This window comes from Meles meles, chromosome 5 (assembly GCF_922984935.1).
Source record: "Meles meles chromosome 5, mMelMel3.1 paternal haplotype, whole genome shotgun sequence".
NCBI lineage: Eukaryota > Metazoa > Chordata > Mammalia > Carnivora > Mustelidae > Meles > Meles meles.
In genome coordinates, this window is record NC_060070.1 from 64,315,666 (window position 1) to 64,443,476 (window position 127,811).

A 127,811-nucleotide genomic window follows, 5' to 3' on the forward strand; every position below is an offset into this window, starting at 1 on the left:
CAGGTTCCATTTAAGTATATACATAATACATGCATACATATGGATGTGTTTGAATGTATATACATATATGTGTATGTGTCTGAATATATACATTTGTGTGTGAATATATACATATATGAGTTTATGCACCTATATATACATGTGTATATTTTATATTATATGTACACATATATTTATATATATATACATATATATACATACAAATATATACACATAGATACACATACACACATACACATATATTACACATACATTTCATCCCTTTTTGGAGTTCTGTCAGGTAAAATATTTGGATGGTAATCAAAAAAATCATCTCCTATTTGCTTGGGGTGAGAGTAGACTAATGCTCTGTGAATCGGAAGTAGGTTCAGAAGGCAAGTATTTAGGCCACGTAATGTTGGGCAAAAACAAGTAACCGAATGGCAGATCAATAAATCCAACCAATTGACCAATTGACCAAATGTCCGAACAGCACTCTGCACACGTTGCGAGTGTGGAGAACACATAGACACAAAGTTGTCACAAGAGGTTATAAGCTGAAAAGGGAAATAGTCACAGCTATAGACCATTCACCTCTTCCAGATGCCTCTCAGACATAACTCAGCATATTGCCTAGCTACCCCGTGTAGTGAGGCAGGCACTCATGGCTACCTGCATGAAAAGGACTGGAAGTGGGTTGTGAGCCAGGGCATGGAGGGATTGAGGGTCGTCAGACTGACAGAAGGCTATGCTCTTACTCCTGCCTCCTGTGCTATAGGAGTTTTGAGAAAGAATGTTCACCTGCCCCTACCAGGTCCCTAGCTCCCTCCCTGTCATCTATCTCTCTTTCCAGAGGGTTTCCCACCACTTCTTGCCGTCATGGCTTTAATGTATATTCTCAAAGCACCTGCACATTTTTTCCAACTTCTTCCCACCCCAGACTTTGCAGGAAATTTTACCCAGCCTTCATCTCAATTATTGCTAACTAAAAGCTATGATTTTTCCAAAACAGAAGTCCACACAGGATCTCAATATGAGTGATGAAGCATACAAACCAACACGTTATCTGCTTTTTGGAATTCCCTACAAAGAACAAATGAGTCCCTACTCAAAATGGTTTGACAAATAGGTAAGGACTCAGAAGAAGGCAAAAGCTAGAGACACCCGGGGTTGTCTACATGAGTATTACATTATCCTTGCTGGACAAGAACCTCTAATACCACTGATGGCGTAAGTTACTCAACCTAGGGTAGAGGGAGACTGGAACAATGAAACAGGAAGCAAGGGAGAACAGGAGGGCAAAGAAGAGAAGAAGGGGGAGAGGAGGGAGAAAATGAAAAAAAATGTCTAACCCAGCCCTACCTTAAAAGTTGAATTCAAATAGAAAAATGGATGAAGGCAAGATTCTCTACTATTCCTCCGGAAAACCATTCTTCAGTGTCGCAGGGGGCTTTCTGCCAGGGGACACAAAGTGCTTGTAGGCAGCAACCATATGCTCCAAGAATTGTAAACTGCACATAATTTATTTGAAGTAGACAGTGAGGGTAAGAACAAAATGCTAATCATGAAAAAAAAAGAGCATATCACTGTTTGAGAAACCACATATTTTTATTTATTTTTTTCCATAGATTTTTAAAGGCTTGAAATATAACTACAGATGATCCAGCCAAATTCAACATTACTGGAAATCTTAGAGATTTAAACATTCATTTCATTCACAACCAAATACTCACCATAACAATCCAGGAGGGTCTCCTTTCCTACTATTTACAGAAGCTAAACTTCCAAGAACGGAGTAAGATTAGATAATCATAGTAAGGTCTCAGTCTGAATGCTTTGCACAAGAAACAGGAGGAGAGGAGCCAAAATCCAGTAAATCAAATATTCTAATACCCAAAGTTCTTTTTTTTTTCATCCAAAAATCTTTCACAGCAACACATTACTTACTACTGTGTATATCTTGGGTTGAGTTTCAATGCAATACCTTGCCTAAAGTTTGCAAAGCTTAATATAGGCTCTGGAAGGATTATTTTAATATTCAAAGACTGTTTTATTATAGTCTTTTGTATTAAAATTCAGCCTTACGAATTATAACAATAACTCATAAGATTTGAAAGAATAAGGAACTTCTATTCTTTATCAAGTTCATGTAACTACTTCTAGAGATGCCAAGTCTACTTTCCAGAAACACCAGTATTGTTTGTGTTTTCTAAATTTAAAAAATGTAATTTATGTATCTATTAAAGTTACTTCTCTTCCCAAATGCCTACTTTTGTTACTTCCATGGGTCAATAATACCTAAGAAAGAGTCTGGCTTTATTTTGTTGGTGGTGACATTTTTGGTCTCTGAGTAGAACATACATTTAATGAACACTTTGATCATCTTTTTGGAGTGTGTGTATCTGTGTGTGTGTGTGTGCACACGTGCACGCGCAGTGAGAGAAAGAGAAGGAGGGAAAGAAGAGAGAGAGAGAACATGACTGCCCAGAACTAATGAGAAAGCAAAATCCCAACTTCTCTGCCTGGCCCTCAGCTGCCGGCAGTGATCACGTGGCCCGTGTTCCTCTTCAGTGGCCGTCTCCAGTGAGACTGTTTCCAGGGGTTTCCCTGCCATGTGAGCTCTCAGAAACACTCTGAGGAGTAAGGGAGCAGGTATGTGAGCTCATTTTACCTCTACCTGGTATTTTTTTTTAAAGATTTTATTTATCTATTATTTGAGAGAGAGAGAGCATGAGAAGAGAGAGAGAGGTCTGCGGGAGAAGACTCCCTGTCAAGCAGGGAGCCCAATGTGAGACTCGATCCCGGGACTCCAAGATCATGACCCGAGCCGAAGGCAGCAGCTTAACCAACTGAGCCACACAGGCACCCTCTACCCAGTCTTTCTTACTGCTCCAGGAGTTTCACTAGTAAGACCCAAGAGGCCTGACTTTTGCTTATTCTCTCTTCCCAGTCTGTACTGCTCCAGGAGGGGTTTCTTGAACAAAACATTTCCTAGTATGCTCGGAGAAGAGAAATGTTTAGCTAAAATGGAAAAAAAAAAAAAAAAAAAAAGATTAAAGCTCCTTCTTGCCTTGGATAGATACACATTTTTAAAATGTGTATCTATCTAGATGTATCTAGAGTTATTTTTAAAATAGCTCTTTCATTCTCTCTCTCCTTTTTTTGAGATAATGAAGTATTATGTATTTGCTCTAAAACAGAAGCTGCTTTTCAATAAGACTAAGATATCATTAGGGGAGAAGTTATTTCAGGTAAACGTACTCAGCTCCTTCTCCTCTAATCGCAGTTTTATCCAGCAATTTGGAAAAATAAAAGTAATTTAAAATATAAAGAATTAGGGTGCCTGACTGGCTAAGTCAGAAGAGCATGAGACTCATGACCTCAGGATCGTGAGTTCAAGCCCCACCTTGCCTGTAGAGCTGTAATATGTAAAGAATTCCCTAAAAGAAGATAGGAAATAAAAATGATGACTCTGGTCTCTAAAATTTGTTGCCTTCATAAACTGGCAAGTAAGATTTAGACTAGGCAAGTAGGGTATACAGGGAAAATTTTCACAAGGTTTAAACTGTTTACATTTCTGTACTTCACAACCTAAAAGTTAAAGTTATCATTAGATCACCCACAAGGGCATTCCATTTGAATAGAAGCATTCATAAATGATGTTACTAAAGATTTTTCTCAGTCCTGTGAAGCTGTATCTTCCATACTTGAAGTGAAGTCTCCTTGGTAGTTGCCCAAGAGAAGTTCTACAAATACCAGTTGCTACTGTATGTGTGTGAATGTTCCCACAAACACACACGCGGGTGCACATGCACACATGAACACATGGGTACCAAATTTGTCCTAGATTTGATGCTGTTCCTGTGGGTGAGTTTATACCTGTTTTTTCAAAGGATATTACTATTCCTTTCCTGACAAGGACAAACTATGAGAAGAAATCATTTCCTGTATAGATAAGGATATTTGATAGAAACACTTAATTAGTAAAATAAACCCACAAGTTCATTGATTCATGGCACAAAATTATCCACAGAAGCTGATTCACTCTGCCAGGAGATAAGAAACGAGATCAATGTTTTACAAAGTGATATATCCTAACGTTCAATTACCTCATGTCATAATTAAAACCTACCGAGGTATAAAACTCCTTATTTCAGGGCTGACAGTCAGTATGACATTTTATGTCAAATAACACAAAACCATCACAAAAGCCAAGTAAGAAGACATTAGGGTAAGAGAGGGAAAGAAGAGAAAAAAAGAGACTTCCAATCTGAGAGCTCATACAAAAATGAAAAATAAAAAGGATAAAACTTTAAAAGCAATAAAAGGAAGAGACGCACGGGTGGATGGGCTCTTTTGTGAAAGCAAGACCCCCCAGGGAGCAAGAGCCACGCCGGCATTAACACAGCTTCCTCCCAGGGGATTCTTACAGACATGTTTCGCAGTGTGGTTGCTTTAGTGTTTTTCTTCTTGTTTGCCTTTCTTCTAAAATAATAAATGCATTCTTTTCTGTAAAAAAATAATAATAATAATAAAATTACATCATGGGATGTGTAGAAAACAGAGAAAAGAGACAATTACCCCTAAATCCATCACCCTAACTTAAGCAGGGTGAGCATTCTCTCTATCATCATGTATTTTATATCCTCTCTCTTTTTTATTTAACATGATTTAGTTTGTCTTTGGGGCAGGGGACAGTAGTTCAATTGAGAGTAACAGCTATTAACGGCTGCCAGATTTGAGTGTTTACACCATGTACTCAACTCTTATACACTTTACCGTATAAACATGGAAGTATATTATGTTGTTTATAGAATAAACAAGACTATGCAAATACAAATACACAGCATTCTCAAACGTTGTTTGGAAAAGTCGTGCTATGCCTTGCACTTGGATGTTCCACCACGTGTATACACGTTTCCAAGTAAATCTGGACACAGCTAGAGTAAACTTGACACAGCTAAAAAAAGAAAGAAAGAACCAACTCTATAGAGACATACAAATGCCGTAACCGAGAAAATAAGAGAAAGGGTCAAACTCAGGTTTATGAAGTGACAAGAAGCATATATCACCACAAATCATAGCCTTGGCTAAATAAAGGTCAATGCTCTAAAATAAGTTCTAAAATAATAAATAAAATAAGTTTGACATTAACAAGACAGTTAGTGCTTTTGTTGCTCTAATGAAATGATGGTCATCAGCATTAGCTATAGCATATCCATAAAATAGAGCCAGGCTAAAAACCGATGTGAACTTGAGGTTGATCTGACATCTACCAGGCAGATGCAAACAGCCATGGAGTAATCAGAGAACCCATATACTAAGAAGACTTGAAAATCAGCATTCAAATTTATAGGAATAGCACAACAAGGATGCCTTTCATCGCACCCAAAGTCATGAGGCTAAACATAAGTCGGATGTGATATCATAGGCCAGATTTATTAGAAGATAGCCAAGCTCTGCCCAACCCAGTATAATCCTTCACAGACTATTTTAATGCTTAGTGTAAAGGAATTCATGTTCAATCACTTGCTTTCTTAACATCCTTATCAAGGAGTTAAGTCTAAGCTCAAGTCTAAGCAAGGTGGAAAGTGTGGGATAACACAAGTCCAGGAATCAGGCCATAGAGTCCCTAGATGACTGGGTGACTTTGGAAAAATAACAACATCTCTGGGCTTCAGTTCATTCGCCTTAGACTGGATGATGCCTGAGGGTTTTGGCATCTCTGATTAAGTCCTCAAGAGACTTAAGAACTTCTGTAGGGCTTTCCACAGCCCAGGGAGAGCTGTATTCTAAGAGATCTGCACATCACCTTGGGCACTTCTATTAGAAGTCAGGCAAAGGGGAAAAGACAAGATATTACCCAAATAAAAGAAACGCTTTTAATTTTAAAAATTAGAAGCAGTATTAAGGAAGAAATCACAAATTCTTGGAGTTCTTCAACAAATCCTGAAGACCGTCTATGTATAAGGGTCTATACCCGTATAACTTGAATCTATTGGCTCAGGACCAGAAGGCCTGGTTGAGCCTGAGGATTCCTGGGCACTCGGTACCAAGGGAAGGGGCTGAGAGAAATGTTGAGAGGCCCCATGCCCCCCTAAACGTTCTGCAATTGAAAAGCAGGACGGTGACTTCCAGCGGCATTTTTACCACAAATGGTACCCAGACCTGGAAGAGTTATGTTCCTGGTCAAGAAGGACGGTTTTATGGAAGGTGTGTATGGTTATTTGTGTGAATGTATATGAGTGCATACTTGTATGTGAGGGCACGTATGAGCCAATGTGTGTAATATGTGCCAGTATATGTGTATAGTTTTGTGTGTGTGCCATGTGCACGTAGTTCTATGTGAAGGTTCACAAGTACCTGTGACAGTAATTACCCATAAAAAAACTGACATGAGCCAATGTAAGTGCGTGTTGTTGTGTGCGAGTTTATGATGTGTGCATGAGAAGACTGGGAACCGGAATCTCAATGCCACAGATGTAATTTGAGGCGTGTGGCTAGCTTGGTTTTCACAGGATCGTGGCTTGTTGCAGATATTTGTTCACATGACTAGACACTCTTGTTTACAATGGCATAGGGCTTGTTCTTCTTTGGCTGACAGTCTGCCTTCTAAGCAAACAGGCAGGTGAGTGAAGCTGCAGGTGTGGGGGACAGGTGCTCTTGAAATAACTGCACACACTACCAGCCCTGGGTGATAGCTCCCATCGGTGTACAAATCTAAGCCTCAGGCAAGGCTACGGGTATGTCTGGAGAAATTCTCATAGACCAGCCACAGCTTGAACAGGGAACACAGGAGGCAGTAGCAAACATAGATCTATATGGCAGACATATGTAATATATATATATATATATATATGTGTGTGTGTATATATATATATATGTATATATGTATATATGTCTTTACTAAACTATCAGCCAGCTGAAACTGAGCCACTGACTATTACGACTGTTTCTCTGAATTAAAAACCAAAGAGAAAGTGTCCGATCCATTTATGTTTTAATCGCAAATGGAGGTAGCAAACCAGACTTGATTGCAGATGCTACCAGCCAATCAGTCAGTCATGACCATGACTCATCCTTTGTGCAGAGAGATTTTTTGCTATGATACAATTCACCTCCCAAAATATCTAGTATTGACTAGTGGTGTTGTCGTAGCTGGACCATCTGGCTTCTCCCTTGCCTGTTATTAGAAAACTGATCCAGAAATCCTCCAAATCAGTCTGGGAGAAATTTAAAGCAATACCCAAAGGAACAAGAGTGAAAGCTTTTTTATAACAAATTAATTGCTTGCCATACAAGTTAACTGATGATCTTCAAGAGTCAAAGGAAACAAAACATCTAAACATAAACAAAATTTGAGACAAGAACAGAATGGGGAAAAATAGTCATAACAAATAGAACAAAGCATTAATATTCAGGATACAAATAGAAATCACAGAAAGCAATATGAAAAGACAAAACAACCCGGAAGGAGGTGGGAGAGGCCGAGGGAGCAGCCTGCCAGGCTGCAGGTGATGGGAGACCTGGGTAATGTCTATGGAGAATGCAAAAACAGTAATGAAACCAACCACTAGTCAGTCTGCTTTTTCCCACCACCATGCACAGCAATACTGAATAACACCAGTGGAAAGTTGTCCTCACTTCCAGGGACGATCACTCCCACTATGTAGCCCACATTTGCATACCATTGGCATGAAATATGATGGGTAGTTCATAGAAGAAGAAATGTAAATGACTAAAATACAAGAGGTCAGTAAGAGAATGGAGATATTCTATCACTTTTGCCCATTAGACTGACAAAAATGTAAATATTCATAATATTCTATTTTAGCAAGGATGAGAGCAAATGGATACACTTATAAACTGTTGGTACAGGGGCGCCTGGTTGGCTCACTCAGTTAAGCATTGACTTTGGCTCATGTCATGACCCAGGGTCCTGGGACTGAGCCCCAAGTTGGGCTCCCCTCTCAGTGGGGAATCTCTTTCTCCCTCCCCCATCTCCCTGCTCATGCTCTCTCTCTCTACCTCTCAAATATAAATAAATAATTTTAAAAGAATTGTTGGTACAATATTGGGCCATCTTTTTCTTGTCCATTTGTAGGAGTTCTTTGGAAGGGCAATTTGGCAGCTTGTACTCCGTTTTTCTAATGTGCGAAAACAAACATTATTTGACAAAGAACACACATATGGCTCTTGCCTACCTGCATCTTTTCCCTGGAGGAAGCACTTTTCCCAGATACATAGAATCTGGATGGGGCCATCAATCGCAGAGTCCTAGTCCTCCAGGCCAGGTTGGGCCTCAGGGCTAGGCCTAGAGCTGGAGAGCACTTGCTGCAGGATTTGGTTCAGCCAGTGGTAGCTCCAGGATTTCCACAGAGGAGCTTCTGGAACAATAAGCAATCTGTTCGAAAGAGGGGCCCGAGGTTATTTGACTTTTGAAGCTGAAGTGTCTGCATGGCAGCCACACTGTTTTGGCTCATATGTTATCTCGGGGTTTGTGGGCACAGAAACCCCACCAACCCAACGTGCCTAAATTCACCACGGAGGGTCCAGTCCAATTGAACGGTTGGTTCTTTCTGCTGCCCACAAGGAGATGGCCTGGGGGGCAGGATAAAGTCCAGGGGGAATGAGTGGAGTTGAAAAATGAGGAGAAACAGAAACCTGGTAACCCTATTTGGGCCCAGGATCCAGTGGTCTTTTCAGATCAAATAGTTTCCCTTTTTGTGAAGAGGATGTGAGTCAGGTTGCTGTCATTCACAATCAAAGAGCTTTGAGTCACAAAGACGAGAAGTTCAAATAGGTGAAGTGTGGCACACCAAGAAAAGAGCTTAAAATTGTAATAACTGAATGTATATCAAAATGTTTTAAAAATCTCATTTCTCATTTTAATTTTTCAGCTTCTCTTTAGAAGCCTCTTATCACAAAAATGATGAACTAGTACAACATAAATTTTTCCATGTAACCCACCACCCAGGTCAAGAAATAGAACACCACCCATCATTTTAGAAGTTCCCCCTTCCCTTCTCGATCACTACCCCTCACCCTGTTCTCCAGAGGAAACCACTGCCCTGATGAGTAACGACATGGATTTGTTTCTGCCTCTGTGTGTGTGTGTGCGTGTGTGTGTGTGTTGTTTTGACTTGTTTTTTACTTTGTTAATGTATTATTTTGTGTCTGCCTCATTTTTTGCTGAACTGTGTCCATGTGTCCAAGCGTTGTTATGCTTGTAGGAGTAGTTCATTCATTTCCCTTGTCCTATAGTAATCAATTGTAGGACTCTACCACAATTTATCTATCCATTCTAATGTTGACTGACATTCACATTGTTTCCAATGATTGGCTACTACAAATAATATTGCTGTGTGATTTCCTAGGTGCATACTTCCAGAAATTGTGAGGCTAATACCAAACAGTTTTCCAAAGAGATTGTACCAATTTTTTCAACAACCAGGGCATCAGAGTTCCAGTTGCTCCTTGTCCTCCTCCTGGGATCATCAGCCATTTTAACCTTAGCTAGTTGGGTGGATGCAGTATCTCACTGTAGCTTTAATTTGCCTCTCCTGGATAACTAATAAGGTTGAACCATCTTTTCTTACAGTCATTGGCCTAGTGGGGAGATCATCTTTTGTGAAAAGCACATTTGTGTTTTCCCCCCACTTTTTTTCATATTAAGTCATCTGGGTTTTTTTCTTGTTCATTCATAGAGTTCTTTGTACTTCTAGAAAGACTTTACTAATTAATATAATAATAAATTCTTCTACTCTGTGGCTCTGTGGCTTTCTCATAATGATACATTTTGATAAGCAGAATTTGTCAATTTAATGATGTCTAATTTATCAATCTTTACCTTTTTGACAAATACATGTGTTTGCTGTTTAAGAAATCTTTGTCAACCTCATGTTATCTTCTAGAAGCTCTATTCTTTTACCTTTTACATTTAGATCCACAACCTACCCAAAATGAATTTTTGAAGAGAAAGTGATGTAGAGACTCAGATTAATTTTTTCTGCATGAATACTCCATTCATCAAGCATCACTTATTTAAGCAAAACATTTTCCTCCACTGCATTTTTAATGATCTTAGTTGTAAACTGAACATCCATTTGTGGGTAGGTCTTTTTCTAGACTTCCCATTCTGTTCCACTGATTTATTTCTCCTTGCATCAATACATTGTTGTAATGTCTGTAGCTCTTTTTAAATTTAAGTTCAGTTGATTAACATATAGTGTATTATTAGTTTCAGAGGTAAGTACTGTAACTTTACAATAAGTCTTTATAGGCAATAATCCAGGTCTTCTACTTTGTTGTTCTTCAAGATAGTGTTGGCTATTCTTAAATTTTATTTCCATGTGTAATTAAGAACCAGTTTATCAGTCTACAAACATACACACACACACATGCTGTGATTTTCATGAGGATTGGATTTAATTGATAAATCCATTTGGGAAGAATTGATATTTTTACGATTTTGAGTTTTCCAATCCATTAACATAATAAAGATCTCCACTTATTTACATCTCTTTGATTATTTTTCAGTAATATTTTATCATTTTCTGGTGTGTTTGCTCATTTTTCATTAAATTTAATTTGGTGTTTTGTGATGACATTTAAAATACATTTATTTAAAGTGTTGCATTAACTTTGGAATAAACTCAATGTGGTCATGAAGTAATATCCTTTTCACATTATTAATTTGGTTTGCTTATATTTTGTTTAGGATTTTTGCATCTATGTTCATGAAAGAGATTAATTTTAATTAATCTTAATTCTCTTATAATGTCCTTGTCATTATGAGTTGGGAAGTTTTCTTACTTTCCTCTTCTTTGGGAGACTGAATATGGTAAATGTTCTTCCCTTAAACATTTAAAAGAATTCTTTGGTTAAGCTATCTGGGATTTAAGTTAGAGATTTAATTTTTTTTCATAGATTTGCCCATTTTTAAAAATCAGTTATTGGAGGCTGTATTTTTCAAGATATTAAATGCATCTAAATTTTCAATTTTATTAGCACAAATTGTTCATGACATCTTTTTAAATTTTTTAAAAATTCTTCAGTATCTATAGTATTTGTTACTCCTGATAATGGGAATTTATGCCTTCTCTCTGTGTCTTTTATTAGTCTTACCCAAGTGTTCTTAATTATAGCATAGTGTTCACAAAACCAACTATTGGCTTTTGGTTTTATCTATTTTATTTTCTCTGTTGTACATTTTGTTTTCTGTTTCATTAATTTGTGTCAATTTCTAGATGTTTAATTGGCTGTTCTTTCTCTAACCCCTTGAGATAGATATTTAGATCACCAATTTTCTTCCTTTCCTCTTTTCTAATATACGTATTTAAAACTACCTACAAATGGCTTTTCCCTGCATCCCACAAGTTTTGATCTATTTTATTTGTTACCATTCAACATATTTTCTAATGTTATTTTTTCTCTGACATATTTTTTTTTAAGATTTTATTTATTTACTTGAGAGAAAGAGAATGAGAGGGAAGAAGGTCAGAGGGAGAAGCAGACTCCCTGTGGAGCTGGGAGCCCAATGAGGGACTTGAGCCCAGGACTCCTGGATCATGACCTGAGCCAAAGGCAGTCGCTTAACCAGCTGAGCCACCCAGGTACCCACTTTCTGACATATGTTTAAAGGTATATTGATTCCTTTCTAAACAGAAAATTTTCTATTTATCTTTACTTTTGAATTAGCAGCTTAATTCTGCGATGATCATAATCCATATTCTATGTGATTTATTTGAAATTTGTTGGAACTTTATAGCCCAATATATGGTCAATTTTGGCAAGGGTTGTATGTGCAGTTGTTGAGGGCAATGTTCTATCTAGACCAAATAGGTCAGTTTTATAGGTCATGTTCAAATCTTCATCCTGTTTGATTGATTAACTTATTGATTTTTAGGTCACTAGTTCTAATTGTTACTGAGAGAAGTGTGTTAAAATATCCTACTATAATTGCATGTTATTTTTTAAGTTTTTATTTAATATAACTATGTATTTTTATATTTCTCCAGTTTGTTCTTCAAGTATTGCCTTCTATTTTACTAGGTGTATGATTATGATATCTTTACATTGGAATGACTATTTCCTTATTATGAAATTTGTTTTTATCTTTAAAATGTTTGCGACTTTAAAGTCTACTTTGTCTGATATATAAGTAACTGAGCTTTCACTTGGTTAATATATACATGCTATATCTTTTTCCATCCTTTTATTTTCAACTTTCCTGAAATCTTATAATTTGCACCATGCACATGTATACAACACTGATTTGAGTTTTGTTTTGGTTTGGTTTTCAGCTTATTTATGGTAATTTGTCCATTCTGACAATTTGTCTTTTAAAGAGAAATTTTTACACCTTTGCATATAATGTTATAACTGTTATATATAAATTTAAACTCACTGTCTTGCTATTTGTTTTAAATTTATTCCGTCTGCTTTGTGTTTCTCCCCCCCTCCACTTTCTTTTCATATCTTCTTTTGGACTATGAGTGTTTATTATTTTTATTACCCCACTTCCCCCCTTGATTAACTGTTTTAATTATACAATCTTTCATTATGCTTTTAGTGGTTACCATGGAGAGTTCAATATTTACCTTTAACTTAGTCAAGTCTAATGAGTAGCATTACATTCACCATTTCCTGCCCAAAGCAAAACTTTAGTACATTTAACTCCATCCAGTCCCTTTCTATGTCCTCTGATTGACCTTCCAGTTTATGATCTCTCTTTTCAACTATATCTAAGCCATGTTAAGCTACTCTATTGAGTTCTTAATTATAGATATAAGATATGAATGTTCAAATTCAGATATTCCATTTTATTTGTTATAGTTTCCTGTGCAGTTCTCTATCTCATCATTTAAGTTCTTGAACACACTAATCATAATTATTTTAATGTCCTTGCCTGATCATTGCAATATCTGGATCACTTCAGGGCTTCCTCCCCTTGGTTTTCAATAATTTTGCCTCGATTTATACTGAATGATTTCTGTTTGGATACAGGACATTTTCTATTAAAAATTTTTTGAAAACTAAAGTTCTGGATAGGGTCATCTTCCTGAAGGGAGCTTATTTTTGCTTCTAAGAGGCAGTTACGGTCGAGCAGATTACCTCATCCAACCATAAATTGAAGTGATTTGAAGTTGGACTTCTGCCTTTTTAAAGAGTCATCTGTTTCTTATGGCTCATGGTATAGTCATTTAAGGGTCCCAACCAAAAGCCTGGAGTGTTTGCCAGGACCCTAAATCATTGGCTCACGCTAAATTCTAATTTTTGTTTCTGATACTTCATAAAACTGCAGGAAGCTTTACTTAGCTTCTCAGCCTCTCAGCCTCAGTTTGGATATTTGCAAGTGCCTGAGGGGAAAACAAGTCTCATCATCATTTCATTTCTCTGGGAGTTTTGTTCGGCGGTTATTGTAGTTCTTCTTCTTGTTGTTTTCCTTTTCTTGAGGACATGTCCCCTCAAAATTTTGCTCCCTGGGTAGTTTTCCAATGCCTTCAAACAGATGTTGTATTATTTCTCCAGTGTTTCTAGTTGTTCTTGGAGGGAAGTTCACCCTGCAACAAGTGATTCCACCTTTACCAGAAATAAAATCCCACCCAGTCTTATGAGCAACAACTTTATTTTCTTGAGATTCTGGAGAGTCATCGTATTTCCTGTGAGCTCTAAAATTAAATGATTTCCAATGCCTTTTCTCCTTCGAGTTTCTGTTTCTTGTAAGCAGCAACCATGAGGGATCTATATTGTTTTAGCTAATATTTTGGCCTTTATTATTATATAATAAAAATATTAAATATCAACCATGGTTTGAAGTGAGAAAAATAAGTTGTAGTCCATGTGCCAAAGAGTTGGAGGCCACAGCTGATCCAGCAGAAAGTGTGCCTTAAGAAACTAAAGATACCCCTCCCCCCCACCATTGGTGGTAGCAGTGTATGTGCTAGGCAATTGTCAGATAATCCCAACTTGTGCATCCATCCTCTGAGAAGTTGTTTTGTATCCACTTAAATTTTCAAGTGATTCAGCTAGTGCCTTTCTCTTACAGTGGGTAAGGATTTGCTAATGTGAAAGATGCTCCTCCCATAAACTAAGAGACTAGCACAACCAAACACTAATGACTCGTGGGTTCCCATCACTTTGTATAAGAATTTAACAGGTTTGAATTAGAATGAAGGGGGTGGGGAGCACATTGTTGGTAGTCTTAGTCCATTCAGGCTGCTATAAAAATTGTCATAGACTGAGTGGCTTGTAAACAACAGAAATTTATTTCTCATATTCTGGAGGCCGGGAAGTCTACCATCAAGGTGCTGACGGATTGTGTCTGGTGAGAGCCTGCTTCCTGGTGCATAGGTGGCCATCTTCTCTCTGTGTCTTCATGTGGCAGAAGGGGCAAGAAAGCTCTCCTGAGCGCCTTTTATAAGAGCAAGAATTTACATTCATGAGGGCTCCACCCCATGACCTAATCACCTCCCAAAGGCCCCACCTTCTAATGCCAGCTCACTGAAGGTTAGACTCTCACACATGAATTTTCGGGGAACACAGTCCATAACTTGGTTGAAACTCAGCTGTCAGAAAACGGAGGTTAATTATGGTGGCAATATTTTCTACCCCCAAGTAGAAGCACTGTCTGACAAGGGGCCAATACTCTTCTCTACCAGCAATAAGACAGAATGTTAGAAATCAAGACTGACTGGGAAAAGCCAACACAAAGGGATGAAAAGTACAATTCTGTCAGTGGTTCAAGATATTCTTGATTTTCACTAACTGGGTTCCAAGATGAGGCTTTAGAGAGTTGGCCATTTTGATGAGATTTTCCAGAGCCGTGGGGGGAGGGAAGGGCCTGGGAATGGGGGGGAAGGGCCGCGGGGGGTGGGGGGGGGGGCTCGGCGGCTGGGGTTGCCCTCAGCTTCCAAGCCGCTCCCTGACCCAACTATCTGCCGGGAAGCAGATAACTGAATCCTCATCCGCTTATGTTAGCCAGCGGCTTTGCTCCTGGTCTCCGGTCTCCCAGTCAGCTTCTAGAGGCCTTTACTCTGAAACTGCCTGGGAGCGGGGACAGAGGGCAGCAGCTGCCCCCGCACTGATAATGGGCTCGAACCGCTGCCTGCCCACCAGAGCTGCTTTGAGTTGACGATTTGCACTCCCGCCTGCGCAAATCCGCAGCCTCCTCGCCCGCCAGCTTCGGCACAGAGAGGACGGGAGCGCCACCTACTGGAGCACTGGGGGTGTAGCCAGCCACGCGGCCAACCCAGGCCTGTTTGTCACCCAGCAACCGCGCTGAAAACCACCTTTGTACAGCGATTAAGTAGGCCTCGTCTTCTGCCAACTTCAGTGACTGCTGACCACAGTTAGGCTGAAAAAGTCTCAAGGAAGTTTATTCTGCTCTGAACAAACGAAACCAAACTGCAGTTGGGATCCAGGCTGCATTCCACTTAAGTGAGAAGTGGGCGAGCCAGCAAATGCAGAGTTTAACACAGAACAGTCATTAGGTCCTTAACCTGGTACTGGACCCCCATGAGGCACCAGGACAGAAGGATGAATGGCCTCCCCTCGACAAACAATGGAGGGATGAGGAACCTATGTCTGAATTCCACGACTGACAGCACACCCTCAAAAAACCCAGCCAGGACTGATTCCACAGGGTCTCTCAAAGTATGGAATTTGGGGGATCTGAATTTTCGGTTTTTCCCTGAGTTCTAGGGACACTGTCACAAAGCTTAGAGGAAGAAGTCATGATGACTTCTTTATTATTGGGCTTTTTGAGTCACCAATTAACACATGATATATTTGGAATTTTGTTCTCAAAATAGCTGCTTTGCGGATGCCATAAGCATCCTCTGGGTCTGTTCTCATAAAATCTTGCCATGACAACTCTCAGAGGCTAAATCCTTGCCCTGGATTCACAAACTCTTCTCCATGTGTTAATAGCACATTTCTGACCGATCAAATACATTTGTCAATATTTTTAACGCCTAATGACATCAGAAAAATCTTACTTGAAATACATGCGTACATATTTACGTAAGTTAGTAAGTAAACACCCTAGTAAGTCCAGAACCCAATCTGGTGACTTGTTCACACATGCACAGCTGGGCAGCCAAACTGAACACCCGAGGGGGCCCTCCCCCGCTGAGAAACTCTGGGATTAATAAAATAAAATAATCATAGATGCCAATATGGGCAGGAACCTCAAAACGTCGATTCAATCTCTCACCTCACTCCGAGCTCCAGGGCCCTCTAGACTCCCTGCCAAAAGGTCATCAACACTTTAAAACACTTTAGTGATGGGAACTTCCTCCAAAGCAGCTCGCTTGTTGTTTAGATGATTCTTCCTTATATCAGCCAGAATACGATGTAATAACAGCCTACATTTGTTAGACACTATTTTGTATGTATAATAGCTTATTCTCCTCAATCACGCTGCTAAGGAAGATACGGATATTACCCTGCTCTGCACATGAGGAACCGAGGCTTAGGGAGGTTCAGAGGCTGCCCAGGGTCATCCAACAAGCAGGAGATGACTCAAGATTTGAACACAGGTGGTCTGACTCCAGAAGCTCTCTGAATTATGGGTTCTGCATAGTGTAATGATTCCCACCTCCTCTAACTTCTGCTCATGGTCCTCGGTCTACCCCCTCAGGCTACAAGAGCCTCTAATTTCTCTTCCGCGGGATGGCTTTGGTGCTTAGCCCAGAGGAGGTGCTGGCTCTTCTCCCAGCTAATCAGCCAGGCCTTTCAACACATCTCACGCAACATGGTTCTTATCCCTCTCCTTCCCCAGGCTCTTTATTTTGACATGCCCCATTTGGTCTATGCCCCTCTGAATGTGTTCCCCAGATCCTACCATAACCATATCCTTGATGTGGTTTGACCAGTGCCATGTTGAAAGCATGAGCACAGCCAGCATTCTAGACCAGCGCCGTCCAACACAACTCTCTGTGATGACAGAAATGCTGTATAGTTGCCCTGTCCTACTCAGGAGCCACTAGCCACTCTTGGCTGTTTAGTGTTTGGAATGCTGTTACTAAAACTGAGGAACTAAATTTTTATTTTATTTCATTTAACTAATATTATTTTTTAGTGGGTACATAGTAGAGAATGTAGTTTGAGATTCTGTATTTCTAAATCACATCCTGACCCCATGCTAACCTGAATGTTCTCAATAAATATGCCATCCCTGGGGCACCCGGGTGACTCAGTCAGTTAAGCGTTGGACTCTTGGTTTTGACTCAGGTCAGGATCACAGGATTGTGGGATCAAGCCCAGCGTCAGGCTCCATCTCAGCATGGAGGCTGTTTAAGATTCTCTCCCTACCCCCTATGCTCTCTCTCTTTCTCTCACTCTGTCTCTCAAGTAAATACGTTTTTGTTTTGTTGTTTTTTTTTTTTTAAAGGGGACATGCTATCCCCATCCTATCTCAGTTGGCTTTTGGGACCTCCAAGCATATTTTATATTTATCTTTGACAGATGTCACTTCATGACATCTGTCATGACATTCCAGTTTTTAAAATCATCCCCAATCTGATTTTGTCATTCAGAGTATTTAGCGTCTCTGCTGCTTCATGTCGCCTGCAAGTTGGCTAAACATACGGACTACACCTTTACAAAGCACAGCTAATGACGTGTGAGTAACAAATGTAGCTAACATTTACTGAGGGCTTTCTCAGTGCCAAGAGCTGCGCTGTGCCCTCCAGCAGGCTATCTACAGATCCTCATCCATACCCAGGAATGACTTGATCCACCACCCACACTCACCTGACTAGACGGCCTTCGGTAACAAGGAAACACATTCATATACGTGGGCATGCACGCACACACACACACAGAACAACACTAGAAAACCTCTTCCACAGAGATGTCAGTTATGAATCTACATGCTGCACACTGTCACTCAACCACAATTGTCCTTGCTTCCAACACTATGTTTTTATCACATTCACAAGAATTCCATGAGAGTTCTTGTCAAATCTCTTGTTGAAGCACGTATTCACAATATTGGCAAATGCTGCCCCGAACTACCTAACAACCTATTAAGAAATATGAGATCAATCTACCCTATTTTTTTTTCTTGAACTCATCCTGACTCTGGGAACTATCTAATGGTCGTTCCTCACTTAGTGATTCACTCAGTCAAGGACACATTCCCCTGTCCATCAAGAATAATTCAAAAACTGAGACACTAATGAAAATTTTGTTTCAGCAAACTGTGTAGCTTGTCAAACAACAGTAAAGATGCATTTAAAGTTTAGAGAAAAGAACAGTTTGGATTGAAAAGTAAGACTTCAAGGAGAACATTTTTTTCTTAAGATTTATTCATTTTTTTGAGGTGGGGGAGAGGGAGAAAGAGAATCCTCAAGCAGACCCCCCCACTGAGCACAGAACCTGACGTGGGGCTCAAACCCAGGATCTTGAGATCAGACCTGAGCCAAAACCAAGAGTAGGACACTCAACTGACTAAGACACTCAGGCACCCCCAACGAAAACATTTTTTAAATGATCACATGTCTAATAGGACATTAAGTGAGATTGTTTTTTAAGATTTTTATTTATTTATTTATTTGACAGAGATCACAAGTAGGCAGAGAGGCAGGCAGAGAGAGGGGAAGGGAAGCAGGCTCCCTGCTGAGCAGAGAGCCCGATGTGGGGTTCAATCCCAAGATCCCAGGATCATGACCTGAGCTGAAGGCAGAAGCTTTAACCCACAGAGCCACCCAGGTGCCCCAAGATTTTTTTTTTTTTTGCCTGTTGCCCCAATTTCAACTAAAACCCCAAGATGGAGTACAAATGATAAAGCATCCCCCAGTCTTGAATCTGGACCATCTTTGCAGAACTTTCTTAAGAGGTGGCCTCAAACCCCCATAATCGGTCAAGAATCTACAGTCCTTACATGAGAAAATTAGAATGATAAGGAAAGGACATTGGTGGGTGAGGACATCTTGGCAGAGTTATCAGACTGCTCTGCCATCTCTTTCTCCTCTCTCCCACAGATGGTAGTAGAAGACGCTAGAGGTGGGTAGAGAATGTCTGTGAGGCCTCCAAAGAGGTAAAAAGAAAATCAGGAGAGTGTGTTGCCCTGCAAACCAAGGGAAGGACCTGTTTCTGGGAGAAAGGGAGTACGGCAGCTACTGAGTGGCACTGAGAGGTTAGGCTAAGGAGCAAAGGCATGACTTGTATTTAACAACAATGGGACACTGGCTTCCTAGATCAGAGCAATTTCCTCCAAGCAGTAAGAGTGGAAGTTAGATCCTAGTAAGTCAAGTGCTAACGACAGAACATCCAGACAATTCTTTGAATTAGGCTGTGAAAGGGGAGAGAGAGAAAGACTGGTCAGTGAAGGTAAATGTAAATTCCAGGGAAGAATGTTTAAGATTTTCAATGATGAGTATAAAGTCTTCCAGAGAAATCAACCTGCAATCTCACATGTGTTCCAGGAGATCCCATCCTGTGGTGTAAGGAAGAGGATGAGCCTTGAAGAGAGCTCTGTGTATACACACCTAAATGGGTTTGTTTGTTTTTTTTTAAGATTTTGTTTATGTATTTGACAGAGAGAGAGAAAGTGAGCATGAATGGATGAACAGGAGGGCGGGGGCAGAGGGAGAGGAAGAAGAAGGCCCACCCCCACTGAGCAGGAAGCCCAATGAAGAAGTCCATCTCAGGACCTTGGGATCATAGCCTGAGCTGAAAGCAGCCGCTTAACTGACTGAGCCACCCAGGTGCCCCACCTGAATGATTTAATAATCTTTAAAAGAAAGATCAAAGTTCATTTAAGTCCTGTTGCATTAATGAAAATAAAAATAAAAGAGTAGAGGAACCAGAGGATCATTCAAAGTTTGAAATTCCTGAAATGTCCGATTTATGCAACCGTGGAAGACTTTATCAAGGTTTCTGAGAAGCTGGGGATAGTATCAGCTAAACCAGAGGCACAATTTTTACCTGTGAAACAGCCCCAGGTGAGCCCAATAAGATAAAATGTGCAACCGCATACACGTGGATATGATCGTTGCCAACTAGGTTATTCATAAAGTCAGTATCAGGTTTCTAAACTGACCTGTGTAACTAGATAGGACCGAGAAACTTTCAGATGGAAATCTTCTATACTGTCATTTCAATCCAAAGAAAACGACGAAATTAAAAATACATATCACTGGGGGGCACTCTGTCTGTGATAGTGCGTCTCTTGATCTCGGGGTTGTGAGTTCAAGCCCCACGTTGGATGTAGAGATGACTTAAAAATAAAACAGAAAAAAAAAATAAAGGAATACATATGACTATTGGGAGAGGAAGCAGTGTGTTATGGTGTGGTTCCTGTGGAATGTGAGGGGCCAGAGCACACATGAAAGGTTAATTCTCGGTAAGTAGGAAGCATTTGATTTTCTCTGGTGCTTTAATATCTGAGGCTGGTCTCAGGCCCCTCTCCAGGCTGGTTGTCCAGTGTTTATCCCAATACGTTTCAGTCAGCCAATTTGAGAAGGGGGTCATGCTTTCCGGTTTCAAGTCCTTCTTTCCCAGGGCCAAACAAATAAATCAACCAAACCTTGAGGAGTCAACCGACAGGGAGATGTGGAAGAATCAGGCTGCAGAAACTCTGAGGCAGAGGAAGAAAACAGGGAACAGATACTAACATTAGAAAGGAAGATAGCCAACCATTTAAAGATAAGAAAGAAGGCATAAAGTTACAGATGCTGTGAAGTTTGGGAACTTGGAGGCAAGAAGTTGAAGGATTTTTCATTTGTTACCTTGAATTTCAATGTGAAGTCAAAGGCAAGGTTGTCCCCTGTGAACAGGGAGCAGGAGTGCTGATGGGTGGTGGTTAAAGAGAATAAAGAGATTTTTTTTTTTTTAAATAAAACTTGCCATGAAGTACATGGCAGGGAGACTAATGAAAAGAGAACAAAATGGTAGAGACTTTGAGACCTGGACAGAGACCAGGAAGGTGAAGTGTCCCCAAATGCGTGGGTTTGGGGGCCTCTCCAGCAGCTTCCCAGGCTGTGTGAGGCCCCGAGGAGGTGCTCCAGGATACAAATGCCAGCCAGGATACAAGGAGTAAGCGTGATAATGTTAGCAAGACAGGAAGTAAAGCACTGGGCCATGAGGTCCAGGCTGGACTGGAGGACCTGTCACTCAGGAAATCCTTGTTAACAGAGAAAGAAGAAAACTGGAAACCCAATAGTTATCCTTCCTCCCACCAAACATAATAATCACCACACCCTACTGACTTTATGTTGCAAATACCCCTCTCCACTCTCTCCACTTCTAGGATCTCACCATGGGGTCACCAGTATCCCAGCATTTCCCACATCTACCATTACTCACAGCAATGAGAAATCTTTTCTTAAACACCTAAACGTGCCTTCTCAACTCACTATCTTCCAGGAAGAGACCAAAATGACCAATTCAAAGGGGAAGAGCAGAGGCCCCACTGATTGCTCTCTGGCCCTTTTAGAAAACATGAAGTTGTTCCTTTGGCCACATACATGTGAATCTACAAGAAAGGGGATATGGTGGACATCAAGGGAATGGGTACTGTTCAAAAGGCAACGCCCCACAGCTGTTAGCACAGCAAAACAAAAGTCTACAGTGTTACCCAGCATGCTGTTGGCATTGTTGTAAACAGCAAGTTAAGGGTAAAACTCTGGCCAAGAGAATTAATGTGCGTGGTGAGCACACAGAGCCCTCTAAGAGCCAAGGTAGCTTCGAGACATGTATGATGAGAAATGATCAGAAAAAGAAAGAAGCCAAAAGGAAAGCTACTCGGGTTCATTGGCAGCACCAGCCTACTCCACCCAGAGAACCACACTTTACGAGAACCAATAGAAAGGAACCCATTCGCTATAAATTCAGGGCATAACGCATGTTCAAAACAAAACAAACAAAACTCTGAACTGTTAAAACAAAAACAGAAACAAAATCCTTCACTTACCTTGCTTTTTCCTGCTCAAGAGTCCCTTCATGGTGTGTGAGAAGGATCCTAGCTGAAGATCAAGGTACTTCAGCCACACAGTGGACGAGATGGTTTTCTATTTCTCCTATATACCCTCTCATCTGACATGGCCTGTAAGGGTCTACTTAGCCAGAGCGAGCCATTTTGTTGTTTATTCAGTAAACTTAGATTGACCCTGCCCCTACCCAGAGAAACTTACTTGCAAAGCCCAGATACAAGGGCAGGTCAGGCCAGGTGGAGACATCCAATCAGTGGAGCACTGCATACTATCTCCCTAGCTACCAGGGAGAGTGGGTCCCCCCTTTTGAGTGCCAATTCTGACCAAGGTGATAGGCTAGGGTAAATTGTAATCTCATTGGCCACCTGTGTGTGTAGGCAGGCTCAACCACATGGCTTTTGCTGTATAAAACCTAGTCTGTGAGGCGGGGAAGGGTCACCTCTTTGTAAGAGACGGCCCTGACCAGTCAGTTTGATTCTCAATGCTTGGCGCAAAATAAAACTTTGCTTGACCTTCGCTTTGTATCGGTCTTGTTTCTTTGATTATGGACCCAACAGGCCCAGTTAGTAAATGTCCCTCTCAGAGGGGTTGCCCAGATCATAGACGAGATGGGATTGAACATTCAAGGATGTTATCAGCAGAAATGCCTGTGAGAGAAAATTAGGGAGACAGAGGAGGCTGTGGGAGCTGGGGACCAGAATGCAGTCAGACGCCCAGGGAAGGAAAGAGGAGAGCCAGGTGGGGGGAGCACCTGGCCTTGCATGCAGTCTCAGGAAGGTAGGGCAGGCTGCAGGGGAGTCTGGGAGTTGAAAATGGCCTTTCACGCACCTTGAGTCTCCCAGGAAAGGCCTCCCCTTGATCACTGCACTGTGCTCAGCCACTGGCTGGGAGCCACCATTGTGAGCATGGCTCAGAGCCAACACGGTAAGGAATCTCAACTCATGGCAGCTGGACCCTTGGTTTCTCTCCCGGTCACTGGAGGTCTGCGAAGCACATTCTTAGGAACCACCTTGAGCTAGTCTCAAATCCTTAATAAAGTGTCACAGGTGTTATAATTCTGACCTTCACCCAGAACACCATCCTTATCCAACATTGCTCCAACTATATCAGACTTCTCTCAAGTCCAGAACATACCATGCTACTCTTTATCAAGCCTTTGTATGTTCTGCATCTGTTACAGAGAAAGCTCATCCTGATCCCACCCCGACCTTGGCTTAGCTATCTTCCTTACTCAACCTTTACTCTTGTCTTCCCTTAAACCTCATCTCCTCAACTCCCCTGCCCAATCCCTCAGACTGGATTACGTGCCCTGTGGCATGCTCCCGTGACGGTCAGTTCTCCTTCATAGACTAGGTCAGATAAGTAAGCATCTGTCTAGCGTTTGGCTTTGTGGCCAGTTGAAGTAGCTGCATGACAGATGGAGCCATCTGTCCCATTCGCCACTGGACCTCCAGGCCCAACACATGGCCAATGCTCAAGAGAAGCAACAAACCATCTTAACTGCTTGCCCAGTAAAAGGAGATCAAGTAGAAGGTGGCTGCCCGCAAGACATCGGGGCAATCACAGTCCTAGAGTGCCAGCTAAGGTTGAGGTTTAGGAGAAAAATATAATGAGTGACCTAAAGCAGGAGGATTAGAATAGAAAGTTAAGTAAAATGGTATATTTTGTAAAGAAAAGTTAAGGCAAAGATTAGACTAACAATGTGATCATTTTTGCAGAATTGAGTGTGAATCTAGGCTATAACAATAGATATTTATCAAACAACATGGCACCTGAAGGCTCAATCAGTCAGAATTAAATTCAGCTGTGGATAGCAGGAGGCATGAAACATGAAGCTCTACACATCAGGGATCCTAGCATAAAACAGATGGCACATTCAAAGGGGTTTAACCAGAACAAAATTTAAGGAAGACACCATTACAGAGGTGTGGCTGGATTAAGGAAATCAATAAGGAGTGGGTGAGTGGGTGGGGAAGCTCTGTGGGGTTAGCAAGAGCAGGAGGCCATTGCCACCTCTAGACCAAAGGGATGATGGAGGAATGGTGTTACTGGAGCCCATCAAAGCTGGAGCCAGAGAAAGGGGGCTACTGGGCAGGACCTTGGGCCACAGAGGAACAGAGCCTCCACTAGAACAGAAACAATGTAAGCAGGGTGGGAACAGAAAAAAGTCATCATTCTCTTTTCCCCATTGATCTGCCAAGGGCCTCAGTGGGCCAAATCCAACTAGAAGTCAAAGGGCAAGGGAGCTTCCTAGAGTACAGATCAAGAAAGACAGAGTGGAGAATGGATGTGGGGGAGAGGGCTGCAAAAGGAAAATAACCAGCACAGCAGCTTATTAATCTCACATTATAGCAGTCCCTGATGTAAGTGCCCCAGGACTCAGATGCCAGCCCCATGGTCTTCAGGCACCCAAGCTCCTTCTAACTTTCTGATTCATTGTCTTTAATAGTTCGCTTCCTTCCTTACATTCACATCATGGTAAAGATGGTTTCTGCTGCTTCTGATAAACATTCTTATTCCAGGAAGGAAGAAGGAAAAAGGGAAAAGGCCCAAAGGGACCTTCCAGTTGAGCAGGGCCTCCCTGAAGGAGTTCGCTAGTAGCCAACCCGAGACTTCCACAGATGGCTCATTCGCTACCCACAGATGCAAGAGAGCCTGAAAAAAAGGTATCCAGTACTCTGGCTCCCTCAAGAAAATCATGGGCTTTTAGTAAAGAAAGGGTAGGGTGAATATTAAGTAGGCCCTTCTTGGAACAATGATTGAAGAAACATTGCCAGAGATGGACTTACTGAGAGACAGTATGAATTTCCGGAAGAAAAACTTTTTTGCCTCATGTAACAACTTTACCACCTCATATCTATTTAGGTTTCCACAGTTTCCTGTGATTCATAATCTTCCTAAACCACAGAAACCATTTGCTTTACATCTTCTTACTGACATAATTCTCAAGGAATATTTGTCAGTTAGTGATGGCTGATTTCCTTAGTTGATTGTAATGAATCATACTTCTAGCTGATGAAAATGAAAACTCTTCATTCATTCTCTCAATAGACATCTATAGTCTGCTTACTATGTGCCAGGTACCGTTCCAGATGCTGACATACAGCAGTGAACAAAAGAAAAAAAAAAATCTGTCTTCATGGAACTTACATGTTAGTGGGGAAAACAGACATTCAGTATGATACATAAATGCATGTTAGTTAGTTCTAAGTGCCTTGAAGGAAAATAAAGCTGGAAAGGGAAAAGGAATGTTGGATAGGAGTTGCAATTTTCTGCAATCAGAAAAGACCTGAGAAGACAACATAGGAGTACAACCCTATGAGAGGGCATGATTTGCAAGTAAGTGAAAGGAGAGTAGCTCAGGCAGAGAATAGCAACAGGTAGAAGTAGTTCCTGGGGTGCCTAGGTGGCTCAGTCAGTGAAGCTTCTGCCTTCAGGTTGAGGCTGTGATCACACAGTCCTGGGATCAAGTCCCGCATCGGGCTCCCCGCTCAGTGTGGAGTCTGCTTCTCCCTCTCCCTCTGCCCCTCCTTCCTGCTGTTCTCTCCCCACCCCCAACAATCCCCACTCTCAAATAAATAATTAAATCTTTAAAAAAGAAGAAGAAGCTCCGTGAGGAGGTGAGGGGGTATGGTGGCTAAGGTAGTAGCTCCCCCAAAGATATCCAAGTCCTAATCCCCAGAACCTGTGATAATGTTATAGGGCAAAGTTGCTAATTAGCTGACTTTAAAATAGGGAGAGTGTTCTGGATTCTTGGTTGAGCTTAGTGTACTCACAAAGGTCCTTAAAGTAGAAGGGGGGGGTATAAAATTATATCAGAGGGATACAATGTGAGGAAGACTCAGCACACCATTGCTGACTTTGAAAATGGAGGAAGAGGGCCACAAACTGAGGAAAATAGACAGCCTCCAGAAGCTGGAAGGTCAAGGAAACAGAGTCTCTTCCAGAACCCCCAGAAAAGGATGCAGCCCAGCCAGCACCTTGAGTTTAGCTCAACAAGACCTGTGTCAGACTTCAGACCTACAGAATTCTAAGATACTAAATTTGTGTTGTTTAAAGCCACTGTTTATAGTGATGTGTTATAGCAGAGAAAACTAATATACATGGAAACACATCAGTATGTTAGAGGAATAGCAAGGAGACATCACTGAAACAGAGTGGATAAGGGAAGGAGTGGAAAACTTTGCATTTAGAGAAATAATTGGGAGCCAGATCATGTCATTTCTCATTGGCCATTTTAAGGATGTTGACTTTTACTCTGAGGACCAGAAAGGAAACATTACACAGTTTCCAGCAGAGCTGTTATGTTGAAAATACACTGAGAAGGCAGGGTAGGCACAGTAAGATGGGCTAGAAAGCTATCCCAGTAAGCTGAGCAAGACAACTGTGAGGAAGGACTTGTACCACATGGTAGCACTGGGCTGTGTGAAGTGATTGGATTCTAGTCATATTTTGATGGCTGAGTTGACAAGATTTTCAAAAACACTGAATATAGAATATGGGGGGGAGAAAAAAGAGTCTGGCATGATTCCAAGCATTCTGGTCTAAGCAACTGGAGTTGCCAGTAATTGAAATGGGCAGGAATGCAAGAAGGGAATGTTGTGGAGGGAAGATCAGGAACTCTGTATTGGACATGTTTTTTTTTCTTTTCTTGTTTTTTTATTTAAAGATTTTATTTATTTACTTGACAGACAGAGATCACAAGTAGGCAGAAAGGCAGGCAGAGAGAGAGGGAGAAGCAGGCTCCCTGCTGAGCAGAGAGCCCAATGTGGGGATCGATCCCAGGACCCTGGGATCATGACCCGAGCCGAAGGCAGAGGCTTTAACCCACTGAGCCACCCAGGCACCTCTGTATTGGACATGTTAAACTTAAAATGTATAATACACGTTCTGCTGGGTTATGTTATTGTTCAAAATAATTCACTTCTTCTCCAGTTGGTAGAGTATAATTCCTTGTCACACTGACTTTGGTCTAGAATATGAGTAGATGTGATATACACCATATTCAGAGGCATCAAAAATTTCCACCTGCTTTTTTGTTCCCGTTCTGCTATGAGACTAGTTCAGACCAGATAGAGGTGATACCTTCAGCTGAGAATGAGAAGACAAGGAGTGACGAGCCATCTATGGAACAAAGAAAATCCGAACCCAACCCATAGCATGGAGCTGAGATGCAGCTGAACTGCGAATCCATGAACAAGAAATAAATGTTTGTAAGTATAAGCCACTGAAATTTGGGGGTTATGCTCTTTTAAACTAATGCAGTCTAGAGTTTAGGGGGAAAGTCTTAGCTAATATATCTATAAAGCCATGAGACAGGCAATGAGCATAGATGGAACAAAGAAGCCTGCACACTGAGGCACTGGTTGTTAAGAGATTGGGGAGACACAGAAGAACCCACTAAGGAGGGATTGAGAAGAAGCTAGCCAGTAAGGTAGGAGGAAAAACTAAAATGGACACTAATGCAGTGTCCTGGAAGAGGGAGTGATCACTATATTAAATGCTATTCACAATTTAGGTATGATGAGAACTGAGAGATGACCACTGGTTTTAACAGATGGAAGTCAATGTGAACTTCTCAATAGTTGTAATGGAAGGATCAAATGGAAACATCACTCCTTGTGATCATATTCACTTATTCAATACTATTTCTTGAGCATCTACTACGTGGTAAGCACTGTTCTAGATATCTGGTATATACCAGGGAAACAGACACTCGTCCTCCTCGCCATTTCTCCCTCCTTTAAAAAAAAAAAAAAAACCCGGGCCCTCAAAAGGCTTAGATTTTAGTGGAGAGAGACACATTAAAAAACAAGCATAGTAAATGAGTCAGAAGGCTATAAATGCTATTAAAAAGTAGTTCAGGAAGGGCGCCTGGGTGGCTCAGTGGGTTAAAGCCTCTGCCTTCAGCTAAGGTCATGATCTCAGGGTCCTGGGATCGAGCCCTGCACCAGGCTCTCTGCCCAGCGCCTGCTTCCCTTCCTCTCTCTCTGCCTGCCTCTCTACCTACTTGTGATCTCTGTCTGTCAAACACATAAATAAATAAAATCTTTAAAAAAAAAAAAAAAGGTAGTTCAGGAAAAGGGAAACCAAGAACACCTGAGGAGTTGCAATTTAAATAAAGTGGTCAGGGTAGGCTTCATAAATAAGGGGACACTTGATTTATGGCTTTTAAGAGCTGATTCTCTAATCCAAGACTTTCTCCAGGATTTTCCTTCCCTCGATGCTGTTTACAGCCCTCAGCTGGCATTAAGTAATCAAGTGAATCTACAACACCTGTGACTCTAAAGGCTATCGGAAATGTTAATTAGTTGAATAAATAAACCAAGAGTAAAAACCAAGATGGTCTCCATTTACTTTGCCCTTACCCCCTTAGAATAATCTAATTAGTATCGTGATCTATCAGAAACACAAAAGAAAAATTATTTCCTATTAAGTGTGTTAAAAGTTTCACAAAGCATTACCAAGCCAAAAAAAATCCATCAGTATTAGATTATTTAAAACTAAATTAAGTATATGTTTAGTGGCTCATAGAAGAAACTAAACTGAGCAGGAATGTTAAGAATGCCAGCTTCAGAAGTTACCTGACACCTGAAATTAACCTGGGTGTTTCCCAAGAGGCAGACAAGGGCCAAATAAGGCCTTTTCTTCTCCTTCTCAGTGACATGGTTCTGGGACTGCTCACTTCAGGCTGTTAACATCTAATGAACCATACTTACCCGAACCATACTTAGCCTCCCTGAGCTCTGGATACACCTCCCTCCTAGGATAACCAAAAATGAATAAGTAACAAAATCCTTTCACACATTGTTTCCAGTTTTAATTCATTTATTGAAATATATGATAGATTGATGGGCCCATCACCAGGCACCCATTCACTAAGTGGAGAAGAAAGAGCTTTGGTGAAAAAGTCTTGTCCAGCACAATCTGATAGAACTTTCTCCAGTGATGAAAATGTTTTATAATGGGTGCTGTCCAGGATGGTGGCTACTAGCCACATGTGGCTATTGAGAACGTGATATATGGCTAGTGCAACTTAGGAAGTGAACTTTTTTTTTTTTTTTAAGAATTTATTGATTTGACAGAGAGTGAGAAAAGGAGAGAGACCACAAGCAGGGGGAGTAGCAGAGGGAGAGGAGGAAGCAGGCTCCCTGCTCAGCAGGGAACCCGATACGGGACTCAATTCCAGGACCCTGAGATCATGACCTGAGCCCAAGGCAGAGGCTTAACCCACTGAGACACCCAGATGACCCAGGAAGTGAACTTTTAACTTAAAATTTTGTTAATTTAATTTGAATGACCACACGTAGCTAGTGGCTACTGTATTGAGTGGCCCAGTTCAAGAGTCCTTGATTCGAAACAATCCTTGTGCTGTTTCCCTCTCTTTCCAGAAAGGACTTTTAAGGTACCTTCTATTTCCGACATTCCTAATTTTTTTAATCTTAACTACCTAAATAATCTTAAACATGATCACTTTTATCCTAAAGGTGTAAAAGATGAAGTGATTTTTACCAGTGGCCCAGAACACAGGTCAGTCCTTATGATCCAGATATTTTCTTTACTTTTAATATTTTGATATTTGATTTTCCAAAAGGAATCCCCAAAGGAGCAGACATCAAAAATGCAAAACACGTATAATGAAGAGTATACTAGGTGAAAAGAAAAAAATTGTCTGAATTCCCCCACAGCAGCTCATTTATGCCTCTGACATGGAGAATTTCCAGTATGTTCACTTAACATGTAACAGATAGCTAATGGGTAAGGCCCTGTACTAGACACTATGCATACACAATGTTGAAAACATAGTCCCTGCCCTTAAGGAGAGCATAATCAATGACATCTACATGGAGTGCCATTACATAGCTTCCAAAGCACAATAGCCTAGCAAGTTCTCTGTGCCCCACATCTGAGCAACTTTATGCCAACAAATCATCTTTGCTAAATGCTAACATTGCAATCAGTCAGAGCTCTGTTTCCACCTGGCTCTGCCCTCCCAACCACACATCTGCACCTCCCCACCATACCCCACCACTGGCTGCAAAGACAGTATTGCCTTTGAAGAGTTGAAATCTTTCTTGACCCATGTTAGAAATGTGACCTGGAAGCACATATATTCAAAAATGAGCACATCTCCACAAGCCAAGAACTCCATTTACTTCAAGACCTTTCTGGTTTCCTTTCTTTGGGGTGTAATAATAGATACTGAAATCTTCAGAGTCATATTTAGCATCTTGTTAACTGAAATTATGTGTAAACCAAGAAAACTAAAATTGCCTAAGTACTTGCTCCAACCTCAAAATAGAGGCCATTCTAATAACAAAAACTTCAACTTGACCATTTTAAACATTATTCTTCTTAGATAAAATAGTCTCTTTTGAATTTTAAAACTTAGCAATTTTGAATACGCTTTCTCATGTAGTTTAATTTGCTAGAGATATTTTCTAAAATTTTCAGTAATGCAAATCTAAATATGCACATCAACTTTACAAAAAATCATAAAGCTTTTAGCAATAGAAACAGAATTTGCCTATCACTGCTTCTGCAATGTTTTCCCCCAAAACTATAATAAAACATTAGTGCTTCTTACCCTAGGCATCATATAAATGCTTAATGTTAAAAAAAAAAAACCCAATTCTAAAAGAATAAGAACAACAGCCCAGATCCTACCTACAGGACACGAGATTAAAGGCATCTGGAAAATGACTGAGATTCCAATACAATTATTTAAAAAACTCTTGTTTCTCTGCACACAACATGCCACATATGCACTAATAAACCTGACAAAAATGTAAATGACAGATATGCCAGGAATGAAATTTCTTTCAGACTTCTTTCAGTCTAATAAAAATCTTCTTAACCTAAAAATGCAAACCTTTTAAGTCAAATGCTTTGTTAGAATTTCAATTAGTTCTTTTAAAAAGGATCTACATTTAAACTTTCATTTTAGTGTTAGGGTAGATCACCAATGAACACAGTAATTCTCAGCAAGAACTATTTTAGGTGTACATAACCTCAAGGAGCTTGTCACCTCTCATGGAATGATGACACTTCAAAAGTAGAATTCAGTAAGTTTTTAAAAGATTTTCACCGCTATTGAAGAAGATCAGTCTTCTGAACAAATAGTCTTAATTTTTTTTACCAAAAAGTATGTGCACATAGTATGTGTTCAATAAACAGTATATCTCAATACAAGCTGAACTGGCTAGAATTTAGCATGTCAAGGTTGACATGTGAAAGACTAATTCTAGTGACACAGTCACAGCTATTTAACACCCAGGATCAAAGGCATCCAGGATAAATGCTTCTCTCTTTTTTTTTTTTTTTTTTAAGATTTCATTTATTTATTCATGACAGACAGAGAAAGGGAGGCAGAGGGAGAAGCAGGCTCCCCGCTGAGCAGGGAGCCCAAGGTGGGACTCAATCCCAGGACCTCGGGCTCATGACCCGAGCCAAAGGCAGACATAGCTATCCAAGCCACCCAGGTGCCCAATGGTACTCTTTTTAAAGTAGAATTGGGGTGCCTGGGTGGCTCAGTAGGTTAAGCATCCGACTCTTGATTTCAGCGTGGGTCATGATCTCAGGATCATGAGATCGAGCCCCCCATTGAGCTCTGCATGCTCAGTGTGGAATCTGCTTATCCCTCTCCTTCTGCTCTTCCTCCCTCCTCCCAGCCCCACTCATACTCTTGCTTGCATGCTCTCTCTCAAATAAAAATACTTAAAGTAGAATTAAATGGAATATCACTGACTTGCTCCTTTTAATAACATCTCATGTCTATGTCTCACTGAAGAGCTTATAAATTCATTTACCCTATTAATTCATTAAATCTCACTCTAAGAATATTAGATAGTTGGTCTTTGTATTTTCATGCTATAACAGAAAGCAGGATCCAAAAGATGGAGTGGTTTGCCTGAGTGTGCGAGGCACAGTTCAAACCCAGGCCTCCTGCCTCTCAGACCGGCATCAGTGCGGGCAGACACCGGCCCTGCTCTACGGAGCGAACTCAGATGCCTGTCAGGGGTTAATGACCCTGCAGCATTTCAGCAGGTGCATCTTGCAACCTAGATCCCCCACGCGGGTTGGGACCAGTCGAAGCAAACTCTCGACACTGAAGGCGCTATCCTGATGAGCACAAAATGACCATGATCTGTTCTACCGCATTCCAAGCAAGGCTGATCACTTGCAAGTGGCATTCACGGCACTAAGTCAGGAGTGTGGATGCCATCCTTCGTGGGCACACTTCAAAGGAAGAAGCAATCGCTGTAACAAAACCTATGGCCAGTTGTTCCTTTTCACCAGCCAGGGGGAGAAATGAATTATTTTCCAGCCGAGGAAGACGTAGGTTTTGGAAGCGTAAGTCTCAGTGAACCTAAACCCAAGTGGGGAAAACCAAACACAACTTTCACAAAATTTCTAATCCACCTCCATAAATCAGATTTCCTCTGTTTATTCATCCCACAACCTTCTCAGCTGCCTTCTTACCTTGCTGCCTTGCTTCACACACTCACTGATTTTAAAATGTTCACAGCTATTGAAAATGACCAGCCTTCTGAACCCTCTCAGAAGCTATTTTAGGGGTCTGATAAGGTCTGCAATTCCTCCACCTGATCAGAGAGCTTGCTCCCTAGGTTTCTAGGAGCCCTTTAGGGAGAAGCCCCCAGGGAGCCTCCTTAGGATTACCCACTTTTGGTGACATACAAGGCCTGCAGTCCTGTATGCTGATGTATTGAACCATTTTCCTCACCTGTAAAATACACAGCGTGAGCCAATCTCAGAGGTCTTTCCCATCCTACCATTGTAAGAATACTTACAATGAAATAACGCACGTGACCATAAGAAGGAACGTTGTCAGCACTTACAACATGCCAGGGACTGCAGAGAGCCCATTATTTACACTGCTTCACATAACCCTTCATAACACCCCTGGCCCCAGGTGGGGACTCTTCATCATTACAGACGAGGAAAGGAAGCACTGAGAGCTTGAGCGGTAGATTTCCTTCTCAACAGACGTTTGCTTAGCCAATCCAACAAATGCACGGACTCTAGCTCATGTCATAAAGCTGCACCGTGATGAATGCCTGTGACTCCTGGCTTCCCTGCACACAGTTCCCACGCACCCCTACCCCGCGCCCTGGACAGTTGTGTGCTAACCAAAACTTAGCCCATGTTTATTCCCAAACTTGTTTGTGCCCGTTCTATTTGTCCCTGCAATAATGTAATTTAACAAAAATAGTACATGCATCAATCACATAATTATAAAAAGAAAATACCATTTCGATAACTCAGTAGGATGTTTGGAAATAAGGCAATTCTCTCTCTCTCTCTCTCTCTCTCTCTCACACACACACACACACACACAGTTGAATTAAATGTTGGAATAAAACAGTAAAAGAATATGGGACAGAAATCCCAAAAGGGCAAAGGGTTACCGTGTGTCTTGAAGTTCTTGTTCCATTTTATTTATTTATTTATTTATTTTAAAAATTTTATCTATTTATTTGACAGAGAGACACAGTGAGAGAAGGACACAAGCAGCATGAGTGGGAGAGGGAGAAGCAGGCTCCCCGCCAAGCAGGGAGCCAGATGCCCCATTCCCATGCTGGATCCCAGGACCCTGGGATCATGACCTGAGCTGAAGGCAGAGGCTTAAGCTTAACCTGTTGAGCCACTCAGGCACCCCTCTTGTTCCATTTTAAAGAAAACCCCGGGAAGTATTCTTAGAGAATGCATCACAAAAGATTTTGCAGCAAAGGCAGCATGGTGCCATAATTGCAGGAATCACATTAAAACAAACAGAATCTATCATGAATGTGTACTCGTTATTTTAATTTAGATAAAATGTTATGGCCTAGGTCATCCCTTGGGGAGGATATTTCTTCTGCTTTATGAAGGTATAATTAACATACAATAACTCACACATTTAAGATATATGGTAAGTTTCGAAGGATGTATACACCTGTGAAATCGTCATCACAATCAAGGTGATGTACACATCAATTGCCCAAAGTTTCCTCCCACCCCTTTGTCATCATTTTCTCTCTCCCCTTCCCATTTATACCCCACAGCCCAGCCCCAGGCAACTACTGAGAGCACACTATAGATTTGCTTGCATTTTCTCGAGTTTTATATAAATGGAATCATAAGGTATGTATTCTTTTCCTCTGGTTTCTTCCACTGCAGCATGATTACTTTGAGACTGACCCACGTTGTTGCATGTTATCCATACTTTGCTCCTTTTTATGGCTGAGTGATGCTCTCCTGTATACATATCCCGCATTCTGTTCGTCCATTCTCCAGCCGATGGACATTTGGTTTGTTTCTGTTCTGTGGCTGTGACAAATAAAGCTGCTATAAACATTGGTGAACGAATCTGTGTGTGGACATGCTTTCATTTCTCTTGGGTAAATACAGAGTGGAACGGCTGGGACATAGCACAGGCAGGCTTAGCTTTTTAGGAAACTGCCAGACTGTTTGCCATCGGCAGTGAATGAGAGTTCGCTTCAGGACCTGGCAACTTTGCCAACAATTTGTGTTTGTATTCCCTCTATAATCAGAGTCCTTCCAATGGGTATGTAGTGGTGTTTCGTTGTGGTTTTTTTTTTTTTTTTTAAGATTTTATTTATTTATTTGACAGAGAGAGAGATCACAAGTAGGCAGAGAGGCAGGCAGAGAGAGAGGAGGAAGCAGGCTCCCTGCAGGGCAGAGAGCCCGATGCTGGGCTCGATCCCAGGACCCTGAGATCATGACCTGAGCCAAAGGCAGCGGCTTAATCCACTGAGCCACCCAGGTGCCCCTCGTTGTGGTTTTAATTGGAATGCCCCTAATGACTATTATGTTGAATGTTCTATCATGTATTCATTTATCACTTTTTTTTTTGGCAAAGTGCCAGTTCCAATATTTTGCCTTTTAAAATTGTGTCTTTTTGTTGTTGTTTTTACATTTGGGGAATTCTTCATAGATTCTGGATAACAAGTTCTTTTCTTCCAGTCTATAGTTCATCTCCATTCTCTTAATATCTTTGAGAAGTTCTTAATTTTAATAAAATCCAACTCATCCATCTTCAGATTTTACATTGTTTTTGGTGGGAGATTTTCTTTCTCATCGTAACTGTATTCTTTAATCCCCATCACCCATTCCACTTACCCCCCCCCCACTGCCTCTCTGAACCATCAGTTTGTTCTCTACAGTTAAAAGTCTGTTTCTTGATCTCTTTTTTTCTTCATTTTGCTCGTTTGGTTTTTCTTAAATTCCACATATGAGTGATCAGTTTGCCATTCTCTGACTTATTTCACTTAGCCTTCATTATACTCTTGGCTTTATCCATGTTGTTGCCAATGGCAAGATTTCATTCTGCTTTTATGGCTGAGTAATGTTAGTGTGTGTGTGCACACGCGTGTGTACACATATCTTCTTTATCTATTTATCTATCAGTGGACACTTGGGCTTCTTCTGAAGTCTGGCTATTATAAATAATGCTGCAGTAGACATAGGGGTGCATGTATCCCTTTGAATTAGTTTTTGGATTTTGGGGGGTAAATACCCAGTAGTACAATTACTGGTTCATAGGGTAGTCCTACTTTTAATTTTTTGAGGAACCTTCATACTGTCTTCCACAGTGGCTGCACTTGTTTGTGTTTCTCCTTTTTTCTCTACATCCTTGCAGGCACTTTTTTTTCTCCTGTTGTTGATTTTAACCATTTTGACAGGTATGAAGTGATAATTCATTGTAGTTTCCATTCTCATTTCCCTGATAATGAGTGATGCTGAGCATTTTTGTGTGTGCTGGCCAGCTCTAAGTCTCTTTTGGAGAAATGTCTGTTCATGTCTTCTGCCCATTTTTTTTTTAATATTTTATTTATTTGACAGAGAGAAATCACAACTAGGCAGAGAGGCAGGCAGAGAGAGAGGAGGAAGCAGGCTCCCTGCGGAGTAGAGAGCCCGATGTGGGGCTTGATCCCAGGACCCTGGGATCATGACCTGAGCCGAAGGCAGAGGCTTTAACCCACTGAGCCACCCAGGCACCCCTTCTGCCCATTTTTTATTTTTTTTTTAAAGATTTTATTTATTTATTTGACAGAGAGAGATCACAAGTAGGCAGAGAGAGTGAGAGGGAAGCAGGCTCCCTGCTGAGCAGAGAGCCCGATGTGGGACTCGATCCCAGGACCCCGAGATCACGACCCGAGCCGAAGGCAGCGGCCTTAAACCACTGAGCCACCCAGGCGCCCCTAGTATCCCAAACATTTAAAGAACTGATACTACTCAACACCCAAAGACCGAATAATCCATTTTTTAATTGGATTATTCGGTCTTTGGGTGTTGAGTAGTATCAGTTCTTTAAATGTTTGGGATACTAGGGACACCTGGGTGGCTCAGTTGGTTAAGCCGCTGCCTTCGGCTCAGGTCATGATTCCAGGGTCTTGGAATCGAGTTCCACATCGGGCTCCTTGCTCAGCAGGGAGCCTGCTTCTCTGGCTGCCTCTGCCTGCCTCTCTGCCTGCTTGTGTGTACTCTCTCTCTCTCTCTGGCAAATAAATAAAATATTTAAAATAAATGTTTTAGATACTAATCCTTTATCAGATATGTCATTTGTGAATATGTTCCCCCATTCAGTGGGTTGCCTTTTAGTCTTATTCTTTCCTTTGCTGTGCAGAAACTTTTTATAGATTTTACACTTAGATCTATTACCCACTTTGAATTTTTTTTTAATATGGTGTGAGTATAAACCCAGGTTTAGTTTTGGGTTTTTTTTCATATGGATATCAAATTATTCCAGCACTGCCATTTCTTCGCTGAATTCTCTTTACACCTTTGTCAAAAAACAATTGGCCGCATATGTAAATATAGGTCTACTTGATTCCTCTAGTGATCAACTAACTTGTCTGTATCAATGGCAATTGTAGGAATCTATATTTTTAACTAACTTTTTAAATTTATTGACCAAGTCACATCTGGGTTTATCAGGAGGCTTTTACCATTATTCCAGTGGTTAAGAACCTTGATACAATAGGATAGTCAGGAGAAAGGGCAAGGCAGGAAAGAGATGGGCAGGTATGAAAAAATAAGGCAAAAGTATCACAATAGGTAAAAGGAAAAGGATTATAAAAAGTAGACACTTCTAAAAAATGGCATTTTCCCAACTCTGCCTCCACCAAAGACCACCCTCACCTAACTTCACCCTATCCTATTCTGAAAGGTTATGTCTATAAAATGAACAGCATTTATTGGGTAATAATTCATTTGTATTCTCATATATTATTCATCAGAGACTTATGCTACCGCCAGCATTTGATGAGATAACCAAGGTTGCTGTAACTCCTGCCAAAAATAAATTGACCTTTTAGGTATCCTGTGCAGTCTCATTACATCCCCGTTAAGCTTTTTGAAATATTCACAATAGCCCTCAGGACTGCCATTTTTCTCCCTGCCCAAACCAGTCTCTTTTTAGAGCTATGGGGATCTGGAGCCCCAGACAAACTCTAGCCTAGGGGCTTCACCTTAGCTTTACTTTTTCATCAACCACATGCTATGTCAACAGAGCTTCAGAAAAATATGTGATCTCTTAACATGATGAAAACAAGTATAAGGCACTGATTGCCAACTCATGCTTTTGCAATAATTTGGAGTATCGCTACATATTAGCTCAAGAGATAGCCCCTAGACCATAAAAAATCTTCAGTCGCTATAAACAGACACTTCACCAATGAAGACATACAAATGGCTGTCAGACACATGAAAAAATGCTCATCATCACTAGCCATCAGGGAGATTCAAATTAAAACCACATTGAGATACCACCTGACACCAGTTAGAATGGCCAAAATTAGCAAGACAAGAAACAACGTGTTTTGGAGAGGATGTGGAGAAAGGGGAACCCTCTTACACTGTTGGTGGGAATGCAAGTTGGTGCAGCCACTTTGGAGAACAGTGTGGAGATTCCTCAAGAAATTTAAAATAGAGCTTCCCTATGTCCTTGCAATTGCACTACTGGGTATTTACTCCAAAGATACAGATGTAGTGAAAAGAAGAGCCATCTGTACCCCAATGTTTATAGCAGCAATGGCCATGGTCGCCAAACTGTGGAAAGAACCAAGATGCCCTTCAACGGACGAATGGATAAGGAAGATGTGGTCCATATACACGATGGAGTATTATGCCTCCATCAGAAAGGATGAATACCCAACTTTTGTAGCAACATGGACGGGACTGGAAGAGATTATGCTGAGTGAAATAAGTCAAGCAGAGAGAGTCAAGGATCATATGGTTTTGCTTATTTGTGGAGCATAACAAATAACATGGAGGACATGGAGAGATGGAGAGGAGAAGGGAGTTGAGGGAAATTGGAAGGGGAGATGAACCATGAGAGGCTATGGACTCTGAAAAACAACCTGAGGGTTTTGAAGGGGCAAGGGTTGGGAGGTTGGGGAACCAGGCAGTGGGTAATAGGGAGGGCACGTATTGCATGGAGCACTGGGTGTGGTGCAAAAACAATGAATACTCTTACGCTGAAAAGAAATTTAAAAGAAAAATCTTAAGTGGCTAAAAGAAACATGTAACAAGCATTTTTCCCCCCTAAGGCTGTGTGGAATACAAATAAACAGTGCTCAAGGTTAGCAGCTCAAAAAAGCCTCAGAGGGGCACCTTCGTGGCTCAGTGGGTTAAGCATCTGCCTCTGGCTTGGATCATGATCTCAGGGTCCTGAATTCAAGACCCACATCAGGCTCCCTGCTCAGCTTCTCCCTCTCCCTCTGCCTGCTGCTCCCCCCTGCTTGTGCTCTATTTCTGTCAAATAAATAAAGCCTTAAAAAAAAAAAAAAAAGTCTGAGATACCAGAGCTTCAGACAAAATAGTGAGAAAACAAAAATGAAACACACCAAGAGAAACTGTTTGAAAAGTTAGTCAAAAAGGAAAACCCTGCCCAAATTGCAAAGACCAATGCTATCAAATCTGATAGCTGGACATGTTAGAATCAAACAACTCAAAGTCAGATCCCAAAGTGAATAAAATGGTGAATTCTTAGTGCAGACTGTTAAAATGTCACCTCAAGTCTCAAACAATGCTCAAATAAAGGGGAACACATGTCAAGAAATTAATGCACAAAAAGTGAGGCAGAAGACACAATTACTGATTTTGAATATTATTTTTCCCTTTAATAAAAGTGTTCCTCGGGGCGCCTGGGTGGCTCAGTTGGTTAAGCTGCTGCCTTCGGCTCAGGTCATGATTCCAGGATCCTGGGATCGAGTCCCACATCGGGCTCCCTGCTCAGCAGTGGGCCTGCTTCTCTCTCTCCCTCTGTCTGCTGCTCTACTTACTTGTGCTATTTCTCTGTCAAATAAATAAATAAATAAAATCTTTTTTAAAAAGTGTTCCTCTTTGTTTTCTTCTAAAAAGAAGGGATGCTTTCAAAAGTACGTGTCACCCTTATACAACGGCTCAGGGAAAATGCTCAGAATTACTGCCATTTTAGCACCTGTGTGGCTAAAACGAGGCCTATATCTTTTACATCTACTGTCTTGTGAAAATAAATCCAAAGTTATCTCTCACCTCTAAGCAAAGTACCCATCCATTGATATTATTTAGAGGGCTAGGAGAAGAAACCCAGACTTAATATTCTTAGCCATTAACTATGTGAATTATTATATAGATTTAAATTCTCTAAGCCTCCATTTCTCTCTAAAATAGTAGTGATGCAATTTAACAAACATATACTATTGTGAATACAACTGAAAACATAACCCTTGTGCTAGATTCTGGCATCTCTAAATTCTAGACTTTTATGGCTATGGGTTTTTACTCTTATGTTTATGAGACATGTAACTAGATAGCTCTAAACTTGATTTTAAGATATGATCTAAATTTTTGAAGATCTAAATTTTTGTATATCAGAACTACTTGGCATAGTAACCCTCACCAGAAAATGATGAAAGGATGTAATGGCAGCGGATTCCATTGGCTGAACACCAACAAATGTAAACAGTGTCGTCCTACTGAACTCCATCGAACAAAGTACTTTCTTAATTTTTATTTTGCCACCCCTGAGGCATAGCAATACTAGATGAAGCTTGTATGAAGTCGTTACCACAGTGCTAAAGGCTGCCATTACAGGAAAAAATATTCCTTGAAAAAAATTATTTAAAATAGTAACTATCCTCAAAGGTATTTCATATTCATTAAATAAGGTTTATCCCAACTATGGCCAGCTAACAAAACATGTAAAGAACACAAACTCAAGGCAAGCTTTTTTTCCTCCCAAAATTTACCTCTTCACTCAAGAAAACAGCCTGCATAATTAGGAATCTAATTGCTGCTAAATTTAAGTGAAAACAATATAAGCCGGATTTAAGGAAGTGGAAACCACTACAAACAAACAAGATTCTTCTCCCATTAAACTTAATTCCTATCAATCACTGCTTAACTTCGTTTCCTCTTTCTGTTCTGCCACAGTAAGAACTGTATTTTTCTTACAACTGCAAAGAAGTTCTGTTGAGTAAATTACACTAGCAGAAACCATAAGATCCCGAGTCCTTATGGCTTCAAATAAAATAAAATTTATGCCTGAGATGTCTGTAGTAAGTGGGAAGACAAGCCTTTGAATCCACTGGCAGACTGGAGACACATCCCTCACCCATATTTCCACCTCTTCTCCTGTGTTCCAGTGTTTTTGTGGATTTCAATCCACTAGCTGAGAATGACAGTGGAAATGAAAGGGACAATGAGATTTAAAAGCTAAAACATACCTGACCACAGTGCATAAAGTCACAAGAGGTTTAATCACAACTCAGTTTTCATTTTCTTAAAACGAAGCAGCACGTGATCAAGTCTTCTCGTTATAAAAATTGTTACAGGCACGGGAACCCAAGAAAAATCTGTAGACTAGGACTGTTTACCCATTCAATAGAACTCCCTATAACCAGAACAATTAAGTTTGGACCATCTACATGGAAGTAACTCTGTTCTATAGAAGGCTTATTTTATTGCAAAGGTAGGCTGCATGTGACCCGCCACCATCGAACAGCATGAAGAGGCTGCGGTTCTCATGACCAGCAGCAGTGACCAAGAAAGGACTTTGCTCAAACCCCAGAAACGCTTCCCCACTATCTATTCTGATCAAATAGGTCCAAGCTCCAAAACCCTGAAGCCCAGACAAAAAAAAATAAAGTGACACACCGAAGAGAGAGTACAATGTTAGCTTCTGAGATTTTATTATTTTTAATACATACATTTCACAAACAGAAACCTTCAAACACCACACACAATTCCATAACCAAATGTTTCAGTTTTATCCACATTCTTTAACTATTTACACTGTCTTCCCTCAACAAAAGTGCAATCCAAGACATCTTGACAAGAAATCTTTAGGACAAGAATATATTTTTGAGCTGGTTTTAACGATGCCCATCCTTATGTTTTCTTTCAATTACCTGGAGTAATGATGAAGTCAAAGGACACAGAGATGAGCTGGGTTAGGCGGCATCCTATTAAAGGAACCAAAACACTGAACAGGAGCGCTTTCTCCTCAAGTCCTCCCAAACAACCAACTGAAACTGCTCAAGAGCTGCAACCAGGAGACCAAAGAGGAGAAGCCACGTGGAGGTCCTGACCCAGGCGCAGGAGAACCAACTGTACGTGAAGCATTGGTCTTATGGGACAAAACACAAAATTTCAGCAAATTAGTCTTCATGGTCTACTATGTTATGCATCCACCTGTTAGTTTTAGTATTTAAATACCTAATAATATTCCTTCCTGATGAGTTAATTTCCCCCCAAAAGCAATGAAAATACTTTTTACTCTGAAAATAAACTTCTTCTGCAAAACCTGGAAATTAAAGACCGGGGAGAGCGCTGGCTTGGTTTGAATGGAATAATTCATCCCACCACCCAATTTCATGGCCAATGTCTTTTAATCAAGCAGTTGATATAAACTCGGTATTGTCACTTGCTTCATGTGCAACCAGAAGAGAATGGAGAACTGAGTCAGCCTAAAGAGAAACGATAAAGCCATCAGAAATGGTTTCTCACTGAACTGAAGCAGGTAAAATTTTATTTGTTCCAGGTACAGAACTCTTAAAAAAATAAATGATTTTTAAAAAGTTAGAACAGGTAAAAAAAATCACTTTGAAATTATTAATCACTTATGAGTGGTTCCTTTTATTGAACACTGTCTATCAGAAAAACAGAAAAATGGGTCTCTTGGGTAACTAACATCCTTTAATATCCAAACCACAACAAAATAGTCATCTTTTTTGACATACTCCAATTTCCACCGATGTATTCAGAGCAAAGTACTTTGAGAAAATCTGGTGAAAATACTAAGGAGAGCAGATTTCCAAAATAAGATTTATTCTCCACACTGTTGCATACTCATTGTATTTCATTCTCAAATAAGCCAGATTTTCTACTTTAGAAGATAATGTGATGCCTTAAAGGCAAACAATATTCTCCTACAGGGAGAATCATCCTATAGGGATAATACTTATCCCTCTCCTTTTTCAGAACTGCAGCATCCACAGAATCCTAACTTTGTGGTCCAAATAAAGGCCAAAAGCAAATTTTATCCAATTATAGGGAAAACTCCTCCTACTTATTTTTCGGAGAGTATAAACCAATAGAAGAAGAAAATACTGAATGCATCAGACACCACACTCACAGCAGTTTTAGACTAAGGGGCTTGTGAACATGATTTACACATAAACTTTAAGATCCAGAATAATAATAAGCAGGTTTCTCTATAAAACTTTAGGTGCATTAAAAAACAGCATTACAAATATTTTATTATCCATTTGAAATTCAGAACTGAAACTCAAACATTACCTCAAGACACGAGAAACCCAAGAATTTTTATACTTGGGTACATGAGAGAATCAGTGGGGCACCAGTTAACTCACAAATACAGCTCTATGTATTAAGGACACCTCTGCAAGGGCTCTGTCCTATAGGCCTTTTTCAGGCCAATATTGATTTGCTGCTTCGTAGAGGCACTGAGCATTTCCCCCCACTGTGAAATATTTTTCAGACCATCAAACACCAAATGAGAGGCAGTAAACCGAATTACAATCATCCAAACTGAAAGATAAGAATATTAGCTGATATATTGGTTCTTCAATGCTCTGTTGTTTCAAAAAAAAACATCAAATATTTCATACAGTAGAACTGAAACTTGCTTGCAGTAATACCTAAAAACTTCTCAAAGGAAAACAGCTGTTCTTCTGAGAAAAAAAAAATGGTATAAACCACATGACTAATACAAACTGTTCACATCACCCCAAATTTGGCTACCCATAAAACAGATGTATTTTCAGCTTTTTATTAGCATATATGCATACAATACTTGAAATTACCAAATCCATTTTTGAGAAATCATATTCCAATTCCAATTCTATGATGGTATAGGGTATCAGTCTATTTAAATCATCAAGCTCTAATTACAAAAGGCTGTATTTTTGGAAAGCCCAATGCTCTGACTAATCAAGTTATACAAATTATCATCTTGTTTCACTAGTGGTGAAGTATCATGGAGAGCTTCAGAATGATCTATTTTCAAAATACTGTTATATATTATAATCCGTGGTTTTGAGAAATGAAAACACACTTTAAAAAGAAATATTAAAATCATTATTCCTTTCCTCATATCCTCACAAAGCAATTTTTTCCTTTCCTTCTTGGGGTCAAAACTATGATTCAGGAAGCTCAGCATTAAATGGGTAAAATGGGGCCATAACAATTTTGTGGAAGAAAAAGCATAGTGATGATGGTTCTGAATTTCACCAGTTAGGGTCTATGGCTGTGAGATTTACCTGTGAGAAGAATCTGACATCAAATGGCACTTGGCCAGTGCAACCTACATAAATCAGTACCACCCAAATCATGTCATTCATGGGTTCTCCTTAAGAGCTCATCTGACCAACCTCAAAGACACAATTCCAAAGACAGGGTTCTGCCTGATCTTGCCCCCTTGAGTCCATGTGCATCACTTCCAAATTCATTTGGTATGTTCTCTCTGTTACAAGTCAGTTTACCTAAAAACATTTGCAACACCACTAGTTTTCCTATGTCTTATAATTTGGATATAATTTTCAGTGAGAAAACTGCCTGCCTAATCACAGAGGTGATAGAAACACCACTCGGGTCTGCTTTCCAATTATCTGCAGGTCAGTGTGCCTGCACAACACTGAACCAAAACAGACTAGTACACTCCCAGCGCTTCAGGCACAGACTTACAGTCACTGTCCCATGTTCTTCCCAAGGCCCAGAGCAGATCTAAAAGTGGGTGTTTAGACAGTTAACATTTTAATAAGAGTTTCTTTCCAACTCCCACCAAGCTTTTAGTTGATAATCCCATAATCCCTTTAACTAAATCCACCCTATCCTCCCCACCACCTTAAAAGCTGTCAGAGAGACTCTTAGTGATAGTGAACCTCTACCCCAGACTCACGGGATTATCCATTTGGGCTCCGGTCAGGACCACAGACTAACACTCAGGAGTCAAGAGAGGGCAAGGGGCCAACCCCATTTTAGTGGCACACATATACAAAGGAACTCTCCTTTAAATTAGAAAAGAAAGTCATGTCACAGAATGTTTCCCTATAAAAGATATGTAATAAAGAAATAAAGTCAATAAAATAGCTATTCCTAAAGCAAAGCTTTCATCAATAAGCTTCGAGAACTTTGAAGGAGGAAAATGGCTTCACGAAATGGTAGTCCAGGTTCCCACAGTGCGGACACTGCTGGACGTTGCTGTACTCGGAGAAGTACTGCATCCCGATCCGCACGTCGATCACGGGCTTCCCGCAGTGCTTACAGTTCAGGCGGGCCTGTGGGGAAACACAGACGAGTCAACCACCGCGCGCCCTTCCCTCCCCCTCGCCATGCTGTCACCGTCACCCACGCCAAAACGCAACACCATGAGGTCTGAGGAACTGCTCCGGAGTTCAGCTGGGCTGAACTCTTGCTAGCAAACGCACGGGAGGCAGAGCAGAAGATACACATTCACACATTCATAATCCTTCTGACAGACTGACTCCTCATTTCTCTCTGATCTGCGGTACCCTGAGCACTTTGACCTACTGGTAGGAGGAAAATTCCCAACCCGGAGGGCCTGAACTGCTCCACCGAGGCTCCCCTAATAACAGGACACCCCTCCCCCTGGACTATAAGAAGAGGCTGAAGCTGACTCCCCTCATTCAAGACCTCATGAAACTTCAAGGACTGGGATGAGTTTATTTTAAAAATTCATACATATTTTCGCATTCTGCTCCTTACTACACTTGTTTCCTTTGATGTAAAAATAAATTTTCCCAAAAATACTCCAGCAAAATTAACAATCCAGGAAGAAGTGCTCTGTGGATCCTGAGGCTTTGGGAAACCACCGCAGGTAAGAAAATTCTTTGTGCCCCGGTGTCTAACAGCACAAGACTAGAATCTTTTAGCACAAGGTCCAGGAACTTAAAGGAATAACCAGAAACGATAGATACAACAGTCTCTCAATTTAGATTCATTCCAAAAATGTAATAAAAAGTATAATCTCATTTTGTCCTCAATACACTCATAGGAGGTACGTGGTGGTCTGTGAATTTAGATGAAGACACAGGCACAGACTGATAGCAACATGCCCAAGGCCTCATAGTTAGGAAGCAGAAAGGCTGAGGACTGGACCAAAGAAGCTTATTCCAGAGCCCACTTTCTTAGTTATGATACGGACGACCTTTCTGTGGCTAAGACAAATTCCCTTTTAGCTGACTAATCGCTCTGAACAACAAAAGTGAAATTCTGGGCAAACTTCTCTCTTTAATCATTCTCTTTAATCTGTTATTCCTTTCAAATAATTAACCATTAAGCTTCTTTTTGGCTCAAAGTCTTAGTAGAAGACCTTCCTGGATTCCTTAAAGGCGTCTAACATTTACACCTTCCCAGTGAATACACAGTTGCCCTTGAACAACATGGGCTGAACTGCACAGGTCCACTTATGAGCAGCTTTTTAAAAATAAATACAGTACAGGACTATAAATGTATTTTTTTCCTTTTTATTTTCTTTATAAAGTTTCCTTTGCTTTATTATAAGAATACAGTATAAAATACTTATACAAAATACATGTCAATCAACCATTCATGTTATCAGTAAGGCTTCTGGTTAACAGTAGGCTGTTCGTATTTAAGTGTTTGGGGAGTTAAAAGTTACAGGTGGATTTTTGACCACACAGGGGATCAGTACCCCTACCCACCATGTTGTTCAAGAGTGAACTGTAGTTAACTGACATTTTTTTTAAAAAAGCCAAAAAGTAATCAAACATTGTTTTCCACTTTTAGTTCAAGGCCAGAAAATAAAGGTCTGGGCTCACACTGTTTTAAGGAAGAAATACATAGTAAATACCAACAGGCTGGCTATGGCAGGATGCCATTCTGCTCTCCTCCCTAAAGATAAGGAAATAATCCCACTGCCTCTCAGTGGTATAGCAGAAAGAGGAGCAGACAGGGAGTTAGAGGTTTTAGCATGGCTGTGCCACATTTGTAAAGACCCCCACTGCGTGTGGAAAACAAGGAGGCTAACCTAGCTCTCCCACGTCCTTTCTAGCACCAATGAATGGCCCCAAACTCTTTTCCTTCCTTACTTCTTTAAAAGAGAACCCTCTCTTGTGTGTGTCAACGAGAGGAGCCACTTCCTTCTGCTTCTCTCATCCAAGAGCTGGCGCTGTAGCACAGTTGAGTGTTACAAAATGCTACAGGGCCCAGCTAACAAGACTAAAAAGATCTCATTTCCAAGGCTAATGGAATTTTAAAATGGAAACGTGATCAATATATGAGAATAGCATACGAGAAGTCAGCCCTATCAGGAATCAAATGACAGGCGATGGATAGCCATTTAGGTCTCTCCTGACCGTAGCTCTCTTTTGAGAACACTAGAATAGACAAAGTATGGCTGAAACACCCGCTCAGCCAACCTCTTCCTTCAACCTGCACAGCTTATCACAGTATATTCTTTTTTTTTAAATCACACCATAGTGCGAAAGATACAAGGCTATGTAGTAACTAATGAAGTGCTTAATAGTTATTTGTATTAGAAGCCGGGCTTGGAGACTAAAGAGCAAAGTAAAATTCTCTCCTACCCAAGAACATGAAGGAATTCTAAAACAAGGCTCTCTTTTCCTCCAAGCACTTGGAAATGAACCAAGATACTTCCAAGGATTTTGTTTTGCCTCCTGTGTTTCCATGAACTTATTTAACGCCGTTTTCCCGGACTACTACCTCCCTTTCCTCTGGTGACAGCTAAACTTTGGAAAATGCTTCCTTTCAGCAATGTTTAAAGGATTACAAACATTTCACGATAGCCTCCAACACAGTAGAGGAAGGCAGTTCCTGTGTAACTGTGCTACGCCACAGAAAGGAAGCAAAAAGAAAATGCTGTCCACCAAAGAAAGTAAAAGTTTCTTCTTCCTTTTAAATGACTTCTTCTTGGGGCATCTGGGTGGCTCACTGGGTTAAAGCCTCTGCCTTCGGCTCAGGTCATGATCCCAGGATCCTGGGATCCAGCTCAGCACTGGGCTCCCTGCTGAGCAGGGAGCCTGCTTCCCTTCCTCTCTCTCTGCCTGCCTCTCTGCCTACTTGTGATCTCTGTCAAATAAATAAAATCGTAATAAATAAATAAATAAATGACTTTTTCTTATTAGAACCTAAGTATATGTTAGTCACACAGAACAAGAAAATACAAGCGACAGGAACCACTTAGCATCCCAGCATGTGGACACACCTCGGGCTTATAGGTTAGCAGATCTCTTTCTGTAGTCACATTTTACAAATAGAAGCATACTGTTATACCATTTTATAAACTACCTTTTTTACTTAATACCCTAAAAATATTCCCATTAATTATGTATTATTCTACAATACCCCCCTATTCTACAATACCCGCCCCCCAACGGCTGCAGAATGCCCCAGCAATAGCTTCGTCACACCGTGGTAAATTAGCCATCATTCCTGGACTCGGGGATGGGGCGGTAGAGCCACTCGCTATCTTCCTCGCCCTCTCCTGAACGAACAATGGTGCAGCTCTATCTCCTCTGCATTCGCAGGGGACAGAAGCCGGAGTTCATGCGCAGCTCGCTCTGGAGGGTCAATACCAACCTGACAGCACGGAGAGGCAGCCAGGATGTCGTAGGTGTACATGGTGCCCAGCTGGTGCCAGCTGCCGTCCCACCGCGACTTACACTTGATGCAGATGATCTTGTGAACTCCTTCCAGGCAGTCCACGCACACCGCGTACAGGTGCATGAGCCTCCCTGTTCACAGAAGACACAGTGCTGAGAATGGCCACATCGGGGCTAAAACACTGGCTGATCTATCAATTATAAGCAAACATGTTACCATTCAGATAAAATAAGTAGCAAAATAGGTCATATTCAGCCTATATCCCCAAGCTGCCCTTTTGGAATAATGATGAAGTACTACTGTCAATGGGACACATACTTCAAAGTTGTATCTCTATTAAAAAGTGCTTCAATTCACTTTTCTAAAAAGTACTGCCAGGTTTACAATACGGACATCCAAATTCAAGTGACCAAGCCACAAATCCTACAAACCAACCAGTGGTCATGCAGGACTCTCAGCTCAGAAGCCTGTGTGTGGCACAGAGCCTGAACCAACAACGCCAGTCTGCAGCCACGGGCTTTAATCCACTGACAAGTCCCACCGTAGGAAAGTCAACAGTCTGTCTTGGTACTGGTGGCCCAGAATTATCCCATAGCCACAATTACTGTGTTAACTATCCCTGTCTCCAAAACTGCTAAGCCTCATCCCATTTCATTTAGGAATCAGGATCATATCTAACTTGTAAGTGGTTATTTAAATGGAATACAATGTCTTATTATCTACTGGGCTTTGAAGAGACACAACCCCATTTCTCCAACATTTGTTAACACAAATGCTTGCAAAGGAAAAGAGGTCACCCTTGTTTGCATGGAAAGATTTAGGCTTCAAGTCATTAGGAAAGATTGGGCATGTCCAGGATCCACCTAGACGGTGTACAATAGCAACACTGCTGCTCTCTACATAGGCATCAGGGAGCGCCACAGTGCTGAACACTACACTCAGAACACATACTCCTTCAGAATGCGCTGCTCCTTACCAGGAGCCAAACCATGGCTCTTCACCTTTCAATGGTTAGGACCAACCTGCTCCTTACCCTCTGGAAAGAGGTAAGTAGTAATAACAAGTTAACTTTCCATTCCATTTGCTTACAAGGCTCTCTCTTCCTCCTCAACAGTGGGAACCATATTCTCTCTCTCTCTCTCTCTCTCTTTCACACACACACACACACACACACACACACACACACACACACACTCTTATTTCTCAGGTCTATCTAATCTTCACTTTTCTCCAATCATTCTCTGAAAGGTACCCTTCACACGTGGTCCTGGGCTCTGTCGTACACTCTTCCTTTTCTTTCTCTTCTCTCCCTATTCAAGAGTTGCTCCAATATTAAGATCTGAACCATCCCTGTTATAAAATAAGCTCCCCAGTTTTCATGCCAGATGCTTAAATAGACATCCTCACCCAAAGTCCCAACACCCCTTCAAGCCCAATACATACCAATGCCTTCATCTTCCTTCCCCTAAGACAGGTCTCCTTCCCAATGTTCTCCAATCCCGTCCATGACAGCATCCTTTATCTGCTCTAGAGCCAAACTGAGCCAACTTAGGATGCAACTTCATCCTCTACAGGCAAGCTATCCCCAAAGCCACCATTTTTTCTTTAAAACAACCTCTTGAGGATATTCCTACCTTTCAGTTCCCACTGTCAGCACCCAGCAATCTCTCATCTCCTGCCATCTAGGTAGGAGATTTAAGTTCCACCTCTCTGGAGACAGGTTCCCCCCATCCTTTCAAACAACTCCCCTGCCCTCAAGTGATCATCTGCTCTAAAGAAAAAAATAGACTCTTCAGTTCTTAAAGAACATGACAAAGCCCTTACTGTGGCTTGAAAGGACACCCACAATCTGTTCTCCCTATCTACCCTACTCATTTTCCACTGGAGAACCTCCACTCACCAATCTCTTCTCCCCAGTTCTGTTTCAACTTTTTTTTTTTTTTTAAACCACCATTCCCTAGCTCAGATTGCCTCTGTCCTATCAACAAAGGCCTTACACGGCCAGACCCTCTTGTTATCAAAATCCCATCCACCTTCTGCTATCTGCCTTCGCATTGCCTCCTTTAACTACCCAGGCCAAAGTGGCCCCTTCCTCACTGGAAATTACAGGATGCTTAAAGTACATCATATCCAGGTGTTACTCATTCCATAGATGGTGGTAAAGTTAGGCCTGGTGAAGGTAGTTCCATTTTTGTAAGAGCATCTTACATCCTCAGATTATAAACTGATGGAAGGCAAGGATTGATAGAACCCAGCCCAGGCATGGAATACCTGATGTAAGTGAAAAGAATCCGTCATCACAGATAGAATAAGAACAACCGTCCTCTCGTTTATGCTGAACCCCTGTACTCTCCTTTCATCTTCACAGAGAATATTTCCAATCTTAAAGTGAAAGTAGTTTCCACCTACTTCCCTTGAAAATTAACCCCAACCAGTCTAAAGAACAAGAAACAAAACACAAGCTCCATCTTCTGGGCAACTGTGAGATACCTGCAAACCTGAACCAAAACAGGAGGTCACAAAATCAGATGAAGAAAATTTAAATGACTTAGCTCTGAAATTGGACACAAGCAGTGGAATGAGGCACCAAAAGGGAAACAGTGGAGTAGACAAGTAACCAAACATTCTATGCAACTTCTTCCATCAAGAAGTAGTCTATTTAATAATCATCTCCTAAATCTGGGCTAGCCTTACAACTTATTTTGAAAACCACAATGTGATGGAAGTGATGATACTCGGTTCTAAGCTTATGCCTCTTGAAAGAGCAGGCCCCACCTTCTCACCCCCTGAATGCAGGAAAAAGCCCAGTCTAGCCCACTGGAAGATAAAAGACCACACCAAACCAGGATGAGCCATTCCTTCCAGGGGAAGGCCCCTGCCAGGCCAGCCAGTCGGCCAACTGTCAGACACGTGTCAGAGGTCATCTGAACCAACCAACCCACAGAACTATGAGAAATCATAAATCATCCCCGGTTTCAAACACTAAGTTCAGGATCAGTTTGATTTTAACAAAGGCTAAAGGGCTAAAAGGTTAGGTGAAATTTTAGAAAAGGAATGAGACCACTCCCCTCAACCTCACTTCTTCTTTCCTGTTGAGGAAACAGTTAAAACAGGAACCTGCATCCATGAAACAAGAAGAAGATGCTATTAAAAAGTGCTCTTGGAAATTATAATTTATATATTTATAGAACAGAAAATCTTGAATTCAGTAAAAATCCTAGGATATAAAGCCAAAGAAATCTTCCAAAAGGCAGGATAAAGAGAAAGATAAGCAATAGGATTAAACTTAAGAGGTCCAATATCTGACTAACAGTTCCACAGTTGTATTTCAAAATGAAAGAAGAAATGATCAGAGAAAGAAATCAGAAGAAAATCTCCCCAAACTGAAGACCATGAGTTTACACAGCCAAAATCCAAGAAAGCACACTGCACAATGAATGGGGGTGGAGAGGAAGACCCATGTCATGGTGAAATTTCAGAACACTACGGATAAAGAGAAAATCTTAAAACCTCAGGGGATCGGAGGAGAGAGCAAAGGGACAGCAGTAAAATTCTGACTTCTCAACACTGATACTGGAAGACCAGATCTAGTGAAGAAACAAATGCCTTCAAAATTCTAAGGGGAAAATATCTGTAACTTAGAAGACTCTACCCAACCAAATAGCAATCAAGTGTGAAGACAGAATCAAGACATTATCAGACTTTCAAACTCTGAAAATACCTATTCCCATGCTTCCTTTCTCAGAAACCTCCTGGGAATGTTTCTTAACAAACTGAGGAAATAAACCAAGGAAAAAGAAAACATGATATCTAGGAAACAGAAGATAAAGAACAGAAAAGTAGTAAAGAATTCCTAGAAAGGCAGGCATGCAGCATAGCAGCTGAGTACAGTCGGACAGACAGGAGCAGGAAGATGAAAGGATCCATGAAGGGAATTTAATTTCTACAAAAAGAAGTTCATTAAATGGAGGACAGGTATGTGCTAATGATTTGAAAGTTTTGTGGAAGCTGCTGGAGAGTGAGAACAACCAGCCAATGTTTCCAGAAAGACTAAGCAAATGAAATTGTGAAACAATTATTAACTGTAATAACAAAGACATCCTAGAATATACTATATGATAGGAAATACACCTACACTTCGTGCTCAACACTAGATATTTACATAATCAAAGCAGTAAAAACATTAAGGATTTCACCAGGAATTGTGATACATTATCCTGAGAGAAATGGGAAGATTTAAGAAAGCACAGTCATCCACCTTAAGTCAATAGACAGTATCTAAAACTGGATATGAAGACGGCAGTTTTAAAATTACAATGGTGGGATGCCTGGGTGGTTCAATCAGTTAAGCATCTGCCTTCTGCTCAGGTCATGATCTCTGGGTCCTGGGATCAAGTCCCACAGCCGGCTCCTTACTCAGCAGGGAGTCGGCTTCTCCCTCTCTCTCTCCCTCTGTCTGCAGCTCCCCCTGCTTGTTCGTTCTCTCCCTCTCTGACAAATAAACTCCTTAAAATAAAAATAAAAACCCAAGAATCAGTCATAATTGAAAAATGCTATCTCTGAGAACTGAAACAACAGAGGGTGTGGGACAAAGACAGGCAGGGATATACCGTTTCTACCATGGGGTTTTTTTTTAGCACACTTTTGAAGTTATAAACATGTTACACTTCATGTATCTCGGTTTATATAAACTCAGTAATTTCACACAAATTGAGCAATCCCATTGTTCAAGTCTGGCTGAAATATCCCTGCGCCCTTGAATGCCAGAAGGGTGATGCCTCAGCTTCCAATAATCTTCCACTTTCCTTTTGCTGTTATCAAGAAAGCCTGATTTTCCATAAACTTCAAGATTAATTCAGCTCATCTAAAAAACACACTGGCCCTCCCTGACCCCCTTCCATTACTCCCTTATGTTTACACAGACCAAAGAGAATCCACAGCGTGCTGGGCATTAACACAGCTTTCAAAGGCAACTGTTTTACACCAAGTGACATAGTTATGCAATTCCTATGCAACGCCCTCCCAATAAAGGAAAACTGTACACGAGGAATCCTCGCTTCAAATGACAGCAGAACAAAAACATAAGATGGTCCACTAGGACAACTGTATTTGGTACAGTGACATCAAGAGTAAAGAAAAAAAGCCCAACACCCCCTCCACCACCTCAAGGGGCAAAGCCGAGACACCCCAACAGTGCCGGGCACCCAAGTAGAACAAGAGGCACCCGCCGTTACACTGAAGCCAGAAGAGAGCAAGCCCATCCTGCTTCTCGGCTTTTAACAAACGGAAAGCAGGCAAGGTGGATGAACGCCTGTACCTTGAAGATGACAGGGGACGTCATACTCGATCTCATCGTGTCTCGACGGGCTTAAGAACAGAGTTCCGTCCACCAAAGGGAACTGTTCGAACACCGGGAGTGCCCGGTGGCACAGAGCGCAGTTTACAACATTCCTGTGGCTGGCACTGAGGGCTGCAAGGATGAACTTCCGCAGATCCTCGCCCTGGCCCATCTGGGCATCGTCTTCCATCCGCACGTGGAAAGTGTTCAACTTATGCCTGGGGATGTGCGTGAGCAGCTCGGACAGGTCCAGGCGCCGCAGGAACTGCACGGGCGCATCAAAGTGGCCCCCCCGGTGCACTGATAACCCAGCTGGACTGTAGTCAAAGTGGGTGTTTCGGAACACATGGCCCCCAGCCATGGCCTTTTTGTGAGGCTCCAGATGGATGGCATTCTTTAGGAATTCCCCGAGGTATCTCGAGGAGCGGGGGCCGCTGAAGTGGGCAGGGGAGAGGATGGAGTAGCCGGTGGGCGGGGACTGGCCCGGGGAGGCGCAGGGGGAGCGCGCCCCATAGGCCGCCCCAACTGCCTTCTCCTGGGAGTTCTGCCGGTCCATGGAGTGCCGCCGGGGGAGGTCATGGCTCAGGCCTTTCTGGGGCTTGTTGGGCGGCCGGCACTTTTTGGCCTCCTCCCCCGCTTCGCCAGGGGACCTCCCTGTGTTCTTCTCTGACCCAGATTTCTTCTTTTTCTCATCCTGCATCCGCTTCACCTGATACCAGTCCGTGTCCTTTTTTAAGTGGCCCTGCCCACAGCGGCAGGAGCAGAAGCGGAAGGCCAGGTCGTAGCCCTTCTTTGTCCACATGTTCTGGCGGCACTGCTTCTCGTTCCAGCTGCGCGCGCGGCCGATGCAGTTAAACTGGACCAGGATGCTGCTCTCCCACTCATAGAAACACTGCAGGTGCATCCAGCTGCTGTAGGGGCAATGCTCGTTGTTGCACACCACCTTCTGGTAGTCGTCCTTGTCCAGGTCCACGGGCCGCCCGAAGCTGCAGATCAGGGGTGTGGCACACGGGGCTTCTGGGGAGAAACACGGAGAGAGAGAGGTTTAGCACGCGGGAGCTGGGATTCCAGCGGGAACCACGCGGGAGAGCAAAGCTACCATCCCCACAAGCCCATTCGTGCCAACAGTACAATTTTAAGGTGTCACGATTTCCACCGCTGGAGTAACATCAGACAGGATTAAAAAACACTGACTACTTTCTTCGAGTATTATGTTGTACCAGGGGAATTTATTTTCAGATATTTGTTATCTGCTGAAAAACACACCAGTAAGCTTCAAAAAGTCCAAATCCTTCATAGCACAATTAGCTGCATGTCAGTACTTCCAACATTGTAGTGTAGTATGAGGTTTTCCTAAGATGTGGGTGTAATGATAGGCAGTTCCAACGTTCTTAGAAAGGAATCACTCCAGTGAACTAGAAAATATGATGAAGCCACTTAACCTACCAGCTCCAAAAGGACCCTGAAAGTCCTTTATCACAAGTGTTAGGTTATACTGAATACCACAGAAAAATTAGAAAACAGAATCCCTCATCCCCAATTCCCTTCTAGAATGGTCTGATACCTAATGGCAGGAATATTTGATCAACCTAATTGCTGGTCTACACAGAACTGCACTGCCAGGACATGAAGGAAAAAACCAGAATTCTCTTAGAGCTGTCAGGACAGAAACTAGGAACACCAAGATATTTCTACCCTATTTAACCATATGCCCCACAGGCCATCTAAAAGGCCAGTTTCCAGAGCACCTGGGTGGCTCAGTGGACTGGGCCTCTGCCTTTGGCTCTGGTCAAGATCCCAGGGTCCTGGGATCGAGGCCCACATCAGGCTCTCTGCTCAGCAGTGCGCCTGTTTCCCCTCCCCTCCCCCGGTCCCGCCTGCCTCTCTGCCTACTTGTGATCTCTCTCTGTGGAATAAATAAAATCTTTTTTAAAATAAATAAATGGCCAGTTTCCCCAAAAGGAGGGAAAACTTGGTGACGCAAAGTAGAACCCATCTCTTAAGAAGTAAATAGGATTTATGGAGATTCCAGTGGATTCCAGTTACTCCAACACCCATAACATTTTCAAAAGGTCTTTCTGGAGAGCAGTATACTCCTAGTTGGGAACCAAAGGGCTTGGTCTAGAAGGTTGCACATGCCAAGCTCACCTCAGACTTTATCTGTTGTAGCAGAGAACCCTCAGAGTTCTGTTCTGGAAAGCTCCCCCTGGTGGCAGTGTGGGACATGAGGCTGCAGAGTTGAGGGGGCAGAGGGGCAGTAATCCAGGTTAGACATGCATGCGTGCCTGAGCAACAGCAGCAGCAGAGTAAAATGGCGCTCACTGTTGGAAGGGAGCAAACGCTGACGGACGGCAAACATGGGAGAGGCAGGTTTGGACAAATGGACAAAGACAACTTTGGGCTGGCCTTATTTTAGACCTGCTGAATTGAAAATACCTGTGTACCAATGAGGTGGAGAAAGACACGACTAGAGTCTAAAGACCTGGAGCCTGCAAACATATGGGTAGCCACACAGCCAGAGATGGAAGTTAAATCCCTGGACTGAGGAGCTCACCCAAGAGGCATATGAGGAGAGGAAAAGAATCCTGAGAAGCAACATAAAAAGGCTGAAGAAGAGTCCTCTACAGAAGACAGTAAGGAATGAACTGAGGATTCACTGTAAGACAAGCCAGGAGAGAATTCTACCAAGGCAGTTGGAAAGTTTTAAGAACAGAGGTCTGACTCAGAACAACTGTGACACCCAAAATTGTCTCTACACATTGCCGGCTATCCAAGGGCTATCCAAGGGAGAAGAGACGGAGCAAAACTGCCCCTGGTCGGAAGCTACTGGGCAAAGCAAAGATGGAAAAGTCCTCATCAGTCAGCCAGTCAGTGACTCCTTAGTAGCAACAGTTCCAGTGGGATGACACAGGATAGATCAGAGGTAATGGTGAAGACTGGATGATGAGGTAAAGAAGTAGAAGCAGTTCAGATGATCTTCTAGAACACTCTTCCCAGAAACAAGGAAGGGAAGGAAAAACAATGGGAAGAGGCCAGCAAGGGCTGAGACCTACATGTTCACCTACTCAGGGAATGAATGCCAAAAATCCAGGCCAGTCTGAAGAGCAGAAGTCAAGAAGCTCTGCAACTCCAGGACTCAAAGACCTTCACAACTTCCCCACTGGCCACTGCATTACAAATACAACGCTGCACCAGCACAGGGACCCATAAAGCCTAGAACAATGGGACATTACAATCATCCCCTTCAGTGTGAGACCCCAGGGCATCAATCGCAAGGCCCTAACCAACTGGTCTGCCTCAGCTCCTTCAATCACTGTGGCTCCCCCATCTACTGCCTGGGAGTCCATAGCCCTTAATCTTCATTGGTCCAAATCCCACTCGCCTCGAGCAGCGACTCACAGCATGGACTCTCAGCCAGACTGCCTGAGCTAGAATCCCAGCAGTACCACTGTTGAGCTGTGGATCCTTAGACAAGTTCCTTCTTTTTCATCTTAATTTCCTGTACAGAATGCAGACAACAACTGAATGTACTTTATATGGTTGTTATAAGGAGAAATTCTACACAGGTGGCACCCAGAGCAGGGCCTGGCACCTGGTAAACCTTCACCCCTTCCTCCATCCTTCGAGACCCACCTCTACACACTGATTTCACCAGAACCACCCCTTCTCCAGGGCGGTCTGGCCTGAACCTTATTTGAGTCCCCACTGTGATCCCACCAGGTTGAGGACTCCAAAGAGGACACCTCTTACTCATCTTTGTGTTCCTGGCATCACCGGGCCTAGGCCTGACACACATGCCAGGCCAAATAAAGTCACCTTAAAACAGGCACACAAAACCCAATGTGACCAGCAGAGCAGAAGGGAGAAAGCAAGAAAGACCTACATGTCTAGAAAGACTTTCTAGACAGAAAGACCTACATGTACTTAAGCACAACACTTAGAAGAATGGTCTGTAAACTGAGTAAATTAACTGCAGTCACCTGGGCTGTGACCTTTAGTGTCCTTTAAAATGTTAATAAGTCAATTAAACAAAGTTCAGTTGCTTTTACCTTCAATCCTTCAGAGAAACAGCCTTAGAGGGAACGTCTCTGAAATGTGAGGACAGCGGCCAAAGCGCTCTCTAACTCAGGCCTCCTGAAATCAAACTGAAGGATGGCCCAACTCTACCTCTGCATTTACAACACCCAAAATGTAAAATTTTAAATGCTGAGGTTGGCTTGATAATTCCTTTTAAAGTATTTTCGCATTAAAAAAGATAGATTAAGAGAAGGAAAGTCCTATTTCTATCTTCCTCAAAAAGCTGCAAATGTATCATTTAAACAATATTGAGCACTCCATACATCCTAGGTCTTTCGAGCTGGAAGAATCCACAAATGGTGCTAAGAGCTCCCACAGAAATCTCGGAGGGAATCACAGAGGAGGCAGTGCGGCTCCACATCCCTATCTCTCTAACACTGCCCATCCTCACCACAGCCGTCCTCACCTGCCTTCCGCCCTCCAGGGCCCGGCAGTGAAATGCTCCCACGCCAACCTGCCAGCCTGCTTGTTTACATCTCGGCCACTCTGATGCGGTCTTTGTGGCTAGGCCTCAAAAACAAAGACAAGGGCTTGGGACCAAATACGATGTGCAACAGACACCTCACCCTGTTGCACACCTCCAGCTCGAGGGCGAGGCTCCAAGGAACAGGGTGAGTAACAGGGGGGCCCTGGGTAGTGCACCGGCTTCTGACTGGCTTTTACAGCTCACGCAGCCTCCTGATGAGGCCTCGGCCTAGCCTCCACACTTGAAGGCTTAGTTCAAACTTGCTCTCACTCTCCCACTGTCCACACTGGAAAGGCAGCTGGGAAGAGTGTGAGCAGGGTCTGGGTGACCAGTTGTTTGACCTGAAGCAGTTTCCTACTTCCTCATCTGTAAAGTGAGGACAAAAATGCTTGCCTTCTTTCACTGCAAATAAACGTGGAAGCACTCTGTGAGGTTCCCTGACAGGTCTCCCGCGCCACCCACCTCTCCTCTAACTGGATCCTAGATGCTCTATGACTAAAAGCAAACTGCTGCAAGAGACCTCCTACATTTTCTATCTAATGTTTGGACCCACAAAAGGGGTTCAGAAAGTAATGAATGAGGCCACGCCTCTTTTTCAATTTCCTACATCTTACAGTTAACTAAAACATACAGGAAAAGATTTGAGAATTCTAAGAAAGAGCATGAGCGCCCTTCAGATCGTAACTATAACAAGTGAGTAGTCTTTTTTTTTTTTTTTTAAGATTTTACTTATTTTTTTGAGAGAGAGAGAGACAGGGCACAAGCAGCGGGGAGGAGGCAAAGGGAGAGGGAGAAGCAAACAGCCCTGAGCAGGGAGCACAACAACAGGCTCGATCCCAGGACCCTGCGATCATGACCTGAGCTGAAGGGAGATGCTTAACTGACCGAGCCACCCAGGCTACCCCACAAATGAGTGGTCTTATAGAAATGCATTTGATTGCTTCCTGAACGTGGTCTCGACATTTATAAAATTCCTAGCTCTTAAGAATTACAGTCCCATAAAGGTAAAGGTCTAAATAGAATATAGACTAATCTGATACAACAAAACCATTCGTAAGAGAGGGGGAAAAGGGAACGGCACAGTCAGTGAGGGCCTGTGTCATGTACACCCCTTAGGTGTACTTAGGACACCCATCAAAGCTGTGACAGCCTGACGAACAAGCAATACGAGAAGATGCTCCTTTGTGCAGTCAGCACTGCGTGCACGAAAGTGTATAAACTGTGCAGTGTGTCTTTACAGCTCCATCATCAGGTATTCAGGACCCAGCTTCTACCTCTCCCTGTCCAAGCGAAAACAATTAGGGATTACCTCATTCCGGACAGAAGTCTCTCACAGTTTCAAGTCTGGACAAGAAGATAGCTAGGCTGACAACACTTGGGCAAGGTCTGTCACTCTTCCCAGTCTTCTCATCCCGTATCCTGCCTCCCACACCTATTAAAAGGGAAGGATCTGAGAGCAGTCATTTACATGGCCGCCCAACAAACCCAAACCCTTTGACACACCCATTCACACTAACAGAAGGCCCAAACACCAGACAGACATGGCCACTGTCAGATTTTTAACTGCAAAATTAAATGTTTTCACTCCTCTTAAAATAGTTGAAAGCATCACAAGCAGGTGGGGAGTTCAGCAGGGTTGGGGGGGGTGGTCTGAAGCAAGGCTTCCTAGGTGAAATCCAAGGTGGGCACTTGGTCACATTCAGCCTCATCCCCCGGTTTTCAGAGCAAATTCTCCTCAGGGTATGAAGTTTCTGCCTAGAGGATCCTCAACTCCAGCTTCCTGAAAGGCCACCAAGATTGGTCAATGAGGACAGAGACTCTGGAGCGAACCAGCCTAGCTTTGACTCTCAGCTCTGCAACTTAGCAGTTTTAGGATCTCTGGCAAGTCACTTGACTTCCCTGTGCTTGTCTTCTTAACGTGTAGAATGGCAGAAATAACAGTACCTATCTCAAAGGGCTGCCATGCGGATTAAAGGGGTTATTAAAGCAGTTCGCACAGAGCCTGGCACAGAACAGCCACCATTTAAACATAAGCAATTGTTATGAAAAGCCCTATCACTTTATATTACTTGATGTAAAAACCAAAGAACTTTAAAATCATTTAGTGCAAACCTACAAGCAAGAAGTGACCATCCACCTTTCCCCATACATAAATAAGTTCCAGAAATGCACTTCTTCCCCACAACAGAGCAGGGCGGCATGCAAAAAAAAATCACTAAGTATTTACTGACAAGTTTTAAAGAAATAGATGCAAAATTTTCTTCTTAGAAGCCCTTAAATATGTTCTACTGCACATCAAACGAGTAAGTACCTTGCTATTTTTTCAACCTAAGCAATCTTTTCCAAGCCTGGGTAACAGGGTTTCATAAAGCATGACTGCGTTTGATTCATAGGATATATCCCTGAAGAACTCACATAATTCAGAGCTGATTATCCCACAGTCTGGAGGAAGGGTGTGGGGAATGCATTCTCAGAACACATAAATCTACAGTCATTGTGTTATAGTTTTCTTTACTGTTGCTTTTTAATATCAGCATTATCTCTAGCATTTCTCAGCTGCAGCACATAAATTGATAGCATGGCATATCATACTGTATTTCTGTTCAAAAGTTACTGATTTGCAAGATTTCTTCAGCACCAGTACTAGTACACCTGGATATTTTGCAAGATAAAAACTTAAATACCTAATTTTAAAATAATAATGCAAATGTCACCAAAATCCTTAAAGAAGTTCTATAAGCAACAAAGAGTTCAAATAATATTGCCAAGGGTTAGTAGGTATTTCTCTTTACAAGAAAATGTGAAGCCAGTGGGTATCAAAGCATTTTTTATTATTATTTTTTTTTGTTTGTTTATTTACAGTATAACAGTGTTCATTGTTTTGGCATCACACCCAGTGCTCCATGCAGTACGTGCCCTCCCTATTACCCATCACCTGGTTCCTCAACCTCCCACCCCCCCCACCCCCGCCCCCGCCACCCCTTCATAACCCTCTGGTTGTTTTTCAGAGTCCATAGTCTCTCATGGTTCATCTCCCCTTCCAGTTTCCCTCAACTCCCTCTCCTCTCCATCTCCCCATGTCCTCCATGTTATTTGTTATGCTCCACAAATAAGTGAGACCATATGATAATTGACTCTCTCTGCTTGACTTATTTCACTCAGCATAATTTCTTCCAGTCCCGTCCATGTTGCTACAAAAGTTGGGTATTCATCCTTTCTGATGGAGGCATAATACTCCATTGTGTATATGGACCACATCTTCCTTATCCATTCATCCGTTGAAGGGCATCTTGGTTCTTTCCACAGTTTGGTGACCGTAGCCATTGCTGCAATAAACATTGGGGTACAAATGGCCCTTCTTTTCACTACATCTGTATCTTTGGGGTAAATACCCAGCAGTGCAATTGCAGGGTCATAGGGAAGCTCTATTTTTAATTTCTTCAGGAATCTCCACACTGTTCTCCAAAGTGGCTGCACTAACTTGCATTCCCACCAACAGTGTAAGAGGGTTTCCCTTTCTCCACATTCTCTCCAACACACGTTGTTTCCTGTCTTGCTAATTTTGGCCATTCTAACTGGTGTTAGGTGGTATCTCAATGTGGTTTTAATTTGAATCTCCCTGATGGCTAGTGATGATGAGCATTTTTTCATGTGTCTGATAGCCATTTGTATGTCTTCGTTGGAGAAGTGTCTGTTCATATCTTCTGCCCATTTTTTGATATGATTATCTGTTTTGTGTGTGTTGAGTTTGAGAAGTTCTTTATAGATCCTGGATATCAACCTTTTGTCTGTACTGTCATTTGCAAATATCTTCTCCCATTCCGTGGGTTGCCTCTTTGTTTTGTTGACTGTTTCCTTTGCTGTGCAGAAGCTTTTGACCTTGATGAAGTCCCAAAAGTTCATTTTTGCTTTTGTTTCCTTGGCCTTTGGAGACATATCTTGAAAGAAGTTGCTGTGGCTGATATCGAAGAGGTTACTGCCTATGTTCTCCTCTAGGATTCTGATAGATTCCTGTCTCATGTTGAGGTCTTTTATCCATTTCGAGTTTATCTTTGTGTACGGTGTAAGAGAATGGTCGAGTTTCATTCTTCTACATATCGCTGTCCAGTTTTCCCAGCACCATTTATTGAAGAGACTGTCTTTTTTCCATTGAATATTTTTTCCTGTTTTGTCGAAGATTATTTGACCATAGAGTTGAGGGTCCATATCTGGGCTCTCCACTCTGTTCCACTGGTCTATGTGTCTGTTTTTATGCCAGTACCACGCTGTCTTGGTGATCACAGCTTTGTAGTAAAGCTTGAAATCGGGTAACGTGATGCCACCAGTTTTGTTTTTGTTTTTCAACATTTCCTTAGCAATTCGGGGTCTCTTCTGATTCCATACAAATTTTAGGATTATTTGCTCCAGCTCTTTGAAAAATATCGGTGGAATTTTTATCGGAATGGCATTAAAAGTATAGATTGCTCTAGGCAGTATAGACATTTTAACAATGTTTATTCTTCCAATCCAAGAGCATGGAACAGTCTTCCATCTTTTTGTGTCTTCTTCAATTTCTTTCATGAGTGTTCTGTAGTTCCTCGAGTACAGGTCCTTTACTTCTTTGGTTAGGTTTATGCCCAGGTATCTTATGGTTCTTGGTGGTATAGTAAATGGAATTGATTCTCTAATTTCCCTTTCTGTATTTTCATTGTTAGTGTATAAGAAAGCCACTGATTTCTGTACATTGACTTTGTATCCTGCCACGTTACTGAATTGCTGTATGAGTTCTAGTAGTTTGGGGGTGGAGTCTTTGGGGTTTTCCATATAAAGAATCATGTCATCTGCGAAGAGAGAGAGTTTGACTTCTTCCTTGCCAATTTGGATACCTTTTATTTCTCTTTGTTGTCTGATTGCCGTTGCTAGAACTTCTAATACTATGTTGAACAAGAGTGGTGAGAGTGGGCATCCTTGTCGTGTTCCTGATCTCAACGGGAAGGCTGCAAGCTTTTTCCCATTGAGGATGATATTTGCTGTGGGTCTTTCATAGATAGATTTTATGAAGTTCAGGAATGTTCCCTCTATCCCTATACTTTGAAGCATTTTCATCAGGAACGGATGCTGGATTTTGTCAAATGCTTTTTCTGCATCAATTGAGAGGACCATGTGGTTCTTCTCTCTTCTCTTATTGATGTGTTCTATCACACTGATTGATTTGCAAATGTTGAACCAACCTTGCAACCCAGGGATGAATCCCACCTGGTCATGGTGGATAATCTTTTTAATGTGCTGCTGGATCCTGTTTGCTAGGATCTTGTTGAGAATCTTTGCATCCATATTCATCAGTGATATTGGTCTGAAATTCTCCTTTTTGGTAGGGTCTTTGCCTGGTTTGGGGATCAGGGTAATGCTGGCTTCATAAAAAGAGTCTGGAAGTTTTCCTTCTGCTTCAATTTTTTGGAACAGCTTCAGGAGAATTGGGGTTATTTCTTCTTTGAAAGTTTGGTAGAATTCCCCAGGGAATCCGTCAGGTCCTGGGCTCTTGTTTTTTGGGAGGTTTTTGATCACTGCTTCAATCTCATTACTAAATATCGGTCTATTCAGGTTGTCAATTTCTTCCTGGTTCAATTTTGGGAGTTTGTAGCTTTCCAGGAATGCATCCATTTCATCTAGGTTGCTTAGCTTATTGGCATATAACTGTTGGTAACAATTTCTGATGATTGTTTCTATTTCCTTGGTGTTAGTTGTGATCTCTCCCTTTTCCTTCATAATTTTATTAATTTGGGCTTTCTCTCTTTTCTTTTGGATTAGTGTGGCCAATGGTTTATCGATCTTATTGATTCTTTCAAAAAACCAGCTTCTAGTTTCATTGATACGTTCTACTGTATCTCTCGTTTCTACCTCATTGATCTCTGCTCTAATCTTGATTATTTCCCTTCTTGCATGTGGAGTTGGTTTGATTTGTTGTTGATTCTCCAGTTCTTTAAGGTGTAGAGACAGCTGGTGTATTCTGGATTTTTCAATGTTTTTGAGGGAGGCTTGGATGGCTATGTATTTCCCCCTTAGAACCGCCTTTGCTCTATCCCATAGGTTTTGGACTGAGGTGTCTTCATTCTCATTGGTTTCCATGAATTGTTTAAGTTCATCTTTGATCTCCTGGTTGACCCAAGCATTCTTAAGCAAGGTGGTCTTTAGCTTCCTGGTGTTTGAGTTCCTTCTGAACTTTTCCTTGTGATTGAGCTCCAGTTTCAAAGCATTGTGATCGGAGAATATGCAGGGAATGATGTCAGTCTTTTGGTATCGGTTGAGTCCTGCTTTGTGACCCAGTATGTGGTCTATTCTGGAGAAGGTTCCATGTGCACTTGAGAAGAATGAGTATTCTGTTGTTTTAGGGTGGAATGTTCTGTATATGTCAATGAGGTCCATCTGGTCCAATGTTTCATTCAATGCTCTTATTTCTTTATTAATTTTCTGCTTCGATGATCTGTCTATTTCTGAGAGAGGCGTATTAAGATCTCCTACTATTATTATATTCATATCAATATGACTCTTTATCTTGATTAATAGTTTTCTTATGTAATTGGGTGCTCCCATATTGGGGGCATAGATATTCACAATTGTTAGATCGTCTTGGTGGATAGTCCCTTTAAGAATTATGTAGTGTCCTTCTGTATCTCTGACTACAGTCTTTAGTTTAAAATCTAATTTATCTGATATGAGAATCACTACCCCGGCCTTCGTTTGAGGCCCATTGGCATGAAAGATGCTTCTCCATCCCTTCACTTTCAGTCTGGGTGTATCCTTAGGTTCAAAATGGGTCTCTTGTAGACAACATATGGATGGGTCCCGTCGTTTTATCCAATCTGCAACCCTGTGTCGTTTTATGGGCGCATTTAGGCCATTCACATTGAGAGTGATTATTGAGAGATAGGTTTTTATTGACATCGTGTTGCCTTTGAAGTCTTTCTGTCTATAGATTGTTTCTATATTTCTGTTCAATGATATTCTTAGGATTTTTTTCTCTTTTATAGGACCCCCCTTAATATTTCCTGCAGTGTCGGCTTGGTGGTTGCATAGTCTTTTAAGCCTTGCCGGTCTTGGAAACTCTTTATCTCTCCATCCATTTTAAATGTCAGTCTTGCTGGATAGAGTATTCTTGGTTGCATGTTCTTCTCATTTAGTACTCTGAATATATTTTGCCAGCCCTTCCTGGCTTTCCAGGTCTCTGTGGAAAGGTCTGACGTTATTCTAATGGGCTTTCCTCTGTATGTAAGAAGCTTCTTTGTCCTAGCTGCTTTTAAGAGGGTCTCTCTTGAAACATAATTCCCCATTCTAACTATAAGGTGCCATGAGGACTTTCGAGAATCTAAAATCTTGGGAGGAAATCTTTCTGCCTCTAGTACATGAACGTTGTTTCCATTCGTGAGATTGGGAAAAGTTTCATAGACAACTTCTTCCACTATATCTTCTAGACTTCTTTTTCTTCCCCTTCAGGGATTCCAATAATTCTGACGTTGGAACGTTTCATGGCATCGTTTATTTCCCTGATTCTGTTTTCGTGGCTTCTGAGCTGTTTGTTCCAGGCTTCCTCCTGATCCTTTCTCTCTATCTGTTTGTCCTCCAGATCACTAATTCTATCTTCTGTCTCAGTTACCCTAGCTTTTAGAGAATTTAGATTGGATTGGAACTCATTGAGAGCATTTTGAACATCATCACTGGTGGCTTTCAGTTCTGCCCTAATCAATTCTGTTTGGTCATCCATGGCTTTCTCCAACCTAGCTATTGCCTGGATAATTGTTAGTCTGAATTCCTTTTCTGACATATTGTCTATGTCGATAGCCATTAGCTCTGTTGCAGAAGGCCCATCCTCTGTATTTTTCTTCTGTTGGGTATTCCTCCTCCTAGTCATTTTGGTAAGAGATGACTAAACAGATGCAGCTGGACTTATCGATTGTGGTGCAGTCAATGTGCACCCTGGAACGCGTCTGTGCAATCAGGATTCCCCACCCAAATGAGAGAAAAAAGAAAAGAAAAAGAAATAGAGAAGAAGAAAGAAAAAAAGGGGGAAAGAAAAAAGGGAAAAAAAGAGAGAGAGAGATAGGAAAAAAAGGGAAGATAAAAGAGAAGGCTCAGCCCAAATGGGCCACAAGGTAAGATTTGTGGAGTACACAAACAAAAACAGACAGACAAAAAGAGTGATAAAAGTATATGACAAGAGAAAAAAATATGTATATATAAGCAAAAAAAAGGGAAGAACCTCATCAGAAAGAACCCCAAGTATAAGATTTATATATTATCAGGACAAACACAAATTCACAGAAACACTGACAGAAGGAAAAATTGGGAGAGTGGTTATAGATTCTCAGTGTGGGTGAGGAAGGTTATTTTGATTCTTCCTGAAGGTATCTTGATATTTTTGTTAAGGGACTCAACTTTCCTAAGTTACAGGGGGATTAGAAACTGGTTTGCCTATAGGGGTAGCATTGATTGGGGAAAGGGGATTACCTTGAAGTTTAACTCTATATGTATAGTAGAAAATAAAAATTAAAAAAGAATAAACTAGACTAAGTTAAAATTAAAAAATAATTAAAAAAATAGAAAAACAAAAGAAAAACATGGGTGTATGTATCAAAAAGTTCAGGTTAGAAGGTTATTAAAGAATTTGATGTACTGGACATCTCAGTGTGATGGTAAATAGGTTAAAAAATTATCTGTATGTATATAAAAAAAAAAGAACCAGAATACTGGTAAAGAGTTAAAAATAAAAGTTGTATTTATGAAGTAGTGGTGGTTGTTCCCTTGTAGTCTTTTTTTTTTTTTTTTTTTTCTTCCTTCCTGGTTGGTTTTCTGGGGGAGGGGCCTGCCACGTGGGTTTTCAGACAATGATGTTCCCTGAGTTAGGTCCTCCCGCTCCCCTCAAGGGGGTGAGTCAAAGCATTTTTACAATCCAGTTGACCTGCTAGCTTTGAAATTATGACATAGCTCGATGCACAATTTGGGGGAATGTATCCACTGAAATTCTGCACAGCCTGTGAAGTTTTTATTAATAGTATTTGTGTCATTACTTGAAATTTGCGTAATTTAATTTGCATATAATGGGATCACACTGTATTAGGAAATAAATTAGCAGGCTGCCTTTTCTTTTGCTTGGAGATTTTTTTGATCCTGAGGGTGCTGGATCACAAAGAACCACACAGCACCCTAGCATTACATGTATTGCCTGCACTGACCCTGAAGAACAGGTAGGTTCCAGAGCTCTCAGAACCAAATCACAGTATCATAAACTGGGACACAACTCCAGATTAAGTATGTGTGCATTCGCATGAGTCTACGTGTATTTGTATGTAACTGCAGAGAAACTACCCAATTGTTAAACTATCCCATTTCTTTTAGTATTGAGGTGTAACTGACATGCAATGTTTTTACTAGTTTCAAGTGCACAACGTAGTGATTCAACAATTCTATACATTAGTTGGTGCTCACCAGGTAAGTGCAGTCACCATCTGTCACCATACAAAGTTACCACAGCATTACAGACTATGCTGTACTTTTCATCTCCATGACCTATTTTAGAACTGGAAGTTTGTACTTCTCAATGCCCTTTACCTATTATGCCATCCCTTCACCCACGTCCCGTATCTAACCAGTCTGTTCTCCGTATTTCAGAGTCCGTTTGTTTATTCATTTTTTAGATTCCACATATAACTGAAATCAAATGCTATTTGTCTTTCTCTGACTTATGTCACTTAGCATAATACACTATAGGTCCATCCATGTTGCTGCAGATTGGAAGATCTCACCTTTTTTTAGGACTAATATTCCATTGTATACATTAGCCACATCTTCTTTATCCATTCCTCTATGAATAGACACTGGGCTGCTTCCATATCTTGGCTATTGTAGATAATGCTTCAATAAACATAGGGGTGCATATATCTTTTTGAACTGGTATTTTTGTTTTCTTTAGGTAAATAACCAATAGAGGAATTAATAGATCATATGGTCATTCTCTTTTTAATTTTTTGAGGGACCTCCATACTGTTTTGTACAGTGGCTGTATCAATTTACATTCCACCTTTTCCCTACAGTTGTCGTTCCTTATCTTTCTGACTCCAGCCATTCTAACAGGTGTGCAGTGATACTCTCATTGTGGTTTTGGTTTGCATTTCTCTGATGATTAGTGATGTTGAACATCTTTTCATGAGTCTGTTGGCCACCTGTATGTCTTCTTCGAAAAATGTCCATTCAGGTCCTCTGTGCATTTTTTCATTAGACTGTTTGGTTTTTTGGTGCTGAGTTGTGTAAGTTCTTTATATATATATTGGAATATCAACACTTTATCAGCTATATCATCTGCAAATATCTTCTCCCATTGAGACGATTGCCTTTTTCAACAGTCCCATTTTTAAAGACTCCAGAAAAGACCTCATGTCATTCCGATTTTAAAGAACTTAGAACTTGATTATCTTTGTCAATGTCCTATCCTACGCCAACATAAGTGTTCAAAAGGTGGCCATAACCAAAACTCTTACATTTTTTTTTTATATGTGATACCCATTTCCCATCTAAGTTCTAGCACAGCATTTCCAAAATGATGGCCCACCTCTTCTCTCTTGGTGGACCCAAAAGGGTACCTGGAGACCAAAGAGTAGCATCGGCCTTCTCCCCTTACCTCTAGATTCTAATGTGGTTCAAAGCAGGCCACCCCATAAGTGCCACTTTGGCATGCAAATTATTTTGAGCTTAAGATAACCAAGGCACAACAGACTTAAGAAGAGCTTTTTACCTCCCCCCCTTAACTATCTTAAAAAAAAAAAATTAGAACAGAGTCTGTACCAGGAGGAGAGCTATTACCAAAGATAACTTTTTTCTTTTTTTACATAAGAAAGACCTCTCTGCAGGGTAAACATTCATTTACCAAATATTTGCTCTTCTCATCTTCTTAAATTGTTTTCCTCCCCTCTGAAGTCCCAGACTCCTACACCTACCTCTCTTTTTAACTTGGGGTGACATATAAACTTCGACTGCCTTACTGCAAGAGAGCCTCTCCCGTTTTTGTGGGGCTCCCCAACATATGTAATTAAACTTGTTTTTCTCCTGTTAATCTGTCTTATGTCAAATTAGTTATTAGGCCAGCCAAAGAAACTGGAAAGGAAGAAGGGAAAAGTTTTCCTCCCCTATAATTTCCAGTGGCCTCAGCTGAAAAGACAATGGCTTTACCTCCTCCCTGGTCTGTCCAATAGGTAAAAACATATGGCTGCATGATCAACTGGAAACACAGGTCATCTACAGACTAGGCACCTGTCAGAGAATACAACCCATAACTCACTGCTGTTCGGTATTTTCCAAAAGCTCAACTGAGAGAAACAGTTTTTAAGAAGGATTTCATAGGTGATGTCCACACACTCTAGATCAGAGTTCCCGTGGGGCATTTTGGCCTGTGGTATGACTTTTTAAACCCACACAGGGCTTTCTATAAGGAGATAAACCCAAATGCCTGTTAAGTGCATCTCGTCCTCTCCAGGTCATCCAGGCCTCCACTCCAGCCCCATTCACACTGATTCACTCTAGGACTCTGGAGGTGTCTACATATGTGACTCCTATGCTAGAGAAAAGCTATCCCTCAGCTAAGCTAGGTGTCACAGAGTTGGTTACCTAGATGACATTATTTCATTCTCTGGACAGACTGCTTTTAATGACACAAGCAAGCCTAATAAATGTATTTTATTTATAAAAGGATGCTGTCGTGGACATTGCTTAGTATTATTTGACGATGCCTCATAAACAGCTAAGTGAATGTTTTTGTTTTTTAACCTGATGGACACTATGAAGTACAGCACTGCTTCTGTTTGCTTCTTCCCTCTGTGTGTTGGAAATATGAAAGTCCTATTTGTGACCTACCTCTTGCAATGATATCTATTATTTTCCTAATAATATTGCTCCTAGTATGAATATTCTCATTTATGATCTATCTCATAGTATTACATGTATTTTCGAAAAACACTGTATTTTACAGTGAAGGAGAGTAAAAATGATGAAGAAAAAACCCATTCACCATCTCTCTCCTAACTTTCCAATCAGTTTTGCCTAGTAGATATTAAAATCTGTACTTGATGGGTGCCAAGGCACTCCCGCCTCTCCTCACTTTTCAAAGGCAACCAGAGAAGGATGTGAAGGGAGAGGGAAGGCCAGATGACCCAGGGGTCCCACAAACACAGCACCTTTCAGGAGGGCCACCCTCTCTCCTATGCCCCGGGCTCTACTCCTCAGAGAGGCACCTTGTGGACAAGCCAAGTGCTCTCCATCTTTGAAGTACTCACCTCATCCAATGTTCACCCCTCCTCTCCTTCCCCTTGGCTCAGCTCCCTCACCCTCAGACTTTCCTATTCAAACCCAGGTCTCCACGTATTTTTCTCTCACCTGGTTTCTCTGTCAGCATTCTTCTCTCACACATAGCCTGGACTGCTCCTTTCACTCTACTCTGACAGCCAACCCAGCCCTCGGTCCACCTGGTCCATGCCCATGCCTCTCCCCCTACCTGCTCCCAGCCTCACTGGTGAAATAGTGTAATGGGCTCAGGTTGCTCCCAACTCTACCCAGCCTTGTCTTCTATCAAAGGTCCTCTCCTGGCTCTAACCCACAACGGCCAGACTTCTCAGGGTGCTATCATCCTCATGTGGGACCAATCTTGTCTCCACTTAGCTCTTCTCAAAGCCATTACCTTCATGTCCTCTGCACCTATTCTCCTCCCTCACCTATCAAACCTGGGAATTCATGTCCTAAAATATGAAAAGGAGAGTCTCATATTTACCTCAGAGACTAGATCTATGAGGAAAGGCAGACAAAGCGCAATGAATTGAGAAATGACACGTAAGAAGTGGCCACATAATCTGAACCTACACCTGGATTACATCACCAATGACAATGATAGGAGTCCAACAAATTCCATTATCTAAGGTTGACTACTTAAGAATTGTCAATGTACAGTGTGAAGATTCCTCAAGAAATTAAAAATAGAGCTTCCCTATGACCCTGCAATTGCACTAGTGGGTATTTACCCCAAAGATACAGATGTAGTGAAAAGAAGGGCCATCTGTACCCCAATGTTTATAGCAGCAATGGCCACGGTCGCCAAACTGTGGAAAGAACCAAGATGCCCTTCAACAGACAAATGGATAAGGAAGATGTGGTCCATATACACGATGGAATATTATGCCTCCATCAGAAAGGATGAATACCCCCAACTTTTGTATCAACATGGATGGGACTGGAAGAGATTATGCTGAATGAAATAAGTCAAGCAGAGAGAGTCAAGTATCATATGGTTTCACTTATATGTGGAGCATAACAAAGAACATGGAGGACATGGGGAGATGGAGAGGAGAAGGGAGTTGAGGGAAATTGGAAGGGGAGATGAACCATGAGAGACTATGGACTCTGAAAAACAACCTGAGGGTTTTGAAGGGGCGGGGGTGTGGGAGGTTGGGGGAACCAGGTGGTGGGTAATAGGGAGGGCACGTATTGCATGGAGCACTGGGTGTGGTGCAAAAACAATGAATACTGTTACGCTGAAAAGAAATTTTTAAAAAGTGAAAAAAGAAAATAAAGAAAGGGGATCCTCAATTCCTTATCTAAAACAGGTGGATCCAGTTTTCAAAATTCAAAATTTTTCAGATTTAAGAGAGATAACATGTGTATAGAAAATATATTAGGGGCGCCTGGGTGGCTCAGTGGGTTAAGCCTCTGCCTTCAGCTCAGGTCATGATCTCAGGGTCCTGGGATCGAGCCCCGCATCGGGCTCTCTGCTCGGCGGGGAGCCTGCTTCCTCCTCTCTCTCTGCTTGCCTCTCTGACTACTTGTGATCTCTCTCTCTCTCTGTCAAATAAATAAATAAAATATTAAAAAAAAAAAAAGAAAATATATTACATAACACTGTAGTGGGTTACACAGCAGACCTGTAATCATAATCAAACATTAGTTCTGCATCGAAATGTATGAATATTCATACTAAGTGGGAAATAAAAACTATAAATAGCCATGTAACATGTGAGCTCAGTTCAGGTTTGCCACTAAATGAATTCAGATCAGGTTAGGTCTTGCCAGGAATGAGTTACAAAACAAAGCAAAACACTAACCTTTAGCTTTTAGAACTTTTCAAAAACTTTCTGAGGTTTGCAGTTTCAAAAGATTTCTGAGTTATGTAGTTAGCATCACCCTAAAGGTATGTCTGGATATCAAATGGAACTTAGGCCTATCTTAATATGTTTCAGTTATATTTACCAAACTGCAAATTGTTCATGTAGAACATGCCTTACCTTTTGTTTTTTCATCACAAATGTTTTTTTTTTTTTTCTTATACAATTTCGAGGTAGAAGAAGTCCTTCAAATACGGGAAAGGGAAGGTAGGTGGCAATTGCAAAAATAGCTGGCAATTGGAAAACTAAATTTCCATTTACGAGGAAACCACGTTGCTTTTAAATATCAAAACAGCGTATTTTTTGTTACATGTATATATATAACCTGAAATTGAAGCACTTTGGTGGGGGGGGGAATGTGTCTAAAGAATTATACACTGCATTAAAATTTCAAGTGGGAAAAAAAAAAAGAATTGTCAATGTAGGGCATGCCTGGATGGCTCAGTCAGCTGAGCGTCGCACTCTTGATTTCAGCTCAGGCTGCGGTCTTCGGGTGGTGGGATTGAGGCTGCACCCTCAATGGGGAATCTGCTTCTTTCCTTCTCCCTCTCCCCACCCTCCCCCCACACTCGCTCTCTCTATATGTAAAATAAACAAGGAAAGAAATGTCAATGTAATATTAGGGAAAGTAACGGATTATTGAAGCTATCTAGTCTTCATCAGGGCCATTAGCAATTATAATGGCAACTTGCTTTAATAAGAAAAAATTATATTCATTGGTAAACTAATCACAGGTACATGTACTCATATATAAGAACTAAAAATTTATAACAGATGTCCGCTGAAATATGGCACACACACTCACATATGTGCATGAGTTTATCTATGAAGAACTATAGATACAACTTTCTCTTTGTAAGTTTATACACATTTACATGTGTCCATGTGCATACGTCTATCTACATGCTATTTCCACAGTGAAAAACAAACCAAAAAAGCCTCTGCATTTTACTTTCACTTGCTCTAGTGCAGAAAACCCAAAATGGCTCTTTCATAGGAAAACTGCTTATGTTCTCATACATTTAAGACAGAAAACTGTGAAACAAAAACTAGAAAGACAAGAACCTTCAACCTATTATAAACCCAAACTAGTTCTTGAAAGGGAAAGATGGGGGTGCCTGGGTGGCTCAGTGGTTTAAGCCGCTGCCTTTGGCTCAGGTCATGATCTCAGGGTCCTGGGATCGAGTCCCACATCGGGCTCTCTGCTCAGCAGGGAGCCTGCTTCCCTCTCACTCTCTCTGCCTGCCTCTTTTTAAAAAAAAAAAAAAAAAGAAAGGGAAAGATGGTTTTGCTAACCAGGTTCCTTAACAATTAAGTTTTAACTTCCTAATCCACTGTGAACCCCAGTCATTTTTGGCCTTGTTCACAACTGCCAGTAAACAACTGTTTACTTTACGGGTTCTCTTTCAGGTGTCACTCTTCGAAGGTTGGCCAGCTCAGCATTAGCCTCTGCAGCACCTGTCATCACCAATCAGAATTCTGACCACATTCTCAAAGACCCTCATCAGCCCCTGCCTCCCTGGCTGGCATCAATGCCATGTCGGTGCACATCTTCTCCCGTCAGGGACACAGGAGTCTGAAGCGTGCCAGTCTAGCAGGTTTACTTCATCTTTTTTTCAGATGCTGGAGTAAAAGAGAATGATGAAAAATACACACAAATGAGTATTTGGAAATGGGAAATATTGATAACACTCTGTGCACAGATGTGATGACATCAGTATTTCTAGTTTCCTTCTTCCTGCTCCTGGAATGAACCAGGGAACATCAATACAGTAAATAACAACCCTGAATATCTTCAACATCACAACTGATCATGAAAGTAGTAAAAGTCTGTCATCTGAAAATATTATGGATTTGAAGCCAGATTTTTTAAATCAGCATGTGCTGATAGTCTTAATTCACTAGATCTGACACACCGAAATCCTCTGAATCTTTAAATAAAGACGTCAAATACAATACAATGTGAGTACTCAACTGTAGGTCACTAGCGATCTGGATGTCAGCAAAAAAAAAAAAAAAAAAAAAAAGTATAATAGTTTTATTCCTAAAATGCTTTAAAAACTCAAACTATAAATTTCACATAGGAGACATCTCAAAATGATCTGGTTTCTGAATAAGTCAAGTTTTCTTCGCAGGTTTACTGTACGTCATTGCCTAAAGAAAGAGCCTTCAAATTTTCCAGGATACTAAATCAACAGACATTTGGGCAAATGTATGGTGTCATTTAACAAGGACTCTGTTCTGGGGGTTGTGATCAAAATACCAGGGTTTGTCCTATAAACATAACAGAAGAAAATAACTAGCAGCTTTCAAAATCACCTAAGTATGACTACCCCGCTAATCACTGCACATCAATTCAAATAATGTTTCTGAACACCTGTTATGTGGCCAGTGCAGAGTTTAGCACAGGAGATGCCAAGTGGTGAACAAGATCATAAGCCATACTTCACTATTTCTTTGAGTATTTTACTTTTGTTGAAAACTGAACACTTTAAAAAATATAAGGTGGAAACGCTGAAAACCAGATTCCCTCTCCTCACAGGATATGCTGTTATTACTATCGCTGTTTGTTTGTTTAGTGATTTTCTTGGACTAATTCTGTGAAGTCTATATTTTTTTTTGGTCATGTGCAGCCACTGAAGTCTCTGCTCAGTTAGTTTAGTGGTAACTGAGGTAATAATTGAGTCTCCCATCCTTCACCAAGGGGCTGTGTGTGTGCTGGGACATGCCTTAAATGCTTCAACAGTTCACAACCATCTCAGCCATTACTTGCTGCTAGTACAGAGCCTCCAGGCCAGAGGTGAAAACTGAAGCCCGCTTCCAGTATTTCCTGGGCCTGTGTGCACCCCTGCCCATGGGCACAGTCTTCTAGAGCACTGGAATATATGAATATATCAGCGCTTCTCGTGATCCCCCTATGGACAACTCATTCCCAAGATTTTCTTTTTAAGGTTTTCGGCCAACCTGTTGTTTGCCCTAACTGATATCACTGACACAGGCAGTTGTGATGTTAAACAGTTGCTGCTGATTGTTTTCAATAGATACCCTAAGAACGGGACTTTACCACTGGGCAATCTTTGAGCCAGGTCAAATAAAGACAAGCCCTATAAATGAGCCTTTACTGGGGAGCTTCCAGACAAGTAAATAGTGACAACTGTCTGGAGCTCGGGCTTTTGGGGAAGTTCCAAACCTGTTCTTACCCCTCCAATGACTACTAGACTGCTTGTTTAAAGCTACCACAGAGCCAGGGAGAGGGAGTGGGAATAGAGCAAGTTAAAACAAAGCACAAAATGTACTGTTCTTACTCTGATTCAGTCCTTTTCCTTGAGTATACACTCCAAGGATTACTGCAAGCCTATAGTTAACATCCAGAGTTCTGAAAAAGTTGGGTTTAATCATTTTTGCCTTTGTTCTCATTGCTTTTATGGAGAAGCAGATTTCTCGAGGTCCTTACCCTAAGATTACATAAGTGTTTCTTTTTTTTTTTTTAAGATTTTATTTATTTATTTGACAGACAAAGATCACAAGTAGGCAGAGAGGCGGGGGGGGGGGGGAGCAGGCTCCCCGCCGAGCAGAGAGCCCGATGCAGGGCTCGATCCCAGGACCCTAGGATCATGACCTGAGCTGAAGGCAGAGGTTCAACCCACTGAGCCACCCAGGCACCCCACATAAGTGCTTCTTAATATAAACTTAAGTTTATATACATACTTTGTTATAGAAAAATACAACAGAATAATCAATAAAAGATAATACTTGGTCTTAGAATCAAAGTCCGGGTAAGAATTGAACAGAAATCAAGAAAAGTTGTAAAATTTCTGACTACTGTTTTTTAATAGCTGGTAAATGGTTACAAGTTACTATGATACTGGAATTATCTTTAAATACATTTAAATGATGTTTACAATATATTTGGAAATGGTATCCTCTGCATTTATTCAAACCTTTAAAAAACTGGGTGTAATGACATTAAATGTGCAAGAGGAACTGTGTTTTCAAATTGTTTTAGGGGGTCACACAAGCAAAAATGTCTGACTACCACTCTGAAAAACACACTAGGATTACATCATACACACATTCAAGCAACTCAGAAACTCCCAGACTGAAACCCCAACTCCTCTGAGTGTGGTCAAGGAGTTCCATGATTAGGCCCTAGTCTGGCCTTCCCATCTGATCACCCAAGAGGCCCAAAAGCGAAGACTCTGCTTCAGCCATGGTCTCTCACTGTGGCTGCAGCACAGAAAGCAAATTAGAGGGGAATGAGTGGACACAGACTTCAAAAAGCTAACTACAGCTCCCACTGCCCCACGCCACACCTCAAATTCACTACGTGTTTGCTTATTATCATTTCTTGATTTAACTAAGTATTTTTTAAGTGAAAACTAAAAAGTTTTCTTTCTTAAGTATTTTGAGACCCTTTTCTCTACTACATAAAAAAAGACACTAAGTCTTACATATAAAGGGAAGTTAATACAAAAATATTTTGTCAACTTGTTTTAATTAGTATAGGAGCTACAAATAAGCTCACTTAAGCACATCTGTCTTAACCTCCAATTTAGTTTATCCTTCCTTATGTTATTTTAGTAGCTGAGACTGCTCCAAAGTGGGTAGCAAATTGAGTACACGCGGTTACATTCAATTAAACATGTTTTTATGCTTTGACTAGGGTTTAAACACATGTTTTTACTCAGACAATCCATTCTACACAAATAAACATGGAAGTTTTACATTAAAAAAAAAAGAGCTCTTCAACCCAACAACTTGGGTTTTTTTAACATTCTCTCAATACATTGTTTATTCTCTTAGACCTACTCTTTCCTTACTTTCAATTAAACCCACAGCCTACCTCCTCAAGCTCACACTAAATTGAAAGCTACAGGCTTCTACTGTACCTATTTTTTTATTTATATTCTGGCTTTCACATTCTGTTATTGGTAAAAAATGTGTATTGATAATGACTATAAAACAGAAAATTCATTTTTCCTTTTCTAACAGGGGCCATGTCAAGATCCCAAAGGACAGAGAACTAAATATGCCTGGTTTAGGCTATCAGAATAAAGATAATGGTTCCATCATTTTCCAGAATCCTTCTTAAAAATACCCAAGTTTCACAGAATAGAAATAAGGCAATCTCTTCATCCATATTCTATAAATATTTCCTGAGCCTACACGGGATCCTTTAATGATCTGCCCAGGGTCATCCAGCTAGTACGTGGCCTTCCCTCTTCCACTCTTACCCATACTGCACACAGATCAATAAAGTACAAAAACCGACCTTATAAGATGAGGCAGTGACCAATAAGCTTTGTGTAACCAGATCATAAGTAGTACCATAATTTGGAACAGTGTCTTATTCAAAATTATAGCACTACTTACTGTGATCTGATGACCCAAAAACTTATTCAAAATGTTCAATACTCTATCAACACTCAGACTTACCATAAAACTAGGTATAAGGAAATCCAAATTAAAGAAGCAAGTGCTTAAACCCAGTTACGATATAAAGATTTCCTGACCCCATCTTTGCACTCCTTAAAAACAAAGGTAGAGAGGGCTGCCAGGGTGGCTCGGTTGAGCATCTGACTCTTGATTTCAGCTCAGGTCACAATCTCAGGGTCCTGGGATCAAGCCTTAGGTCAGGCTCTGTGCTTGGCAAGGAGTCTACTTAAGGAGTCTCTCCATCTCCCTTTGCCCCCCACCTCACTCATACAGGCTCTAAGATAAATAAATCCTAAAAAAAAAAAAAAAAAGAAAAGAAAAGACTGTAATAAATCTACTCTAACAGAATTGCTAAACTCAAAAAAAAAAAGGGGGGGTCATGAGCAAAGGCTTACATTGTCATTAACGAGAATAAAGCAATTTTTCTTGGAAAAAATGTAAAGAAACACACCGTTCTATCCATTCTATTTGTATGCAGACTACTGCAGAAAAAGCCTGTGGACCCTGAGAAAGAGAAGCTCAGCCTGTCTTGCTGGATCTCTGGTTCAACAGACTGGGTCAACATACCAATCTCGAGATTATTTAAGACTAGTATATTTAAATCATAAAATCACAGCACACTGTAACAAAATTCGTTTCCCTACCCTACCCAAACCCCGAACTAAACTAAACCCTTATACTCCTTTGTTTTCCACACGCCTTTTCTGCCCTGTTGAGCTCCTTTCTGCTCCCTTGTCTTCCCTTCAAAATAAACCTAGGAAAATGCTTTATAGAGATCCCTTCCAGCCAGGCAATCACTCTGCTGGGATCCAAGGAGGAAAGACAAAGCCTTTGCCTGGGGGCCACACTAGTCTATTTCTGAAATGCTGCCATCAGCAGCCAACAAGCAAGTTACAGAATCTGTTGCAACAAGACTTGTCAAATGAGAGAGCGTGTCTAAGTCTTACACATACCTCAATAAAAATAAAAACTAGAGTCAAGAATCAGTCATGTCTATGTCCTGGCCCAGCAGTTTATCACATATTCACACTCAACACAATCTGCTGTAATACGACTTATTTTCAAGACGGTATTTCAAAAGATTTTCTACTGCTAAGCAAACTCAAAGTTATAGACCCCCACTGAGATATTAAGCCAGTGATGTCATTCTAACTAGACATTCACTCCTTTTCCAATTACTTCTGTGCAACAAAGATTAATTTTATAGTGCGGCCACTCTCAAAGACTAAAAACTATTTACTTCTAAACTAGAGGGGAAAAAAATATATACCATTTATAAAGTTACCAAAAATATCTAGAAATTTCTTTTTGCTATTAGAGAATCTATCAGAGTAAATATAATTCTACTGAAATATATATAAATATATATAAATGTATATGATTATATACTAAATGAATTCTAAATAGTATTTCCAATCTGTCAAGAGAAAAACATTTCCAATTAATTCCTTAAAAATTTTTCCGTCATCACATATCTCATCAAAGATTAAAAAGTTATGACGAAAAGGGATTTAGTCAAAAGTTTCAAATCTGATTATCTCAAGAACGAAGTTTACAAAGTGTTTTTAAATCAACCAAATCTCAAGAAAAACAATCATTCAATATAAACATATTGATACATTTGCATGCATACATTAATACTTATACATACCAAGCATCATATGCCTATATAACTTGTTTTGATAAAATCCATAATATAGTTTGATATATCCAAAATTCTTCAATGTAATTTAAAATGTAAAATCTAGGGACACCTGGGTGGCTCAGTCACTTAAGCATCTGCCTTGGGCTCAGGTCATGATCTCGAGGTCCTGGGATCAAGTCCCACATTGGGCCCCGTGCTAACCCTGCTTCTCCCTATGCCTGCTATTCTCCCTGCTTGTGCTCGTTCTCTCTCTCTCTCTCTGACAAATAAAATCTTTTAAATAAAATAAAATAAAAATGCAAAATCTAAAAGGGAGGTAAGGAAACAAACAAAAGCCACAAGTAAGCATTTCAAATGCTTTTACAGCAACACTTATAGTCCGACTCCATAGGACCCTAGAGGCCGGTAAAGAGCAAAAAGCAGAAAGGCCTGAGTGAATCAAGGTACAGACTAAGTGAGGCATGATTCCAGATATAGGCGCACACACATAAATCATTCAGCACAATAGCCAAAAGCAAATCCCTATTAACAAAATAGTTAAAATCATAGTGGCATTTGCTGTTATGATGAAACCTGGGGACAAGATGATTCACAGATCCCAAAAGAACAATCCCCAAGTCAGCTTTCCTCCCTCTGGTGAAAAGAACTCCACCCAAGGCTTCAGCACAGTCCTTCCTCATCGTGGGGGTCAGAAAGCCCTTGCAGAAAGTCTAAAGAGCTCCTCCCTCAAGGAGCTGGACTTGCCCTGAGAACAACAGACAAGCACTAAAGATTCTCCTGGAAAATCTACACAGCAGATCTCCTAGACCTGAATGTGAAAAGAAACTAAAGGCTCCCCGAATAAGGATTTTGGAAGAATAACATTAGCTGCGAACTCAAGGAGGGGAAAGCTAAGGCCTGCCCTGGGTTCTGATTAATAGATCAGAGTGTGCATTCAACACAGTGGGAAGCAGCCACACTACCACAAAGGTAACTAAGAACCAAAAATTCACCCAGAAAACACTACGAACCCCAAACCATGACCCAACAATTCACTTTTTCAAATAGCTCTATACTTCGCTTGCAAAGAGTCACAAACAATATTTCATATCATCTTTATTTTCTACAGATAAGAGCACTTGGGCTGAGGGGCACCTGGGTGGCTCTGACTCTTGATTTCAGCTCAGGTCATGATCTTGGGGTCTTGAGATCACTCTCTCTCTCAAATAAATAAATAAACAGATAAATAAATAAAATCTTTAAAAACAGAACATTGGCACTGAGAAAAGTTCACTGGTCTTGCAAAATGCCAGATCTCAAGTTATGACCTATGTCTGTCAAATTTCACACTCTCTGGAACAAGTAGTGAGTTTGGGAACCTCTCTCAAATCACAGCCATTTGAGAAGCATGAGGGCTGACAAGATCAGCATGATACATGGGAGCGCAAATAAATTTTGGTTTGACTCAAAGCTGTATCTTCATCTTATTAACATACAAACGTAATTTCAATCCAAGTGCCACAATGAGAAAAATGAGAACTTTCTTGTGACTTGGCATTTAAGTGTGTTATCACAAAGAACTTATGGGCAATTTAGCCTTAAGAAGACTGAGTTTGCAGCTTTATTCTTGAGAAGAGGTGATAAGTAACTAATGGATAGACAACCTTTATCTACAAGTTTCAAAGTCCTAAGCAGCTAGAATAAAAACTGCAAGGGAGTTTAGAAATGTGCAAGACATGACAGGTGTTGAGCACTGCAGCCCAGCTGTCAACTGGCCAACAGCGGTCAGGGAAGGGAAGGGTCAGGAAAGGCAGCAGGAACTGCAACCAACTCTGTGAAAACAGAGCCTCAAAAATTAAATACAAAAAGGAAACAGAACCTCACTACCGTAAGAGCACTGCTGTGCACTGATATTCAAGTGAACTCAGTCATTAACCTTATGCCAGGCCCACACTGCTTTTCCTGCGAGTACCGTCAAAACAGGCTCCTTCCCTCAAGCTCCCTACCTTTCTCTGGAGTTCTCTATGTGGCTGTTCTGTGATCATACAAAACCGTAACATTTCTAACCAGCAAGGATACCTGAAGTAAGACAAAAGATAATAAACCAGGGAAAATGTACATCAAAAAAGTATCCTGAATATATAAAAACTTAGTGCAAATCAGTAAGAACACAAATATCCCCTAGTAAAATTAACAAAAAACACAAAGGGGAAAACACCACAAATTAGTAGTATACATATAAAGGCACTCACTCAGTGACAATCCACCAAATGCAAATAAAAATAACAATGAGATGTAATTTTTCATCTATTTGATGGGTGGAGATGAAAATGATCATCAAAACCCAAAACCCATGCTGAGGACTGTGAAGAAAGGCACACTCCAGGGGTTGCCCAAACTGGTAAACCCTTTCTAGAGGGCAGTTTGGCACTTTGTCTCGAAGCCTTAAAAACCACATGCCTTGGGTTCCTGGGTGGCTCAGTTGGTCATGATCCCAGTGTCCCAGGATGGAGTCCCACACTGGGCTCCCTGTTCAGCAGGGAGTCTGCTTCTCCCTCTCGCTCTGCCTGCAGCTCCCCTTACTTGTGCTCCCCACTCCCCCACTCTCAAATAAATAAAATCTTAAAAAAAAAAAAATGCCTCATGACCAGTGATCCCACATCTAGACTTTAGCCTAGAGAAGATAATCACACCCTAGTCATGAACTACAGTCCATTAAAGACAGTGTCAGTTCAAATGTTCACAAGCCTCACAATTCCAAGACCAGGAAATCCTTCCATCATAAAGAGAAGGAATCGGACAAACATGAATGCAAAATGCATGAACGAAGTGCTTCCTTGGTCAAGTGTTTTGTTTCCCAAATTTAATTTCAGTTCAAGTACCCAAATGATAAGCACGAGGCTTTTTTAAAATAATTTAAACAGCCCTCTTGCTTCTTTGATGCTTTTATACTGCATTTAAGCCCTCTACTTAAAACTGTGTTCATTATTTATACACATGCACAGGGTGTCCATCAAGATGAGCCCGATACCACACAGGATCAAACTGTGGCGTCTGAGTCAGGCACGTCTCTGTAACCCAAACATGCCTCTTCTGCAAAAAGGGAAAGAGCTTAGTGTCCTCTTCCTCAAGTGCAGACTGCCCACTGCCGGGTGCTTAGCTGGCTCCTAGAGAGCATTCAATAAAGGGCAGTTTTGGGGCACCTGGGTGGCTCAGTGGGTTAAAGCCTCTGCCTTCGGCTCAGGTCATGATCCCAGGGTCCTGGGATGGAGCCCCACATCGGGCTCTCTTCTCAGTGGGGAGCCTGCTTCTGCCTCTCTCTCTGCCTGCTTCTCTGCCTACTTGTGATCTCTATCTGTCAAATAAATAAATAAATAATTGTAAAAAAATAAAATAAAATAAAGGGCAGTTGTGGCATTACCACTGTTCCAACTGCTGGAAGCAGCTGCTTCTCCTTTCTGTGGATTCTATGGATTCTGCAGCCCCAACACAACTTGCACCCAGGAATTTTACCCAATTTGCTCTGGAAGCAAGACATTATCTGCAGACCTAATACTAAAGGCCTCATATAGTGGCACCATACCATCACAAAGCCAAAAGCACTGCAACATGTGAGCACCACCCACTAAGAACAGGTCTGAGGGGCTGGAAACCACCTGGAGTCGTTCTTGGAGTGGCCCCCAATGTTAGATGTTCACATTTCTATTTCTCAAGGCCAGGCTCTCTCTGTAGCTTCTGGCAGCACTGAGTGTGGTCAGTAACAACCATCACCAACCAACCCCAGCTCAGCCTCTCAAATTACAAACTGCACACACTGTCAATCAGAAATAGTCAGAACCTGATTCTGTATATTCCCCGTTTTCATGTCTGCCCAGATACTGAGCTTCGTCAGGCACTGAAACACAAGTAATACGTCACTTTAAGAAGTTATATTAGAGTTCTGGGGCACCTGGGTGGCTCAGTGGGTTAAGTGGGTTAAAGCCTCTGCCTTAGGCTCAGGTCATGATCCCAGGGTCCTGGGGTCTAGCCCTCCCCCGCCGCCCAAATCAGGCTCTCTGCTTAGCAGGGAGCCTGCTTCCCTTCCTCTCTCTCTGCCTACTTGTGATCTCTCTCAAATAAATAAATAAAATCTTAAAAAAAAAAAAAGTTGTATTAGAGTTCTACTAAATATTATACTGAAATAACCATATTCCAGAGTGCTCATTTAGAAATCTTAAAGAGTTTGTGATTCGGTTTCAATATCAGTGTCAAAAGACTCTTCCTGAGATGCTTTTATAACTTGAAAGGACATGATCTGAAGTATCATCAAACTTATGCTTATCCCTAGGGAAAAATCTACATTTTAAATCTGGCAAGTAGCTTCCTTACCTATATAAGCAATTTGATACCTGTTAACTTTTGCCTAAACTTACCCTTTTTCTCAGTTTTTTAAAGGCATATGCTTTAAGACCATCTATTTTTAATAAATTTCCAACAAATAAAAATTAGAAATCCTGAATTATGACACTGTCTTTTGCAACCTGACTACCTGTAATTGTTATTAGGGGGGTAATGTGATCTGAACTGCAAAATATTTTGAAGAGATCAAGAATGTGCCACTGTAGCCTAAAAATTATTTTCAGCTGAAGGCACTTGAGTTCCTGAAATCTCTTATCTGCCTAAATGCAGAGCTCTCAAAAGAACTGATTTAAGTCTCCTCCCAGGAGCAATCAAGGAAGACTGACTCCTACCAGAGAGAAGTCTCCACACCGCACCTAAGCAGACATTGTCACAAAACTATCATCTCTCTATATTTTCTAAGGGCCCATTTATCTTTCCAGAAAGCTATTTCTTTTCCTATAGGTGCCCATCTTCCTTTCACCTTCTCTTATTCATCTGTTTTCCCGTCTTTCCCCTTCCCCTTCTCCTGTGAAGGTGGTATATAAGCCACAAATTCTAACCACCCCCCCCACTTTGAGTTGAATTATTTTCCTGTGATTAAATCCATCTTTTCTCTTATTAATTTATCTTTTGTTGGCTTAATTTGCAGACCCCAATCATTACACCTAAGAGAATGGAGGAAAATCTTTTCCTCCTGACAATTTAAATCTACTGATTACATATGAGTGTTTACAAAAATCATGCTAACCTTATTAATTGCAGTCAAAGCAATTACATGATTAACATTTTACACTTCCTCTTTAAGTCTTCTTCTTTTTTTTAAACTTCCTCTGAATCTGTTTCTAATCTTAGATTGTTTTCAGGTATTATCCTTATAATTTAGCAGAAAGAATTTGTTTCCCTTTTCTACTTCTAATAAATCAGGACATATAATAATTAAGCATTAGAAACACTACCCTTTGCCATTTTATAAAAACACTCTAGTATAATCAAACTGAAACATCTGTTGATTAAATAAAGCAAACTGCTATTTCACCAAGCACTGAGAACTGGAAGCTTTCTCAAATATACAGAATTAAGACACACACACATATATACAAAGTTACTTTGTACAAAACAATGAGAGCCAAACCCAACCAGAGTTTTAAAACTGATCCAATGATGATAAAAATAGAATGACAAACCAAGAAAATTAATCCAACCTGGCACAGAGATGTATATACACTTTCTACAGCAGTATGAAAAATAAACCATAGGGACAACTCTCCCTCCAGAGAAAACTCTTTCTGCTCAGATGGCCCCAACCACTCCATCGGCAGTTGGTTCTCTTAAGTTAACCTCAAGTAGCTAACCTCCCATGGTTGAGAAAGTATAGGGATGTAGGGATGGACAGGAAAGTACAGGGATGCTGGTGCCCACAATGAAGACAGACTCTCCACACAGCAGCCTTGGGTACTGTGCCCACTGCCTTACTGAAAAACCAAAATCAAGGGTCCATGGCAGGTTGGGCCAATAATCCTTGACTAGTTGTATCAAAAAAAAATAGCTAAAATATCACTCTATTGAAATTACAATTTTATCAGCTTGCCAGCAACCTATGATGGCAAACCAAATAAATGAACATGTGCCCTTTTGCAGGTACAGTTGACCATGTATGTGACTGCTTACAAACTTCTAGGATGGTCCTTTCCTGGCTACAAAACATCCAGATTTGACTGTCAGGCCCCATTCCCTTTCCAGCCTCCTGCCCTACCACTGCACCTAAGACCAGTCACAAACTCCTGGCAACAACCAGAACTTAAGTCTCTTTCTTTGCTTTCAGAGCTAACTGCTTCTCTTCCTGCAGGACTCAGCTCAAACATCCTCTCCTCCAAGAAACATCATTTTCTCCACTGGGCATCCATAGCACATTATCATACCTCATGATGCTCCCATGTCTCTGTCCCAACATCACTATGAGCCTGTAGAAACGTAGATTCTGATGCGTTCAACTACAATTCAACATGAAACTTCCAATTATAGATGAGACAATAGGCACATAATAAATGTTTAGAAAAATGGGTGTACACAGATGAACAAACAAAACAAGAAATAAGCAAACAAACACTCAAACTGATGAACTTTCTAGCTGAGGACTGGAGAGAGGGGATATTAATACTATTATGTTAGTAATATTAAGCACTGACTGATCCCCAAAGAATACCCTGAGCTCCTTTCAGCTACTCTTCAACTTCACTTGTTTATTTCACTTCTCCGTATCATAGTAATACAATCTCATCTCTTTCTTTTTTTAAGATTTATTTATTTGTGGGGTTGGGAAGAGAGAGGGAGAGAGAATCTCCAGCAGACTCCTCGCTGAGTGCAGAGTCTGACATGAGGCTCAACCTCATGACCCATGAGATCACAACCTGAGCTGAAACCAAGAGTCAGAGTTAACTGCCGAGCCACCCAGGGGCCCCACAATCCCCATCTTTAATCCAAATTTTTATCACCTCAGAAGCTCCGGCTCTTTATTTCTAAGCTACCCATATGTAGTGTACATGTAATAATCTATTTGTACTGGTTTCTATAAAGGCTCCCAAGTAGACCATAAGCCCCTTGGGGTCTCTTCTTTTGTCCTTGTAATCCCAGAGCCCAACACAGCAGGCACTCAATATATGAGATGAATAAATAAGTGAAGAAAGGAGGACATAACAATTGTCACATTTTGCTTTTTACTTTTTTTCTTTTCTGTTAAATCATCTGATTTTTCCAGGTGAATTATAATCAGAGAGAGATGATGAGGGAAGAACAGATCACTTGTAATCAAATCAGGGCTTGAATAACAACCTGTATGAAATCAGTCTTTTCTTATATTAATGTTCAAAGTCCCTTCACCACCTTATTGTCTCCTGGTGTCTATTCTCAACGTAGAATAGTTTAAAAGTCTTGTAATTGAATAAAGTTGAACCAATCACAAAACTTACAAAGCTATTATGGATAGTGCCATATCTGGCAGGCTCTGAGCCAAGATCTTTCATACAGTTTTTCTTCATCTTTGGAAACACTCTAAAGGATTGTGTTTGGAAAAGGAAGTCTGAGAAAGGTTACATAACTTGCCCCAAGTCACTTTGCTAGTAAACTGAGGCACCTAGGTTTGCACCCATGCCTATTTAGACCACACACTTACTAAAGCTTCAAAAATTGTAGGCCTTGTTTCTTAAGATTAGAATAATGGTGCAGACAGAATTTCAAAAGCCTATGTTTTCACCTTCACTATTACCAACTGCTAAAATACCACTCACCACTATTATCTTGTTGAATCCTTGTTAGCCACCAAATCACTAGAGAGCACAGAAGTCCCCAAAAGAGATAAATGCAGCTTTGGAAAGTCCCCTCAAGTGTGATAGCATCCTCTCCTGGCTCTTGATCCTACTGGGCCCTCTTACTGCTGAGACGGTCAGGGATACCAGCAATTCTCCAGCATGCCTTTATTTTTTTTTTTATTTTTTTTTAAAGATTTTATTTATTTATTTGACAGATAGAGATCACAAGTAAGGAGAGAGGCAGGCAGAGAGAGAGAGGAGGAAGCAGGCTCCCTGCCAAGCAGAGAGCCCGATGCGGGACTCGATCCCAGGACCCTGAGATCATGACCTGAGCTGAAGGCAGCAGCCTAAACCACTGAGCCACCCAGGCGCCCCTCCAGCATGCCTTTAAAGCAAGTCCCTAGAGACTAGTAAGGCTATGGGGAAAGGACACACTGACCACAGTGGGATCAAACTGCTATAACTTTTCTACAAGACAATCTGTCACCATGTATTAGGTAATTTTTTAAAAAATGCCTATCCTTTGACACAGAAAGTCCACAGGTAATTGGGTAATGCCTACAGATGTATAAATAAGAAACTAAAAGTCAGATAATAGTAGAATGATCAAATTATCCAAGATGAAAACATATGATGGCATGTTATACAGTCATTAAAATGGTGATGCACCTGTGTATTTACTACTCTGCTAAAATGTCTACAAAATACTGCATATGCAAAACAGAGATTATTTTTGAAATATATTTTTGAAAACTATACATATTTTTGAAATTCTGTAAGAGAAAAAATTAAAAGTATCCAAGAATATGCATCCAAATGTTAACAACGGTGATCTCAGTGGTAGGAGGATGTGCTTGACTAGAAGGGCAAAGAGAACTTCACCGATCTTCTTCATTTTTTTAATGGCCATTTTATTACTGTTAAATAATGAAATAACAAAACACTTTTAATTAAATCAATCCCTTAAAAATGCCAAAGACCTCGAAAATCAGTCAGAACAGGTTTTTTTTTTTTCCTCCTAAAGTTTTCCTTTTGATGCCTTCAAGTTTTTTAAATTATTCATAGCTAAGCCTAGGGTAAATTCATAGGAGGATTAAGCTTCAAGAGTCTTCCCAGTTTTGCCTCCTGTTTTCAATTCTCTATGGAATGATATATATTCTTGGACTTGCAGGAAAGCGGACATTGAAGGTTTAGTTTCTAGAATTTAAACAGGTCCTCTAACAAGAAGGAAAGAGTAAGGACTGTGCGCAAAACTCCATTAGCAGAAGACAGAATAGTTCTTAAAAGTGCACAAGATGAGGGGCACCTGGGTGGCTCAGCGGGTTAAAGCCTCTGCCTTCAGCTCAGGTCATGATCCCAGGGTCCTGGGATGGAGCCCCACATCGGGCTCTCTGCTTAGCGGGGAGCCTGCTTCCTCCTCTCTCTCTCTCTCTGCCTACCTCTCTGCCTACTTGTGATCTCTATCTGTCAAATAAATGAATCTTTTAAAAAAAAAAAAAGTGCACAAGATGAATCTTTGATGGATGAGGCAATATTTTCTACCAATCCCCCATTACAAAGATGGATTTTAAAAGGCAAGGTCCAAAAGTAGAAGATATTTTAAAAGACCTGACAAAAGGAACTTCTAAATAGGCAAGAAAATGTCTTCCAAGATGACAACTGCACTCAACATATCTTAGACCTGCAATTAATACCCCCTGATTTGAAAATAAACAGCAGGCAAACACTCAATTATCTTCTGAAAAATATAATTTATTTTTTGTGTAAATTTTTTTTTAAGATTTTATTTATTTGACACAGAGAGAGACACAGCAAGAGAGGAACACAAGCAGGAGGAGTGGGGGAGGGAGAAGCAGGCTTCCTGCAGAGCAGGGAGCCTGATGCAGGGCTCCATCCCAGGACCCTGGGACCAGGACCTAGGCAAAGGCAGACGCTTAACGACTGAGCCACCCAGGCACCACTAGATAATTTAAATGTAATAAGAATTCAATTAAGCACCTAAAAAAAGAAACTATTTGAAATACACTACAAACTTGGGGTATACTAAACGTGTTTACTGGCTTAAGTATGCAGAAAAGCACAAATCTTGTTTCTAGGGTTCCAAAAACCTACTTGTAAGATGTACAGAATTTGGAATACGTTTCCCATCAAAACAATGTCAGACTGGTAGTGAACTCCCAACCTGATCCATAAAGGGGAGTGAGAACTATTCCACACGTGTGTCTTAAGTGAACAGCACTAGTGTTCTAAGTGAAGAAACAGATAATGCTAGGGCAATTAAAAGAGCTTCCCTCGGGGGCGCCTGGGTGGCTCAGTGGGTTAAAGCCTCTGCCTTGGGCTTAGGTCATGATCTCAAGGTCCTGAGATCGAGCCCCGCATCGGGCTCTCTGCTCAGCCCGGAGCCTGCTTCCCCGCTCTCTCTCTCTCTGCCTGCCTCTCTGACTACTTGTGATCTCTGTCTGTCAAACAAATAAAATCTTTAAAAAAAAAAAAAAAAGAGCTTCCCTTGGAGCAGAAAGCTCTCAGCTGAGTACCTCTCCAGAGGCTCTCCAGCTAAGAGATGCCACTTCCCAGGTCATATACCTTCTTTCTGGGGGCAGACCATGTCCAACTGACCAGTCAAGGGGGATGGTGAGTTTAAAGGCCCTGCCTCCATGTCTCAAGGTGAGATAACTCTGCACGGCCATCCCAGCTCCAGAAGTCTCAGCTGCAACTACAGAGCAGTTCAATTCCTCCTTCTGTTCAATCCTGCTCCCCTCACTGTCCAGCTAACACATTTCCAGTAAAATTCCTACACATAAAATCTGTTTCAAAGACTATTTCCAGAATCTGCCAAATTAACACTTAGTAAGCTCATATTATAAGTCAAACACCATATATGTGTATATAAGTAATATGTCTGTAATATATGTGATAGGTTTTACTGTATATGTATGGATAGGTACTGTAATCCCATTTTAAATATGCAGAAACTGAGTCTCAGAGAAGTCAAATGACCTGTCTGAGATCACATGGCAAATAATTTGAGGAACCAGGACAGGAATCTATCCCTACCAAATGCACAACCAATCACTATATAAACTAGCTCCATTTACTAGAAAGTGTTGTTGAATGGATTAAAGGCAGATTCAGCTACCCAGGGGTTCTGGTGGCAGTCAGGAATGAGTGGTGGGATGAACACCGTCATCCATAAAACAGATTGAATTAATAAAAGGATCTGGGATCCAGGCCCACTGAAAACTAGATACTGTGATCAAGGGTTCATATTTTTTTAGGCCTTAAGTGAAAAAGCCGTGGCCTAATGGAACCAGAATTCCAGAATGAAATTGCATAGTTATAATTGACTGCATGATTACTAGATCCTAAAAATAATGATTGGCAAATCTTGTCCACCTACAATCAAAATGCTACAGTATGTGCACAGATGTTTACTATGTAGGAATAGGATGGCCCTTCATCTTTTACTCCAATTCCTACAAGAAGCTCATAAACCAGGATCTAAAAATGTACTAAGAAACTTATTAGGAGTACAAAGTCCTTACGATTAATATTCATCTTACTCAAGATGCACAACTGCAACCAGTTCAACTTCTTCACCTACAATCCTACCATAGTTTCCCCAGCTTTCCCTAACTAGCAGTCCTCTTTTATCAAATAAGCAGCTATTTATACCTACTGACAGGCAGTGAACAACTAAGAACTAACAGTACCCTCCCCTGGTGGCCATAATGTCCAAGAACTACAAGACACAAAACAATTCTATAAACTCCAAACATGTACAAGCTACAACTACTATTAACTTCTGAAATTGGCATGCTTGCATATGCAGATCACAACTAAGTTGCACAGTGAGAACAAACCCTTTAAAATTTTAACAGAATTCAGATTACATCCTTAGAATTATTTGATTTGCAATATTCATAACTGCAAAATCTAATGTCACAGTTAAGTAAAAAAAAAAAAAAATTGAATATACTTAGAAATACTATACTGGGGTATACTTAAGTCACTTAAGCAGTCAAGCGTCTGCCTTCCGCCCAGGTCATGATCTTGCCATCTGGGATCGAATTGTCTGCGAGTGAATCCTGTGTTGTCAGGTTCCCTGCTCAGTGGAAAGTCTGCTTCTTCCTCTTCCTCTGACCCTTCCCAACCCCACACCGCTCATGTGTGTGCTCTCTCTCTCTCAAGTAAATAATCTTTAAAAAAACAAAAAACAACAACAACAACAACAACAACTGGGGCCCCTGGGTGTCTCAGTCAGTTAAGTGTCTGCCTTCAGCTCAAGTCATGATCCTAGAGTCCTAGGATCGAGCCTAATCCCCCCATTGGGCTCCCTGCTCTAATGGGAGCCTGCTGTCCCTCTGCCACTGCTCTTCTTGCTTGTACTCTGTCAAATAAATAAATAAATAAAATCTTAAAGAAAAAAAAAAAAAAATTGGACTCCCAGCTCAGCAGGGTGTCTGCTTCTCCCTCTCCCTCTGCTGGTCTCCCTGCTTATTCTCTCTCTCACTCTCTCTCTATAAATAAATCTTAAAAAAAAAGAAAAGAAAAGAAATACTATACTAGTCCAACTGATGTCATTCCAAAATTCAAAAATAATTGGCCTTATTGGTTGATTCTTGAGAATCTGCATATCTGTTGCCCCTTCCTTTAAAACTCACCCATACCACCTCTCCCACCCCAACATTATAAAGTACAGCATTACATGGCAAAAAAAAAAAAAAAAAAAAAAAGCATTTATAATTTCCTTACTTTACTTATCAGTTTTGCACACAGGAGGCCTTAGCATCCATGTTCAGGTATCAACTGCGGTGAGAAGTCTTCAAATTAAGGTGGATCATTCACTGAGACATGATACAATGTTAGAACCAAATGTGGCATCATAAAATACAGCTCACATATCAAAGTTTGTACCTTCTCTAACCCTGACTATGGCAATGTTCGGCCCATTTCCTCCCTTTTTCCCCATTCCTTTCATAAAACAAGCTCCAAATCAGAAACACACAGCTTCACACAGACATATACAGAACTGCTAAATATACCTGAGTTTGCCATTTCCAAGGAAATAATCAGGACATCATAACCAGCTTGAAGTTTACAAAGGGGCAGATATCACCAGCCTAAGAAAAAAATTTCTTCACACCACCTTAAAGTGGTCTAATCTTTTTTCTAAAGAATTATTTTTTTTATTTAATTAACATGGAGTGTATTATTAGTTTCAGAGATAGAGTTCTGTGAAAGTAGTCTAATCTTTTGGAGAATAAGGAAACAGAGAACCTAAAGCTTCCATACAGACCAAAAAAAAAAAAAAAAAAAAAAAAAGGGTAAGCCACATGGCCACCAGATCTGGAATGTAAGCTCCTTGAGGACCAGGATGTCCTCTCTTGATTACCACTGTACCTTTTAATACTTAGCATAGTAGTGGCAACACTGTAAGTGTTTAATAGTTTTTGAAGGAGTGAATGACAGCTATCATTCATTGATCACTTTCCTTGAGGAACTTTACTAAGCATGTTAAAAACATAACAAGACTTTAAACAAGAACAGCAAACTGGGCAAGAAACTGACTCCAAGCTTCACCATAACCCTATGAGGGAGCCAATGTAATTATATATAATATTTTTTTTCAATTGTAAAGGTGAGGAAATCAAGTCTGAGAAAGACCAACCTTCCCAAGAAGGCAGAGCTCTAAAGTGCTAAGCCACAAGTCTGTCTTCCTTTCCCTCTGCCACATCAATACCAAAATGAAGTGTAGAGCTTGGAAAACAAAAGAACATGGAGAAGACAGTCTGGCCAAAAACTGCATTATCACACATTCAAAACCAGGAAGTCTGTTCCTAGAAGAAAGAAAAACCTTCTTATTTCAATATTGCAGACACACAGCCAATGGGGCCTATGGTTCTGTTCTTAACAGGCGACACTTCAATCTCCTATGTTCAGAGTACTGTGGGGTTCTTCTAAGTGCAGGTGGCCGTTTAAAAAGTTGATCTGCGGGGCGCCTGGGTGGCACAGTGGGTTAAAGCCTCTGCCTTCGGCTCAGGTCATGATCTCAGGGTCCTAGGATCGAGCCCCGCATCAGGCTCTCCGCTTGGCGGGGAGCCTGCTTCCTCCTCACTCTCTGCCTGCCTCTCTGCCTGCTTGTGATCTCTCTCTCTGTCAAATAAATAAATAAAATCTTTAAAAAAAAATAAAAAATGACTGATCTGCATAAAGAATGGCTTCAAAAGCTGAAAAACTACAAGTTAAAAGCCAGATACAAAGATCCTAATCTCCCTTCATTAAATTATACCTCTATTCCCTTCCCTGACCGCCTGAACAGAGGAATTCCAAGAACTGTCCAAGAAAGAAGTGTTTGCCGGGCACTGTGTAACGAAAGCCATGCCTGTGCAGTAACAACGGCAATCCCGTCCACTCTTCCCTACGTGCCCCTCCAAAGGTGCATTCAGACACTGCCTAAGATTAGTTGGCTTCCTTCTAAAACTGTGAAACAATCATACAGAGGTTCATTTCTTTTTTTTTTTTTTAACTCGGGTCTGAGAACGGAAGTCAAGTTCAGATTCTCTTCCTTCCTCAAGCGAGCAAGAGAATTAAAGAGCGCGCGCGCGCCAGCACACACACACGCACACACGCCCTATAGTAAAAATGTCTCGGGGCCTCTTCACCTGTGGCAGTTGCCGCAGCAAGCCCGAATCTGCAGGGATTTAAGGCTAGTCCTCATTCGGAAGGAAAGACGGGGAGCTGAGGGGGACACCGGGAAGAATGAACTGGTGTCCAAGTTTCCAATCGGATCCTTCTTTTCAACTTGGGCAGCTCTCTCCTTCCCCCGCCCTTCCGCCACGGCCCGGGGCACACACTTGGTCCCGCCAGGACCCGCAGGGCCCGAGGGGAGCACGGCCGTCGCCGAGCACCCGGGCGCCCCTCGGAGTCGGAGTAGGAGTCGGAGTCGGAGGCGCAGCCGACTCCGGGCGCGCGACCCGGGAGCGGCGCAGACCCCAGGAAGGGGCCGCGGAATCGTTGTCGCCGCCGCCGCCAGGCGTGGGGGACCGGGAAGGGGCAGCCGCCGCGGGGCGGAGAGGCGGGGTGAGCACTTCCTGACTCTCGCATTGTCCACGCACCGCCCGCGCCCCGCCACCGCGCCGTCCCCGTCGGGGAGGAAGTTGGCGCTCGCCCCGCCAGCCCCGTCTTACCGTTCTTGGCGTCGCCCGCTGCTGCAGCCCCCGCGGCGACCGCGGCGTTGGCGGCGCCAGTCCCCGCGCCTCCGGTGCCCGCCGCGCCCCCGGTGCCCGCCGCTCCCGCCGCCGCCGCTCCGCAGCCGGCCACCGCCGCCAGGCCCCCCCCGGCCGCCGCGCCCGCCGCGCCCGCAGCTGCCAGGGCCCCGGCTCCATTTTCCTGCTCGTCCCCGCTGCTGTTGGCGCGCTTGTTTTTGCGGCCGCCTTTGCTGTTTTTGGGGTTGGGCATCTCTCGAGCGTCCAGGTGCCCGGCGTCAGCGAAGGCGGCTCCCCGCCGCACGGCCGCTCCCGGGCCGCGCGGAGCGGGCTCCGGGAGGCAGAGAATGGAGGGCGCGGGCCGGCGGCTCCTCCCGTGCCCGTCTAGCCGCGCGGCCCGCGCCGGGCCATCCCGGCCGCCGCGCCCTCTCCGGCTTCCTGGAGCCGGCGCGCGGCCACCCGAGGCTCGCAGCCGCGCGAGCGCCGCGGGCTCGGGACGCGAGCGAGACGCTCCCGAGCCGGAGGGAAAAGGCGGGTCTCCGGCTTGTTTTGATTCGGCTCCGCTGACACGCTCTGGCCCCGCCCCCTCCCGTGACGACACTGGGGACTCGGCTTGGCCGCGCCCACCAGGTGACCTCACGGCGAACTGGCCCGCCCGCGTGACGTCACGCTCGCGCTGAGCCGGCCACTTTTGAGTGACGTCATTCTGGCGCCCTCACAGCGGGCTTGTGGAGCTGCTGGGCATCTGCGAACCGAGCGTCCTGAAGTCGCCGCCTAAGCCAATCCGGGAGCGTCTCAAGTAGTTGTTCGGTCGCCTCCTGACCTTCATGTGATCGAGGCTTAGAACAATATGGTCCGGAAAAATAGGCGGGTAACTAGAACAAGAAGTGAAAACAAAGGATTTCGGGTTAGTAATCCATCAAAACACCTTCCCCTTCAACATCACTTCTAGGTTCGATAATTACAGATCCAAGATTGAGTTCCCAGACGATGGAAATGACAGCAGAGTCCCTGAATGAGAACCCGCACAGTGTGGTGGTGAAAGTAGTTCGTACAAACAGGACCCACCATCCAGGAATAAAACTAAACGTTGCTGTGATCACGAAGCAGGTGAGGGGAAACCCAACCCCCACGGATAGGACTGAGCTGTCCTGAAAAAGAGATGGCTGCCTTGTGAGCAGGCTAAGGGTAGAACGTGACACCTGTGAAGAGAGGCAAAGACACGAGGGCAGGAGAAAGACCTGTGGGGAGAGTTTTACATGGGCTCGCATTTCTGCAACTTTATTGTCTTTTCACAGACCAGCTCCTTCCCAAACCTCAGGTCCCAAATCAAGCGCATTTCCTTCAGGATGTTGTAACAGAAACACCTTCCCGGAGGAGCTATCAGAAGTATCACTGTTGGGGCGCCTGGGTGGCTCAGTGGGTTAAAGCCTCTGCTTTCGGCTCAGGTCACGATCCCAGCGTCCTGGGATCAAGCCCCACATCGGGCTCTCTGCTCAGCAGGGAGCCTGCTTCTTCCTCTCTCTGCCTGCCTCTCTGCCTACTTGTGATCTCTGTCTGTCAAATAAATAAATAAAATCTTTAAAAAAAAAAAAAGTATCACTGTTTATTTGTCTCATCCATCTCTTATTAAGTTGTCAAAGTACATATTTACTTATTTCCTATCCATCTCCTTCTTACTCACATGAAGCTCCACAGGTAGTAGATTTTATCAGTCTTGGGCACCTCAGGGAACAACAGCTAGCTTGTATTTGTTGAGTGTATAAATTAGATTCTTTTTTCATGAACTATAAGGGAAAAAGTATTTTAGCTGACAATTTACAGTCCCCCCCCCCCCCCATCGTGTAATCTTTTTTAATTAACCAAGCTCTCCAGTAAAGGCTTGTGACTGTGTTGGAAGGCCCGAAGAGACAGGCAGGGAAGCACAAGGAAGAGAACCCTCCCCCTGCTTCTCACCTAATGGAGGGATTCTGACTGGGAACAGAGCCCATAGCAGAGCTTGGAGCTATTAAGGAGGAATGCTGGATACTTAGGAGCAATTGCTGGTTAGACTTTTCAGCAGGAAAATGATGAACCATTTAATTCCCTAGTATATATTGATGGTTACATTAGATAGATACTTTGTCCCTACATTTTTACATCTATTTCTACCCTAACCTGACTTCCTCTAAGCACTAGAAGGACAGGGATTGAGTCTATCTTTCTACCTAACTCTTCAGAGTCTAACAGAAAGCCTGACCCACAGAAAGTAGTCAGTATAAATCTGTTGAATGGAGGATGCCTACATTCTTCTGGCTACATTTTTCTGAACCTTGAAGTCTCAACTAAGTCATCAATTATCTAGGAAGTCTCCTCTGATAGCCCAAGGCTAGATTTGCTCCCTGTGCTCCTGGTATCTTCCCCACCACAACAACCTGCACAGAAAGGTATTGAAAATGCCTGTTCACTCGTCTGTCTGGGGCCCCACTATACTACCAGCCCTATGATGGCAGAAGTTGTGTCTATCTTAGTGAGCACTGTATCCCTGGTACTTAACACAGTGCATGGTACACAGTAAGTATTTTTTTTTTTAAGATTTTTTTTTTTTAATTTGACAGACAGAGATCACAAGTAGGCAGAGAGGCAGGCAGAGAGACAGGAGGAAGCAGGCTCCCCACAGAGCAGAAAGCCCGATGCAAGGCTCGATCCCAGGACCCTGGGATCATGACCTGAGCCAAAGGCAGAGGCTTTAACCCACTGAGCCACCCAGGTGCCCCCACAGTAAGTATTTATTAAATGCATGAAAAGTACATGAATAAATGAATGGACAAATGCTTTGAAGTTATATGCAGCAGGATTTGATCACCACCGGGACCTGTGAAGTCAAGAATTTCTGAAAACTGGAGGAAATGCTGCGGGTGATTGATTAAATGGAGACTTCAGGAGGGAGGAAGGAGGAGCTAGGGACAGAGATAATGAGTTAATGTGGCCAGTTTGGACGTAGGTTAATTTCATTACTAGGGTCCTTCACTGAAGGCAGCTGAGCGATCTCACAGTATTTTGGTGACCTTGGCATTGGCCTTTCTTTTTTTTTCCTTTTGAGTGATGCGAATGAAGAAGTTTTATGTTAGAATACAAGAAAATTGAGATAACTATTTTCTTGAATAAGCACATTGCTGTCATGCCATATTGGATCAGAGTAAGTATACATGTACCCTGCAGACAGATATTCACACCAGCTGCCTCCCACCTCTACATAACTGAGACTTAAGAACTGGAAGCTTTCCCACAAAAATACCATAATTGGCTCAAAGCACACAGTCATCCAGCCAGTTGTTGTTCTTGTTCATTGTGTAAGCCACCTCCTTCTCATTCAAACTAAAACAAAATCAAAAGGAGGAAGGAGATACTGGGCCACTTCTTCCACGCTTAACTTTGCTCATCTATTTTTAGCCTTAGTCAAATTTGATGCAGAGGCAACAGTTGCAATTTTATTCTGAAAAAAAAAAAAATACTAAAATGAAGATATTAGGAACAAAATTTTTAAATAAGTTTAGGGACTCCGTTTCCTACTTCCATACAACTTGTGGAATTTCCTTGGAATCCTAGCTCTTTTATCTTTCTCTTTTCACACCATTTCTGAAGGAGAGAGAAAAGGAGAAAGCCTATCTAAAGAGCAAAATATGGATAGTGACACAAAGCCCTCCCCTCAGATGCTTCTCAAAGGAAATATGAAGAACTCTAGGAAACCATGGGAGCCCCTATGCTCTGTACATCCACACCTGGCTTCCCTTTTTTAATTTCTCTGATCAGCCCATGCACATTGAAATAAATTTTTTAAAAAAGTATACCTATACCCAATGTTTCCTTCCCCCAAAGTTCATCACCCACTCCATACCCAGGTCTTCGCAAAACTGAGTAAAACACGGCAACAATCCAGGTCACCAAGAGTAAACAATTTATATCCCTAAGAAAAGAGACAAGCCAATCTTCAGATTGCATCAGAATAAGTGGTCATTGTTTCAGTGTTCTTATTCTGTTTCGATTTTTGCTTGACATGTGTACCTGTCTTCTAAACTCTTGGCATCAGCTAAGTCCTTTGAGCTAGAATTAGCCTGATCTGCTAAAGTCACTTCAAGTAAACATACCTTGAACAATGCCTATTATCTGTATGCACCAGTTTCTTCTTCTAGAAATAGTCTTTCCTATGGCCAGAGGTTTACTTCGAGGAATGGTAATAATTCTGATTATAAAGAATTTTTACAAAAGGGAATACTAATGCAAATAATGGTATGAATTATTAAATGCGATAGATCTGCTCTATTAAACTATTCCCAATTATCAATAGTAACATTTTTCTCAAATATGTATCCTCATAATCTGTTTTTAGGCCTTTAGTTTGACTTTTATATTATTTCCATAATCTACAAAAGCAGTCATATAGAAGACCAGAATTCTGTTCTTCAAATCCCTGAACTTGCATCTTACTCTAATCTCTGTACCCTCTTTGCTCATACTATTGTACCAACTCAGCATCAACACTGTTGTGGATCCCAATAATTTGAATAGGACACTCCTTTCAAGAGATATATCAATTATCTTTTCCAGGACAACATCCCTGAACCCATACCATTCAATAATCTTTTACTTTACACCTGTGTATGCTCACCACCTGGCTATACCAATGTTTTCCAAAATGGGGGTCATATTCTCTTAGCAGGTTGTGAGATCAGTTCAGAGGGTTTCCACCAGCATTTTTTGAAAACTGGAACAGAAGAGGAAACATCAGAATGTATTCCATATAGAAATTAAGTATTGTTCTATAAAACATATTATTTTTGTAAAATTCCATTTATATGCACACATGCAAATATGTATATACATAGAGAGTCATGTTGTATAGTCCCTTTCTCATTGTGGTTGCAACCCAAAAATATTTGGAAGCCACTTGCCATATCATAACATGAAGTATTTGATACATATGAGCTGTCTTTCAATGGTTTTCTTACCTAAGGAAGAGCATTTTCTCTCGCCAAGTATATATTAAATTCTGCAAAGGCAGACATCGTATCTTTTATCTTTCATATTTCTTCTAATGAAGCTACCATCAAGATTGTTTTGCTTGCATATTCCATACATACTTATATATTGAGTTTTAGTGTAAAAACTCATCAAACTCAAAAACCTGAAATTCTATTGGTGAAGAGGAGGGATGTGCAACAAAACAACAAACACAAAAGATGGGCGCCTGGGTGGCTCAGTTGGTTGAGCCTCTGCCTTCAGCTCAAGTCATGATCTTGGGGTCCTGGGATTGAGCCCCACATTGGGCTCCCTGCTCAGCAGGAAGTCTGCTTCTCCCTCTGCCCTTCCCCACTCTTCATGCACTCTCTCTCTCTCTCTCTCCAAAATAAATAAATAAAATCTTTAAAACACACACACACACATACACACACAAAGGAAAAAGTAAAAATCAACTATTAACCTGAAACAAAGAAAACAAAGAAGATGTGTAAGTTGTGTTTTGTTTTGGTACCTTTTCTTTTAGAGGGGTAAGGGTCTCCTCAGATCCCCAGAAGACAGAGGGGTTAATAGAGGCTAAATTATCAAAGACGTCTTCATGGGGAAGCCATGAAGATCAGTGTTTTTAAAGATTCTTTTTTTTTTAATTTATTTAACAGACAGAGAGCACTAGTAGGCAAAGAGTTGGGGGCGGGGGAAGCAGGCTCCCCGCTGAAGCAGAGAAGCAGAGAAGCAGAGAGCCCGATGCAGGACTCGATCCCAAGACCCCGGAATCAACGACCTGAGCCGAAGGCAGCAGCTTAACCCACTGAGCCACCCAGGCGCCCAAAGATCAGTCTTTTGAAAGGGCATGAGAACAGGGTCACCTGGCTGGTTTAGTTGGAAGAGTGTGTGACTCTTGATCTCAGGGACTGTGAGTCTGAGCCACACATTGGGTGTAGAGATTACTAAAAAATAAATAAATAAACAAACTTAAAAAATTAATAATAAAAGGACATGAAAGCAAGAATGAGTATAGCACTTACAGAGAGAAGAGAGGAAGCCATAGAGACTCTGGCTTGGATACAGTTGGAAAGCAGACCACAGTGGGCACAGTGCAGCAATGGACATATAGCTGGTTATAGTCCAGACCTTGATAACGGGTACAGAAGCGAGCACTCACTCTCCTTCTCTCTCTCCCTTCCTTCTTTTTCCTGATACTACCTAGTTACGTTTATTTGCTTTGTTACTTTCTGTCTTTCCTCACTAGTATGGAAGTTTCAAGAGAGTGAGGATTTTTCCATGGAATCCTCAGTGCAGGGGCCCCTGGCTGGCTCAGTTGGTGGAGTGTGAGACTCTTGATCTTATGGTCGTGAGTTCAAGACCTGTGCTGGATGTGGGGATTACTTCAAAATAAAATCTTGAAAATAAAATAAAATAAGAATCCTTGGTGCCTAAATCAGCACCTAGCACATAGTGTTTGATTCACAGCTGTGGAATTCAAGAACACATAGAAGGACACCCAAAAGAAATAATCCAAACCAGACCTCAAGGAAAAAAGGGGGGAGGGAGGAAGCCTTCTAAACCAACATTACTATGCTCTGGGCAGACATAACATCCTTCCCCAGTAGCTAAAATATTTAAACCAAAACGGGTGGCTGTGTTTGAGGTAAGCTTTTATAGCAAGGGACCCTATCATAGCAATAGCTTCTTCAGCAATCACAGTGGCCAGGCAATTATCAATTTCTACACCTTGTATTTCTGATATCCCCCCTGGAAGCAGCACTGAAAATTCAGATTTGTATCACCTAGATTTCATCTTCAGGATCCTCCAGGTTCTTTCCCAATTAAATCAGTATTTTTCTATGCTGTTATTCAAAAGCACAATTTAATCACAGCGCTTTAGTCCTTCTTTTGGCTACCTTGCAAGATTTGACTTGGATAATACAACACTGGCCCTTTCTAAGTGCCTCTTCTAGAGTGCCTGGGTGGCTCAGTTGGTTAAGCGACTGCCTTCGGCTCAGGTCATGATCCTGGAGTGCCAGAATTGAGACCTGCATTGGGCTCCCTGCTAGGCAGGGAGTTGGCTTCTGTCTCAGCCTGCCCCATCCCCTTCTCGTGCTCTCTCTCATTCTCTCTCTCTCTCAAATAAATAAAACCTTTTAAAAAGTACCTCTTTGAACTCTGCACTAATTATCTATTGCTGCCTAACAAATTACCCTACAACGTAGCAGCTCAGAACAACACACATGTATTATCTCACAATTTCTGTGTCAGGAATCTAGGATGGGTCCTCATACTCAGATCTCTCATAAGACTGCAGTTATGTGGAAACTCAGCTCAGGGAGAATCCATTTCCAGACTCACTCCTGAGGTCGTTGGCAGGACTCAGTTCCTCAGGGTAGCTGGCCAGAGGCCTCCCTTAGTTCCTTATCATATGAGCCTCTGCATAGGGCAGCTGGCTTCATACAAGTGAGCAAGAGAAGGGTAAGCAAGACAGAAGACAGGCTCTTCTGTAACCTAATATCAGAAGCAAGAAGCAAGAAGCTAGTCACCAGGTTCAGCGCACGCTCAGAGGGAGGGGGTTTTACAAGGGCATAAATACCAGGGACAGGGATCAGTGAAAACCATCCTAGAAGTTGCCTACCACAGCTAAGTTAATGTATTGCTTGCAATCCAAATTCTAATTCCTAAGGGCTTCAGATTTATTTTATAAGATGAGGGGGGATTGTGGTAATCATTTCACAGTATATACATATGTCAAAACATTGGTCTTTGTACATTGTAAATATATACAATCATTATTTGCTAATAAGACAAGAAGAGAGAAAAGCTCTGCACTTATTCTGGTTCTCCCTTTCTAAATTACTGTTTTAACTAATTAATCTTTGGTGATCTTGGATGAGTCAATTTCATACATCTAAAATAACTTCTGCAAAATAATCTGTATTTAAACTGTCTCAGTCCTCTGTATTCAAAACTCTATTGATGCATGGAACAAACCCAGCAGTATAGTACATTATTGGACAAAGGGCCAGCTTCACAGACACCTATTTTTTTAAGTGCTAAGGCTACGCTCTGCCTGTTTGTTGAGTTAATTTTGATTGAGCTTGAATAGAATTCTTTCAAGATTCCTCCTCCTCCTTTATTTCTACTTATAACAAGTTATACCAAGAGTGCCCTGAAGAACACTAGTTATGTAAGATATGCCTCTATTTCTACAGCTAAATAAGTCAGGAAACCCTATATACTTTAATAGTCATAAAATACATGACTGTAGTGAAGACCCCAAAAAATCCAGCAATAAAGAAACCGGCCTACTCTCAATTTAGAATTTCCCAAGCTTATACAACCCATAGATCTTTTACATGCTATTCCCGTTTACATCCTGTGAAACTAGAGTTCTGCTAAATACTTTTTTTGGGAAAGAGTGCCTTAGAGCAAAAATACCTACTTCTATCTTTAACATTCAGGTGAGTTGATGCACTGGCAAAAATTCAAGTGAAAAGATAGGGACCGGATCCTTCTCATAAACAACCAGGTCTTTAGAAAATGTCTTGAGAAATATCTTTAAAACTCTGCAATCTCCAATGTTTATAGTGATATAAATTACATTGAATACTAGTGTAAAATAGTTGAACACTCACAATACTGCTTCCATTTTCAGAAACATCAATAATGTTATCATTGTTCCATCAAAGAACAAAAATTTATGTCAACAACCTAGTAAGGACTACTTTTTTTTTTTTCTAGTGGAAAGACATCATTACCAAAATTCTAACCAGAGAAGCAAATTCCAACTTTGTTACAAATCTTTGATGTAACAGAACTATAGAACCTAAAAATATATTGCTTTGTACTCTCTGTATATGATGCGGTTCTTTTCTTTACCATCACATGGATAATCATGTGGCCTAGATAAGGGCTGTTATGTCTGTTTTTGGAGTTAATTTTGATTGATATTCATTAGAATTCTGTGTCAAAATTTCCCTTCCTTCTGCAGAATATTCATACTGAATCCTTGAATGCAAATATGGTACTACACAGATTAGAGATGGCCACAAGTTGGTTACTCCTCTCTCCAACATGTGGAGTCTATTTTCTCTCCCCTCGAATCTGTTCTGGCCTTGGGACTTGCTTTGATCAGCAAGAAATACAGGATGGTTCCCATCCCTTTAGCTTTTGCTCGTATTCTCTTAAAGCCATCCATCATGCTGTGGAATGATGACAGGCCAAACAGAGGAGGTGACAAAGACTCTCTCCTTTTTTTTTCTTTAAAGATTTTATTTATTTATTTGACAGAGAGATCACAAGTAGGCAGAGAGGCAGGCAGAGAGAGAGGAGGAAGCAGGCTCCCCACTGAGCAGAGAGCCCGATGCAGGGCTTGGCTTGATCCCAGGACTCTGGGATCATGACCTGAGCCGAAGGCAGAGGCTTTAACCCACTGAACCACCCAGGCGCCCAACAAAGACTCTCTCCTTGACCCAAACTTGCATCAGGCTCCTCTGGGTCCTCTTTTTGAAAAAGTCCTAACCCTGGGCTCTGTCCTTGGTCTGCTCACTCCGTTTTAGCAAAAATCCTGCTGAGTTAGTCTATTGAAAATACCTCCCTCTTAATACCTAATCACCCTCAGTCTCTTATCACTCTGGCTGCCTTCAACAACAATCCTGTCAAACCATTTTAGCCAGGGTTCCCCAATCCTGATATTTCCCTTTGGTGATTTTTCCATCCACAGACCCCACAACCCTGCTCCTTGGCTTTAAATTCCCACGTTTCCTTCTTGTATTCAAAGCTGAGCCTAATCTCCCTCCCTTACTACAAACTCCATTGTAGTGGTCCCCCTAGATAAACACTGGGTTAACATCTTTAACAAGTATCGTGAACAAATATCTTTTTAACAAAGGATCCCAGAAACCTGGAAGATGAGAAGTGTCAACCTAAGGAAGCAATAATTAAGCCAGAGCATTTATATGGGGTCAAAGATTTGCAGTTCAGGGCACACAGATTTGGGTAGCAAACTAAATAGTGTCCCACTCAGGAGTAAAAGTCAGGAGCTTTTAAAGCAAAAAGGCAATGCTTGTATACATCATTTACAAAGAATTTTTGATTGGTGTTGGCAGCAGAAAGCTAACCTTGACTGAACATAATTGGTTGCTAAGGCTATCGCTAAGCAAAATCTCTTACTGTAGCAAGTTGCAGGTGTTCTGACTGAGTCCTTGGAATATTTGTGGTTTGGCCCAGTTCAAAAGTTCAGGCTTCCACCAGTGAGGACATGCATAAGGCCCACTCCCTTAATAGCCACCTAACTCCATCTTAAAACCCCTTGACATAAGCAACCCCATTCAATTTTACCATTCCCGGGAGCCATCTTTGAAGTTTCAGCCTCCACCAAGCTTCTAGCTCAGTAGTTCTCAGCCTGGGCTCTTCTGCCCCTAGGGACATTTCTGACTGTTGACTATTAGCATCCAATAGGTGGAGGCCAAGGATGCTGCTAAAATCCTACAGTGCACAGGGCAGCCTCCACAACAAATAATTCCCTAGCCCCAAATGTAGTGAGAGGGTTGAGAAATCCTCTTCCAGCTGAAAGCGGCCGTATGAGTCACCATAGCTTCACCATGCGGAACAGATTGCCCAGATGAGCCCAGGCAATCCACGGAACTGTGAGAAATAATACAGAGCTGCTGTTTTAAGCAACTATTGGGGTAGTTTCAATGGTGTGCTATTGTTAAACCACTGAGGGGGGCGGAAGGCGGGAGCCTGTGGTCTGAATACTCCTACCATGGCCAATTTTAGGCTACCAATGATGAGCCACTGCCCTCAAGGCTGGGAAGAAGTGTGCATAGTCAGCTCTGGGAGCCAGCGGGGCTTGTCCACACTGCAACAGAAAACTGAGGCAACATCCCGTGTACAAAGTGTTTGTTATTTTTTCTGTCTAAATTCTAATCATGGGCATTTCCTGTGTCGGGTGGACTGCCTGGTCAGGGCTCTCTACTTGTATATTACGGTCACATTTCTATTGGGAGCTTCTCCTTGAAATGCTGACACATCCATTCCGCAGTCTTTCTGGCTTGCACCATTTTTGCGTCGTTAAAATGAACTGACTGGGTTTAGCCCAGATGCTGCCACAGAGGATCATAGCGTGGACCCCACTCCAAAGTAATCCCCCAACACCCTCAAAATTGTGGTGATTGAGGTCGGCAGTTCGATATGGAATAAAAGGTTGCCCTCATTAAACAGTGGGTTTTCTTGGTGAAAAGAAGCGTCTGGACAGCAGGTGAAGGAGCTAGCCCAAAAGAAACCAGGAGAGCAAGAGGATCACCCGTGCCAGGTTTGGGCTCATGCTAGAGCACACTTTTATTCAGAAATAATCTTTTCCTTCCAGATAGAGGCAATTTCTTCTTGCATATGAGCCCAAAACATGCTTTGTTATTTCCTGGAGCAGCCGTTTCTTAGGTTTTTAGGGTGGACACTGGCTTTCGGTTCTATTAAAAGTTATTTTAGTTTTGTGGTTAGGAGACTATCCAGGCAGCCAAACTTCCTGGGTTTCAGTCTTGGCTTACTAGTTGCATGACCTTGGGGAACACATTTGTGAAATACGGATAATAATAGTATCTATTTCACAGTTAAGATAGACAATGGGTAGTGCCTAGCACATAGTAAGCTCTCAGTAAATCATAGCTATTATATTAGCAGGAGCATTTAAAGTTTGTATTCACAGTTGCTGTTTACTTTCTTCCTTCTAACTATAAATGCTACTTAACGTTCTGCGTTTTAACTGTAAACAAGATTTTTTTCTAAAAGCAATGCCGGTTCTAGGTCAAGGACAAAATGCTTTTGGCCCTCAACTTTTGTCTCATTCAAGAACAAACCACACCCTATTTCCTGTTGCATGCAAATATGGGTATCTTAAAGGGGCAGTCAAGACAGGGGACCCAGACAGGATGCTAAGATTGCCACAGAGCGCACTCTGGTGTACACAGCTGGAAGCCAGGATGAGACATTGTGCTTTACCCAAGAATTTGATGTTGATGTGTGTGGACAGAAATTATTGCAATGAGGGGTGCCTGAGTGGCTCAGGCAGGTAAGCGTCTGCCTTTGGCTCAGATCCTGATCTCAGGGTCCTGGGATGGAGTCCTGCTCTGGGCTTCCTGCTCAGTGGAGAGTCGGCTTCTCCCTCTGACCCCCCTTCCTTACCCCCCACCCCCGCCGCTGTCTAGAGCTCTCCCTCAAATAAATAAATAAAATCTTTTAAAAAATGATATGTTGAAAACAGTATTTTTAGAAGAATAGTCTAACAGTAACATTCAGGATTGATCTGATAGAAAAAAGTAGTGACAGTGAAGCCAGCTGAAAAAAATCTATTGTATCATTGCTGGGATGAAATCTTGAAAGTTTAGGACTGGATGGTTTAACAGGGGAATGAGGAGGAAAGGATGTACGTGGCAGACAATTTTAGGGATGCATCCATAGAACTGAAAGACAAAAATCTTTTATTTTAAAGAAAGGCAACCTCATCATCATCTTGTTCTGTGGGGATGGATACCATGGATTTCAAGTCACAAAGAAGTCATGAGCATCTTCTATTCTAAGGAATCCCAGAAGGGTAAAAGAGAACCCAATATTTAGTATGTTGGTTTGTTTGCTTTTAAAGGAATTTACTATTCATCAAGACTTGAAAGTTCTAGGTAAAACTAGACATTTTACCATTAAAGACATTATCCCATGATCTAGATGTCTTTTATACCAACTCTGAATTAGGTCGACAATTCTGACTTCAATGGTTTCCTAAGACATTTTCAGGTTTCTGTTTGAGACAAAAGAAGGGCCAGACATTTCCTGCCAAGGATTCTAGATACTCTGTTTCCCCACCTAACATCCAGAGAAGTAGACTTAACTCAACATGTATTTATCTAATACCAGTTCTGCATGATGCTATGCACCAGGCAGACAGCAAACATCTTTCCTTTCCCCTAGTTTATAGGCCACACAAGTCTCAGGACCACAGCAACAACAGGTTAAAAAGAAGGAACTTTTTATTTAGTCCATCTTTTCATCCCTGACTCACATAAGGAACATCTTCCAACTTTTTGTCTATAAGTGACAGTTTGATTCACGGTATTTTCCCTTTGTTTTACTATGAAAAAGAAAACTATCATTGTTCAAATTACCAGACTGATGTGGGAAACAGAGGCAGAAGAAAATTATTAAATTTCCTTACCTACTGACAAGCCCTTGAAACAGGCAGAGTGACCCACCTCTAGGTACTCAACATCCCTCACCTTGAGGCTTTGCTAAGGGCAAAGGACAATCCTAGCCTGACTGACCCCTACCCCCAACCAGGATCCTGTAAGTCTACTTTAGCAATTCCTTTAGGAAACTTTATCTCTAAACCTCCAAGATAGTGTCTACAAGCATTCCCAAGCATATAGCCCACTGATAATACATCTAAAGGGTCTCAAGATAAGGTTTTATTACTGGTAAAGAATGAATAACCTTTTCCCCAGACAATAGCTAGCCCCTCAAGAAACCTTGCTTCCAAAATTCTTTAGAGACTTACGCCATCCCTAACCCCCTCCCAACTTACAAGTATATAAGAGACCACTCCTCACATCCCCTAGGCAGCAGCTCTTCCTGCCCATGGGTTCTGTCCCCATGCTTTAATAAACCACCATTTTGCACCAAAGATGTCTCAAGAATTCTTTCTTGGTCATCTGCGCCAGACCTCACCCCACCAAACCTCACCTATGTTCTAGAACTTCATCAAGATGAATCTTTTCTATTCCATAATGGCAACTTCGTTTGCCATTATCTTCAAAAACATTCACTAGGCCTACAATGAAGTTCTGTGCCAGTTCCCAACACAAAGTGATGGAAAAACAATCCAGTCCACTCAAGGAGCCCACAGCCTGCTGAGAGAAAGATGCAGATGTATGTTTATTTTCATGCTTTTCTTCAAAAGGTCTTATAGAGAACAAAGAGATGCACAACTTAAGAAAATGAAGTATATTAGAAGCAAGTAAGAAAGATGAGGCAAAAAGGAACTCAACAGAGGTAGGCTAAACACACAAAATAAATGCAATGAAGGCCTACCTGTATTTGCTAAGGATCCACCAGGAAATTGGCTCTAAGCTTTTCAGCATTCTCTTTAAAAGGAGAAACATGATCAGTTATACAATCTACAGCCGACCAGTTGCTCAGGAAAAACATAACCAGTCCTGATATAAGGCCCAAACAAACCCTCAAGTGTCCCGCAAATACAATGCTATGTAATATACTGACAATATCCTCAGTAATATCCTTACACCAAACGGAGTGGAGCTATTTCTTATAGCACATCAAAGTATGGTCTGATGGCTTATCATCAAAGTCTTTAAAAGCAGTTCAGTAAAAGCAATTTTATATGAATTCACTTAAGCAGAAAGTTCCATTATAACATGATAGGTACAGTAATAGAAATATGCATAAAGAGCTGTGGGAGAACAGAGAGGACCCAGGCGCAATTTCATTATTCAAGGTTGGAGCAGACATCACCACCAAGGAGGGATTCTGGCAGCCTCTATTCAATTTCCAAAAGAAATACAGGTTTTGTTGTAAACACCTAAATTTCTTAGAATTCCAATATTTATTATGGATGGAATGCTGTTTTAGAAGGGCTTCCTCATCACAGCAAAATTCACATTAAAAAGAATCAAAACACACCTTCAGGGCACGTGGCTGGCTCAGTTGATGGAGCATGCGACCTTTGCTCTCGAGGTTGTAAGTTTGAGCCCCACATTGGGTGCAGAGATTACCTAAAAGTGAAATCTTAAAAAAAAAAACCAACCCACCTTTAATTGAAAGATTCTTATTTTCTTTGTCATTTACATATCTTGCCTCACCCGTGTTATTAAACACAATGAATAATAAATTGAGAAAATAGAGTTTATCTACCTGAAGGGTGGGTGCTCACAGAATCAGTGAGGGTTTGCAGTTATATCAAGTTTAAAGTAGGCTCCCCAAGAAATCCAAGACTACAGAACTAAAGGAATTCTTTGGGGATTAGTTCTGATTCCCTATTAAACTGCATTTTTAAAAATGATATGGTCAAGAATTATATTTCTACCAAATAACGGAAAAAGAAAGAGCAAACAGAAAAAGAAGTTCTCAACATAAAAAAAATAAAATAAAATTTTTGACATCAAAGAGAAAGTCTTGAATTTCTAATCCATTCAATAAAAGGAGGTGACAAGATGTGTATTGAAGCAAAGGAAAGGCAGGAAGAATGGAAAATGCTTCTGTGTTTAGTTTTATGAAGATCGTATTTTTCTTTCAGCCAAGTATGAAAGGGAAGTAGCCTTTTCTGGCTTCTCTTATACTGTGACTAACTTCCTCATCGACAGGTACAGAGTGGCCTGACCATGGAGGTGAGTGGCACAAAGAGTCACCTCCATAACACTGAGATTGGGGCTAACACCAAATAATGGAGGATATTGTTAAACCTCTACAAATAAAAATGCACAAAATGAGAAGGATTGGCACAGATGCAAAATCAGGGGAGATCCTACTTGACAACCACCAGTCAGAGAGCATTCCGAAACATTTGCATCGACTTCACTATCTCCTAGGACATGTGATTGGTTGCTGAGATTACAAAAGGATATTTAAAATCTTTACCCAGCAGGGCTTTAGATACCAAGCTTGACAACATTTTTGTGTGTGACAAAAATAAAATCCGGGTGTTTAAAATCCATCTGCCGTCCTGTAAAGGGGATGGATCTTTCAGTATAAGGATCTTGTTTGCTGAGTGCGAATGAAGTCATCTTCACAATTACAGACACCTACAGACTGTATGAGGTGATGGGTGAGAAGGGGTTGAGGTGAGGTGCATTTCTGTGCATCGGAGAGTGGAGAGTAAGTGCAGCGGGAACCAAGAAAGGGAGAGGGCTGGAGGTTTTATCCATGGGATAGAGGAGGAAAGACAGGGAGGAGGAGACCATGAACTAGGGCGACGCAGGAAGCACAGAGTGATATTTGAAGAAGGTATTTGGGGGAGGAAACCCACCTCGTATAATGAACTGTCTTGTAACCACCTTCCACCCGCCCAGTCTACACACACACACACACACACACACACACCCCACTCCTCCACCGCCATGGATAGGACCAGCCTCTGAACGCTGGCTTATGAAATGGGTTTTCTTTGGTATAATCAACAGTAGTGTTCAATCCTACTTCCCAGCTGGGGAGCACTAAGAACAGAGGCTGCCGTGAGAGGACTGGTACATTCACCTGCTGTGTTTTCCTTGACTCCGTGAGGAAGCAGTGCAAGTAACTAAAAGGCTGAAGACATCTTTGTCTCCACCTCATTTTGTTTACTTTATCCGTTGAGTTTCCAGATCCTACGGATTCTGCCTCCACAGTCTTTCAAAAGTAGACCCCCTTCCATTCTATTTCCACAGCCATTTTCCCTGCACGACCTTCCCTGCTTGCTGGCAGAACCCAAACTCTCCCACCCCTCAGTGCCCCTCACACTTCACTTAGCCCAAACTAACTTAATTTACTTAGATTGGGTATCCTAGTTGAACCTCCCAACAACTTAAGCTACATGGCATTTGTACATATTCCAATACCAATATTAGCCCCGTATTTTTATGCTACTCAAATACCTCTTCTATTTTATTTTTCTCTGCAGTCAATGTTCTTAATCTTTAAGATAATGGGAAAGTGGACTAAGTAGTTTGAAGATGATTCAAAATAGTTTTATTTTACTGTGTATTTCATTTACCCTTCCTTAGTATCTTAAGTATTTCACAGAAGCTAGTATACTATGTATTTCTAAATAATTATTTTTCTCGTTTCTGTGGTCCAAAAAATCTGACAAGACCCTGTGCAGCTGCACTAGTTCTAGGCTTTGACTGCGATCCCCCAGCCAGGTGCAAGGACAATGGCTGTTTATTAATACCCCCGTGCCAGCTGTTATCCCAACATGTGCCATGCTCAGGCACTGGGGAAGAGGACTCTATTTTATCTGCAGCCTCCCCTTTTTGGGTTAGGAATAAACTTGGAGATCAGCTTTGAAAGAGCTCATAAAGAGTTAAGGAGATAAATTATGTTTTATGCAATGTACTTCTCATGCAAAGCACCAATGATAGACCCTTTGTGTCTCTCCTAATGTCTGAAGTAGATACAGAGCACAGGACTCCGGGCTGCAAAGGTTATTGGTGAACTGATGTATGCAATTTCACTGGAGTCTGCCATGAAAATCAATCCACCATGAAAGTACCTTGTAATTGGGTATAATGGATCTAATGAATAGGTAAGACATGAAACAGAACACACTGGCAAGTAAGACGGAAGAGGGACCAGGGAATACACGGGAAAGGAATCTGAGACAATAAAGCTGAGTGACATTTCAGTTTTTAAAAGTACTCACACAGTCTTCTAAGGAATCTGTTAAAAAGAAAACCACAGGCCGAAACTGGCGTCACTTAGGCCCAGTCACCAAATCAAAGCTTAATACCTCACCTAATTGCGTTTTTAACCCCCTCACCCAGATGTAGTCCTACCTAGTCAGTCAGGAATCTTCTGATCGACACCAATAAGATAACCTGCCCCATGGGCCCTCTCCATCCCCCAAAGGAAGATGAGGTAAGCCACCTTGGCCTCTCCCTTAAGGTAGCCTTGCCTGGAATAGTTTTGTTTTGTTTTGTTTCTTTTCACTTTTGCCAGTGACTTCTTGCTCCACCCTCCCTCCTATAAAAAATCTTCCGTCTTGTACAACTCCTCAAAGCTTTTGCTGCTGCTTGCTATATAGGATATTGCCAGAATCATCCATCACTTAGTAAAGCCTATTAGATCTTCAAATTTACTCAGTTGAATTTTTGTTCTTTAACAAACCCCCAGTAGGGCTTGAGAGGGCTCAGCTTACAAATAGACCGCACTCTTCATTATCTCATATTTAAACTAGTGTCTTTATTCATAAGTACTTGGATGGCTTTCATTATTATCTAAAATCAGAAAGGCGGCAGAAACCACTCCCAAAACCAATATTGTACTGTATGTTCCAAATAGAATTTAAACAAAAATTGGGGTGAAAAAAAAAAGGTGGCAGAAAAGTTTGCCAAAGGTGGCAAAGTTTTCAAAAGAAAAGTTTGCAAAAGGTGGCAAAGTTTTCTGTCAAATTTACTTCAAAGTCATATAACCTTATATAGGTCAGAGACCTTGCAGTCTACCTCCTCCAGAGCCCCAAAATTCCTTCCACAACTTCATGAGCTGATGACCATTTAGGCTTAGCTTCCATACTTCCCATGACAGTGAGCTAAGCCCTCTGGAAGGCAGCCTACTACGTTGCTGTACATTTTTAGTTCCCAGAGAGTTCTCAGGTGAGTACTTCACCTACATAATTTCTATCCATGGGTCACGGTTTTGCTATCTGGAGGCTGCTATGTTATAATCTGTAGAGAAGCCCTCAGGTAGACAGAGTGACAATCTGAGATATTTTAGGTGCAAAGAGTAGGGAATTTAAAAAGGTAAAATAAAATACTATTTAAAACTAAATTCATCTGACAAGTAGAGGGGAGCTCAGGAGGTGTTGTACAAAATGGAAAGTTTTTATATGAAGGAGGGGGGCAAGAAGTTATTAGCAAAAGAAAAGAAAGGATTACAGGCAAGGTCACCTTCCCTTAGAGGAAGTGGTAGAGGGTCTTATCATGCAGATGACCTCATTTTCCCTTGCAGGTAGAGGGCTCCTGTGATCGATTACTCTTTGGTGTCGACCAAAAAATAAATAAATAAATAAATAAATAAATAAATAAATTCCAGATTGATTGGATTAAAACTTCCACTCCGGGGGCACCTGGGTGGCTCAGTGGGTTAAGGCCTCTGCCTTCAGCTCAGGTCATGATCCCAGGGTCCTGGGATCGAGCCCCGTGTCGGGATCTCTGCTCAGCGGGGAGCCTGCTTCCTCCTCTCTCTCTCTCTGCCTGCCTCTCTGCCTGCTTGTGATCTCTGTCTGTCAAATAAATAAATAAAATCTTTAAAAAAAAAAAAAAAAAAAACTTCCACTCCGTGGAGAGGTTGAAATTGAAATTAAGTCTTGGTTTTCTGTCCTGGGAGCATGTGACTCCACCTTGGACCTGTCATTTTCTTTTTAATAATATATAGTCTTATAACCAACAACATCTTCTGGATCAAGGTAAATAGCATAAATCATTACTTCAATTTACATGCAAGGGACTTGCATACGAAGACTTGGTATATGTAGTCAAGATTTAAGGGTATGTCACTGCTAAGTACAATGTGGTACTTTTTCTAACTTGACTCAACTGTCACCATTCAGTTTCTCATGCTGTTCTGATTTCAGTAATCTCCCCAGCCTAAGATCAAGCAGGTTAAAGGCTTTAAGAGTAACAGACATAGGGAAATCATTTCCCCGAGAATCTTTTCGCTAAAAATATTAGGGGATGGCATTTCTTTCTGTTTTATTTTTAGCCCAATAAACTTGTTGTTGAAATTATCACCTATTATCAGAGGCCTTGGAAGACATCTGCATGGCTCCAGGCTTGAGCAGAACTTCAGCCTTTGCAAACAACACTCTGACAAGCTACCACTTCCTCTTGGTTCTGAGGTTAAAAGCAAATGCTTGCCCTAGATACTCTAGCTAAGATCTTATCTTTTCTTGTTTTTTTTTCTCTGATAGGCTGCCCTGGTACTTCTCCTGGACAAAATAGAAAAGTGTTTTGATATTTGCTCTCCTTGAGGCTCAACCTGAAAGAAGCCCATCAGGAACCTGCAGTCACAACAGCCAATACTTTACAGTGGCCCTTGGGATGGGGAGCCTCACTGCTGCTGGGTTTTCAACTCTCCTTCCTCATGTGTGATGGGTAAAGCACCATGTTCTCTACCTGCTTTGGGTTTTGGTAACAATAAATTCGTAAAAGAGATTTATTCACATCAAGTAATTAATTCTTTTTTTCTTTCTCTAAAAAAAATTTTAGAAGGATGTATTTTAAACATAGATTAGTTCTCTCACAGGTTACTAACATACTAAATGCCTTTAGGGAACAGCAATGGAGTTTACATTTCTTTCACAGGCTTCAAAGAGAGCAGAACTGAGGACAGCAATGAACTCTAGGAAGCACTCCAGATACATTTTTTTAATCCAACTGGCAAAATTAAATGAGATTATGCTGGGAATCTGAGATATTTAAAGAACTGACAGAAGAAAGAAGTACCTATTCAAATGCAAAATAACTAATTCTTTTCACTTTCTCTTTTAAGGTCAGTGAAAGAAAGTTCTGGCAATTTTTACAACTATTAAAAGAAATCAAACTATATATCACCCACTTTTATAAATATTTATCCAATTTCATCCCCAAAACAAGCCCAGGGGCATTATCCTCCACATTTTTAAAAAAATAAGGAAGTGGTTTAGGGGCACCTGGGTGGCTTAGTAGGTTAAGCCTCTGTCTTTGGCTCAGGTCATGGTCTCTGGGTCCTGAGATGCAGCCTTGCATCGGGCTCTCTAATCAGCGGGGAGCCTCCTTCTCCCTCTCTCTCTGCCTGACTCTCTGACTACTTGTGATCTCTCTCTCTATCAAATAAATAAATAAAATCTTTTTAAAAAAATTAAAATAAGGAAGTGGTTTAAATAGCAAGAACTGAGACTTGCCCAACATCCCAAGGGTCAAACTTGAAAGAGTCTCCCGCCCTCAGAGCCCAGGTATGCTCACTATGGCACAGCCACTCCGGGGACATGTGGGCAAGCTTCGGGCTGCTGCTCCACATAAAGTTTGCTTTTGTATATAATTATCTCCAAACATCTTCATTTTACAAAGTCTTGAAATTTTTCAAATTATCTTGCACGTATGGGTGAGTAAGCTGGATCCTTTGCAGGAGATTTCTAAAAATGAATACGAAGAAATGCCCTCTGAGGTATGTTTTAACTTGAAAACTCTTGAGTCTATGAAATTTACAACTGCAAAGGCAAAGAAAAACAAGAGGCTGAAAACCAGACATATCCGGGGTCGTAAAGAGTCCTGATTTGTGTAAGACAGATTCTTGTTAAAGAGAAGACTACAAGCTAGAGAAATGGTGGGACTTGGCCCCGGATTGGGCCTTAATACCTAACCTAACTGCAGTTTCAACCAACCCCAGAAGTTTAGTCTTAACTGGTCAGTCTGGAATTTTCTGATCAATGCCAAGGGAGTAATCTGCCTCAGGGGCCCTCTCCAACCCCCAAAGCTGGATGAGGTAACCTGCAAGACAAGATCCCCTATTCTTTCCCCCCTCCCCCAAGGGTAAGCAGACAATCCTTTTCTTTTGCTAATAGTTTCCTTGCCCCACCCTCCTTCCAATAAAAACTTTCCATGTTCTGACACCTGGGAGCACCTCTCTGCTTCCTATATACCATATTTATGAGTTGCTTAATAAAGCCAAATAAAGCTTCAAATGTACCTTGTTGAGTAGTTTATTTAAAATAGTCTCTTTCTTGGGCAAATATTAAAAAGACCTAGAAATTAGGGGCACGGAGAGGGGAGAAAAAAAAATAAAATGACCTAGAAATTTAAAAAGACAAAAATAAAAAATTCATTGAGAATCTCACCCTCAGAGATGATGGTTTAGTTAGCCTGGCAAAGAGCTCCCAAATTAAATGTTTTTCTTAAACTTCCTACAAAGAACTTTAAAGTTCCCCATGTTAATTCTAATGTGCAGTCAAGACTGAGAGCCACTGATTTGGGGTGCATTGTGGGTGTCTGGGAGGAGTCTGGAGGACACAAGTTGGGCAGAAGACTGTCTCTTCTTGGGAATCTACATTTCAGATTCTTAAAAGGAGAAAATCTTAAATCTTAAAAAAAAAGGAGAGAGTCTATATTTCTGCTTGTATTACAGGAATTGTGTGTATAAAACATCACAACAGGCATCTGTGGGTATTAGACTGGAAAGTCTTTTAAAGGAGATGAAGCCTAAGCAGAGTTTCAAAAGAGAACAGAGTATAATTTTATTATAAGAATAGAGGAGCCAAGATTAGGTCAGGGACTTAACAGAGTAAGACTGAATTATGTCCAGAGCTGGAACAGAGCTTTTAACTGAGAACTATCAAGGAATACCAAGAAACCCATGATCAAAACTTTGTTTCCTCAAGGCACTCAATAAATACTAATTAAATTTCATTGTAATTGAATTGAAATAATCTTAATGGAAAATCGTTAAATGGCTTGAATTAAGTTTTGTACTTATCACTGTATCCATTTAAGCCTGGATCTGCTCTCAAAGGTTTAGAAATATTGAGCTCAAAGATCACTGTTCTCTCTTTCTTCCCACTGCATATTATCTTTCCAGGAGCATAATGAATGGAAATTCATACCCATAGCAACTTCCACTCCTTATTTTCAGCAGCCCAAAGGTTACCCTGACCCCATTCAATGAAAAATAACCTCAAGATCTTATAAAGTTTCCCCACATCCACCAACACGGTGGATAGCTCTTAAATGTCCTATGACGATGGTCCCATGACCGTAGGGAAAAAGAAGCTTTAATAAGACATTTTCACGGATATTTAGAATCTAATAATATTTTAAGAGTTATACTAGTTTCTTTTTAACAATTGTAAAATATTTCTCATTCTCTTTTAAATATTTTCTCTTTTTTTTAAGATTTTTTTTTTTTTTTGAGAGAGAGAGAGAGAGAAAAAGAGAGCATGAGTAGAGAGAGGGGCAGAGGGAGAGGGAGAAGCAGACTCCCCACTGAGCAGGGAGGCTGACAAAGGGCTCGATTCCAGGATCCTGAGATCGTGACCTGAGCCGAAGGCCGATGCTTACTCGACTGAACTACCAGGCACCCCAAAGTAGTTTCTATTCAAGAGAGATTGGAGTCAAACATGGATAGTTTGTAAGATATATAAAGAAACAGCTGGTTAATTAATTGACAGTGAAATTTTAAGGAGACTTGCTTGAAAATCAAACATGACCTTCCTTGGGGATTGTCCAGTCAACACTTAAAGATCAGCAGCTGTAGGTCCAGCAGAAGATAGTTTCTGTCACCAGCCAGACCCCAAAACTACTCACCGGCTTATACCCACCAGCCTTTGTTCCATATTTTTCCTTAAGCTCATCTTTCTGGTTTATCTCTTAACTAAGGCAAAGGCCCGAGGAGCATAGTGTCCTGTGTGGAGCCCCGGGAGCTCTCTATCCAGGGAGTTTTTACTGCTTGAGGGGTAGTTCTGGTTTTCAACACAGGAAGAAAAAGCAGATTTTTATGGAGTCTATCTCTTTCCCTGTCTCAATACACCTTTTTTTAAGAAAAAGGTTTTATTTATTTATTTATTTGAGACACAGAGAGATAGAGCACGAGGGCATGTGAGCACGAGTGTGGGGGAGGGGCAGAGGGAGAATGAGACTCCTTGCTGAGCAGGGAGCCCAATGCAGGGCTAGATCCCAGGACCCAGGGATCATGACCTGAGCGGAAGGCAGACAGACCTAAGAGACTGAGCCACCCAGGTGCCCCTTCAGTACACCTTTTAAGCTTTGAAGTTCTCAACCTTGTAAACCCTTTCTACGTTTAATAAACATTAAAAGCTTACATACTCTGTTTTGGGTTGAATTATGTCCTTCTGCCCCGCCTTTTACTGAAGTCCTAATCCTCAGTATTTGTGGATGTTACCTTGTTTAGAAATGTCGTCTTTGCAAATGATCGAGTTAAGATGAGGTTGGTAAGGAGGACCTTAATCCCACATGACTCTATCCTTCTAAAAGGGGGAAATTTGGACAGAGACATGTCACACAGGAACTATGAATATGACATTTGAAGATGAAGGCAGAGGTCAGAGTGATGCGGCTACAAGTCCAGAATGCCGAAGATGGTCAGCAAACCACCAGAAACTAGGTGAGAGGCCTGGAACAAGTTCTCCCTCCAAAGTAACCAAAGCTGTTGATACCTCACTCTTGGACTTCGAGCTCCCAGAACCATAAGGCAATGGATTTTGTTGTTTTAAGCCACCCAGTTTGCAGTTCTTGGTTCTGGCAGCCCTAGCATACTAATGTACCCTCTTACAGATCTATTCAAAATTTCAAAATAAATGGAAAAGTAACTTCCATGACTCTATAATTATTTCATAAAATAAAAAGATAAAAAATGGAAAATCATGACTAAAAGCAATAAAATAATGAAGACGTTTTAAAAAAAAAAATTTGTAGTCCATCCATTCCCAGAGATTCTGATATTAATCATGATAAGAGGGTATCCCACCTTCACACTGCACAGTTGAGAATCACTATGCTACTTCTCTGAGTTATATAGGAGTGGGCTTGGGTGCTGCCCTACTCCAAGACCCAGAGGAGACTTCCATCAAGATATGATATTGGGGGAGGGGCGCCTGGGTGGCTCAGTGGGTTAAAGCCTCTGCCTTCGGCTCAGGTCATGATCCCAGGGTCCTGGGATCGAGCCCTGCATCGGGCTCTCGCTTGGCGGGGAGCCTGCTTCCCCCCTCTCTCTCTCTGCCTGCCTCTCTGCCTACTTGTGATCTCTCTCTGTCAAATAAATAAATAAAATCTTTAAAAAAAAAAGATATGATATTGGGGGAAATAGTGGAATTCTATATAAGGCCCTCTCTGAAACCTCTACCTCATGATGTCTATAAAATACTTCAATAGCAGACTGGACAACTATGTCTACCGTTGGGCATGGGTATCTGGAAGACCACTAACGTAACAGAACCAGGAATATCTTTATGCCATCCTGGCCCCATCCAAGCTTGTCATAGGGTGGGGGGAATTTAGCCTCGGAACTAAAGTTTAGATACAGTATTTGTTTCCTAGGGAAGCTATAACCAAGAACCATAAAGTAGGTGGCTTAAAATAGTGCGAATAATACAAATGTATTTCTTCAAAGTTCTGGAGGCTGGAAGTCTGAAATCAAGGTGTTGGCAGAGTTGGCCCTTTCTGAGGGCTCTGAAAGAGAGCCTTCTACCCTCTGGTAGTCTGAATCTTTTTTTTTTTTTTTTTTTACGATTTTATTTATTTATTTGACAGACAGAGATCACAAGTAGGCAGAGAGGCAGACAGAGAGAGAGAGAGAGAGGAGGAAGCAGGCTCCCTGCTGAGCAATGAGCCCGGTGGTGGGGGCTCTATCCCAGGACCCTGGGATCATGACCTGAGCCGAAGGCAGAGGCTTTAAACCACTGAGCCACCCACGTGCCCCTAGTAGTCTGAATCGTGTAGATACTCTTTTCACATGGTGTCCTCCCGGTGTGACTGTGTTTATGTCCAAATATATCCTGTGTAATAAGAACACCAATCACATAGTATTAGGGCCAACCCTAATAACCTCATCTTAATTTGATCATCTGCAAAGAACCTATTTCTAAATAAGGTCATATTGACAGATATTGGGGTTTAGGACTTAAGCATATTTTGACCAGGGGGACATAATTCAACTCATAATAGGTACCAATTTGGCATTCTACACTGTGAGAGACTAAAACAGTTAAATTCTCAGATAGGGACCTGATCAAGCAGTTTCAACTACTCAACAATTGGAAAGAAGCTGCCATGAGGATACTGTCCATGGGCCCCCCCTGCTGGAAGAGTCGATGATGTAGTTAAACCTCTCTCATCTAGTGACATTTATACCTGTGTCTTCTGGTACAATTGCCTAATAATTCTCCTTTCTTGTTCAGTTCTTGAAATCAAGGTTACATTATTCTCATAAACTGAACTGGCAGATTGCTTCTATTTCACTGCTCTCTGGAATATTATATATAAGATGAAAATTCTGTTGCTTGAAAATTCAGTAGATGTTGCATATAAAATCATGTTGGCTTCAGGTGCTTAGTTTTTGTTTATAAGTAGATTTTTTTATCTATTAGTTGATATTCTCTCTCTCTTTTTCTTTCCCTCCTTCCCTGTGTGGATCTTTCTATCTCTCATTTTGGTGAATTTAATTTTTTAGATTTTCTTTTATTTTTCAACTCTTTTGGAGGTCTTACCTTATATTCCTCCTCCTCCTACTACTACTAATTTACTTCACCTTTTCTTAAACTTTACCATGCTGTGGTAGGTTGGGCAAGCTTGCCATACCTAACTGCCCTTCAAATTTGAAACCCCAATGACTGTCTGCAGGTTACCACAGCCTAAACATCATGACACAACTTCTGTGCCCAGAACTATTCGATGACATAACTATATAAAGGCAGCATGAAACCATGAAAACTAATTATGTTGAAGTTGAGAAACTGAGGTACTAAGAGGCTTGCTAAACATTGCTTTACCTTCAACAGGCAGAATATTATTGCCTAATGCAAGCATGTCTGTGAAGCACTGAAGGAGACATGAGAAGTTCACTGAATATCTGTCTGTCTGATGTTCTATTATGTTTAGAGTTCATGACAGTAAAACGTAACTAGTACACAGTTTATTAGGCAAAGTCTTCATTTTTATCAAGATCTAGAATCAGTCCTCTGCAGAATTATTTTACCTGTAGATACTTTATGAAATCTAAATTAATTACTATCTTAGATTTCATATTTGACAGTAAAAGTACTTGAAATACTGACACTCTAATAACTCCCGCCCATCTTACATAGAACTGTTTCAAGTATACCTTGTTTTCAATTCCACAAATAGACATTACTGTTTGTTTTTCAGGCGGACTTAATTATACTCTTTTTCATATTTTATTTTATTTTTCATCTTGCATTTCAAATTCCTGGGGGCATGAATCTTCTTATTTGTTGTACCTGCTGGCTCTCCCCCATGGTAGCTTGTTCCCTGTTTCTTTTACAACTTTCTGTGTATGCCAGTGAATTTGTTTTAACAGGTTTTATTCTGTTGGAATCCCATTCAGCCTAGATTAAAGGACAGTGCCTCCAAGGGAGTTTTGTGGGTTTTTTTTCCTCTGATTTGAGATCAATTCTTATGTTAATTTCTAGTTTAGGAGGTGCATGTACCACACAGCAAGCAAAGAAGCAAGTTATGGCAGACATAAGAATTTACTATGTGATAAAGAAAGCCTTATAAATCAGATGAAAAGAAAAGATTTTTTTTTCAGTAAGTCTGGAAACAAAAAGAGTGCAAAAAAAAAAAAAAGAAAGAAAGATAAAAGAGTCTATGCAAATTTAATCAAAACTATCTTGGGAGAGAGTGTCCCAGGATAGAATGTAGAATATGACAAAACAATTTAACTACATTGCACATATATGAAACAACCTCACTGAAAGAGGTTATGGAGTGCTGACCTCAAACTTTGGAAATGAATAGAATTTGTAAAATTAAGGCAAAGGAAACTATCTATAGTTCTGTACTCTGGTTGATAAAGTTGTTTCCCACAGGGTTTGATTTAACAATTCTGCTACTGCTATACAGATATACTGGATTTGAACAGTTAAGTAAATGGATGGTGAGCAGTGGGGGCCTGATTTCTGACTGTTGGAGTGAGAGGTAAGCAAGGGGAGGTAGGTGCCTAGAAGATCCATGTGGTAATGGATTAACATTGGAGATCTCAGTATGCATTCTTTTTATGTTTAGCTTCATACTGATACAGATGGTTAGAAATATGCCTAGATATGTATATATATACAGATTAGCGTATACACATATATGTCCTCACACTCCAGTGAGAGGTCCCAGAAGCAACAATATCCTAGTAGCACCCAGATCTTATATTATTTTCCAACAAAATGGAAAAGGGCTCCTTGGTGAAGTGACTGATTCTAAGACTAGAGCAGAAAATATAAAAGATGGGCCTGGAACATTCAGTAAAACCATAAAGAAAAGAAGTGCTAACACACACACATACTTGAACAGAGTGATGAAGGTATGGCAAGAAAACACAGGAGCCAACAAAAGAGCTCCCAGTGGCCAATAATTTGTGCCAAAAACATAAAGTAGTATTAGATTATAAATCAAACTATAAAATAAATATTTGTGATTTCATATTAATATATGTAAATGATTTAATACATAAATAATAGGGGGGAGGAAGAAAATATTCCATGCAGATAATTCCAACTTATAAAGACACTCCACCCTCAAGGTAGGGGCATATGTGTCCCCTCTCCTTACATGTGGACTTTGCATAGTGACTCCCTTCTAAAGAACACAGCATGGAAAGGGGAGCAAAAATAACCTTACAGTAGAGAAACATGATAAACACTACCTCAGCCAAGTGACCAAGTCAGCATCAACAATGATGAGTCATGTTAATAATATGTATTACTGATAAAATGTGACAGAAGTGGCACCTTACCTTGGTAACTTTCCTCCCCAAAACCCATAACCCCAGTCTAATCATGAGAATAGTACCAGATAAATTCTAATAGAGGGACATTCTACAAAATACGTGACCAGTTCTCAAATCTGTCAATATCATCAAAAACAAGGAAATTCAAAGAGACTATAACAGCCAACCAGAATATAAGGAGACATAATGACTAAATGTAATATGGTATCCTGGATGGAATCCTGGAACAGAAAAAGGATGTTAAGTAAAACCTAAGGAAATCTGAATAAAGTAGGCTTTCATTAGTAATAATGTATCAGTTGGTTCATTAGTTTTGATGAGTGTACTATATCAATGTAACATGGCGATAATAGGGGAAACGGGATATGAGGTTTATGAGACCTCTCTGTACTATTTTTGTAACTTTTCTGTAAATCGAAACTTGTTCCAAAATATATAGTCTATTTTTCATAAAGATAATGGTACAGTTAACTTCCTTTACCAAAAAAATGCAGGGAAATCTTAAAATCTAAAAAAATTATCTATATATTTGCCTTCCTGTAATATTATTCCAAAATAAAGGTGATGTTAACATTTTTAGCACTGGGGCGCCTGGGTGGTACAGTCAGTTAAGCATCTACCTTTGGCTCAGATCATGATCCAGGGTCCTGGAATCAAACCCCACATTGTGCTCCCTGCTCTTGAAGAGCTTGCTTCTTCCACTCCTCCCCACTTGTGCGCTCTCTCACTATTTCTCTCTCTCAAATAAATAAGTAAAATCTTCAAAAAAAATTTGTTTTAGCACTTAAAATATGATGGAAAATTTATTTAAAAATATATTTTTAAATATTTTTATTATTTATTTTTTGAGAAAGAGAGAGAGAGAGCACAAGCAGGGGGAGCAGCAGAGGGATAGGGAGAAGCAGACTCCCCACTGAGCAGGGAGACTTTTGCAGGACTCAATCCCAGGCCCCTGGAATCATGACCTGAACTGAAAGCAGATGTTAATCCGACTGAGCCACCCAGGCGCCCCTATTTAAAAATTTTTAACTTGGGACAACTGGGTGGCTCATTTGGTTAAGTGGCTGCCTTAGGCTCAAGTCATGATCTCGGGATCCTGGAACAGAACCCCATGTCTCCCTGCTTAGTAGGGAGTCGCTGCTCCCTCTCCCTCTGCCTCCCCCATCCTGCTCATGCTCTGTCTCTCTCTCTCTCTCTCTCTCAAATAAATAAATGAAATCTTAAAAAAAATTTTTTTTTAATTCACATGAAGTCCACACCTCATACCATTTACCAAATTAAAATTTAAAATTCAGTATGAAAAAATAGACAATTAAAAGGAAAATATGTGATAGACCTATTTTACAATGATTATGACAAAAAAGAAATAGCCTTAATTCCTAAGTTCATAAATTTTCTAAAGAAAAACACCAAAATCCCAAAAGACAAATAGTTAGAAGAATTAAACAGACACTTCACAAGGAAAGAAATATAATAGCTATTATATGTTTAATGAAACATTTTATCTTCATCACTGAAATAATCAGTAATTGTCAAAGCTGGATGATGAGCCCTAAGGATTCTTTGTACAATTCTCTTCACTTTTGTATATGTTTATAATTTTTTCATGGCATAAAGTTAGGTTAAAATTTTCACCTTACTAAAAATGATGGCATATTGTAAATGTAGATACTGTATCTATGAAATGGCATAGAGTTTTATGTGTTTATTCCATAAAATCCAATTATGGAGATGCTATACTAAAATGTTACATTGATACTCAGCTAATGGAAATGTACATTTGTAAAACCTTCATGGAAAGCAGTTTCATCATGTATTTATATATATGTGTGTCATATATATGTGTCATATATGAGACATATATGTATAATACATATATTTAAGATTTTATCTTAATTCTAGTTAGTCAACATACAATGTCTTCTTAGTTTCAGGTGTACAACACAGTGATTCAACAATTCCATACATCACCTGGTGCTCGTGTCTACATTGTGCCCTCCCTAATCCCCATCACCTAATTCACCCATCCCCTACCTACCTCCCCTCTGGTAACCACCAGTTGTTCTCTACAGTTAAGAGTCTGTTTCTTGGTTTCTCTCTCTCTTTTTCCCCTTTTGCTCATTCGTTTCTTAAATTCCACACTGAGTGAGATCACATGGTATTTGTCTTTGATGGACTTATTTTGCTTCGTATTATACTCTCTAGCTCCATCCATGTTGTCACCAATGGCAAGATTTTTTTTTTTTTAGATTTTTTTATTTATTTACTTGACAGATAGAGATCACAAGTAGGGAGAGAGGCAGGCAGAGAGAGAGAGAGGTGGAAGCAGGCTCCCCGCCAAGCAGAGAGACCGATGTGGGGCTCGATCCCAGGACCCTGGGATCATGACCTGAGTGAAAGGCAGAGGCTTTAACCCACTGAGCCACCCAGGCGCCCCGGCAAGATTTTTATTTTTATGGCTGAGTAATATTCTGTCTTCTTTACCTATTCATCTATCAATGGGCACTTGGGCTTCTTCCATATCATGGGTATTGTAAATAATGATGCTATAAACATAGAGGTATATGTATCCCTTTGAATTAGTTTTTTTTTTATCTTTGGGTAAATACCCAGTAGTGTGATTGCTCGATAGTAGGGTAGTTCTATTTTTAATTTTGGGGGATCCCCTATACTATTTTCACGTGGCTGCACCCCTTTGCATTCCCACCAACAGTGCAAGAGGGTTCCTTTTTCTCCACATCCTCACCAACACTTGTTAGTTCTTGTGTTTTGATTTTAGCCATTCTAACAGGTGTGAGGTGATGATATCTCATTGTGGTTTTGATTTGCATTTCCCTGATGGTGTGTGATGTATTTTTTTTTAAGATTTTATTTATTTATTTATTTGAGAGCACAAGCACAGAGGGAGAGGGAGAAACAGAATCCCTGCTGAGCAGAGAGCCTCATGCTGGGCTCAACCCTAGGACACTGAGATCATGACCTGAGCTAAAGGCAGATGCTTAACTGGCTGAGCCACCCAGGTGCCACATTATTTACCTTTTTAAAATAAATGAATTTATTATACATATCCATGAGCACACACAAACTTAAAAAGTTCTTCTAGGTTAAGATGACAGACTGAGCACATGTTTATCACCATTTCATCCCAAATCTTGTTGAATTCTATAAAAGATCTATGGAGGAGAATACATGAAAGAGTACTATTAGCTATCCAGAAATTTTGAAGACTTTCTGGAAGACAGAGAGCAAATAAGATCAAGTTGACAAAGAAACTGCAATAAAGACATGCAACTTAAAACAAAAATTAGATCGAAGGAGGCCACCTCTTTTGAAGTCCTTAGTGGAAAACTAACAGAACCCCAAGTTTGTGATGAGCACTGGCTGTTACATGCAACTAATGAATTGTTGAACACTATATCAAAAATTAATGATGTGCTGTATATTGCCTAACTGTACATAGTAAAAAAAGATTTTTTAAAAATTAAATATTAAAAAAAAAAAAAAGAACTCCAGGGATGCCTGGGTGGCTCAGTTGGTTGGGCAGCTGCCTTCGGCTCAGGTCATGATCCCAGCGTCCTGGGATCGAGTCCCACATCAGGCTCCTTGCTCCCCGGGGAGCCTGCTTCTCCCTCTGCCATTCTGTCTGCCTGTGCTTGCTCTTTCTCTCTCTCTCTCTCTCTGACAAATAAATAAATAAAATCTTTAAAAAAAAAAAAAAAAAGAACTCCAAGCTTGGAATGAGATAAGGTAGTGAGCTGGAATATATCTTGGGGCACTCATCATGGTAATTAATTAAAAACTTGGAACATCTAAGGCAGCCTCCTAAACACGTATCTCTCTTCCTTTCTTGCAATTGTAATGGAATTTGAAGTAGGCTCTTAAAATGATTTTGATTTTTAGCTAGAGGAAAAAAAATGAGTGAGACTAACTTTTTTTTAAAGATTTTATGTATTTATTTGACAGACAGGGAGAGAGCACAAGCAGGCAGAGTGGCAAGCAGAGAGAGAGAGAGAGAAGGCTCCCACTGAGCAAGAAGCCCGATGCAGGACTTGATCTCTGGACCCTGGGATCATGATCTGAGTCGAAGGCAGCTGCTTAACAGAATGAGCCACTCAGGTGTCCTGAGATTAACTTTTTTTTGAGATTTACTTTTTTTTTAGATTAACTTTTTAAAAATAAAGATCAATGGTAATATGAAGCCACTAGACTTTCCAGTTATTAAAATATATCTAGTGAGACTTGACTTGGTATAAGAATAAACAAATCCCAGCAGCAATGTCCACAATAGCCAAACTATGGAAAGAACCTAGAAGTCCATCAACAGATGAATGGATAAAGAAGATGTGGTTCATATATACAATGGAATACTCTGCAGCCATCAAAAGAAATGAAATCTTGCCATTTGCGATGACATGAATGGAACTAGAGGGTATCATGCTGAGCGAAGTAAGTCAATCAGAGAAAGACAATTATCATATGATCTCCCTGATATGAGGAAGTTGAGAGGCAAAGTGGGGGGTTTGGAGGGTAGGGAAGGAAAAAATGAAACAAGATGGGACCGGGAGGGAGATTAAACCATAAGAGACTCTTAATCTCACAAAACAAACTGAGGGTATCTAGAGGAAGGGTGAGTAGGGAGAGGGTGGTTGGGTTATGGACATTGGGGAAGGTCAGTGCTATGGTGAGTGCTGTGATATGTTAATAAAAAATTAAAAATTTAAAAAAAGAAAAGAAAGAAAGCTCCTTTGGCCCTTTTCCCCCCATGAGGACATAGCAATAGGTGCTATTTATGAACCAGGCCTTCACAAGTCACCAAATCTGCTGGTGTCTTGATCTCGAACCTGCCAGCTTCTGGAATGGTGAAAAATAAATTTCTGTTGTTTATAAGCTTAAAAAAAAAAAAAAGAAGCAGATCCCGAGAGACCACTGTCAAAATAGTTTGTCAAGAATGTCTCTGGTCATTATAAAGACATTAAAATTCAAGTTCTTAATCTGATATGGAATCTGAGCATCCCTTAATCTAGGCTGTGACAAATTTAACTTGTGCTTTTACTACTTTTAGTCTTTGGCATTTAGGAATTTCTCATTCTTCCTTGTGAACACAAGAAAGCATTAAAAAATTTATCTGAGGAGCACCTGGCTGGCTCAATTGGTAGAGCGCTTGACTCTTGATCTCAGGTCCTGTGTTCGGGCCTTACAATGGGCATTGGAGTCTACTTTAAAAATGAAATAATAAACAAATATTAAAAATTTATTTATCTGAATCCATTCAAACAGGCGAAAAATGAGTTTATAACTCCTTCCTCCAGGAGAGAAACCAAATAGCCAACTGAAACTTGAATCTCCTAATCCAACTCTTAGCTTTCTCAGGGAATGGAGTTCATATCCTAATTTGGGTCAAAGCTTCACCTCTGACACAATCAACTATAGCTTGAGTGACAAAGTCACGTATGGGAACATGGCTGCTCCCACTGTGACCTTATGAATCGAGTAGGAAAGAAGAGACATTCCCAGAAAAGCAAGAAGTAAAAAACAGTGGGTGCAAAGCTATTTGTACAA

The 127,811-nt window shown here is 41.2% G+C and overlaps 1 protein-coding gene across 2 annotated transcripts; it reads right to left on the minus strand.

Moving 5' to 3' along the window:
* Positions 1–41,104: 41,104 nt before the first annotated feature.
* HECA (hdc homolog, cell cycle regulator) lies at positions 41,105–94,607 on the minus strand. Of its 2 annotated transcripts, XR_006818358.1 has the most exons (5): positions 94,044–94,607; positions 53,377–54,414; positions 48,036–48,190; positions 44,353–44,731; positions 41,105–41,559 (listed from the first exon to the last, which is right to left on the minus strand). XR_006818358.1 is itself a non-coding variant. In XM_046005600.1 (4 exons), exons 1-4 carry the CDS (start codon positions 94,312–94,314, stop codon positions 44,567–44,569), a joined length of 1,629 nt encoding a protein of 542 aa, XP_045861556.1. In that variant the 5' UTR covers positions 94,315–94,607; the 3' UTR covers positions 41,105–44,566. The 2 variants fall into 2 exon arrangements, 1 of the variants encoding a protein (XP_045861556.1); XM_046005600.1 differs by having other exon boundaries at positions 41,105–44,731.
* Positions 94,608–127,811: the final 33,204 nt, after the last annotated feature.

Coding starts and splice junctions, on each gene's coding strand:
- HECA (XM_046005600.1), bottom strand. CDS start 94,314: ATGCCCAACCCCAAAAACAGCAAAGGCGGCCGCAAAAACAAGCGCGCC. Junction 48,191..53,376: donor CGTCCCCTGTCATCTTCAAG/GTACAGGCGTTC, acceptor TTCTGTGAACAG/GGAGGCTCATGCACCTGTAC. Junction 44,732..48,035: donor CTGCCTCTCCGTGCTGTCAG/GTTGGTATTGAC, acceptor GTTTCCCCACAG/GCCCGCCTGAACTGTAAGCA.